The 121,896-nt window shown below is 46.5% G+C and overlaps 1 protein-coding gene across 1 annotated transcript; it reads left to right on the top strand.

The window, feature by feature from the left end:
• The first annotated feature begins 2,891 nt into the window (after positions 1-2,891).
• WNT9A (Wnt family member 9A) lies at positions 2,892-67,762 on the top strand. The gene is made up of 4 exons (XM_050942748.1): positions 2,892-3,016; positions 45,241-45,500; positions 53,190-53,452; positions 65,624-67,762. The coding sequence occupies exons 1-4, from the start codon at positions 2,922-2,924 to the stop codon at positions 66,095-66,097; spliced, it is 1,092 nt and encodes a 363-aa protein (XP_050798705.1). The 5' UTR covers positions 2,892-2,921; the 3' UTR covers positions 66,098-67,762.
• Positions 67,763-121,896: the final 54,134 nt, after the last annotated feature.

Below are 121,896 nucleotides of genomic sequence, written 5' to 3'. Positions count from 1 at the left end.
GGGTAGAGCTTGGATATGCCCCCCCCCCCCGGTCTTTAGCTCAAGCTATAGAGATGTGTGTTTTCAGCTCTGGAGGTCCCTGGTTCAGTCCTTGGTATGTTATCCAAAGTGGTGGCCATCATGTGATCCCTCCAAAAAGCTGTAAATGGAGGCAAGGCTTGGTTGCTGTGGTCAATGCTATGCCGATGCTGCTTGCTCCTTAAGAGTCCTCTTCTTGAGCCCCTGTGGAGGCAGGATTTGGCAGGCCGTTAGTATGTGCTGTTTGCATGGAAATGCTTCCCTCTAGGCTCACGCTCCGCCAGCTCCCTTTTCAAAGCACCTGTCTTCATGGTAACATCCCCGAGGGACACTTCAGAGAAGAACTAAAGTCAAGGGTAAACAGTGCAGGCTTGGGGGTCCGGATTTGCCCAGGGAGAGTGGCTGAGGCATGACAGGCACAGGAAAAGGACAGAGTGGAATCCCCTTGCTAGTAGCTGTGCATGGAGCCCCTCACTCAGCTGTGAATCAACCAACTGAAACATACATGCTCCCCGGGCATGGGAGAAGAAGCAAAACTTTTCTTATGGGAGTTCAATTCAGAAATCTCATGACAAATAAATCTCAGGGTTTGGAAGTTTTGTCTGTCTTCTGTTTTTCAGGTTAACTGCAAACCACAGTCTGGACATGAAGGGGCTGGTTAAACGGCTCAGCACTACTGGATATGAGGTGGGCATTAGCTGGCACAGCAAGTATTTAATGTAGATCTATACAATTTCCTAGAACGTTTCCCACTCCTTTACTATATAGCAGTTTGTGCACATACACAGATCCTTGTGTGCATTCTCTCTCATATACACTCATAAACATAAATTCATCAGTGGTAAAGTTTTCAGATGACACAAAAATTGGGGAAGCAGTAAATAATGAAGAGGCTAGGTCTGATCTGTATCACTTGATAAACTGGGCGAAAGGAAACAACATGTCTTTTAAACCAGCTAAATGTAAAGGCATACCTCTAGGCACAAGGAATGCAGGCCACACTTACAGGGTTGGGGGACTCTATCCTGGGAAACAGTGGCTCTGAAAAAGATTTGGGGGTCAAGGTGGATAATCAGTGGAACATGAGTTCCCAGTGTAACTCTGTAGCCAAAAGAGCTAATGCGATCCTGGGATGCACATACAGGAGACTCTCGAGTAGGAGTAGAGAGGTTACTTTACCTCTGTATTTGGCACTGGAGTGACGGCTGCTGGAATATTGTGTCCAGTGCTGGTGCTCACAATTCAAGAAGGAGGTTGATATATTGGAGAGGGTTCAGAGAAGACCTGCAGAATGATTAAAGGTTTAGAAAACATGCTTTACAGTGATAGACTCCAAGAGCTCAATCTAGTTAGCATAACAAAGAGAAGATTAAGAGGTGACTTGATTATAGTCTAATAGTATCTACAAGGGGAACAAATATTTAACAATGGGCTCTTCAATCTAGCAGAGAAAGATATAACACGATGACATGCATCTGACAAAGTGGGTATTCACCCACGAAAGCTCATGCTCCAAAACGTCTGTTAGTCTATAAGGTGCCACAGGACTCTTTGCTGCTTTTACAGATCCAGACTAACACGGCTACCCCTCTGATACTTAACACGATCCAGTAGCTGAAAGCTGAAGACAGACCAATTCACACTGGAAATAATGTGTACATTTTAAACAATGAAAGTAATGAACCATTGGCACAATTGACCTCGGGTTGTGATAGATTCTTAAATCAAGCTTGGATGTTTTTCTAAATGATCTACTCTAGGAATTATTTTGGGGAAGTTCTCTGGCCTGTGTAATACAAGAAGACAGACTAGATGATCACAATGGTCCCTTTTGGCTTTGTACTCTGTGAATCTATATAGGATCAAGATTCTAGTCTGGTTAAATGGGTCTAGTTGCCCGAAAAAGTTGGGAATGACAGAAAGATTTTTCTATTTAGGTCTCAAGGAATTTCTTTTTAATTGACATGTTGACAATTTTATGATTATTTTATTTTGATAGTTTTTATATCATATGCACCTGGAGGTTGCAAGAGGTGCATTTTACACATGGAAAAATAAACCCACTGAAGTATAACCTCCATGTCCCTGGACCTTATACTTCTTACTACACCAAAACATTCATTCACATACACGTGTTCATTCTTTGCCTCTCATTCACACTCATCCACTACACACTCCTAGTCATTCATGTTTATTCACATATGCACGTTTCCTCTGACTCTCACTTATTCACACACACTCTATACACTCGCATGTCCACAAACTCACATACCGCATTCATTCAGGCACGACAGACACACAAGCACAGTGCAGCTCCTGCACAAGTTCCACATGCTCAGTCATGCATGCATTCAAGCCCCGTCACACTTTCACACGTCTCGCTCCTGCAGTCACAATCAAGCATACATGCACACTCCACACTCTCCTGCGCACAATCACGCTCATGCAGCTGATTCTCATGCTCATGCACACAATCGCAGCCATGAGCTTCATTCTCACGCTCGTGTGCACAATCACGCTCACACAGCTGATTCTCACACTCATGCACAGGCTCTCTCTTCTTACACACACACGCACTCCGTGCCTCGATCGCTAGAGCTGCCTGCCTCTTTCCCCGTGAGTTCCAGCCTGCCCTGTTGCAGCTGCTCCTGCCCCCCCCGCTTCCCATGTGCCGGCCTCTGCTGAGGGCGGAGCCTGAGTTCCTAACCACGCCCCCTCCTCAGTCGTCCCCGCCCCTCCCCGCAGAGCCCTCACGGCGTGTGGGCGTGGCCTGTGGGAGCGGCCCCGCCCCGCTCCCGGCTGGGCGCTCGCTGCCTCCCGGGCTATAAGAAGGCGGCTCGGCAGCCGGAGTCTCATCGGGCTCTGCGGGGAAACGAGATGATCAGCCCTAGTGCTGCAGCAAAATGCTGGATGGACACCTCCTTCTGGGATGGCTCTCCTCCTGCGCGCTCCTAGTGCTGCTGGGCGGCGCCCCCGGACCCTCCGCCGCCTACTTCGGGTAGGTCCACCGGGCGCCCCGGTCCCGAAGCGGCGCCCCTTCGTCCCCCAAGGCGGCCCCCAGCACCCCACCTCAGTGTGTCCTGCACCCCCCTTCCCCAAGGCAGCTCCCCCTGCAGCTTCCCCCTTCCCCTAAGGCAGTTTCATCCGGCACCCACCTCAGTGCGCCCTGCACCCCCCTTCCCGCAAGGCAGCTCCCCTTTCCCCCAAGGCAGCTTCATCTGGCACCCCACCTCAGCGCGCGCCCTGCACCCCCCTTCCCGCAAGACAGCTCCCCCTACCCCCCCATGTAGCTCCCCTTTCCCCCAAGGCAGCTTCATCCAGCACCCACCTCAGTGCGCCCTGCACCCCCCTTACCCCCAAGGCAGCTCCCCCTGCAGCTTCCCCCCTTCTCCCAAGGCAGCTTCATCCGACACCCCACCTCAGCGCGCCCTGCACCCCCCTTCCCCCAAGGCAGCTCCCCCTGCAGCTTCCCCCCTTCTCCCAAGGCAGCTTCATCCAGCACCCCACCTCAGCGCGCCCTGCACCCCCCTTCCCTCCAAGGCAGCTTCATCCAGCACCCCACCTCAGCGCGCCCTGCACCCCCCTTACCCCCAAGGCAGCTCCCCCTGCAGCTTCCCCCCTTCTCCCAAGGCAGCTTCATCCGGCACCCCACCTCAGCGCGCCCTGCACCCCCCTTACCCCCAAGGCAGCTCCCCCTGCAGCTTCCCCCCTTCTCCCAAGGCAGCTTCATCCGGCACCCCACCTCAGCGCGCCCTGCACCTCCTTCTCCCAACGCAGCTTCATCCGGCACCGCACCTCAGTGCGCCCTGCACCCCCCTTCCCTCCAAGGCAGCTCCCTCTGCAGCTTCCCCCCCTTGCCCCAAGGCAGCTTCATCCAGCACCCCACCTCAGCGCGCGCCCTGCACCCCCCTTCCCTCCAAGGCAGCTTCATCCAGCACCCCACCTCAGCGCGCCCTGCACCCCCACTTCCCCCAAGGTAGCTCCCCTGCACCCCTATGTAGTTTCCCCCACTTCACCCAAGGCAGCTTCATCCGGCACCCCCATATAGCTTCCCCCAGGCAGCTCCCCCTGCACCCCCGCTTCTCCCCAGGCAGCTTCACCTGGTACCCCAAGGCAGCTTCCCCTGCACCCTCATGTCCCCCATCGCAGTCCGCTCCCAAAGCATCTCCCCCTGCACCTTCACCTCAGAGAGCCCAGCACCCCCGCGCCCTTCCCCCCCAGGCTGCACCCAGTCACCCCTCCCCGCACCTCTCGGTGCCCCTGGCGCTCGCAGCCCTGCGCGTCTCGCACATAGCCCGAGTGCGCCGTGAACTCCCCTCGCTGCACCTTCCCCCCTCCCGCTCAGCGGCGCCCCGGGACCCTCCCGTCTCCTCCTTCGGGCCGGTGAGCTGGGGCACCTCCCTCCGTGGTTGAGTCCCCCACACCCTCTGCGCCCTGCAGCTGGCCCCTGTACCAGGCTGGGGGCGCGCTGCCCCGGGCGTGCTGGGGCTGTCTGCGAAGTGCTTGGCTTGTGCTGCGCACACGGGGGTAGCCCCCATCTCTGTCCCTCAATGGCGAGGATGCTCCTTCTCTGGCCCGATGCAAGGACGGTGTCAGTGCCCCCCCCCTCTTCCTGACTGCCTGGGGTGGGTCGAGGCTAGCGATCTAGCCCACATCTGGGCTCCCCCCGCCGAGATGCTGAGGCCCTTGGGAGCCAGTTCTCCTAACACTTTACTGTGGTTGACCCACTCTGTGAGTTCTTGGAACTGAGCTCAGCTGGCGGGTGCGAGCCAGGGGCCAGCCCTGGGAGCCGGCGGAGTGTGGCTGCGTGATCAGTCCGCACAGAGCAGCGGAGAGAGAAATAGGGGTGCGTGGAAGGGGCCCACATCAGACCTCGTCTCCTCCCCCCCCCGCAATGTAGTGTTGGCTGCTTCCAAACTCAGTTGCTGGTGGAGTCACTCGGCCCCAGTAGCCTTGCTTGTTGTCAAGCCTCTGGAAACCGGGCGCAGGACGTTGCTTCTCCTCTTGAATTCCACGTTGTCATTAATCACTGGGAGCCTAGAAGCTGCAGGTTGTTGCTTGGGAGCTGTTTGTTTGTGTTCTAAGTGGGATTTCACCCCCCCTCCCCACATAAACACTCCCTGTTTCTTATAGTAATTGCACCTCTGTATTCATGGCTCTCGTATTTGGCGTCTGCTTTGAATCTCTCCCTGCAGCCTGGGCAGGCTGACTGAGATCATTTTAACTGGGGTTTATTTAAAAAAAAAATTGTGCTGATTCTGGAGTCTTATTTTGTCTTTCCTGTAATGTTTAGCGGTGGGGAACAGTGTAGCCTCCAAGCTGATATTTTTCTTATGTTTGTGGTCCACCCTCCCCCACCCTCTCTTTCTGCATACAGTGCAACTTAAGGGCACATTATACAATGGCAAAAGGCACGTTTGTATGTCTGTCCTAGGGATCCTGCTGTTCCTGTCTCCATAGCTATTCTGTGTAGGGGCCATGTATCTTTGAAATCAGGTTATTCTATTTTCACAAACAAAACGTGACTTAAGAAAATTGGCAGTAGTCGGGGAAAACCGAATGTCTGTCTGTGTGAGAGGGAGAGATTGCTTTGGAATCTGGAGGATGGTAAAGGGATTTGCACACTCTGCTAGGTGTGGTTTTGTAGGTCAGTTGTCTAAACTTGCAGTACATCATGGGAAGCCTCCTTAAGGGATAAATTCTCTTCTGTTCTCCCCTCGCCCCCAAGAAACCATAGCTCTCCCCCACCAGATTAATGACCATAAAACACACTTGCAAAATCCAGATGTTGACAAACTGTTTTATAGAAAAATAACTCAAATCCTCGATTTGCTCCCCCCCTTCCCCCCCGGGCTCACTCTTCTATTGAAAGTGTCAGATCATTCCTATTATGCACGTCCTATAACTGTCCTGTTTGGACAGGAAATCAAAACACCAAGAACAAGTATTCTCTCCCCCCCTCCCAATCTCAGGGCTCTCTAGTCTCACAGTGTGCATGTGGGCTTTTAATGTAGCTTTTGAATTGGTATAGTGTTCTGGTTTAAACACACCACAGTTGCCTGGTTCAATTCTGGCTCTAGTTTCTTAGCTTTCTCTCTTAAAGGAAATGTATTGACAACTCTTCTCTCTTTAGCACATAAGGATCAGTAAGCTTTGCAGTGCTAGCAAGACCCGTTCTAGTCTGCAGGTAAAGGGAAAATGAGACAAGAATCATGGGGTTTTGGTTTGATGTTCATAGAATATCAGGGTTGGAAGGGACCTTAAGAGATCATCTAGTCCAACCCCCTACTCAAAGCAGGACCAATCCCCAATTAAATCATCCAACAGATTTTTGCCCCATATCCACCCCTGAAGGATTGAACTCACAACCCTGGGTTTAGCAGGCCAGTGTTCAAACCACTGAGCTACCCCTCCCCAGTTTACAATTTCTTGCATGCAACTTAGTTTGCTTAATGCTTACAAGGCACAAGACTGGTTCCTGTTTGGCAGCCAGCGCATGGCTCTTCTGGCTGTGCTTTCTTCACTGCTCTCCCGGAATACACCTTTTCCTTGGCTACATTGCGCCCCTTGGACCAAGACTCTTGGTCCTCTCTCTTGCAGTGTGGATTTGGTGTGCTGCTAGCCTGGGTCCACTCACGACTTGCCTGCATCTTGTCACCTGTTACGTCTTCCCCAAGTCTGAAGACGGTGCTTTACCTACAGTTTCACAGTTGCACCAGCAGAGGGTTCCGTCAACCCATTAATGAAGCCTGTGGAGTGGCTGGAGGGGACGTGCAGGTGTATCCTGTTCTCAAAGAAAATATTCTATTTTCATGGGAAAGTTTGCTTTTTTTGTGTGGGAGTTCTTTTTTGTCCTTCTCTGGGAGGATCCATTCTCTCAATATTCTGAATTGGAGTCTAAAGCTAAACATATGAAAGGAGGAAAGTGCATTTTTCCCCTCGTCTAACTTGGTTTCTTCTCCTGCTTTACCTCTGCATCCTACTGAAGACCTGGCTTTCCCTTTTATCAATGGACCTATCTATAATTGCTGCTGGCTTTGCTTCCCGTATCAGTCACTGGGCTAAAACCTCATAGTGGCAAGATCAGCTGATCTTGGTATATTTGAGTTCAGACACTGAAGCAGTCTGGGCAGTTTGTTTTCCATGCTCTGTTAATCGTGGTGTAGTTCCACTCCCAGTGGCTGGGGGGAGCATTGTGGGGTTATTTCTTGTCTTTTTCAAAGAAGCTGTTTGAAATGAGATCAGCTTGTAATGGATAGAGGGAACAGGGTGGAGTGGGATCGGGAGAGCCAGTCCAGTAAACGAACTTGAAATCTAATAGCGAATCTAGGTTCAGTCTCTGAGATTTGTATACTCCAGCACCTTGAGCCACACAATCCATTAGTAAACCGCTCACTGGGGAGCTGAGGTGTCTTCTTCCAGTAAGACATGTCTATTGTCTTGCTCTGTGGTCTGGCAAACTTCTCAAAACACTGCAGCTTGCATGCTCCCTTCCCAAACCCATGCTGTTTAGCTCTTCTCTCCTGGGCTAGCTTCGTGAGAGAAGACCTCTCGTTTTGTGAGGGTTTTGTGGTAAGGTTCCTGCAGTCCTGTGAGCGCACAGAAGTTTGTGCCTTCTGCAAACTACTTTGTGCATCATCTAAAATAGCAGACGACACTAAGCATTTGCATTCTGGCTCTACTCTCTGTTGGATGGGGATTGTTCTGAGATCTGTTTAAACCACGCAGTGCCAATGCTGTAGTGGAACAAGTAGTCTATTGCAGCTGTCGAGAGTAGCCTTTCCTAAAGCCAGCTACCAATGGTCAGTTTAGATTATAGGCACTTCAAAACTAATAACCTGGGTCAAGAGAGAGGTGTGGTGTCCACTGTGTCCGACTTAATTCCAGATTCCCTTCTTGGTCTCAGGAAATTCTTGCATTGCTGAGCAGAGGGGCTGTTTGTGTTGCTACTTGAATTCTCCAGACTTGGGCTTGATTATGCTTAAGCATCTTGGGAGGCTGGGGGAGAATGCCAGCTCTTCCATCATGCTAGGTGAGCATCCGAGGTCCTGGGGATTTTGCTGTGCAAAATGAAGTTTGCTTACGTAAATTAAGCATCTTTTCTGTTTTTTGATTAGAGCCCTGCAAATGATTAGCATCTGCTGCTAATCTCTTCATTGTTCTTTAAGAGGTCTAAAGCAGAGATCATGCTCACTGAGGCATCTTACACACAGAAGAATATTCAATAACTGGGTTCATGGTCCTTGTTATCCACAACAATGCCTGTTTTACAGAGTGTGCGTGGAAGGTGTACTTGGGTGCACTGCGCTCTTTTTTGTGGGCACCCCTGCTGTTGAGAAAGAAAGCACTTCCTGGTTTACAAGCCAGAGCCTGGGTGAAAAGACACCCAGCAGGGCTATAGGTGGGTCTTACAAACATCCATGTGATTTTTTTTTTTCTTTTCCTTTTCCCCTGCTAGGCAGCATGGGCTGTGCTGATTCCCCTTGGCCCAAGTCAGAAAGTTGATCAGCTCCCTTGCAAAGGTCTCCTGTGAGACTCTTCACTTGGGTATGAGACTAAAGTGAAAACTGCACTAAGGCCCTAATCTCCAGGGGAACTTCTGTAGGTCAAATACTGCTCCTAGATCTAGATCTGTACTGGATTAACCAATGTATACCCTCTTTCAGCGTACCTGGGATTTACACCAGTGTAGCAGAGCAGAATCTGCCTCATCCTGTCAACAGCAGCTGCTTTTAAAGCACCAAGGAGTCTAGTGCGAATCTAGCTTGGCCTTCAGCACCCACCCCTAAGTGGCAATACTCCTCTTTTGGCTGTTAAAACAGACTTCGCTTCTCTGTGGAGCCTTTCCTAGGAGCCTTGAACATCTCCATAGTGACTCTTTTAAGTCTCCATGCAAAGAGGGCTGAACTGCAGGCGGCCGTGTTAAACAGATGTCACGCTGGAGCTCCAAACTTGGCTACTCTGTTCTGCAGTCCGAAAAGGAATTGAGACAGCTGTGGATGGTGCCTTCTCTCCCCCCCTCCCCCAAATTCCACCCAAACAATTAATTAATTCAGGGAAAGAATTCAGTGTTTCCAAATGGGTGGCCTTCCCAGTAATTAGCACCACTGGGACAGGAATTGTTCATGGTTACATGTTAATGAGATTGTGTCAGCATTCAGTAACACTGGTGTCTGCCCACCTGCAAAGGAGAGACTGCAGAAGTAGCAGGCTGGTCTACCGAGGATGAGTGTCCCTCTAGAATGCAGTAGATTGATGGTGGGAACACAATACAGGGAGCTCCCTAATTTTCTTCTCTGGATCCATGAGACCAATCCATTGAATGTAGAGTAGTTGAACAGTGATGGCATGGGGGGAGGGGAAGAAAGGAGAGAAGAAAAATATAGCCTGTCTTTTCCTTATCTTAGTTCATCGCAGTTTCTTGCTTTGTGTACATGCTGTAGAAGAATCCTAATGGCTAGAATTGCCACAACAGTGTTTGTAGTCCTCTTGTTAGACAGTGCTCTGTCCATGAAACTCAAAGCGCTTTACAAAGACAGGTCAACATTATCATGTAACAGAAGAAAAAGGCATAAGCTGTTGATTTGCCTGAAATCAGACAGATCTTTAGAAGATTGGAACTTGGATCTTGTGACTCTTGTCCCTTTAATCCCAAATCTCTTCCACTTGTGGGAGGAAAAGCAGGTGTTTGTCAACTGCTGTGCTCAGTGTGAGATTAGATTGGAAGTGACAGATCACAAACCTTGTTTGGGCACCACACCACCACCACTCCGAGAACAAGTCTGAACTGAGACACTAGAGATGGAAAGAATATATGGTGGTGGCCCAAGGAAGCCTAACATTTATTCCAAGCGTACAAAACTGTCTTTAAACAGAATACTCTACTCTATGCTGATAAGGACTTGGCTGGAGTGTTGTGTCCAGTTCTGGGTGCCACATTTCAGGAAAGATGTGGACAAACTGGAGGAAATCCGGAGGAGGAGAACAAAAATGGTTAAAGGTCTAGAAAAACATGACCTAGAAAGATCTCAGTCTTTCAAGATTGGAAACAATGGGTTTTTAGCTTAGAGCAGAGAAGACTGAGGGGGGACATGCTAGTGCTTTTCAAGTACATAAAAGGCTGCTCCAAGGAGGTGGGTGAAAAATTGTTCTTAACTTCTGAGGATAGAACAAGAAGCAATGAGCTTAAATTGCAGCAAGGGAGATTTTGGTTGGACATTAGAAAAAATTCCCAGCTGTCAGGGTGATTAAGCACTGGAACAAATTGCTTAGGGAGGTTGTGGAATCTGTCACTGGAGGTTTCTAAGAGCAGGTTAGACAAACACCTGTCAGGGGTGGTCTAGATAGTACTTAGTCCTGCCATGAGAGCAGGGGACTGGACTTCATGACCTCTCAGGTCCCTTCCACACCTGTGGTTCTATGAACACTGAGTAGGGGAGAAAGACCTGTGATGACAGAAGAGGAGTCTGCCAAGGGGAGGGAGAAGAAGTCTTCCTCCCTTGTTGTTTGTATGACAGGGCCGGCTCCAGGCACCACTGCAGCAAGCAGGTGCTGGGGCGGCCAATGAAGAGGGACGGCAAGTTCGGCTCTTTGGAGGCAGGGTCCCTCAGTCCCTCTCGGAGGGAAGGACCTGCTGCCAAATAATGAAGCAGCACAGTGGATCTGCCACCGATCGCAATTGCAGCTTTTTTTTTTTTTTTTTTTCCCCTGCTGCTTGGCTTGGCAAAAAAAACGGCTCTGATGCCTGACTTCATAAAGTCTAGAGCAGTGGCTCTCACCCAGTGGTCTTGGGACTCCTGGGTACCTGCAAGCGGGTTTCAGGGGATCTGCCAAGCAGGGCCAATGTTAAACTTGCTTGGGCCCAGGGCAGAAAGCTGAAGTCCCACCACATTGGTCTGAAGCTGGGGCCCTGAGCCCTTTCTTTTGGGACTGAAGCCAATGCCTGAGAAACTTAGCTTCCTGGGGCCCCCTGTGGTATGGGGTCTCAGGCAGTTGCACTGTTTGCTACCGCTTAATGCTGGTCCTGGCTTTTATATGTTGTGGCATAGGTGGGCTGTAAAGTTTTTATGGCCTGTTGAGTGGGTCAGAAAGAAAGGTTGTGAGAACTCCTGGTCTAGGGAACATGCTATAGGAAACAATCCTATACTAGCCCCTTAAGGTAAACTAGGTGACTAGATCAATCTAGGCCAGGGATAGGCAACCTATGGCACGTGTACTAAAGGCGGCACGTGAGCTGATTTTTCAGTGGCACTCACACTGCCTGGGTGCTGGCCACCAGTCTGGGGGGCTCTGCATTTTATGTTAATTTTTAAATTAAACTACTTAAACATTTAAACCTTATTTGCTTTACATACAGCCATAGTTTAGTTCTATATTAGACTTATAGAAAGAGACCTTCTAAAAACATTAACATGTATTACTGGCACGCACAACCTTAAATCAGAGTGAATAAACGAAGACTTGGCACATCACTTCTGAAAGGTTGCTGAACCCTGATCTAGGCTCTTAATTGGCCTGAATCACTGTAGTACCAGAGTCTCCCAAACTGATTTAACAGGCATTCGCTGCTAGTGTGAGACAGGCATTGTTCTCTTATTAAGGACCTAAATTTTTCAGTGATTTGGGACACACCTTGAGGAAAGGACAACACAACTGCTAGGGTGAAGGGCATTGTAAGGCAAAACACAACTACAGACAGTGATACATGCCATATGAAGGCATCTCCTACCAGGGCCACCCAGAGGATTCCTGGGGCCATCAGCGGCAGGCAGCTCAGGTGGACCTCCAACAGGTGTGCCTGCGGAGGGTCCGCTGGTCCCGCGGCTCCAGTGGAGCATCCGCAGGCACGCCTGTGGGAGGTCCACCGGAGCCACGGGACCAGTGGACCCTCCGCAGCCATGCCTGCGGGAGGTCCACTGGAGCTGTGGGACTGGCAAGCGGCAGGGGGCCCCCCGCGCGGCGAAATGTCTAGAGCCGGCCCTGTTTGGCACCGGGGGACCCTTCCGTTCTGGGACGTGCCGCTGAAGTGCCCCGAAGACCCGCGGCAGGGCCCCCCCTGCCGGCGAATTACCGCAGAAGCAGGACCCGCCACCGGAGTGCAGCCCGCTCTTCGGTGGTAATTCAGTGGCAAGGGGGCCCCCGCCGCAGGTGTTCGGGGACTTCGGCAGCGGGTCCCTGAACGGAAGGGCCCCCCGCCGCCAAATTACCGCCGAAGACCGGGTTGCACTTCGGCGGCAGGTCCCGCTTCGGTGGTAATGCGATGGCGGGGGGTCCATCCGCCCCAGAGCTGAAGGACTCCCCCGCCAGCGAAGACCGGGAGCGGAAGAAGTTCCGGGGCCTGGCCCCGCAAGAGTTTTCTGGGGCCCCCAAGTGAGTGAAGGACCCCGCTCCAGGGGCCCCAAAAAACTCTCGTGGGGGCCCCTGCGAAGCCCGGGGCCTGGTGCAAATTGCCCCTCTTGCCCCCCCCCAGGTTGCCCTGTCTCCTACAAGTTGGCTTCTTTTCCATGAGTGATAGATATTTGGTTCCTGAATACAAAGAGCAATTAGACGAGCTGTATAGGATGTGCCAAACTTTTCTCAAACCTTTTTTGATAGTGGGGGGGGGGGCATAGCTTGGAGCAGCCCAAAACTAAAAGGAAAATCCCCAAGAAGACATTGCACTTCATTTTCCCACTCCATTTTTCTTGTAGCTTAAAAGCTCTGGGTTATTTTGCTCCTCCACTTTTCTTTGTAGGGCAGATGTTAGGATAAGATTCAGGGAATTCCTGGGGACTTTGCTTGATTGGCCTCCAAAGTAACAGATAATGAGATTAGCAGTGTCCTGTTTGGGTGACAGATCATTAAGGCCAGTCATGTGTGCCATGCTACTGTAGGTGAGTAGGTGTATGTGTGCCCCATTGCAAACACTCAATAAGACAAGGTAATAACATTATGTAACAACCGTTAGTGGTGGGCCGTCTTGACAGACTCCCAATGTTCTTCATAAACCTTGCCGTTCTGTACTCTACACATGGATTATAGCTACCTCTGGAGTCAGGGCAGGACAGCTGGGTCACAAGCCAGTGCAACAAGTACTTTCCACTCACGAATGCCTTCTCTTGTCCCAGATGCAGGCTGACTCTCCTTCCACATCTCAGGGATGTCCTAAGCTCATCTTTGGTGTTTCTCCTGCAAGCTGCAATGTGGAGTGACTTTTCCCCTCAGGGTCCACTCCAGTGTTCAGAACCACTTTTGTCCTGGCTGGCCATGAAGCACGTGCCATTTTGTTTTGGGTATTGCCTGATACTGGTACTCATAACTTCTGTGGGACCACTTGATAAGAGACTGTCTGGATCAGGGGTCAGCCACCTTTCAGAAGTGCTGTGCTGAGTCTTCATTTACTCACTCTAATTTAAGGTTTTGCATGCCAGTAATACATTAACATTTTTAGAAGGTCTTTCTATAAGTCTCTATAATAACTATTGTTTGCAAAGTAAATGAGGTTTTTGAAAATGTTTAAGAAGCTTAATTTAACATTAAATTAAAATGTAGAGCTCCCCAGACCAGTGGCCAGGACCCAGGCAGTGTGAGTGCCACTGAAAATCCACTCACCTGCCGCCTTCGGCATGTGTGGCATAGATTGCCTGCCCCTGGTCTGGATACTTGCATAATTCTCTTCATTATTACCCAAGGTGCTATAAAGAAATGGAATCCTTAGTTTTGTTTGACTTTGGCAACTGGAGACACAATGGAAACATACTTTAAATACTATCCTAATATTGCCTTTCCATGTAAGGAATTTCTGCAGCTGACATTGGATACTAGTGTGATATAGGGGAAAGTGGTGCATAGACTCAAGGTGTTGTCTATGCTGCAGGTTCTTCAACTGTGGTATAGGCTATGGACTAGTCAAAAGTACAGGCCTGACTGTGCTATAGACTATAGTACTTGTTGTTGTTTCACCTTTCTCCAGAGTGAAATGCAGCAGCTGTATAGAAAAATTAACTGAAGAATACCGTATCCAGTAGAATCTACAGCTGGAATTTACATAGGTAGAATGTAATTCCTGAAATTGAAATCTGGCCAGGAGTGTGGGTCTAACACCCCACTATGCTGTTTAACACTCCCATGGTCCCTTTAATGGTCCCCGTGGTCCATAGAGGTCTCAGTCCTCCAGACCCAAATGTGTGGTCTTGGAATCCAAACAATGACTACAATCAAAAGTAGCAGAAGAGGGAACTGGGAAAGGGTGAGAGTCTCTAGTCCCTTTTCTACATGGGACATCAGTTCAAGACTGCTTTTCTTCTCTCATTTCATGGGAGTAAATGAGGAAGCTTTTGGTTTGGTCCTGAGCTGGAATAGTAGTTAACCCCTTTAAAGTGAGTAGGGTGCACGTGTGTGGGCTTTTTTAATGGATATGATCAACAAACCATGATCTCCAGTTCCCAAATTGTTGGCCTTGACCTGGGTGAATTCAAGAAGCAGCTTTTAACTATTCCCCCTCTATGGCAGGGTCAAAGTCTTAGTTTGACTTACCTGGCCATCCTCATGGTGGCAAGTCGACTGCTGCAGCTCCCCTGTCAACTCCACTTGCTTCTCCTGCTGAGGTGGAGTATAGGCATCGCTTAGTGGATCGATTATCGTCTCGTCTGGATGCAATAAATCGATCCCCAATACATCGAACACTACCCACCGGTCTGGTGGGTAGTATAGAGGTACCCTAAGTTGGGCAGCTGGGTTAGGCACAGTAGGAAAATACAATATCTAGAAGCTTGTGGTCTAAAGCTACATCTTAGACCACATGGTGGCAGAGACCTTGTGATGTGCTCTGACTGTACCCCTGCCAAATAAAGAGCATTTAGTAGCCCTGGTTACAACCAGCCAATACACACACGTCCATTTACTCATCCTGATCTGTCAGATCCCACTGCTGGACAACTAGTCCAATTCAAAGAGAACCCAAGCCAGTGGAGTGTGGGGGAGAAGCTAAAGATCTTAAATGCAACTGTCGTGCTTTAAAACCTTCATTTGGGAGGCTGGGGAGTAGGAGGATAAAAGCTTCAAGGCTGACTTTTGATCTTCAATGGAAGGGGTAAAGTGTTAGCCTACATATTTCTTTTAGACCAGGATTTTCAAGGGAGTCTATAGGAACTAGATTGGCTTGGAAATCCTGACAAAGTCCTCATAAGTTTCCATCTCTTCAGATAGCTTTGTGGTTTTTTTTTTTTGTTTAATATAGATCACAAGAAAGTGATAAAAGCCAAGTGCTAATGAACTATTCCAGGATCTATTTTAGATCAAGATACCCTAGTCAGAAATCCATTTAGGTCTGCATCTCTCATCCTTTTTTAATGTCAAAGATGCTGCAAAATGAGCTATCACGTCTCTACAAAATGTAGTTCTGTTACAGAACTCCATTTTACTTCTAAAATTGAGACTGCAAAATAAAAACTACTTGACTTCATACTCATGCAGTCCAAGTGCAATCTAGATCCAGAATCTGACCCCTGCTGGATGAAAAGCTGATCTTGGTTAAAATCTCAAACTTTTTAAATCTACCACAGTAAGCTCTACTCCTTATGGTAGCAGCACAGTGCAAAGTAGTAACTAGAACAGGGAGTATTTCATGACTTTACATAGATAAACATATTGGCTAAACTCGAGGGACTTGCTCTGCCAGATGGAAAAATCAGAGTAGCTTTTTATATAGCTGTTGCAAACAACTTCATATTTGAAATGATCAAAACAACTTTCTGACTTGTGGTTCTTTGCTTTTGCTTCTAATATTAAATCGTTCTTCCAGAAGAGTCAAGGGTGGGGAGCTATCTTTACAAAAACTTGACAGGTGAGGGGAATGTTTTAAATATACTTCAGCTTTCCCATAGGTTGCAAATGGGCAACACTGTACTGTATAAAATACGTAATAGCTCTTGTATGAGCATTGGCCTGATAAACCCGGGGCTGTGAGTTCAATCCTTGAGGGGGACACTTAGGGAAGTGGGGATTGGCCCTGCTTTGATCAGGGGGTTGGACTAGATCTCCTGAAATCCCTTCCAACCCTAATAATCTGTGATTCTGTGAAACTGGAATAGATCTGGTGTTAAAACTCAGTTTGTACTGACTTGGAATGCACCTACTGCATCACCTTCCATGATGGGACAGATCCATACTAGTAAACCTTACAGTATTACTACACAGATCCCAAGTCAACCTTCTTTATATTAAGTGTAGCAAGTCTTCATTAGAAGTCTAGATTGCTCATTCATCAGCACTTACAGGAAGAGACTGGAAGAAAGGCATGTTGGTCTGTTTTCATTGACTTAACAATGATCTTGTAGCTGTGCTGAATGCCTAAGTATCTAGGGAAGACTGGAATTAAAAATTCCTTTTGATAAATGAGTAGCTGCTGCAGAAATGCTTCCTTAAATTGGGGGAAAAAAGGCTGTACCAGAAGACCCCAAAAACTGAAGTTACACTAGACCTATTGGGTGGTTATGTACTGACTGTCCCACCACTCCGTGGAAGGATATGAGGAACTATGTGCATTGCTCCATCCTTGGAGGTTCTGCCTCAAGGTCATTCAGGAGCTTAGCAGGACTAAATTGTCTCCTATGTCCCTCAAAGAACTGTGGAGGTAGACCTAAGCCATGGGGTTCTGGCATTCTGGACTAGAAAAATCTGAGCACACTCGCACTAGTAGAAGCAGGTGAATTAAATGACTTCCCTCCTCTGATTCCACCCACATAATCCTTGGCCGTTCCATGAAGTCCCAATGAGGTTACCAGTTGGGTACCTTAGTCCACTTGAGTTACTAATTCTCATCTATTGACTATCTCACTGCTTGGGGAAGGCTTTGTTCATCTTTTTTCTTTTTGGGGGGGCAGGGGGGAAGAGACTTTCTAAAGTGCCTCAGTGATTTAGCCACAAGTCCTCTTGTGAATGGTTGGAATTTGTGTTCCTGTATCTTAGACATTCCTGAAATATCTGCCCCCAACTCAGTATCCCCCACCTCAATCTGTTGGTCATTCTAACCTGGCAGAAGTAGAGGCTCCCACTGATTTTAGCTGTTAACTTTGTGTCTGGGTTGAGTTGACTCAACTCAAACCTTTCATAGGGACACCTGTTAGGCTAAGCACCGGTCAACAGTTCCAGTTCCATCTTCATGAGGTGCCTTATTTATGGCTCTTTCTATTGCTGATCAGGTGTATAAAAGATTCCTGAGTTTAATATTTACCCCCGTCCCCAGCTCTGTCTGAGACCATGTGAGGAGAACATAATAAGGCTGGGACTTCATCTTGGAAAAGAGACAACTAAGAGGATATGATGGTCTATAAAATCATGACTGGTGTGGAGAAAGTAAATGAAGTATTTGTTACTCCTTATCACATAAGAACTAGAGATCACCCAATAAAACTAATAGGCAGCAAGCTTAAAACAAAAGTAAGTATTTAATCATACAAAGCACAGTCAACCTGTGGAACTCATTGCTATAGGGCATTGTGAAGGCCAAGATTATAACTGAGTGCAAAAAGGAACTAGATAAGTTCATGGAGGATAGGTCCATCAATGGCTATTAGTCAGGATGGGCAAGGATGGTGTCCCTAGCCTCTGTTTGCCAGAAGCTGGGAATGGGTGATGGGGATGGATCACTTGATTACCTGTTCTGTTCATTTCCTACAAAGCCACTATCAAAGACTGGATATTGGGCTAGATGGACCTTTGGTCTGACCCAGTATAGCCATTCTTATGGTGCATTTGTTGAAATGAATGAGTGGTAGCTGATGCCTGAGCAGGAACTAGAGTAGGAAAATATACAAGACTATTCCCCAGAAGAGTGCTTAGTTGTCTACCTCTCCTGGACTTGGGCACACTTAGTCCAACAAGTTGTACTGAGTTGTTTTACAGCCTGATATTTGCAAGATGCTGAACTTAGTGTGAGCTGCTGCAAGTCTCTCTTGTCTCCACTGCTTTTACTATCTTCAATCTACTTCCATGTGCCATTCAAGGTGTTGATTCTGCCCTGTGAACCCCTCTAGTTCAGTTTCTGATTACTCAGCCATGCCTTGAAGGGTGGGTGCTCCATGCAAACAAGTGTTGCATTTTAAAAAAAAGCTGCCTTTAAAAACTCACTGGTTGTGCCTCTACTTCAGGCACATCTATCCTAATGCTCAAAAGGCCAGGTCTCTAAAGACACAGCAAACTCACCAGCTTGATTCTATTCCCGCTGTCTTCTGCACACCCCTACAATCAAAGGCTTTCTAGCCACTGTCAGTGGGGAAATCTCCTCTGGGACACAAGCTCTGTGGCAAAACTGCTGGGAGCTACCTGGAGAGTCTTCTTCCCCCCCCCCCCCCCACAGTGCGTGCCTTGCATAATTGCAGGCAGATCCCAGACAGCCCACAGGCAACATAACCCCTCCCAATACACCACCCTAGCTTGGCCCAACGAGATCTCTTCTATAAGAAACAGCTGTTGCATTTGACTGCATGCTACCTTTGAGCCCAAGTTAGCAAGTTCTTCCCTGGCTTTGCTTGAATAGGTACTACCAGCTCCAATCCATCTTGTATATTGGCCCTAGGGATCCAAAATCTCATTAGACTGGGTCTGTGTGGGCCAGGACAGAGGTGAAAACCCTTCTAGGGGGAGCATAAGATAGACCAAACCAGGGCTCTGGAGCAGAGCTAGAGCAGTGAAGCTGCAGGATTTTGCCTGGAGCAGAGCCAGAGCACAGCTCCAAAACCCTGGACCAAACAAAGGTTTGAGTGGGTTGGTCTGGCAGTGCAGCATAACTGCATCTTTTTCATTTCTCCCCAAATAGTCCTCACAGTCCAGTGCACTATGAATTGCCCAGGGTGAAGAATCCAATGAGAGTGAGCATGTGCCCTTGAGAAATGTCTCCTGACTGGTTATGTACTAGCCCACAGGCTTAGGCGGAAGAGAGGTTCTCAGAGCTAGGGAAGAGGAGCAGGCTGCAACTTGCATTCTTGCACAGACTGGTCTCAAAACTCAGGCACATAGCAAGTGTGTGTGTGTCTAAAGGAATCTGACACTGATCTTGTAGGCACTTACTTTGACTAAATGCCTGTATTAGTGACTGCTTCTTGTTGTACACATCAACTCTACTGGTACCTGAAGCTTTAGGGTCTTGGTATTCTGAGGGGATATCTCTGAGGGGTAAATTCTGCCCTTATCTACCATATGCCCATGCAGCTCCCACCTATGTCAATGGGAGTTGTAGGTGTAGCCAAGGTTAGAACTTTGTCTTTAAACATGTGTGTAATTGCAAGAACAGCATGGTGTCACCAAGTGTATGAAACCAGCCTCTTCTCAGCAATGAGTGCAGAAATCCCCAGCCATTGTCTACATTCCTGGCCAGGTGCTGCTCCTGTGGCCTGGACCTTCAATGAAGCACCTCATGACATCGTGGCTGTAGAATGAGGAGCAGGCAAATGCCTAACTCACCTAGAGGTCTAGGATGGGAGCAGGGATAGACTTCACTTTGAAGTTTCCCCCAGAATCAGTAAAGAATTCAAAGACCTATACCCATTGGAAGCCTGATCTATGGTTCTATGCGCTACTTGGCATGAAAGCACTGCAGGCTAGGGCAAAAACCACCTCCTGCAGCAAGAACAAATCTGGCACTTGTTCTGTAGGACCGCATTGTCGCAGCCTGTTACTGCTTTGCACCAGCTGTCCTTTTTTGTTCTCAGCAAAGGCAGGATCTAGCAATCAGACTGCTTGAGCCATCCTACTGTCTTGCCAGGTGACGCTCTCTAAGACCCCAGAGGATATGTGTATGCATGCCCTGTTGGCCTTTTTAAGAGACTGTTGCTGATGGGTTGTACTTGGTCAATAGCTAACTGAGAAGTCTCGTCTCACTTTCCTTCAGGGAAGGCAAGTTTAGATCAATCAGATTATCCTTCCTCACTTAAGACCCTGCAATGGGACTCTGGAGATCTGGGTTTAGTTCCTGGCTGTGCCACAATCTGTGTGACCTCCGGCAAGTTACTTAATCTCTTGTAAAAGGAGAATTCTCTTGTGTACTGAAGTATTTAAGCTCTCTGGATCAGGGACTTGTATTATGCATATCTAATGTAGCTTGCATAGGTCTCTGATCTTTGAGACCTAAGTGATACTAGAATATAAATGTCTTGAGGGTGGTAGTACCCTCTTTATACCCTGCAAAACAGAAACATTCTGCGTGCAGACTGGAGCTACTGTTCCCATTCCAGCACCTAAAGGAATGCCAAGAAAAATACCAAAAGAATGATCTATTGATCATGTGGCCTAAGCTAACAAAGCTGGAATCTTCCCCTGCTAGGCTTGTCCCAAGGTATTTGGCTTTGCATCAAGCCTTATGCTTAGAGCTTCATCTGCTGGGGTGTAGCAGTGTACCTACTTACAGTGCCACATATGGCTGCAATGATGGAGATGAATGTCCAATGTGCCTGGTGTTAAAGCAAGCCTTGGCGTATGCAAGAGCTACTGTCCACTGCCTGAGATCCTTTATTTAGATATCTTAAATGTGAAGGATGAAGAAGGAAGAAATCTGACCGATGCAATGGAAACCTTCAATTCAATTCTCTTCAGTCCCACGAGGAGAGTAATAGTTTCAGACTGTAGCTAGGAATGAACTTCAGTTGTACACTGCCTAGCCTAGCCAGGAATTCCAGCCAGGAAAAATATCAACAGTTCCATTAAAAAGTCTGCTGGTTTGCTAAAGTAGTGAAATAAACATACCTGTAGGCACAACTGGCTGAACCACACAGGAAACTTTAACTAGCATGAACACACACAGATGTACTCCTCCTTTCCTTTTATATCTACCAGATAAAACCACTGGGCTTGCATGGCAATACGTAGATCAAACAGCAGCCATGTGGATTATTAGTAGTGGAAGAACCAGTTCTGATCAAAATGAGAGGCTTGAAAGCACACTCTAGAAGCAAAATCAAAACTCAGTCTAGTTTTGTTACCTTCCAGCTTCATGCTACTGTACTTGGCAAATTCCATCTAGAACCAGAAGGGCCATAATCAGGGGCAGCTCTAGGTATTTTGCTACCCCAAGCATGGCAGGCAGGCTGCCTTCGGTGGCTTGCCTGCAGGAGGTCCCCAGTCCCACAGATTCAGCAGCATCCATGCTGGAGGTCCGCCAAAGCCACAGGACCAGCAGACCCTCCGCAGGCATACTGCCGAAGGCAACCTGCCTGCTGCCCTTGCGGCGACCAGCAGAGCGTCCCCCGTGGCCTGCCGACCCTGGCGCATGCTGGTGCCTGGAGCCACCCCAGACCATAATGACCAGCAAGAGGCTTTATGTAACAGGTTTTCTGGCACCAAGTTTTTCTAACTTGGTGCTGGTCTAAATTGGATTTTGCAGTTTAGGTCCATCTGGACAGTATTTTCAGCCCAGCATTGTAGCACTGGGACTTTAAAAGCACTTTTGGTGGTCAAAAAGATGAAGCATACTGTGTTATCTTGCCTCCATGCTCCTCCACTGCCAGGCAGTAATGCCCAGTAAATAGGGAATGCTCTAGAAACACATTGGGTATGTGCAGGGCTGAATCTTTCCAGTTCCATTACAAACAGTTTTGAGTTGGGTTTTGTCAGAAGGCTTGATCCTTGCTTCATTTTAAAGACTGTAGGTGGAAACTGCAATCATACAAAAGCAGCTGGCATTATCTGAAACTTGGACAAATCCTCAATTTGTCACAAATTTGATTGGTAGAGGAGTCAGGCATGAGAGATTAAAGAGATGGGAATTTCTCTGAAAGAAAACCAGTTGGTACAAATCTAGGGTCAAAATGACTGGCCTGTAGTGTGGAGAATAATACATGTACTCTGCAAGTGCTGAGTGTTTTCCATCTACTGGAGTCTGTGTAACACATTAAGTTTTGTGTGGTGTGTGTTTTGGTTGTTTGTGTTTATTTTGTGGAAAGGGGGTTATCATATATAACTACCGCTACCCTTGCAGAGGGAGATGACCTACCTAAGGCTGTATAGCAAGCACAGAGAGGCTAAAGCAGTAGTGAAATAAGCTCCCATGCAGTTCCTAACCCCCACGCAGACTTGTGTAAAACATTTATAGGCAGTAATCTGCCTATTGCAAGTTCAGAAGATTTTCCAGCCCCCCTCCACCCCAGCTGTTCATGCACATCTAGGTGTGGACAATGTAGTCACACAGGTACATTTGTAGAAATTTCCGAGCCCCCATACTGAAGCAGTGCCTAACATTTAACTGGGGGTGTGTTGTGGGTTTTTGGGGGGAGGTGCTCAGTCTCTCTCCTCCTGCATTCCCATGCTATTTTTGTCTGTCTCTTCCCCCCATCCCACCAATCCTGCATGCATCCTTTTGACCATGCTACTTGCTTTGTCACGTAGTCTTAAATCAGGGACAGTTTCACTTTTCTCTGCTGCTTTAACTCACTGGAGTAAAGTAAGAGTGCTCCAATAACCGCACTGGGCCCCTTGTGAGCCAGGTATCCCAAATAAACTGCAAGTGGAGATGCCATGAAAAGGGACCGTCCTCACTTGTTTAGTGGTTAGCCCTTGTTGTGATTTACACATTCAAAGTACTGGTGACACCAACTCTGGCTCTTTGCTTCAGATGGCTGGAGTGAAAGAATGGGACTTCATTCCTCTTCAGTCTTTCAGTAAGATGTTTTATTAAGGGGAGTGGGGAGAATCCTGTCAGGTATGGGGTCTAACTTAAACTTCAGCTGTCTCTCACAAAATCAGCCTCCAGCATACTTCCCCCAGCCCCCCAAAAGCTAAACCATTCTCATGGAACAATGCCTGTGGAAACCTCAACTCTAAACCTGGGAGAGGGGTTGGCATGTGATACTGTGGGAGATGTTTCTCTTCCTAATCTAGACAGAGGTTTAAATTCAGAAGCATCTTCTGAGATGCAGGTCTGAATTCTCACTAGAGACATACCATGTCCTCTAAGACAATGGCTGCAATGTGAGGGGACAAGAATGAAAAGACTGAGGTTTTCAGAGCAGCCCTCTCCCTGATGTCTCAGTGCAGCAGATGGGATCTTACTGAAGAATCCAGCCACCCACCTCCCCTGTGCTCTAGATACAGCTGCCTGGGTAGAACAGCCTGCTTGTTAACAACATGCAAAATTCCTTGCAGGTGGGCTGTCACCAGAACAGACAGTGAGGTTATTCAGTAGCACTTGGCCTTGTTTCGATGTTCAAAGGGTAGGTGGCAGCAAAGCCGTTGAGAAACAGTGTTAAAACCTGTGACTGAAATGCCTGCAATCCTCCTTGCTACTGCTGCTGCTTCAGCCTGCCAGAACTAGAATGGCCAGATGTTCTGTTTTTTAAAGGGACAGTCCTGTATTTAAGCCCTCCTTGAGGTGTCCTGACTTTCTTTTATAAAGGGGGAATTGTCCTTTTTTTTTTTTTTTTTTTTTTTTTTTTTTGTCCCCTCTGACATCAGTACTGGCAGATCCTGCTGTTGGCTGGATCCCTGCTCACCAGTGGCTCACCTATCACTGGTGAGTGGCGGGGGTCAGGTGACCGAGGATGGGGGTGGATGTGCAAGGCAGGTGGAGAGGCAAAGCTGCAATGCGCTCCATGTGCTGGTCCGTCAGCACAGTCCCTGCTGCATGCTGGCTCTTGGTCAGCAGGACCCCATCCTGTTTCCAGCCGGCACTGGCTGCGAGTTGCGGTGGCTGGTAAGTGCAAGCAGGTGCCAGGCAACAGCAGCTTATGTGTCACCTCTGCTGCCCCCACGCTGGCCCTTTACAAGCAGCCCCTTCATCTCACCCACCCCACAGGGTGCATCCTGCTCCCAGCACTGTGTGGCGAACCAACCGCTGGGCAGAGTGCTCAGCTCACCACAGCCTGGCCAGCAGGCTCCTTCCTTCCCCCACTGCCTCTGGCTGGGCTGGCACCCTGGAAAATCCCAAGACCCTCCAGCCTGGGGGCCGACTAGAGGGAGCCAAGCCCTGTATGTGCCAAAGCCTCACAGGAAGTCTCTCTGCCTCTTGGCTATGCTCTGGAGTGGTGGTGGGGGGGTAGCTATTTCCAGCCTGTTTGTGCTCCTTCACCCACCTCTCCCCCACCCTGGGTCCTGCCCCCAAGAAGCATGGGACTTCTGTCCCCTAGGCACCCTCCCCTGCTGAGCCACCTCTCTGGCTGGTTCTCTGAAGCCCCTGCAGTCAGGTTCTCTGGGCCCTGGTGCACAATGCATCCTTAGGGCTTAACCCCTTCCTGTCCACACCATAGCCAGGGGACAGGAAGTGGCTGGGTTATGTCTGTGGCCGCCTGCAGCCTGGAGTTGTTGGCTGCCGTTCAACATTGTGCAGGCAGGAAGGGACAAGCTGCTTCCAGCCACAGGGGAGTGGTGGGGGCGGGGAAGAGGAAGAGGAGCTCTGCAGAGAGACTGGCCAGGTCATCCCTCCTCTGAAGCTGGAAGCAGCTCCTGTCCCTTCCCTCCTGCACTGTGCTGAAAGGCAGCTGCTGGTCACACTCTGGTGTGAACCCTGGCAGAAATCGGAGGATGGAGGGGGGAGCAATTTGCCCCCTCACATTTTGCCTTGGGAAGATGTGGTACCAGGACAGGTGAGTCTGTCCCAGGGGCCCAGCCAGGCATGGAGGGTGGAGAGCACCAGGCAGGCAGGGTCAGGTCAGTTGGTCACCTCTGTTGTGTGTGTCTCGCCTATCCCTGTGTGAACCCTAAAGCCTTAAAGATAAGAAGGTAAATAAAATGAATCAACTACATTAGTTCCTTTTTAACACCAGCTCAGTGAACTTAATATTTATTTGAAATGTTTGTACTGCGTAGTTCTGATTGCTGTCGAACTTGCTTGAATGGGAGTAATTTTGCCAGGTGTTCTGTATTCGGCATGGGGAAATACGGTCACCCTCACCAGAACTGAGGTTTCTTTGGCCAGTAGTTCTCTTTCCAATCTCCCTTCTCTGCTCTCACGATATCTCAATTCCTGTACTTAATTCAGCACTATTTAAGAAATACGTGGACCGTTTGGGTGGTCATAAGAGCAGCTGGCAGTTCACAGGCTTTTTCTGGGAACAAACCTACAGTTTGCTTCGCTCAAACTTTTCGCGTTTCTAAAGAGCCCGCTGTGGGCACAACATGCCAGAGAGACGGTAACAGACCTTGGGAACAAGTAAATCAACAACATTCCATTGTTGCCCTCTCCTGGAGCCTTGAATCGCCTCTACATGGTGATTGTTGCAAAGTATTACCTAATCTTTTGAGGCATCTGCTACATGACCACCATTGAGGTGTTGCGTATTCATGGATGGGAGCAGAGGGGTGGATGAGGTTACATTTTGTGGGCTCTCTTTATTCAGGCTTCAAGAATTGTTCTGACTCTTGCCAACCTCTTGCTATTGAAGTTCTTGTAACTTTGTCAACTCTTTCTTGACCATGTGTATAGCGTGATTTAAGAAGCTTTTGGCTTCAGGGGTTGAAATTCCTTGGTGGGACTAGGCAGTACAGAAATGGGTGGGTAAATATGATCATGTTAACACACAGTTGCCAGGGTGACTATTTTTGTTTATGCTCAAAGCTTCTGAAGCTCTTCAGTTACTATAAACAATAGTGCCATAAATGTTCATTTTGCAGCATTGTTGTAACTGTCTTTCATATGCTGGGACCAGGTGGGTGAAGTAATCTCTTACTGGACCAACTTCAGTCAGACAAACTTCTGAGCACCACAGCACTCAGTGCCTCTAGTCTGTCCCATGTGGGTACATTTACATGGATCTCCTACCTATAGGCAGCCACAATAGGTGGAAACCCAGGGGCAAAGATTAGCACCCCTTGCCAGCAACAGACTGCTGCTTGGCCTTTCATTCCCAGCTCCCAAGTTGTCTGGTCTTAGCAACCAGCTCCCAGGTTGGTACCTCCAGCCTGCTGCTCCTATGCAGTCAGCCTCCAGTTCCCTCCTGAGCCAAGTCCTCTATACGATACTTGAGAGCATATGAAGGGAGATGCAGCCATTTTAATTGCTACTCATTGCATAGCAGGGAGAAAACTGAATCACTTATGTCTGGAGGTGGCCCTTCCAGAGCTGAAATGGAGCAGTATGGGGACATCTGAAGCACCAGTATCTACTGTGCAGGACAGTGATAGAGTACAGAGCCCTGCAGCTGACTCCTGCATTGATGGCATGGGGTTGAGTTGAGTGGATCAGAATATATTGTAGGAGGGCATGCTAATTCACTGCTTAAGCACACAAAAGCTGGTATCTGCTGCTCCCACTAGAGGTGGTAAAAGGCTGTTATCTGCAGGCTGAGACACTCTAGGAGCTGCTCACTAGCGTGCTGTGTTCTGGTTGCATTAACATGCAACAGCATGTGTTACGTGGGGGGGTCTGAACACTGTGCTAAAGGAAATGAGGTGGTAAAACTGAAGTGGGCACATGAATGCTGAGAGATGAGTTGCTTCCTGGGCTCCAGTCACCTCACCTGGATCATGGTTACAAAGGATCAAAACATCTGCTGCTTGGTAGTTCCACTGCTGTTCTTCACTCCACAGCCTGGGCTGTAGTCTGAGACTTGGTGTGGTAGGTTTTCTATTGCGATGTAATATACCCTCAGTGTCTTGGGATCCTTCCTTACGAAAGGGTGAAATCTGGTTAGAGCAGGGACTTTCTTGGTTCTTTGCACAGGTCTGTTCTGTTAAGTAATCAGGACTGGCTGCTAGTAATACATTTGAGCAAACACAAATTCCTAGCTGCAACTGGTCAACACTTGGCGGGGGGGGGGGGGTGAATCAATCTAAGATACGTCGGCTTCAGCTATGCTATTCTTGTAGCTGAAGTTGCATATCTTAGATCAACTTAGGACACGAAGAAAGTGATTCTCACGGCACAGGATCAACAGCCACCGCTCCCCGTCAACTTTTGCATCCGCCTCTTGCTCTGAGCTGGAGTTCAGCAGTCGATGGGAGAGCGATCGGGGATCGATTTATCATGTCTACGCTTGATGTGATAAATCAATTCTGATTGCTACCCGCCAGAAGATGTACCCTAAGCTAACAACATCTTTTAAGAACTCTATTTACTGTCTTCCTGATGTTACCTCTGTAGGCAGCGGCTGATTCCTATGACCCCTTGGGATGTGCGTGCACAGAAGTGGTCTATGTGATCTTGAGGTTCCCTCCTGACTGTAGCTGAAATAAGACTTTATTTCTCTCCAGCCCACTCTCCCTAACTCCAGAGGAACCTAGTGGGTAACAAAGTGGCAATCACTCCTCCTGACTTCCCCCCCCAATCCCCTCCTTGTCACCTTAACACCTGTCACCAACCCAGCTCCATAGGGACTACTGTGAAATAGCCTTGACTATGGCGGGTGGGGTGGGGGAAACAAAGGGGATCCTCCATTGGGTTGGAGTGTTAAGATTACAAGCACTGAACTAATTGAGTGATTCACCTAGCGTCTATGTAGGTAGCAATCTGCAAGTATGGTGTCCAAAAAGGAATCCAATGAGAGTGAAGGGAGAGAGATCCACTTGTCCTTGGAGATGAAGCTGCAATCTGACTGGGAACACTAAACTGTGGCTCCCCTTACTTCATGAGGTATGTCCTGTTGTCCCACTACCGACCTCAATTCCAGCTGCATAATTACCTGATTTTTGTAAGAAAGGAGCCGGCTGGAATCCATAGAGTTGAGGTGGGGACTCTGTAATGGCTTAGTGAGCGAGAGGAAAGCCTGACCCCATTCAGAGCCTTTCATCCCAGGATCTAGACCTGTCCCCACCTTGGGAGATGTGGTGAGGGGGAACACCCTGTAAATGATTTGGTTTGCTCTCTGGAGGATGTGACCCTCACCCTTGTTGTTCTTCAGTGTCGTCTTATTCCAGTGCATGACAAGGTGGTAATCTCTACCACTAGTGAGCTTTCTGAAGACCAAGCTTATGGCAACAACAGTCTTCTTTCAGAAGGGCTTCTGGAGTGGGACTTTCAGATTCTGCAATTTAAATGGGTAATAGCAAGACCAGTGGTGAACATTAAACCTTTTACCTTTTTAGGGCTTGTCTACACTTGAAATGCTGCAGCTGTGCCAATGTAGTACTTCAGTGTAGACATTCACTATGCCAATGGGAGGGGTTCTTCCACTGCTGTAGAGAATCCACCTCCCTGAGAGGTGGTGGCTAGGTTGACAGAGGGATCTTTCCATCTGCTTAGCTCTGTTTACACCAGGGGTTCAGTCTGCTTAACTGCACCTCAAGGGTGTAGATTTTTTCACACCCCTGAGCGATGCAGATTGGTCAACCTGACTCTTGAGTGAAGACCAGGACTTAGTGTCAACCTACCTTCAGTTTCAATAATGCAACTTATTTTCTACTATTTACATCTTTCTGAAGATTGACTTCTGGAGGCTTACTTAGGACAAGGTCCTGTAACAGTTCCTTGATGTCAATTTAGAACAGTGGAATTAATTGGCAACCACTGTGTAAATCCTACTAATTTTTTTGGCTTAGCAACATGCAGGCTGCAGACTAGTGTATTTCCTAGTTGTACAGGGCCCTTTCATAGCTGTTTTGAATTCTCAGTGGGACATACCAAGCTAGACTGACATCAAGAATTATAGGAATTTGTCCTCAATAGATTCCACCTTTCTCCCACCCACTTTTTTTTTTAAAGTTACTAATTCTATATATCTCAATCTGAGGAACTGTCCCAGATTGAGGTGTCATTAGAGGTGGTTTTGGAATAAAATTGATAAACTAAACAGTAATAAGTTACCAGGGCCAAATTGTATTCAACCAAGAGTTCTGAAGAAACTGAAATATGAAATTGCAGGATTGCTAACTGTCTGTAACCTATCACTTAAATCTGCTTCTGTACCAAATGGCTGGAGGATAGCTAATACATGCCAATTTTTAAAAGGGCTCCAGAGGTGACCCAGCAATTACAGGCCAGTAAGCCTGACTTCAGTAGCAGGCGAAAAGAACAGGAGTATTTGTGGCACCTTAGACTAACATTTATTTGAGCATAAGCTTTTGTGGGCTAAAACCCATTTCATTGGATGCATGCAGTGGAAGATACAGTAGGAAAAAATATAGAGAGAAAAAACATGAAAAAATGAGTGTTGCCATACCAATTAATCACCCTCGTTACAGTTGGTATGGCAACACCCATTTTTTTATGTGTATTCCTACTGTATCTTCCACTGCATAGGTTTTAGTCCAAGAAAGCTTATGCTCAAATTCCTTTATCTCTAAGGTGCCACAGGTACTCCTGTTCTTTCTAGAAATGTAGACACTTTCAGCTAAATAAAAAACCAAAAGTTCTTTTAACTTGGAAAGTTCTCCAGTTTGGCTATGTTCTTGCTTAACTCAGACACTAGAATAGATGGCTCCTTTCACCTCTAGAGTTAGGTGGCCCGATTCTCCTCTACTAAACCCACATTAGTTCAGTGAAGTTACTCCCACTTCTCATCAGGGCAGGTGAAAAGAGAATCACAGGTTCATGGTTGAAGGTGTAAACACTAAATAAACTTGGATATCCTTCACCAGAAACTGTAGTGGGCTGGGAAATTACAAGTCTAAGGGGCTATTTTTGTTTTGTGCTTGAATTGACTGGAGGAATAGATGTGTGTAGACTTGCTATGGATTCAGCAGATGCATGGATGGTGATCTAATATCAGTAAGCTGCTGCTCTGATGGGTCCCTTTTTCCACCTGGAAAACCAACATCACTCTGGCAGATAGAAAATTGGCAAAGTGGTTGGTTGAGGAGCTGCTGTGCTTGATCTGTGATTGCAAGGGTGGGGTACATGTCCAGTGCTTTGAGGTGGTCAGACTTGCAACTTAACTCTCTCTAGCTTGGAGCAGGGTAAAGAATGTTGGAGGACTTCTTACACTGAGGCTAAGAGGCACCCAATGAGTTATGGTCCTTGGAAGACCTGAGCAATTCCAAGAACTACAGGAAGGAGAAACAAAGATGGGGCAGACTCACTGAACACCAGTTGGACTGCAACGCATAAGACAGAAGGTGACTAGTGATGGATATAGCCAGAGAAGAGGGCCTTGGAGCTAATGGAGCATTGTAATGGAACTCTGGAGCATCAACTTCTTGAATTAAATAGGTGCACTACTTTCTAGCACTCTGTCATAAAACAATGAAGTTTCCACCACTTGTGGCCTTTTTATAAACTCACAGGATCCTCCGCCTGGTTTTTGTTTAGCTAAAATTTTGTTCAATTTCTAATTTTCTCCCTCAATCTGTATTTACACCCTTGCTCTATTATGCATCAACACTGTCTCTCCTAACTCATCAGTTAGCCAGCTATACATATAGTTCAGCCTTCCCTGCATATCTCCAGCCTCCTGACCTCTTTCCTCTGAATACTCTAGCTTTTTTTTCTGGTGTTGAACTGAATGCTATGTTCCAGGTCTTGTCATCCTAGTCCATGCAAGAGGATAGATTTCGCGGATTTGTTTTTAGGAGGTGGATTGTTTCACTGCTTTCAATTTGTTAGGGCTTCTGACTTATTCCTTTTTGGCATTACGGCTTTCCAGGTTTTGCCCTCTTTTGAATTTGTACCTAGATGCATGATAGAATCTAATCTGAATTCCTGCCACTGTCTCTCCAGCCTGCCTAGATTCCTTGTCATTTGTCCCTTACTAGCTAGGGGGAGGGGTGGGAGAATTCTACCTTCCACACCACTGAAAGAAGGGGGAATGTTGGTAGCTGTCCAACAGCACATCAGTGACAAGTTCAGAAGGCAAGTGAAATGCCATATCAGATTGCAGTAGCTGACTGGACTACTCTAGCTGTACATAATATCTGTTGTAGAGATGGGTATTGGAGAAATGGCATCATTGGATTTTATGTGGATTAGTTTTTAGTTCCTTGTCTCCCTCTAGCAGCTGAGCCACAAACTTATGTTTGCTACATCTCTTGAGCTGTATAACCGTTTGCTGAAGCAGTAGAAGCTCATGCTTTTATATCACGGTCCTCGGTTAGTCTCTACAAATGTCTTATGGGCAATGATGCGGTGGTCAAGTTCAGGAAGGAGGAGTTCTCATTTTATGCAGAAAATTGGATTAACTAGCTCAGGAGGTCTCCTCCTGTCAACAATGGGCCAAATTCTAACCTTTTGTAAGAGTGTACAACTCCAGTGACTTCACTGGGAGTTGCACACCTGTACTGAGCTTCAGAATCTGACTCCAGGTGTATAGATCCCCTCTTCCTTTGACATGGCCACTCCTTGAAATCCTACTATAGCTTTTTGGCTCACCTTCTAAATGGGTGGAGGGGGGGAGGATTCTAAAGGTGTACTAGTTTAAGAATGTTCTAGATTTGTTTCCCCAGGGCATATAACTAAAACAGAAGCCCTGCATGGGACTGAGGACACTTGTCAAGAAAGCTGTGGTACTGGACATGTTTTTTTTAAAGTCTGTAGAAATGTCATTGGGTGGTTTCATGTTCACGGAATCTCATTGTGCATGGAGAATTTTGATTTAGAAATCCATGTGCAAGTAGTGGTTTGGTTTTTGTTTTTTAAATCTAATCGTTCAATGATAATCGTGTGACCTGTGAGCCCAAGATATGTCTGCACAGGTGTCCTGGAAGGCATGACTTGAAGGCAATGAGGTAACATGGGTGTAGCCAGAGGCCTGGTTTGGCCTGCCAAGCACCTCTAGATGGAGGTGTGATGGAAGGGACACAACTTGGTGCATTTATGGGGCTGGCAACTGCAGGGGCAGATTCTTGCAAAGTGAGTGAGCAAAACATGGACTCCCACAATACATGTTGCTGGCTTTTTTTTTTTCTCCAGGGGGGTTCTGTAGGGTAGAACCTCACTGTAAGAAGTGGCATGTGGACCATACTGTAAATAGTTTCAGACAACTATAAGGAACAGTCCTGTGCTGGGGTGGATCATGGGTAACATTGTGATAGGGACTTCTCATCTGCAGTCTCACCCCTTCCAATTGACACACAGCCCTTTCAACTGATAATCTTGATGTAACAAAACCACCTTGTGGTCTCTGTATTTGGGTTGATCTAATTTGGGATGGCAACAGTTCCTGAATCAACAGCTTTGGGCTATTTTAAGTGGTGAAAATCTGCCATTGGCACCAATGAAGGAATTTACAAGTAGCAAGCTAATTATGTAATTGTCCACTGTCCACTTGTTAAGATCTTAAAGTTTTCCCTAATCTGATTGGAACTTGCTATGTTTAACACTCGGTTGATTCTTTCTTTCTTTTTTTGTGAGGTGGAGGTTAACTTAATACACTGGATATATAATCAATACAGGAAGGAAATGTTTGTCTTAATACACTGGTCTGCATGATTTTGGATAATAGATCTTTTTATTTTGACTAATCTGTGTAAAGTGCTGTGAGCCTGTAAAGTACTGAGCAACTGCTAAGCACTGAGACACTCATCAGCCTCAATTCATTCATTCCACTCACAGGGCCCCAACTGAAACTGGGGCTCTTTGTACAAACCTGCCAAGTAAGTGACAGTCCCTGCCCCCCAAAGAGATCCCTGTTTAGATCTTTGAGAGGCAAAAGGGAGTGTTATCCCTATTTTATAGATGAGTGTGGGGGAAATGATGCACAGATCAACCTGATGTATTTTTCTCCCCTCCAACATGCTGAGCCCAGCAGCTCCATAGACCAGTCCAGCTGGAACACTCACCCTCTCTTGAAAGTCCTACCATCAGTAACATGCCTAAGGTTGCACAGGGAATATCTTAACATGTCAACCACATTCCTTACTTTCACTGGCCTCCTCGGGTAAGAAGGGCAGGAGTGGCTTCGTGTGGTGACAGCCAGGATCCAGGGGTCAGGAGGACTCCCCTCTTCAGTACCAAGCTTTACCATGGACTTGATGGAGGGGCTTTGGCAAACTTTCACCTCCCTTTGCCTTCCAGGCATGGAATTCGGTCCAGTCAGTGGAGCTACTGGCATGCTTAAAGCAGGGCACATGCTCAAGCACTTTGGCTAAATCGGGGTCTTGATGTTGCCTTGCATCCATCTGTTTGGCTGCACAGGACTCAACATAAACTTAGATCTGGCTCTGATTTGGTCTCACTCTAGTTGCCATGATCCCGTGAATGAGTACATGTACACACTCTCTCTCTCTCTCTCCCTCCCACGGGTACACTCAACCCCACAGCAATCCATGTTTCTTTAGCTCCATCAGTGTACATCTATTCAAATATCACTGCCCCTTTACACAGGTGACTATCCCTGTTAAAGCTGCACATGTGGTTCTTGTAAGTGTTCAGTTCCATCACACTCATGGCAGGGTGGGCAGGTCATGGGCTGGGATGTCCTCCTACATTTTGCTGCTACTTAGGGCTTGTTTATACTGTCCGCCGCATCGGCAGGCAGCAATCAATCCAGCAAGGGTCAGTTTATCACATCCAGTCTAGACGCAATAAATCGAGTGCTCTCCCGTTGACTCTGGTACTCCACTGGAGTGAGAGGCAGAGTCGACGGGGGAGCGTCAGCTGTCTACTCACCGCAGTGAGTAGATCTAAGATACGTTGACTTCAGCTATGTTATTCACATAGCTGAAATTGTGTAACTTATGTTCCCCCTGCCCCGTGTAGACCAGGCCGTAGGATTGGGAGCCCTAGCTAAGACTCCCTGCTGAACTCCACATCCTTCATTTGGAAGGAAGACTGCACGCAACACAAAGCACTTGCTTTCCTCCTTCAACCCAAGAGGTGTCAACACCAAAAGTTGAGCCACTTATCCATTGCTCTCCTCCCTGGCTCAGATTAACTCCCCTGCTACTTCTCCAGAAGGCTGCGAATGGATTCGTATATAGGTTTACACCACCCTCATGACCAAAGTTGGTGAGCACCTTCCAGTAGTAGATTAAGAACTGTGGTGAATATCTTGTCACGTTGTTTGCAGTGTGGCTGTAGCTGTGTCAGTCCCAGGATACTTGCTAGACGTGGTGGGTGAGAATTTTTTTTACTGGACCAACTTCTGTTGGCGAAAGACATGCTTTTGATGGAGCCCTTAGCTCTATATAGCTCAAAAGCTTGTCTTTCACCAACAGAAGCTGGTCCCATAAGAGATCACCTTGCCCACCTTCTCTCTCTAGTCTCAGAGTTCATACTTTCTTTCCTTATCTTTCTATGCGGAGGATTGTGTGTACACTGAAGTGGTGTCTTGATAGGGTTTTTTTAGTGTAATGCTGCTCTTTGTTAGAGAAGTCAGGTTGAAATGCATCTTACACTTGAAGCCAAAAGTTGAGGGCTCCAGTGGTCCTTAGTTCTTTAATGAGTTCATTCCACAATCCAGGACTGGCCCCTAAGAAAACTCCTGAAGCTACTTAACCTAATGAGGGAATCTTAGGGTATGGTTACACTTGCAGCTGTACAGCGCTGCCATGGGAGCACTCCCATGGCAGCGCTTTGAAGTGCAAGTGTGGTCACAGCGCCAGCACTGGGAGAGAGCTCTCCCAGCGCTGCAGGTACTCCACCTCCCCATGGGGCGCTGTTTACACTGGCGCTTTGCAGCACTGTAACTTACTGCACTCGGGGGGGGGGGGGGGTGGGAGTTTTTTCACACCCCGAGCGAGAAAGTTGCAGCGCTGTAAAGTGCCAGTGTAGCCAAGGCCCTAGAGCAGTGGGCCAGGTCTTCAGTTGTTAATTTGTAGCTCCATTGACTAAATCAGCTTTGCTTATGCAGCGCTTGCCCAGAAACAGTAAGGTGCATATCACCTGTTATATACAATTGTTAGTAATGCTTTCACTGATTAGCTTCAAAAGCATGTAAATATCCCTTCAAGGGAGACTGGTATATCAGAGCCTCTTAATTTCCTCATCTCCCAACTAAGGACAGAACCAGCCACTGCATTTGTAACTCATTCCCTTCTCCGGTTCAGTAAGAAAAGCCTATGCCATCTCAGAGGCATAATCCCCGTTCATGCTTCCTGATTTCTCCAGTGCCAGATAAGTTTGTTTTTTCACCTGTTCAGTTTTTAAACCTGCCTCCAGGATAATATGACACTAAAGCCAGTGGCTGAGTGAGTGAAATAGCTATCGCTGCTGTGCAGCAGAGGAATTGCAGAGCTGTAAACTGCTCCCAAAATAGAGCAGATGTGTCAAGCTGCCCAGCCACCAGAATAATCTACGATGTGATAGCTGTGGACTGTAAAATGGGGATGGGTGAACTGTTTGGAGGAGCTGGGGTGGGATGGGAACTAACGCACCTTCTGCTCAGCTGTGCACACAAAAGCTAAAACCTTTTCTGACAGTTATGAAATATTTGGACAAACACTATTCAGTCTCATCTCTCATCTCTGCTTGTGAAACGCAAATGCCAAATAAAGAAGAGAGGCTGTTCTCGAAGTATTTCTTGCCCCACCAAAACCAGGGGTACTAGCTTAGAAAGCTCCTGTGTCTAACTTTGCTTTTGTGGAAGATTCAAATAAGCAACAAGAGCCAAAGCTTGAGACTTCCATATTACCATAAACCCTTATCTTGTGCTTTAAACACGCTACTTAATATCTCTGGGCGATTAAGGAAACTGCCTTTTTGCCACAAGGAGTCTTCCCTCTGCAAATCTTTGGCTTATTCAGGGCTACATAACTCTCTGCATCTGAATGAAAGCAGGATTTATTGGATGTGCAGGACTGGAAGGGTGGGGGGGGGGAGAGGCCAGTGCTTTGCATAACATCCATCACAGAGCTGTTAGATTTGGGAGGCAAGGCTTAACAAAAGGCTGGCTGAGGTGTTGGGGAGACAAATGAGTGATTCATTACAAAGTCAGATGTGTTCTTTGGCACCGGAGTGGACAGACAAGACTGACATTAACACATGGCATGCTGCGTGGATTATTGGCACTGTGCCACAGGTGCCCATGTCCTGAAGAATTGAGGGCTAGCTTGATTCGTAGAGAAATATTTTGGAAATTTAGAGCAGAACTGCCACCATTATAGTGCCTAAATCCAGTGTATTCTGTAATCGAAGTGGAAGTCACTCCCCTATAAACTAGTGTCTCGGTAGCAGCCGGGTCCTAATAACCAAAAACCCTTTGGTTGTGTCCTTAATATTGCTTATTAACAGGAGGGCCATGTAAAAATAACCATAGGCAAGACCTAGCACCTCAACAGGTGACTAAAGTGGGGGCAACTCATTTACAGATGAGGTGGCTTATCTGAGGTCACCCAGTGAATAGGTAGCAAAGGTTAGAAACAGAATCTAGGTCTTCTGACTCCCAGTCCTCTCATCACACAGAGCAAGAAGGAAATCGTAAAGCATCTGTGGGTAAGTCACTCACTCAGCAGGGCTAAAGGGGGTGGAGACTCTTTCATAACAGTAAAGTCCACACAGCTCTGGGCAAGCTTGTGGCATTCCACTGTGCCTTGTGTATCCACACTGCCTTGTGAAGTAGAGGGTGGGCCAGAGATGCCAGGTACAGACCTGGATAGGGTGTGGGTTGGATTTTAGCCTGTCTTTAAAGGACCCTTGCTCATCTCCTTTGTACTTGCTGTGTCCTGCATAGCCACTTCTGGAGAAAAATTGAAATTTCGAGTGCCTTTACTTTATACATGAAACTACTAAGCATGGAAAGCTCTTGAGCTAAAATCTCAAGTGGACTATATTGATGTAATTCTATCCTCAATGGAGAGGCACTGGCATACACCAACAGATAACCTAGGCCATGGCTGTACACTGTTGCTGCTGCTGTGATTACTTATTCTTTTGCATAAGATTTCTGGCCACAACCCTCACATCAGCCTTGCCTTCTCTTGCTGATTCAAAGGGGGAGAGAAGGGGATGTCCATTACTTGAACTGTCAGAACTTGTAGCAGTCTCTTAGCTGCAGCAGAAGCTAGGACATCTCCCACCCCTTCGTAGTCTGCTGAAAATAGCAGCTAATTCTGGAGCCTCTGTCTCCAACAGTGGGGCGCTGAAGGGGTTAAACTCTCCCAGCTTTTTTCTTTCCTTCCACTGTTTTCTTCTCATGCCTCCCTGTACCAACACTCCACAGCTACGCTTTGCCTACGATCTAGTGGGACCCATGCCAGAAGGAATGACATGAAGCCAAAAAAAGTAGTCAGTAGAATAATTAACAGTCCTGGGTTGCTAAGAATTCTCTGGGAGGGTGGAGAGGGGGTTATCCACAAAGCTGTGCAGCCAATGCGGGTGAGAGAGGAAAGGCTGAGGCGAGAAGAACTCCTGGCACTAACTGTGGAGGGCGAAGCTAATGCTGTCTTAAATTTGTGAGTGAAAGCTCCCTGGCCCACGCATTCCACTGGCACCAGAGTTCACCAGCAGGTTTTAAGTTAAGTAAAAATCCTCCATAAATCTAGCTGATGGTTTGTCTCATTCCTGAGAGGATGAAGGGGCGGGCGGGCAGGGGGGGCAAAACCCAGCTCACTTACAAACAAAATGGGCTGTTCCAGGGGAATTAGGTCACTGGGAGCTCGGGGTGCCAAGCTACCCAGAAGCTCCCAAAAGAGGGAGTGAATGTCATCATCGCAAAACAGAAGAATGGTTCCAAAGCCGACATGTGGCAAGGAACTGGTCAACCTCTGGTATGGGCCACACTAGAGGCAAGAGAATGTTGAAAAGACCAGCACCTGTCAGTTTCCAGATAGGTGCTTTAGAGGTCTGAACCAAACACCATATACTCTAAGTGGCTTAGGATCTCTCTACCTGCAATGCCCCCTTCTGTGGTAGTGTGGCACAAGGAGAAATCAGCAGGGAATTTCCACCTAGCTCTCCCTTAGTCTATAACTGAGGGAGATGTTGATAGGATGCTCATTAAGCATGGTGCTTGGCTTGCACTGACACCCAGAAGGCCAACAAATTTGGGCTGGGGTTTGGCGGGAATCTTACTGTAGCATGGGGGTAAGTGGTAGGTGGGCTTTTTGTGGTAGCCAAAGGAGGGGTGGGGACTTCAGTCTTCTGCTGAAGTTCAGAGAATGGTGGAAGCTTGACTTGCTTTTTGTGGTGATGGATTTCTTGGTGGCTTTTTGGTCCCAGTTGGACTGAGCATCGATAGTCTGGTATCCGCATCTCCTGTTCAGTAAGTTGGAATCTATTGAACACACTAGTTGCATGGATACTTCTGGAAATCTGAAATAACTTAGTAGGAGGTTCCCTATGACTTGTATTGGTAAAATGAAAAACCTTCAGTGGACTTTTGAGGTCTACTACAGAGCTATATATTGGATTCCTCTTTATGGATTCTAAATAGCCAACTGGTTACAATTCACTGTCATATTTTCTGTAAGCACTGGACCAGTGAAAGTGTGGTGACTGCTTCATAAATTACTGGCCTTCAAAGACTAGACCAGGCATCAAACCGATGCCCAGATTAATCTCCATTGAAGTCTGTGGAATTGTCCCAGAGAGGAATTTGACCCATTATACTCCACACGGTGTTTCTACTTTGTAGAAGGGGGCATGATGTGGGCCCAAGTTAGGAAAGTTATGGGGAAAATCCCAGTTTGGAATTGCCAGAAATCTGAAAGGAAAAGGACATCAGCTATGATGGTCAGACTGGACTCTGGAACTATTATCTGGTTTCCTTCACTTGAGTCATTGGGCTATGCCTTGGGCCATGACATACACTCATACTGGATACAGTAGATTCGCACCTCAAAGCATTTTTGGAAGAAAGGAGAAGGTCAGAAGGAAAAGAGGGGCTGGTGTAGGCAGTAGAACTGCAGGCAAAGTAGCCATGTAAAAAAGGAAGATATCAATTGGAGTGTTGTACAGATTTACCATCAAGAAATCCTTTGGAAGAGGAGAGCAGCATGCTGGATTTCACCAGGCCTGGCATTCCAGGTAGATGTAGTGCAGCAATTTTCTTGCAGTGATGTGGCTCTGCTTGGTTCTGGCAAGGCTTAGGCAACTCCTGGTTTTTTGTCAAACTGGGAGTGCACGTGCTGGCTTCTGCAGAGACCCTGCCCCTCTAGTCCTGCTCAGACTGATCACCAAAAAAAACACCTGCCCCAAAAAACTTGCTAGGTAGGGAACTAAAGGTTTGGCTTGACTAAAACCAGGGCTCATAGAGGGGTAGCATGTGTCTAGAGGATAAGGCAAATCCATATTGTCACAAACACAGAGCTGCCTAGAGACATTGGTGCTGTCCATGTGGGGCACACTAAACTAAGGTGGAAGATTGAGTGAGAGCAGGGCAGGATCTTGACTATTAAAGCATGGATCACTGCAATTTGATCTTGGAGGGAAACTTTTTTGCCTCATAGGGCTGGGCACAAGTGAGCATCCAGGGTAGTATCGCTTGCCAACAGTTTTATTGCAATATTTAAAGTAGGTATAATGCCGGCATCCCTCTCAAAAGGGAAGAGACTAGTTTTAATGGCTCCCAACTAAGAGCTCCATTTTGCAGTCAGATGCGGACTGAATGGTGAAACATGACTAATAAGTCCACCTTCAGTGTTAGAAACCATTCCCGCCAACAATACCCACCTCGTGGGAGGAGAGGGCTTGCTCTGGGAATGCCTCCACCATCAAATGCACCTTAGATTGCTTGCTGGAATTATCTCTATTGTTCAGAGGCCCCAACCAAAATGGGGGGGGGGGCATTGTGCCAGGTGCTCTGAGAAGGGCACAGTAAAGATCATGTCTAAAAAGACACAATTGGCAAAGGAGGGGATGGGGCATAGTAGAGTGAAGTTACTTGCCCAATGTCGCAGCAGGCAGTGGGGAATAGAACCCAGGTCTGTGACTCCATTCCAGTGCCTGATCCACTTAGGTGGCTCTAAGAAAATTACTACTTGTCCCTGATCAATAAACAAGCAGTGGGGCTCAATGCAGGCCTCAGTGGATGGGCATCTTCCCCTCTCAGTCCCCTCAAGCCAAAAGAACACAATCACATGTAACCTCCTAGGTGGCAGTTTCATCACCAAAGCCAAGGATTTGCAGGGTGGGATAACTGCACTTCCCTCACCCCTACAGAGCCATGGACTCCTTGGCAGGAACAGCTCAGCCTCTGTGTGCAGAGCTGAGAGGGCATCGGACTCTGATACCATGGCCTCACAAGACCTCACTCAGCCTAGGTTGCATAAAAGGGTTTGATGGATTATAAAGGTTTCATGCTGACAGCTCTAAGCCAGCGTTTCAGGCACGGACTCTCCCTAGTGGGGGTGTGTCTTTTGAAAATGCCACCTCGGCCCTTTGAATTGTCACAGTAAAGTCCTGATACCATTAGGTTGGTGCCCCTTCTGGAATGGGCATAGATCTTGTGCCACAGATGCATACGACTCTGCATCACTTGCTCCACAGGAATTCTTCATCTGGAAGAAGGGTTCTGTTTAACAGATAGGAGAGACACACTTCATTTTACCTGTTTTCTCCCCTCCCACCTTTTTTTTGCCTGAATGGGAGAGGCCTTTGTTAGCCAAGAAGCTGCAACTGCTACTGACCCTGTAAATGTGCTTTGGTTTTATAACCTGTTCTCTTGCTTTGGCCTCAAGCAGACCTGAACCAAAAAAGCCATGAAGCTGGGTTGAGTGACATATGTCCATTACTTGCTTATCATGCTTGTTGGATGAGTCTTTGCTTGCTGAACTGAGCATAATAGGGTGGGGGGGGGGGGGAGAATTTTTTTTCTGAAGCCTAGGCCTGGTTGCCACATACATTTTAAGTTGGCATAGCTCAAGGATGAGGAGAAATTTATACCCCAAAACCCCATGGCTCTGCCCACTTAACCCCAGGTGTAGACCTAGCTTCCCTTGGTCTAGCTACCATTCCTTAAGGAGGTGGAGTTACTCCAGTGCTGGGGAAAAAAGCATGCCTGCTGCAGGGTTATAGCTATGGTGCTGCTGTAGCCTCTGTAGTGTAGACAAGCCCTTAAGGTCAGAAGTTACTTCTGAAGGGTATGGCAGGAAGTGATGCCAAAGCCTGAGCTACTGAGCAAAGAGAAGGGCCAGCAAGCAGGCTGAAATCGAAGTGGACTCGAATATTTTTTTTCCTACTCCTCACTAGAGCTGGTCTTTCCATGGTCAGGACTCTGAGCTAATGAGCTGTTATACTTTCATGGTGGACAGTTTCCATCTTCTGAGGGGTCAATCTGGCACCTTTCTGTGAAATATTAAGGGAGTGAGCAGGAACCAGTGGCAATGGTGAAAACCTGTGAACGAGAGTTGTCCTATCACCTTGGCTATCAACTGCAAGCCCCCATAGTCAATTCCAACAGCCTCCTGCATAGCCTCTTTGCACAGAGCAGTTAAAACAGTCGGGTTACAACTGATCCACTTAATGCTTTGATATTTTACCATTTCTCTGGCTTTCCAGACACTAATCCCAAGCTACTGCTAAAGGCCTGAACTGACTCTGAGGGTTTGGAGTGTTGCTATCTCAGTACTTTAAAGTCTGAGCTTTTTGAAAAGTGACTGATTTCAGGAGCCTGGATCTTTATTTTTTCTCAACTAGTCACCTTGAATGGACCTCATTTTCAGAAGATGCTGAGCACCAGCCCTCAGAAAATCTATTTTCATTAAGGTGTCAAGTTGGGCACTGGAAAACTGAGGCACCATAAATCACCAGTCACTTTACAAAATCTTAGCTGTAGAATCTATGTATATGTATGTCCCCCCTCATCACTGTAGTATCCAACTGCTGCACAATCCTTGCAATGTACATCTTCTGGAATATTGCACTGATTCCAGATCAAGTATATGAGGAAATGGAGACTGACTATGGATTTAGAAAATACTCCCTCACTTCCGTATTTTTCTTTTCTTAGATTTGTGCATGCCTCCAAAATAGTTAACTGTAGAAATGTCAAGGAACAAACCGTTCGGGCAAGTGTGCTGATGAGTACACGTGGTGAATGGCCCATAGAATTTGTTGCAGCGCTTAAATATTGCATGTTCAAGTGTTCATGTAAACTAGCCCTGCCTCAGTTAGGTCAGATGCCCCTTTTCCTTGGTAAGTAAAGGGCCCTGAGCATGTGTTATCAGCATCCAAATTAATGAGCTGTGGCAGTAGAGCTGATGTCAACTTTCCAAACAAAGTGGTTTTAAAAAAAAAACACCTTTGTTTTCAAAAAAGTGTCTTTGTGGAAAAACTGCTTTTCTTTTTTTAATACTTTCACACACAACTGAAAAATATCAGTGATTAAAAACAATTATCAGTGCCACCTTATTTCTTTTTGTCCCCTTTTTCCTTTAGCCATTAAAAAAAATCCCAACTCTTCAAAAGTGCCCCAGAGTTTGGGGAGAGAACCATAAAAAATCATCAAAACAGTTAAAAGGGGTCCACTTTTGAATTCCACGGAAAAACATTGACTTCTATGAAGTGGCATTTAATGTTTCAGTCCACTCTGCTGGGTGTGGGGGCTCAGATCAGGACTTGGAATACAAATCTATTTGTAAAAAAATCATAGAATATCAAGGTTGGAAGGGACCTCAGGAGGTCATCTAGTCCAACCTCCTGCTCAAAGCAGGACCAATTCCCAACTAAATCAGCCCAGCTAGGGCTTTGTCAAGCCTGATCTTAAACCTCTAAGGAAGGAGATTCCACCACCTCCCTAGGTAACCCATTCCAGTGCTTCACCACCCTCAGAGTGAAAAAGTTTTTCCTAATATCCAACCTAAACCTCCCCCACTGCAACTTGAGACCATTACTCCTTGTTCTGTCATCTGCTACCACTGAGAACAGTCTAGATCCATCCTCTTTGGAACCCCATTTCAGGTACTTAAATGCAGCTATCAAATCCCCCCTCATTCTTCTCTTCTGCAGACTAAACAATCCCAGTTTCCTCAGCCTCTCCTCATAAGTCGTGCTCCAGCCCCCTAATCATTTTTGTTGCTCTCCGCTGGACTCTTTCCAATTTTTCCACATCCTTCTTGTGTTCAGATGGGTTCCCCCTACTACAATATTCCAGGTGAGGCCTCACCAATATTGAATAGAGGGGAATGATCACATCCCTCGATCTGCTGGCAATGCCCCTACTTATACAGCTCAAAATGCCGTTAGATTTCTTGGCAACAAGGGCACACTGACTCATATCCAGCTTCTCATCCACTGTAACCTCTAGGTCCTTTTCTGCAGAACTGCTTCCTAGCCATTCGGTCCCTAGTCTGTAGCAGTGCATGGGACTCTTCCGTCCTAAGTGAAGGACTCTGTACTTGTCCTTGTTAAACCTCCATCAGGTTTCCTTTGGCCCAGTCCTCTAGTTTGTCTAGGTCCCTCTGTATCCTATCCCTACCCTCCAGCATATCTACCACTCCTCCCAGTTTAGTGTCATCTGCAAACTTGCTGAGGGTGCAGTCCACACCATCCTCCAGATTATTAATGAAGATATTGAACAAAACTGGCCCCAAGACTAACCCTTGGGGCACTCCACTTGAAATCAACTGCCAGCTAGACATGGAGCTATTGATCACTACCCATTGAGCCCGACAGTCTAGCCAGCTTTCTATCCACCTTATAGTCCATTCATCCAGCCCATACTTTAACCTTTGGACAAGAATACTGTGGGAGACCGTATCAAAAGCTTTGCTAAAGTCAAGGAATAACATCCACTCATTTCCCCTCATCCACAGACCCAGTTATCTCAGCATAGAAGGCAATTAGGTTAGTCAGGCATGATTTGCCCTTGGTGAATCCATGCTGACTGTTCCTGATCACCTTCCTCTTCTCTAAGTGCTTCATGGACCTGCTCCATGATTTTTCCAGGGACTGAGATGATGCTGACTGGTCAATGGCTCTGCAATCACATCCGCCAACTCCTTTAGCACCCTCAGATGCAGCGCATCCAGCCCCATGGACTTGTGCTCGTCCAGCTTTTCTAAATAGTCCCGAACCACTTCTTTCTCCACAGAGGACTGGTCACCTCCTCCCCATGCTGTGCTGCCCAGGGCAGCAGTCTGGGATCTGACCTTGTTTGTGAAGACAGGCAAAAATCATTGAGTACATTAGCTTTTTCCACATGCTGTCACTAGGTTGCCTCCTTCATTCAGTAAGGGGCCCACACTTTTTTTCCTTGAGTTCCAGCATTCCAGCTATTGGCTGGGGGTTGATTGTCTGCTTGGTAGGGAGAATCCCTGTGCATAATATGGAATTCCTCCTAAAATTAAAAGTAACTTTAAGGTTCTACAACCTTATTTTTAATTCTGGAAGTGATCAATTTTTTTTCTTCTGGCCCTGTCTTTGCTGCCCTTCCCCCCATTTTTGGCCCTGTTAAATGTCTGTGCAAGTTCTGAAACCAACAGAGTAAAAACGTCCAGCCCTGCACTCTGTCTGTGCAAGACTGAAACATTCCAGTATCTTTTTTTCATTCTGGCTTTAGCAATTCGTCCTTCTTGGCTGGGGGAAATGCATCTTCAGGTCCCTTAAAACCCCATATAGTGATTCCCATTGACTGGCTGCACTGGCAACTGGCCGGAAAATGGCAGAGCCAGGAAAGCTGGCTGGCTGGCTTTTCTACCAGTAAACGGTTCATGCTTCCAGCAGATGTTCCTGCAGCTTCTTTACTCCCTAGGGCTGGTGCCAGCCTGGTCAGCAGCCAGTCACTCGACTCCGGGAACGGTATGCTGGCTTCTTTTGTTGCACATTGTATGAGTCAAGGACCTTATCTTGAAGGGGATAGGACACCTAGTCTTCCCCCACCCCTCCTTTTTAAAGCTCTCAAATCTTTTAATTTAGAGGAACTTTCGGGGGGGCAAGGGGAGGGATAGCTCATGGTTTGAGCATTGGCCTGCTAAAACCAGGGTTGTAAGCTCAATCCTTGAGGGGGCCATTTAGGGATCTGAGGCAAAATCAGTAATTGGTCCTGCTAGTGAAGGCAGGTAGGGAACTGAACTCAATGACTTGAAGGTCCCTTCCAGTTCTGAGATGGTATATCTCCATATTTTATTGTAACAAACCTGAAAACTAAAGCCTACTGGCTGCAACACCTGAACCTAGGCCTAAAGGTAGGTGAGTTAAGAGAGGGGGTGGTTCATTGCATAGAACCCAATGATTGCAGAGCCATAATGTAGTCCAAGGGGTGGGTGGGTGGGGGTGTGTGTATGTATATGTGTGTGTATGTGTGTGTGTATGTATATGTATATATGTATGTATATATATATATATATATATATATATATATATATATATATATATATATATATATAGTGTGTGTGTATAAAAAAATTAGTCTCTGTCTCTCCTGACTCTGTGAGGCAGGGCGTCTCCAGCCAGTGGCTGGCACTGGCCAGAGATGCTAGAATGTAGTTTGTGAGCACGGTAGCTGTTTTCTGACTAGTCCTTCTTTCTTTTTTCTCCCCCTACATCCCCAACCTTGTGCCCCGGTCTCTTCACAGGCTGACTGGGAATGAACCTCTGACCATCCTCCCTCTGACTTCAGAAATGGAGGAAGCTGCCGTCAAGGCCCATTACAAAGTGTGCGACCGCCTGAAGCTGGAGAAGAAGCAGCGCAGGATGTGCAGGCGGGATCCAGGGGTGGCCGAGACCCTCGTGGAGGCCATCAGCATGAGTGCCCTGGAGTGCCAGTACCAGTTCCGCTTTGAACGGTGGAACTGCACCCTCGAGGGGCGCTACAGAGCCAGTCTGCTGAAGAGAGGTACGCGAGGGGGACCAGTGCAGGATTTGCTCGGCTTTTTAGAGCAATAGTTTTCAGTCAGGGGTGCATGTACCCATAGAAGACCTCTGCAAGCCCCCAGTGGTACATCAGCTCCTCTAGATATATAGCCTATTGTAAAACTAGGTCAACAAAAAGCATTAGCAAAGTCAGTACAAATAAATTTCATATGGACAATGACTTGTTTTTACTGCTCTATATGCCATACTCTGAAATGTAAGTACAATATTTACATTCTAACTGATTGATTGATTGATTATTTTATAATTGTATGGTAAAAATGAGTCAGCAATTTTTCAGTAGTGTACAGGAACACATCTGTAGTTCTTATGCCTGATTTTGTGAGCAAGTCATTTTTGAAGTGAGGTGACACTTGGGGGTACACAAGAAAAATCAGACTCCTGAAAGAGGTACAGCAATCTGGTGACCAACCATGTTCTGTTTCTAAACCCATGAGTTTTAGCAGAGGATAGAATTTGCCCCAAACTGCCCCTAGACTTCTCCTTAAGGGAAGAAACACTCTTAATAAGTCGTGAAACCTGGAGCAGTGCCTAAAGAGTACTCAACTTTCAGACAAAAATGCTTTGAATCTTCTCCTTAAAATGAAGGCGTAAGAGCAGGATGTGCCAAACTGCTTTATTTTGTGAAAGGGGAAACAAAGCACTAATGAAGGGACAGAGGATATGCAGAGTCTCAGCTTTTGCCAGGTCCTAGTGCAAAGTAAGATGAAAAAGCTTCATTTCAATGAGCCCTAATTGCCCTGGCCTGGAATGGTTCTAGGTCGAGGACAATATGGATGGTTACTTTACGCTGTCTCTGAGCTGCTCTGTAAAGCAGAAGAAGGGAGTGAATATTGGTGATGAGTCTTGTAACTCACCTAACACTGTGTGAAGGGCGGGAACCAAGTCTGACTGTAATACTCCATACAAGTGAAGCTAGTTGGAAGAGGCAAAAACCCTCTTCCTGTTTCCCTAATGGAAAATAAGATGGTGTTTTGGCAGAGTGCTTAGAGATCCCTGGGTGAAAAGTTGGGCTCTGGAAAGGCAAAAACTAACTTTAGACTCACAGCATTGCCTTTGAGGTGGCTGAGTAATGCTATACCCATCTTCTGGATTGAGACCCAAGAGACATTAAGAGAAAGTCATCCTGTCAATGAGAGAGCTAGAAATGGAACCCAGGCATCCTGACTCAACACTGGCTCAGTGCCATGCTTGGGGCAGCTCTAGACATTTTTGCCACCCCAAGCACAGAGGGTCTGCTGGTCCCATGGCCTCAGCCAAAGCCGCGGGACCAGTGGACCCTCCGCAGGCAAGCTGCCGAAGGCACCCTGCCTGCCACCCTAGCAGTGACTGGCAGAGTGCCCTCCCGCGGCTTGCTGCCCCAAGCACGTGCTTGGAGCGCTGGTGCCTGGAGCCGCCCCTGGGCATGCTGTGACATTTTGAGTACACTTGCTTGCAAAATGACATCCTCCATGCAGCACGGCCTTGCACATACAGGGCATGTGAGGTCACTCTGTGCAGAGGATGTCGCCATGTTCAGGGACTAGATGGAATCATTCTGCGGGTCTGGCCAACTGTGGGGCATACAACGTGCCATGCATACACAAACAAACAGCACAGCATTGCCTCTGTTCTAACCATGAGACACTCCTTTCTCTCTGCACCATCTTCAGGTAGTATAAAATGTAATCACCTGAAGCATTGGGTCTAAACTTATGGTCTGTCCTTGCCTTTGTGGAATGAGGAAAGTCCTATGAAACCCTAGACGCTGAACATGAGCTATAAGATGTTTAAAAACATCTCCACTTGCCAGAACTACCCCTGGTTAATGGAGCTTACAGAACACAAGCTCTTTCTTATACTGACACCTGGAGGCCACAGCCTGTTCCTTCTAGCTGAGAGCTGGCTTGTTGGACAGCCATTACCACATTAAAGGTGCTTCAATTTTACCTGCCTAAAAATATGGCTTGGCATAACAAATGACAACCCAGCAGGATCCAGTAGCCTGCCTGCTGCCTCGTTGTTCCATGTTTTATTTCTTTGGAGTTCTCTGCCCTCCACAGAGGCTATAAATCCTGCAGATGTTGTGCCTGTAGCATAACATACTGCCCTCTGAATCTTTCACTTCTCCACAAGGGGAGTTCTTGGTTCCTCTCTCCGCGTTGCAAGAGCCATTACCCTGGGGCAAAGGGGAAGGTGTGTTATCCAGTGATCTGCAGTTACTCAAATGTGCAAGCATGGGGATTTTTTTTGCGTGTGCGCTTCTTTGGAACTACTTCACCTTTGAAGGAGAAGAGAAACTTACCTGTCTTCTCTGTATCTTGCATTCAGTCACCAAAAATGCCTGATCACTGAGTTGTAACTTCCAAATAAGTGCTCCTTTTTTTAACAATTAAAGGGATTTTTTTACTGTGTACTTGTTATCCTCTTTGGATGCCCTTTTTGGAGACTTGCAAGTGATCTGGAAATGGCTGAAACTGGATCGCCATGGATGGCAGGCTCTCCAGACACTTGAGGTTAGAATGCCTGCATTGATTTAGAGTCTATTATCTTGTTACAAAATATCTTGGTGCAATCAAATAGTGCACTGCCGAGATGGCTCTAATTCTGGCCAGAGCCAAATGTCACATGAACTTGACTGAACTGGCTGAGCTGCTGGAGAGTGAGATGATACGCAGGCCAGTGGGCATTGGGAATCTGAGTCTCTAAGGATGGAGGAGGGAGAAGTGGAGAATGAGCTATTATACCTAATGGCTGGTTGTGAAATCAACCTAAGAGGAGCAAGCTTACGCTGAAGTTTTGCCACTAAGCACTGTCGTGGCAGCATGCCAGACAAACTCTCTTCTCACAAATTTCATTTTCAGGCAGCATTTTGATACACCCCATGCAGTGCACAGAGCCTGGGCTATTTTATCTGGGGCCTGTTGCACTCGCTGTGTATCCAGGGTAGCATTGTATTGACAAGGCCAAGAACTCAGATGCAAAAATGCCTGTTGCCTTTCTAGCACATCTGTTGCTGGCTGTTTCACACTGATGGTTGATGGTGTTTCCTTCAGGACCTCTAGCCACAGAATGTATTTTTATCTCCTGTTCCAATAAGGGCTTCACACCTTCTTGCAGGGTCTGAATGAATGCTTCCCCGATAGCTAACTGGGAGGGGAAGAGACTGTGGGTGTGTTATGTAAATAGTTTGCTCCTGCTCTGTTTACATATTATCATTTACAGCTGTCATAGGATCAACTTTGGCTGGTGTTGGGTACAAATGACCTTAGTACTGAATGCAGGGGTGCTGAAATATGGTTATCTATGTTATAATTTATTATAGGAATACAGGAAAGCAGGACTGCTTAACCTGTCCCAAATGAGGGGGTGCACCCTCAGTTCAAAGAATCTCATTAAGCAGGGGCTCGAATCTCAGAGCCCAGGGGAAGTAAAAGGGGTGAAGACAGGAATTCCGGTGATCTGGTCAGGAAACTGCACAACCCTCCTAGGGTTTAGTGCATTTTTTCCCTTAAAAGAATACAGCTAAATAGGCTTCTTTTAAATTGGGAGTTCTGTTTTAATTGTTGAATCAGAACTGAAGTCACTTGAAATGGGGCAGTGTTTCTGCCCAGCCTGCAGAAGATTTGAAAATCACCCGAGAGACTGATGTGCAGAGGTCATAGCAGAATGGCAGAAGGTTAATGAGCAACTGGCTGGTGGAGGGGCATGACAAAAGTGACCAGTGACTAGCCTGACCAGCAGAGCAAGTCAGATGTCTCTTTACCCTCCATGCCTGGGGGTGGGGCAGGGTGGGAGGTGAACTCTGCAGATGCATTTCTGAATTCTGGGTCTGCACTGGCCAAGGACAGCAACTGTGAGTGGGGTGCAGAGAAGGGTCAAGCATGTGAAAGGGACTTCTGGGTTGATGGAGTTAAGAACCTGAGGGGAAAAGGACACTGCCCAACTTACTTGGTGGGGTGGGTCTCTGACTCATGGCTTGTGTTTATGAACCCTGTTTGTGGTGGTTCCCCCAATTAATGGTGAGTTACTTCCCTCTTTGTATTAAGTTTCTTTTCTACACTCAGTCTGTTTGTGAGTGGGGCAGGATTGCCTCTCAGAGGCATCCAGGGGTGGTGTGTAATTTTTCGCAGGTTACTGGGTGGGGGCTCAAGTCATTTCTGTGTTATATCAATGGAAAGGAGCCCCTAGATATTGAATCCAGCCCTGGTTGCTGCTGGCATCACTTGGCAGAAGAGTTACAATACTGTTGCAAATTCTCGCTACTTTACTTTAGAGTGTAACACCGACAGACCTCTGGATCGAACCTGGGACCTCTGGAGCTAAATGTATGAGTCTCTACTGCATGAGCATAAAAGCCACATGGTCCTTAGCGAAGGCTGTCACAAACTCATTAATCTCTAAGTGATCTCAGTGCCACTAGGTGGGACAGAGCACCACACCCAGACAATGTGTGGGTTACAATAGAACTCTCTGCAGAGAGACCACAATGTCCTACTCCAAAAGCCCTCACCTCGCCTCTATTTCTATATCTAAAGAGAACCACTTCTAGCTATATAGAGCCTATGACATGCACCTGAGCAGTCTGGAATCCCTCCGGTGGAGCACCCTGCTTCACCCTATAAACCTAGTAATCTCTCTGCCAAATCCAGATTATCCTCTGACCTGGTCCCATCTGAAAGTGAGCAGGGCAAAGCTGCCACAAACCCATAATGGAGTGTTGAATGCTCCCACTGATCTATTTTTTTACATTTGTCAGTGGCAGTTCGGTAATACGCAATCTTTCCTGTGTGAAGGGGAGTCACTTTATGGCAACTGAGCACCCCTGGCATGATTTAAGCCAGTCTGTGCCTCGAATACAGGTTAGCCTGCTTGACATGGGGGAAATCATGGGGTTGTGTGGTGATTGTGGCATGAGTGATGGCCACCACCCTTTTGAACGTTGGGTATTGTAACACATCTAGAGTCTAGCCTGCCTGGTCCCGGTGAATTTTGCAGTGTGTGGAACTGGGGGTTTCAGTAGGTGCCATAACCCTCCCCCATTCATATGGGATGGGGATGGCCCTGTGTCAAGATGTCTAGCTCTGTGTGGGCTGCAATAAATGAGGGCGGGGGTGATGAGGTTCACCCACCATAAGAGCATCTCTTGGCTAGGCATGACACAGCAGCTTTCATGCTGTGTGGTGCCTCCTGCTGATGGCCACTCTACTGTGCTGGTCTCAGCCCCATAATTCAGTGATCTCTTCACAGCCCAGCCCTCTGGCTAGGTCATACATGGTCTCAGTGACGAGCTGCCAAGATATTAACAACCGGTTCCCTCCTCCTTCTCACCCCACAAGGGGGTCATGCCCCCCCCTTGGGACTCCTGCCCCATCCAACCCCCCACGTTCCTTGACCGCCCCCCGAGACCCGTGTACCATCCACCCCCTTCCTTGTCCCCTGACTGCCCCCTGCCACCCCATCCAACCACCCCTTCTCTCATTCCTGATGTCCCCCCCGGGACCCTGCCCCCATTCAATTCCCCTGTTCCCTGCCCTCTGACTGCCCCGACACTAATCTGCTCCCCTGCCTTCTATCTAACACCCACTCCCTGCCCCCTTACCGTGCCTCCTGGGGGCCGGGCCCGAGCTGCTCAGCCAGGGCTGGGCTGGACTGGACCGCTTGGCCAGGATCAGAGCCACTCGGGCAGAGCCGGGGCATTCGGCCTGCCGGGGCCAGAGCTGCGCCACCAGCCGGGGCTGGAGCCAGGCCCAGGGTGTTCAGCTGGCCGGGGCCCAGGATTGGGGTCAGGGCCCAGGCCGGAGCCACGTGGCGCCTGGAGTCCTCCTCGCGCCCCTGCCCCAGCTCACCTGCGGGAAGCCGCTGCTTCCTTCTCATCCCTACTAGGCTTCTCACACGAACAGCTGATTCACGGGAAGCCAGGGAAGGGGAGGAGAAGCCGGGGAAGCATTCAGGGGAGGAGGCAGAGGCGGAGTGAGGTGAGCTGGGGCTGGTGGAAGGGCAGGGGGCTGCTGGAGTTTTTGTTAAATTTAAAAGCCCTTTTCGAACCAGTTGTTCCTCACGGGACAACCAGTTCTAAAATGGCTTCTAAGTTTAACAGCCAGTTCCTGCGAACTGATGAAAACCGACTTCAGCTCACCGCTGCATGGTCCCCACTTCCAGAATATCAGTTTCTCAGGACCAACCATATGGAGGGCACCTCCAACAGTCCTGTGTAACTTCCCAGTGGCTGGTAGGGGAATCACAGGCCCGCCCTCTACACTGGGTGCCAGCCCAGGGACCCTATAACCAGCAGCCAACCCCTACAGTCTCCTTCCTCACTGCTGTTTCCCTGGGCTTCTGCCTTCTCAGGCGTTCTTTCCTCACAATTCCTCTGGGGTTGACCCTCCTTCCAGGGCTCATTCTTCTCCCCTCCCCCCTCCCCGAGTTTCCTCCTTCCCACGTGGTCTCTCTGACAGCAGACTGGTCTCCCTGAAGCCTTCTCCTGCTACTACAGCTTCAGGGAGACTAGTAACTTTATCTTGATAGCAGGGGACCTAGGAACCATTTCTGTCTTCACCAGCTTGTGTAATTTCAAGCCAGGTCACTTAACCTGTCTGTGCCTCAGTTTAACTGTAAAATGGATAGTGTCTACATGGTGGGTGGCGGAGGGGAGGGCGTGCATGCATACAAGACTTAGGAGAGACTTCTTTTCAAATGTGGCAGTGCCTTTGGTAATGGGCTGGCTACTGTGTAAGTCGCTCTCCTCCCTGCTCAACTATGTCTTGGATATTTATAACGAATAATAACCCACAAAAACTCATGCTCCAATACTACTTAGTCTAGAAGGTGCAACAGGACTCTGTCACTTTTCACATATACCTAGTTCGTTGTTTTCTTGAGCTCATGTGCTTCTGGAGCAGAAAGTCTTGTTCCTATTCCCCACTGTAACCATTTAACTGCAAGTGGTTCTGCTGTGCAACACAGTCATGACCATGAAGCTCTTGCTGACCTCAGATTTGTTGTATGTAGATTACTTAATGATGATGGCTTTGACTTGTTCCTCTGCTGGTTTTGGAGGCTGAGGACCTTCACAGATGCTCCCCCACAAACTTTCTTTCCCTCCTCCTTCCTCTGACTCAGTCATAGGCCTGGTCTAAACTTAGAAATTTCTAACCATTATACCTCTGCTGGTATGAGTGGTTTTTTTGTTTATTTTTAACTAACATACTTATGCCAGTATAAGCCCTACTGTAGATAGTTTATACCGTATAAAAGTGTCTTTGTCAGCATAGTGTGTTTCTTAGGGAACTGGAGTGAGCTATACCAGCAGAAGCGGCCCCCCCCCCTTTTTTTTTAATGCCTGTATTAAACTGCATCTGCACTTGGAGGGTTTGCTGGAATGGCTACACCCAGCAAAAGTTTTCACGTGTAGACAAAGTCCTAGCCCCACACAGGATGAGAGCTGCAGGTTGAGTTCTGATCTGTCCTGTGTCGTCTCATTTCTCTGCCATGGAAAGAGATTGTTCTGTTCTGTTCTGTTCTATTCTCCAGTATTTCTCCTCATGTTGTATAAATGGAGTAATGCTTTTGACATGACTTAATCCCTTCAGTCCAGTCCCTTGGAGATACTTTGTGGCAGGACTGCTTTGCTGGACACAGTTAACACCATCCTCTTTCTCTTCCTTCTTAGGTTTTAAGGAGACAGCCTTCCTTTATGCCATTTCCTCGGCCGGGCTCACCCACGCCATGGCCAAGGCCTGCAGTGCTGGGCGCATGGAGCGTTGCACCTGCGACGAGGCCCCCGATCTAGAAAACAGAGAGGCCTGGCAGTGGGGAGGCTGTGGTGACAACCTCAAGTACAGCAACAAGTTTGTCAAGGAGTTCCTAGGGAAGAAATCCAACAAAGACCTGCGAGCCAGGGTGGACTTTCACAATAACCTTGTGGGCATGAAGGTGAGAGAGTGCTCCTTCCAGCTGCCCGATCTGGGTCATGTGGAAATCGGCTCTTGGGGGAATGAAGGGGTGGTCTGGATTAATTCACTTTGCCTTTCACCTCCCTAGAGTTGGGTCTGAACTGGAATCGGAGGAAGTCTCCCTCCCCATCTTCTGGACTTGATAACATCTGGCTATCTCTTGATGTTAATACCATGGCCACTGCCAGTGTGCATGAGCGCCTCCCCTCAGGGGGAACAGAATTGCACGGTGGTGTTATTAGGACTAAGATACCCCCTGCAGGGCTCTTGTGAGAAGCTTCCCACCTTCTGCAACAAGGGAGATTTTAGCTTAGCTATTAGGCTAAGCTCTCTATAAACTCTGGAATAGGCTTCCAAGGGAAGGTGTGGAATCACCGTCAATGGAGGGTTTTTAACAACAGTTTGGACAAACCTGTCGGGGATTGTCTAGGTTTACTTGGTCCTGCCTCATAGAAGGGGCTGGACTCGGCTCCTTGAGGTCCCTTCCAGCCCTACATTTCTATAATTAAGCATGTAGCTTAACGTGGCCAGGATAGTTTGCCCCACCATCATTCAGGGATAACTGAAGATGTAGACAAGAGGCTGTTGTGTTTGACCTGGTGTTGTTCACTCTGGCTGGCGAAGCAATGCTACCTGTGTTTTGGCCACAATAAGAGCCAAATTGTGCTAAAACCTGGTGGCTGAACCGATTGGTGTGGTGGCTGTAGATGTTTTCAGGTAGAATAAGGAGCGTTCTCTGTAACCTGTTTTTTTCCGTGCATCCATCTTGTCACTTGTATGCAGAGCTGAGCATTAATTCCCAGGGATAACAAGGAGTGCTAGATGTGCATGTTGAGGGAAGTATGGGAACCCTCTGCTTTGGCAGCCTCTCTATTGACATTCCCCTCTGTGAAGGTAGCAGGATGAAGGGTTAATCAATCCAGTTCAAGGTCACATTTCTTGGCAACCTCCTTTTTATCTCTTCCTAAAGAAACTGGAAGTGGCTTTTTGTGCTCCTGATTCTCCAACCACTGACTAGCACTGAAAGCTAAATAGATAGCTGTGAGGGGAAGGTGGCTTGAAAAGCAGTTGACATCTTGACTTTCAACTAAACCAGTTTAAACGGGATAGTCCTCCTATGTATTTCAAAATAGGGAACTCTTCATCTGAATTAGCGCAAACCAACCTGAGACACTGCAATAAAGCTTCCTTTTAATATCTAAGGTACATGTAGGATCTGTTACTGTAGTATCTGAGCATCTCCCAGTCTTTAATGTAGCTATCACCTCACAACACTTGTATGAGGTGTTATGCCCATTTTACAGATTGGAAAGCCGGTGACTTGCCCAGGGTCACGTAGGAAGTCTATGGCTGAGCAGGAATTCAACTTCAGTCTCCAAGTCCCAGGCTAGGGCCCTAAACACTGGGCCACAACTGTTCACACTAGGGGTTGCCCTGGCTTAAAGGCATCAGTTTAGTTAAACCAGTGTAGACCAGATGGATCAGTGCTGTGCACCATAACGCCTGCTTTGGGTTGGCTTGGGGTGGGCAAGAAGACTTCTTCCTCCAATAGCTTGCCTTAGGAGGTAGACCACCAAAAATTGTGCTGCACCTTTAACAGATTGTTTCAGTGCTAGTCCATGCTGGGGAGTGGGGGTGGAGAGCTTCTGGGTAGGGCTTTCTCCACTTCTCAGCAGCATGGATTGCCCCCTCCCACCCCGCACGTTACTCCCCAGTCCTGGCAGAATGTATAATGAGTGCCCCGAGATACAGCAGAAGGGAACTGGGCTGGCAACAAACTCTAGCCTCTTTCCAGTCAACAGAGCAACTTCTCCATGGACAGAAGCTATCAAACGCACCATGTAGCTCTAGGTGGCATTATTCTGTCACTCCATTTAAAAAAACAAAAATCCTAGTTTGTCTCTTGGTAGAAGTTCTGACTTCACTTTTTGACACCCTCGATGAGTCGACTAAGTTCCCGCAAATGCTGAACTCATCACTGAGCCGGTTTTGCCCGTTCGGCCTCGCAAAGTGCTTCCCATATGACCTCAATTGCTAATGAAAAGGCAAGCTTGTCTGGCATGAGGATGAGGTAATTAGACTTCAGACCTCTCCAGCATCCTCTTTTATTGTGAAGTATGAGCTCTGAATAGCCCACTTATTAAAAAAGCAATTTCCCTTCCTCTGCCAAATCTACTCAAGCTCACTCAGCTGTTCTCCCCACCCACCACCCCCCACCGAAAGAAGTCAACTCAGTAAAGCTCTATGGCTGGCAGCGAAGTGGAAGCTGCTCAGTTCTATTACAAAGTGAGGCTGGACGCTCTTCCACCACCCTCTTCACTCCCTCTTTTGCAACCCATTAATGAAAAGTCAGAATGTTAGAGCACTCAATTAGTTCCTCTGAGCTTGAGTAAGTGATGTTTTAATTAAATTTTGTCCATGTTTCTCAGCAAAGTATCATTAAACATGACTTTGCAACTCTCTCTCTGGAGCACTGCTAAATTCCTGTAATCCCACAAAGGCCTGACCTTTTTCCTGAGGCATGTTTGGTCAAGCATGCCTTACCAGTCTGAGGGGCACTACTAGAGGGGATGCAGCTAGCCGAGGAGGACCATTGTTCCCAGCCTCCTCTCCCTGCCTCCCAATGAGCTGAAGGGTGCAGGACTGTGTGTGATGATCAGCTGCCTGTGCTTTGAATGTGGTGCATTCGAAGGCCTGTTCCACCAGGGAGGATGAGGGTGTAGAGAGCAAAGGAGGCAGAAGAAATAGCAAAGCAGTGAATTCTCCCTGACCAGTCTCTTTAGACAATAAATCTATAAGAACTTGTTCCCCCTCATGCAGTAATTTTAAGTTTTCCTCAATTTATTTTGGAGTAAACTGAAAGGCCAGTTGAGGGGTTTTGGCCTGGTGAGATTATATATGACTAGTAAAGGCTTGTTTCCCAAGCCAGCCACTGTAAGGCTATAAAATGGATCCAGCTTATTTCAGGTCTCTGCATCACTTCCCCCCCCCACCCCAGCTCATGTTTGTAAGGGCAGGAATGGGTGGGAGAATCCTACTAGAGCAGTGGCTCTCAAACTGTGGGGCATATCCCCTAGGGGTCATGGAAGGAACTGGAGTGGGGGGGGGCAGGTGGGCGGCAAGAGATCAGGGCAGGAGTACCACCCTGGCCTCAGCCCCTAGCCACGGTTCAGTTCCTGGCCCCAGCCCAGCCAAGCCCACTTGTGGCCCCAGCCTTGGCCCAGTTACCCGTGTCCATGCAGACCCACCCCAAAGAGCTGTGGCCCTGTTCCTGGGGGGTGCACAATCAGTGTAAGGGTGGGGGTGCATGACCATGAGAAGTTTGGGGGACTGTTGTACTAGAGGAAGCAGTTTTAGCAGCAGGTCACCATTTCTCCTTGAGGCCCACAGGGTTCATCAGACCCCAGTTGGTAACAACTAAGGATAGCTGTGCTTTGGCTTTCAGCATGAGGGGTGTGGGTGGGCCCCATTGTAACTGCCAAAAAAGAGGAATTGGGTCAGTATCAGAAGGGAGCTCTAGGACTGAATGGTTGGGCTAGTCAGCTCTCCTGCGCCTGGAGGTGCCCTCTCCATATCAGGCATGCGGTGAAAGTCTAGCCTGTCCCTCTATGGGGTACTGTCCCCGGCCCCAATCACTGGAGCATCTATCTGATCAGACTGCATTTTGAGGGGGCAAAGTGCTAATGTCCCCATCTGTAAGATAACTGAGGCGGAGAGACTAAATGACCTATCGAAGGTCACATAGGACATCTGATAGAACCAGGGCTCCCACAACCCAGATCGCTGCATAATCCTTTTTTTCTACCTGTCTGTATTCCCTGCAGACAAGGAGATTTCATCTCCAGAGCTCTCAGGCAGGGCTTCTAATGCTAAACACACACAAGGATATGTAATGCCTTGACTTGTTGAAAGCAGGGATCATGAGACACGAGCATGTTGCATATCCAAATCTTTAGGGGTACATATGGCTGCAAATTGTACCTGCATTTTTCCATCCACAACAAATCGCTCATGCAAAATACTGGCAGCTGGAGGGCTAATTACCTGACCTATATCTACAAATCAAACTGCTAGCAAGGCAACTGCAGGCAGAAAGATACAAGCACACATTTTCTTTTTTCCAGGTTCAGATTTGCCTTGCAAAAAACATTCTGAAAAGGAAGGCCTGAAAATGAACTTGCCACTGGAATTCTTTCCAAGTTATCCCATCAGGAAAAGTACTTAGCTCTTACATAGCGCTTTTCCTCTTCAGAAGTGCTTACAAAAGTTAACCAAACCAGGAAGAATCTTGAAGCTAAACTTTCCCTGCAAAACACAGCTTTAAAGCTGGGTTGCGTTCTTCTAAGTCTCAAATTGAATGTGTTTGGATTTTTGTTTTTTAAAAAAGGGGGGGGGGACGGATGCAGTTATTATTTCTAGAATGACCATCTAAAGGGAGTTCTGTACTGTTAGCTTGTACTGCTTGGATTTTCCTTTCCCTGCTCTGAACACAAGTCTGAATCTGCACCTGGAAAAAAGTGAGGAGCAGGTTATTGATCTGAGTTAAGGGAGCTGCAGGATGGGCTCGAAGAATAAAACTGTCTATGAATTCCCATGACTGTGTGTCTAGCTCCTGAGTTTAGACAATTCCAGGAACTGGCTTAAAAGCACTGAACGGTTGATTGCCCAGTGGGGGGTGAATGGGGATCTGTGCTCACTGTTTCAGCTAAAACTGAGTGTGTTTGCAGAGTGTCCCAAACTGATTTATTTAATTTTTTTAGACTGGGCTTTAGCTGGCTACCAAGCACAGGCTACAGTTGCTGCTGTTGTGGGGAAGGATTATGGTGCTGCACTGCATAGTGATGCTCTGCTGTGATCCCTCTCCCCGAGTATGTTGGAAGTGGGGGTCCTCCAGTGCTGGCTAATCAGTTTGGCTTTGCTCTGTTCACAGAGCAACAGAGATGCTCCAAAGTCTTGAAATGTTGTACCCTAATCAACTTCTCGTGCATCCTTGAAGGAGATTAAGTGAGACACCGAGTTGATACTGGCAAGTGACCCGCAACCACACACTGCAGAGGAAGGCAAAAGTCCCAGGGCCACTCCAGTCTGAGCTGGGAGAAAATTCCTCCCTGATCCCACATAGGGTGATCAGTTAGACCCTGAGCATGTGGGCAAGAACCAGCCAGCCAAGCACTGGAGAGAGAGAATGCTCTGCCACCTCTGCCCTGCCCAGTGTCCCATTTCCAGCTGTGACTATCTCTGATTTAGAGGAAGGAGATAAAGCTCTATTAAACTTCTTTTTGTCTCTTCTCCCCACCCCACCAAACAAGTAAATCCAGTGGTGTTGAAGGCAGCATGGTCAAGTGGGTGAAGCAAAGGCCTTGGCCTAGAGCGGCTGGGCTTCTGTTCCTGGTTTTGCTCTGACCTGCTGTGTGAACTTGCATCACCATAGTGTCACAGCTGAAATATTTCTGATGTAAAAGGACCCCAGTGATAGATGCAAGATCAGAGTAAGTCTGTGTGCGGGATGGGGGCAAAGTGGATGACTCAGGGCTCCCCAGGGTTTCCGCTTGACTAGCTAGTATGTATGAAGCATTCTCCAGCACCACACAGACCTGTCCACCAGCAGATGCTCTCTCCTGGCCACCTCTCACAGTGTGGCGAGACCTCTAACCAATGGTTTTCCATAGAAGGCTTCCATGAGCAGCTGAATTGTGACTGATGGCAGTGAGGGAGGGTGGCTGCAGGAGGAAGCTCACTAGGATTTTCACTGTAGCCACCTTCTAAGATTCTTGAGTCTTCACAAACCCCAGAAGAGGAGTTTTTATGGAGAGCTCAGTATGTGTCCCTGTTATGCGCCGGCAGTGTAAATGCACCGTTCTGGAACAGAGGAACTGGTGTGCTCGTTAAAAGCAGGGGAGTGGAAACTTGATGCTCACTTCCACCCTGCGCCAGGGCTGAGTAGTTCTGGCTGTGGGTAACCGTGGGGCTGGCAGGGAGATCAGGACAGTGTTGCCAGGTTTGTCTGGTGGTTTTAAGACTTATGGCTCATAAACTGCCATGTTCCTTCTCCAACAGCCCCCACCCCCATCAAACAAAAAACCTCACCCAGACATCATAAATCTCCTCCCACCTTTGGGCACTGCAGTGAAGGCTTGCAGCCTGTGTACAGTACTTTGCACTTGCCTGTTCTCTAGGGGGCACCCTGGAGTCTTGCATTTCCTCAAGTGCCACTGGCAGAGAGATGAGCCAAGGTGGTCAAATTTGCAGTATCAGACAGGCTGGACAGAGTGTCATAACAAGCATTTTTGAAATGGCTCTAAATACAGCTGGCATGGCCACCTTCTTATACAGGATCCTAGGCAGCAGCCGAGTCAACAGTGAGATGCTGCCGGAGGTCGATCGTTTCACACACTGGGTAGCTTGCCGGAGCACTAGGGAGTGGGTTGTAGGAGCGAGGAGGAGAACCAGCAGCCTCAGGAGTTTGATCCAGGAGCACGAAGTGACTGCAGTGCGGACCTTATGAAGTCTCTCTTGTTGGCTTTGCCTGGCACTCTGGTGGTCTGGGCATGAAGTCAGGCATAAGGACGTGTTTCAGTTTTCACTGGGGGAGTGGGATGCAGGGGGAGAACCAGTTTGTGACTGCAGTAGAGCAAGCATAGGGTCTCTTACTGTTTTGAAATGTGTTCTGTGCGCTCTTGTCTAACATTGTGGGATTTCTTGCAGAGTTGGCTAGACAGTTTGGCACATAGCGTGTAACAGCTTCTAACCAAGCTGGCCCAGCTGAGCACTGTAAGCAGTAACACATCGCTCTCTGTAACCCGTCACTTGTTTGAATGCTACTGTGTATTATTGGATTGCATTTGAGAAGGTCTTGGCTGTCACAGGAATGAAGTGTGACTGTTAGCTGGGGTTTACTTAAGGCCGTATGATGCAGAGCATCTTTCTAAAAATGACTGTGTAATATCGGGATTGGGCTGGGCCCCAGCTCCCAAGTCCATGACCTATTGCAAATTTGCAAGTGGTGCTTGGGATTCATGCTGCCAAATAACTAAGAACCCATTGGTGGGGGAAATGGATTTGAGCCAGTCATCTGCTGTTGTGGGACTGGAACGTAGGCTGACACCATAATGGGCGGGAGGGGAGCGTGAAGATGGATTTCAAGATACTGAATAAAGCCAGATGGCCCAAAGGAAGAGTGCTCCACAGTGGTACCTTTACGAGAGGGAGCTTATAAAACACTGTTCTGCTTTGCTATTTTAAGGGATGGTTATAGCTTGTCCGTTTAGAGAGACTGTTTTTACCCTAACGGAAAATGTGGCATTGGCGTTATTGCCCTCTGGGTGTGGGGAAGAACTAGAACTATATAAAAACATAATATTACAATCCAGGAAAAGTACAGGCTGCCCACGACTGTCCAATTAAGGTGCCCACTTGGTTTTCCCAGCAGCCACAAAGAAGTTGCAGGGCTCAACCCCTCTGTGGAGAAGGGTGGGTGAAGGAGCAGGTTTAGTGAGCCCTTTCTAAGGTGGATGGGCTCCAATAATAGGAAGCCTCTCTGGGACAGTTTGGTAAATAATGCCTTCAAATTGGCCCAAATCCTCCGCTTGTGTAAATCAGTCAGTGGAGCAATGGCACTTTGTTCCAGCTGAGAACTTGGCCCTTATTCTTCTCTCCTTGCGTTCACCTAGCACCCAGCCGCCTCCTGGCATCCTCCGTTAAACCAGGCCACTCATGCAGCAGCACCTGCATCTTGCCATCTTCCCCCCCACCCCCATCTCCTATGAAAACACATTCCTTCCATTGCCCAACCCCTACTCCTTCTGAGCTCTGAATTATTTTGACGTGCAGGAAGTAAGAAGAACCCATGTACAAATTAAAGCTGTAACAGGAACACCCTAGTTTGACAGGTGTGCATACACCTTGGAAATAGTGTCAAGTATCAGAGGGGTAGCCGTGTTAGTCTGGATCTGTAAAAGCAGCAAAGAATCCTGTGGCACCTTATAGACTAACAGACATTTTGGAGCATGAGCATGCATCTGAGGAAATGGGTATTCACCCACGAAAGCTCATGCTCCAAAATGTCTGATAGTCTATAAGGTGCCACAGGATTCTTTGCTACCTTGGAAATAGATCCTTTCTGTCTTTCCCCTCCCTCCCAGCCCTGCTTAGAAATCATATTCTGCATCTGATATCTCCGTTCTCTGACCTCTGCCTTTCTGTTGCAACGGAATGTGATGGTGGAAGATTGGGACACTAGAGTAAAGAAATAAAATAAAACTTTCCTCCAGGCCAAACGCTACCCTTGCTCCCCTACAGGAGTCAGTAGGCTTAAACAAGGGAAGAATCTGACACGAAACCCCCTATGCAAAAGTGTCCATTTTGGTTTCAATTTGCAGGGCTTCTAGAATCACAGACTATCAGGGCTGGAAGGGACCTCAGGAAGTCATCTAGTCCAACCCCCTGCTCAAAGCAGGACCAATTCCCAACTAAATCTAAGCCTCCTTCTCCTTCCCACCCCCAACTTTAAGTTTGAAGGACTCAGGTGGAACTGCCCCTCCCTTGTGGGGATTGAAATCATGCAATTGTGGCCTCTTTCGAAAGCAGTTGGTTTCCCCTTCTCCCCTAGGGTTGTGACCCACTGGGTGGAGCAGTGGACTCCAACTGAGGAGACCTGGGTTGTTCCTGGCTCTGCCAATGGCCTGCTGAGCGACTTGGATAAGTAATTTCACGTCTCTGCCCCAGTTTCTCCATCTCTACAGTGGGGATGATGATGATGATGATCCTGACCTTTTGGTCACGATTGTATAGACTCGCGCTCTAACTTACTGTGTGGGACAAGGTGCCAAGATTTGCCCAACTAGCATGCCCTGGAGGGGAGTGGGAGATGAAAGGGAGACCAAAAAGGACAAAAGAGGCAAGGCAAGTCACTGGTGCACTGAAGTCTTCAGCAGACCTGCATGGCAAGCTCATGGCCCTGCCACTCAGTCATAGACCCTTTGCAAACTAGTGGCCTTTGATTCTTGGCCTCACTGGCCGTCGCGCTCTGGGTCAGATCCTACTCCTGGAAGGGCCAGAAGAGCTTAAACTGTGGTTTTACTCTGGAGTGGAGGCCAAACACCGTATAGGCCAGTGTTTCTCTAATGCGGCCACCAGGGGCTTTTCTTCTGGCCACAGCTGAGGCTGTGATTGGGAGGGCTAGGGAGGGCAAAGTGGTTTCCTCTTTCTCCCTCCCCCTGCTTTCCTGCCTTAGTGTTGGTTTCTGGGGCTGCCAGGAGGGGTTGCCCCTGCTCCCCCGGAGTCACCTGAGGCACAGCGCTGGTGGAGCAGGCAGCTAGTGAGTCCCCCACTTTTCCAGGGGCAGTGGGGTTCAGGCTTTGGGTTTCTGCTCAGGAGCGGCAGGACAGTGGGCTCTGGCTTTGGGCTCTGGCTGCAGAATTTGGGCTCTGGCCTCAGGGCTTCAGGCTCCAGCTCTCGCTCATTCCCCCACCCCATCTCCCCTGGCCCTCCCCCAGGGCTTAATTTGTCCCCAGGCTTGCCAGGGCTGAATAAGTCTGCTTTGAGAAGTGATACTTGTATGTTTGCTAATATCACTTCTCAAAGCAGACTTACTGGTGAGCAATAAATAAAATACAATGATTTTGATGTGTGTACTTGATTTTTTTTTTCCCTAAAGCTAATTTAATGTTTTTAGGAGAGAAAGGGAGGGAGTGACCACCAGGCAGAGTTGGTGGCCACACTCTGAGCCAAAAAAATTGTCCTGAGAACCCCTGGTATAGGCCGTGTGTATCCTGCATCCCACTGAGATCTATAGTGGGCCTCTCTGTGCTATGGGATAGGAATGGAGGTTCTCATCACGATGGCTCTTTCCACATGACCACAATGTGCATAGAGAACAAGTAGCTGACTCCATTAATATGTCTCTTATATGAAGCCACCGGCTTCTGGATTAAAGGCAAGGCCTTTGTTCCTACCCTACTCAACTTCCTCATAGTTCCCGCTATTTGGGATCACTCAGACTGAGGCTTGGACCCATTGGCCTCTTACACCAAGTGGATTTTGAGAACACCATTGAGGTCTGTGGAGTACCATATGCTGTGTAATTGGGAGGGACTCTGACCTGCACAGGTAACGACATAGCCCGGTGACACATGCAGAATTGCTTCTGAAGGTTCTAGGTTTTTCACGACATGGTTCTTGCCTGTAGCATTGGCTATGGGAATTAACAACCCCATGTGCTGACTAGGGCTGGGTGGAACCTTTTTTGCACTGCAAATTGCTGATTTGGGTTGACCGAAACATTTTGCCAATTGGTGTCTCTTTTGGAAAATCCCTTCGGGAAAGGGGGCAGGTTCAGAAATCTTGAAATGGTTCATTTAGTCCTTTCTACAACCCAGCCCAGTGGTTAACAGTTTCGAATTCTGACTACAGAGTGGGGATTCAAATTGGGTCTTGCATCCCACGTGAATGCCTTACCCAAGAACCCAGTGGTTATGGGGATGGGGGACATCCCCTGTGAATCTAGCCCTTTGCTTCCTTCCCCCCAGTTTTTGGTTTCAGCTTGACTTGAAGCAAACTTTAACTGTCAGTGAACCAAAAAATCAGTTATTCCCCCAACTCTGTGGCTGACAGCGAGATCATTGTGTTCACATAAACGAATGTATTCCATCCTTTCCCATCTGAACCTCTCCTTTTCAAGAGGCAAGAACAAAGGGACGTCCTGCAGTTTCATAGCAAATTACGGCATGGTTCATTAAGCCTGCACTTGGCCTGTAAGCAGTGATACTTTGTTGAGAACATATGCGCTCATGACCTCTTGCTGTAAGTTTTGGCACCTCTTTGGATGAGCTGTCGACCTCTAAAATAGGATCACGAACTGAAAGGAACCCTCTGACGTTAGTTGTATGCAAAGGTGTTCTGTTGACGCACTCACCTGACTGTTGTCTTTATGCTATCGGCATCTGCTCGCTCAAGTCTGAACTGCTCAGCTGTGTTTCCATAGGTGCTGCCTGCTAATGCAGGTTTCTGTGCACTCAAGTGATGAGGACCCTATCCTTCTGGAGTAGGAAGGTTGTGGCAGAGGCAGAATTCCAGTCGTGAAGTTTTGAGTGGCCTCAGCATGGAGCATAATGAGAAGGCTACAGATTTTACATCTCATGCTTCAAAACACAGTAACTCGTTCTCCGTATGCTCGTCCTGAGAACAGGACACTGCACTAGGTCTTAAATCCCTCCAGAACCTCGTGCCTACCAGTAGGACAGAGTGTGTAGTATGGTCTGAAACCTAATGAGCCGCTTCTCTGGTGTTCCCAGATGCTGCCAATCTGGGCTGTCTGTCTCAAAGTGGGCATTGTCGCACTAAAATTACTGTAAATGACGCATCTGAAATTGGCACTGTAGGCTCAAACTCTTTTTTGAAGTGTAGCCCTCAACTCCTGTAGGTGCTCCCCCTCTATTCACGATTGCTTATCTGCCTGTGATTAGATGGTAGAAAGTGATTTAGCTGTCTCTAATGCAATGTAGTTACTGGAAATGGAGGAAAGCCTGCACAATGTGACCATCAAGTGATGTGCAAACCACTGGTGATCTGTGGACCACCACTGTAGAAAAACTGAACTCTGACCCAACAGAGGGCTACTAGAGGTACGAATCTAAGACTTGTAACAAAGGATTACATTTAACTCACCCGAATGAAGAGTCTTAGAAATACTTTTTTTGCTTAGCCATTGGTAGCTTCTGGTAACTTACCTCGGAAGGGTGAATGGTAACAATAAGCAAGGTGAACATTATATTAACCATAAACACAGGAATGATTCCACTGCAATATACAACTCCTGATTCATCCCAGCTTCAAAAATCTACTTGTGCAAATATAACACAATAATATAACAATAAACTCCAGGTTAGTACCGCAGGATCGCTAACCACTTCAGATATTCATTGCAACTCCCCTGGGAGACCAGGGAAACAGAGATACAGAAGTTAAATGACTTGGCTAAAATCAGTGAGAGAGAGCCAGGAAAAGAACTGTTCCTGCTCTAGCCAGGAGATCAGTTTTTGCATTGCCTTGATTTCCTGATTTCACAGGGTAGACTGTCTGTTTGTTTGCTCTGTGGTTAAATTTCTCCTGCTCCCATAAGTGCCTCTCTTAGGCTTTGTTCTTCTAATTGCAGGTCATCAAAGCTGGTGTGGAGACTACTTGTAAGTGCCATGGTGTGTCCGGATCCTGCACTGTCCGAACTTGTTGGCGGCAGCTCTCTCCGTTCCATGAGATCGGCAAGCAGCTGAAGCAGAAATATGAGACGTCACTCAAAGTGGGCAGCACCACGAATGAGGCCACGGGGGAAGGGGACATCTCGCCACCCAAGAAATCCACCTCTGGCCACAGCGATCAAATCCCAAGGACTACAGATCTTGTCTATATTGACGATTCCCCTAGTTTCTGCCTGGTGAGCAGGTATTCGCCTGGGACTTCAGGAAGGAAATGTTACAAGGACAAGAACTGCGAGAGCATTTGCTGTGGCAGAGGTCACAACACACAGAGCAGGGTGGTCACACGGCCGTGCCAGTGCCAGGTTCGCTGGTGCTGCTACGTAGAGTGCAAGCAGTGTACTCAAAGAGAAGAAGTTTATACCTGCAAAGACTAATGCATGCTCTATCTAATGGAGATCCTTGGTGGTGGGAGATTGATCTATGAGAACTACACATGGAGACAAACAGGGTTTGACTGACATTCTAGGATCTGAAAGCTATGTTGAGACATAAGCACTTTGTAGGGTACAGGTGACCCAGCTGTGTTGCTTTTTTTTGTTTTTGTTTTGGTTTTTTTTCTGTAGACTGAATTTTAACCATGAGGTCCAATCGTGTGGAAATAAGTGCCTGTCACATTAGGGTTAGGTACCAGTAGACCCTCACCAAAGCCGTCCATGAACCCGTCAGCTTGATAGATCACTCACTTCTCTTGAGGTTTTGATTATTTCACTCATCCTGACTGTCCAGACAGCCAAGCAAACGAATGAGATAAACTGACTTAGGATCTTTTTTGCCTTGAAACGTTGTGGCTCCCTAAAGATAGGGGGTGGGTTAAGCGTAGAGCACCAATTGTTCCTCTAGTGGAATTTCTGCAGATCTAGCCTAAAAAGCTCTGACAAAGGGCTACCCTCAAATGAGTCTGTTTTGGTTTTTTTTTGGTTTTTTTTTTGTTGTTTTTTTGGATCCATGAACGTAGCTTCAGCAATGTTGGGGTCCCTCCAGCTTGCCATGTTGCAGACAACAAAAAGATTTGGAAGAGTTCAAAGACACCCCTGCCCCCCTTCAGCCTGATTGGACACTCATCTTCACATGTTCGTCAGATGCAGGTTTTTTTTTAGCACGATCACTGTCTTAATTTAAAAAATAAAACCACTAGAAGACCTTTCACTTTTCGTTTTGTATAGGGTTAATTTCTTTCATCTCTTGGTGATTAGAATCACCCTGTGGCAGCTGCTTCAAAAACCCAAATGAGGACTCTTTAGCTTTATCTAGGCTGAATTCAAATATGTATTTTTTTTTTTTGATAGTTGGCATATGACCATATCAATTCCGTTGCCTCTTGGAAGGCAAGGCTGACTTGATGCTCACGTTGAATAGCAGCCATTCTGGACTGGATCGGACCTTTTCAGAGGAAAAGATTTTATTTTACTAGTCAGCATTCCATTTATTCTAGAACATGGCACAAGCTAAATGTAGACCCTAAGACCTTAAGCTTTTTTTAACCACTAGATTGAGAACCATATTTTTAAAGGTAACAAACCATGGGATTCCAAATGCCTAATCAACATATGGTTCTACCCAAGAGTGGACAGAGAAAGAAAAGCCAAATGCAATGGCAGAGAGCTCCAATGCTGTGAACTAATGACAACCGCCATTTTTTTTAAAGAGGATATGTACAATGTAGTACTTGATGTGGCAATGTTCTTTGGTCATATAACACTGCTGGGATCAGAAGCGGCTGGTAAATGCCTTAACAAAGCTTTCTAAGGAAACACTGGAGAGTGGAGGGCTTTTGAGGGCGGGGGGAGGGGAGGGAGCAGTCTTTGTCCAGTAGTAGTAGTGATTGTCGCTAGTTTATAACCCATATCTGGCTTTCAAGGGAGGAAGGCTGACTGGCAAAAAAAAATTTCTTTTCAAGGAAAAGTAGATGGTTGGTTGCATAACGAGCCATATGACCTTCCAAGAGGGACTATCATTGGAGCATCTTCTCAAATAGTAGCCACTAATATTTAAGCTGTTCAGGTGCATCTACTGGGAGAGGATCTCTTTTTTTTTTTTTTTTTTTTTTTTTTTTTTTTTTTCCTAATGAACAGATAACTGCAGTCCAGCCTGGCCTGTTGGCATACTTTCTTCTGGGTGGGTGAGTGGTGGGGTGGGGAAGAGTGTGGGAGGGAAGGTGTTTTTCCCTTTTAAAAAAAATAGCTTTACAATCCTGCAAGGCAAAACACAGTAGTGCTTTTTTTGTACACTTCTGGAGATTGGGTGCACTGGGGAGGGTGATGGGGGCGGGGGGGGAGACAGTTCTGGGGCACCACCTGTCATTTCTGGTGACTCTGCATAGCAAATGCACATCGACGCATTGAATGCAAGGTATAAGGAGGATTCTGCGGCTTCTGCCAGATGCACCAGTTTGAAAGTCGCACACAAGCAGTTTACCTGGTGGTTTGTGTTTTTAAATAGACTGAACAGAAACATATTAGTCAGTGTGGATCTATATGCATAACTATATATAAATATTGAATGAACATTTATTTATTGTAAAGCCTTTCAGAAGGACCTGTGGTTTCAATGTGGTATTATGTCCAATCTCTCTCTCTCTCTCAGATGCAAACTCATTGCAGTAATTTTTTCATATCCTTTTTTTTTCCCAAAGGGGCTTAAACCCGTATCCAAATATACCCTAAACTTGAGAAATTTTAGATCTGAGCTGCTGGGTTCAGACCCCTGTCTACAATCCTAAAAAGCGGGAAAGTTACATGCTGGATTTAATTTATTTTTTTTGTAACTGAGACCTGACTTTTTCCCTCCTTTTTAACCTGTGTATCCATCTGCATTGACCTGTTGGGGGTAACACCATGCTTTCATCAATGCCAGAGGACAATGAGGCCCTATATATGTATGGAGAGGGTGTGGAATTGACACCGAGTTTGGGGGTTGTAGATAGGACGCATCAAATAGGGTAGCTTGCACATGGCGTAGATTTCCAAGCAATGTGTTTGACAATGGCGAGAGAGAGGCTGGGGCAATAAGGCAAACTAAACGATCACAGAGAGGTAAAAGGCAAAGAGTGAATGAACTACTGAGTGAAAGAGCTCTTCTGTGTATTCTAATTCACGCACTGAAGCCTGGATGCTTTCTGTAAGTATTTAAAAACAAATTGTATTTATGTTAATTTGGGTATATTACTTTCCTGTTATATATTGTAAATAGTAAGGTTTATTCTCCTGTGGTTAAGCAAAACTATAAATAATTAAAATAGTAGCGAGGCACATGCATTAAATGTATAGGCAGTGTATAAAATATACTAACACCCTGAAATCAGGAGAACTTGCCTTTTTGACCTAAGGAGGTATAACATACACACTTGTGGTGGTTTTTTTTAAATTCCAGGGTTTTCCAATCTTTGCCTTATTTTTGGAAAACAAATGGATTCGGGGTTATGTAGGGGGGAAATTAGGTCTCTCTCTTGTGGGAAAGTCCTATAGAACTTAATTAGGATGGATCCAGTAGTGTCTTTACAGAAATTCTTCTGAACTCTAAAGAGAATTTAATAGTTCCTAACCCTTCTCTGTAGGTTTTTTTTTTAAATGATCTTATGGAACTTGTCAGAGAATTATATCCCTGCTGCTCTATAGGGTAGCTCAAAAAAAACCTGTATAGGACATAAAGATAAGGTTTTTAGAGTAACCTCTAGAGAATCTATTGGCTTCATCCATACTAAGTTTTACTCTTCCATAAGGGCTGGTTTGCTGTCACTTATGCTAATGCCAGTGTAACTCCATTGCAATGACTCATTGCAATAACTCATTCTATAAAACTGGTATGAGAGCAGAATTGGACCCTGTCTCTGCCATGGTGCCATTTTAAAAGGAAAGCAAAGTTTTTTTTTTAAGCTTTTTTCTTGCTAAAATGGACCCTTGCAGCAGATATAACTGGAGAGGGACGGCAAGGTGTGTGTATGGGCAGCTTTCTGCTTTCCCCTTCCCTTCCCCCTTCCAGTGTTTAAGGGCTGGTTCTCCTTATCTGATCCAGCAAGACGTGGAAGGTAATGGAAGGGTGCAACCATTATTTATATAACGTTATTTTAATTTTTTATCATAGAAGTTAGCCGATGGAAAAATATTTTTTTGAGCTGTGCATTTAGCTGTCAGAAAGATAAAAATATTTTTGTAAACCAGGCAAACTGAAAACGTTTGCTGTTTTATCTTAGATTTTTCTACTAAAAATAAAAAATCCCACACAAATAATTGTTGCACCCATCATCTCTTTACCAAGCTTCTGAACTCTGCGACGGACTTCCATATATTGGATGTGAAGTACAAAACAAATCCTAAATGTTAAAATAGTGTTCTCTTCCGACTTCAGAGGCCTTACCTTGGCAAACCGAGTAGTATTTACCTTAAGGTGATGACGTGTTTGTTCATCTGTTCCTTCCCTCAAACTGAAATGAGAATTTCTGATTGGAGGTGGAGGGAAACAGAAGTTTACAGATGCCCACACCTAAAATTTGTGAACTGAACTTCTAAGATCTGTGCTGTAGTGGGTGGAGTATAATTTCAGGGCCAATACCACTGTCCCTGAAATGAATGAGGCTTTTGCCTACAATTTTTTTTTTTAGTTGGAGCAGCAGTGGTGACTATTTATGAAAGCAGTTGGGGCGGGGAGGGAGAATGAAGCCATGGAAGGGTTTAAACATGCAGGACCCAATTCTGGCCTCCAACATACACACCTCTCACTAATTTCAGTTCAGTAGTTGCTGCATGCATGTGAGGCTGGAATTGTCCATTGCAGCTAAGGCTGCTTGGCAGGCCTCCTTGGAGGCAAAGGATAGCGTCGGGGACCTGTTGTCAAAAGCCATGACTTACCATAGTCAGCTTCTTTGGAAAGGAACATGGATGAGGGAGACTTAACACCTAATATGTCCTCAGCCAGCCATCTACACTCCTTCCTGTAAGAAAATACTGGGAGGGTGATGGCCTGCAAACTTATTTTCATTTGCTCCACTTTTGCCATGGGCATTAGCCATTTCTCCACCTTTTTGCCAAGTATCAGAGTACAAGCTTGATGAGAGAAAAGATGTCTAAAGGGCCATCGCTTGGAAGGGAGCATTTAGAGGTTATTGGTCACTTGCAAACACTACTTTGTAATGCTTGTGAAGTGTTCCCAGGAGAGTTGAGGCTTTTCAGTAGCCCACAGAACAGCTGCAGCCCGAGCAATGCCATTGCTAGCGTCTTTCCCTGCTTGTTCATCTCCAGCAGCTACATAGCTAATGCAGAAAGTCTCATCTCCGTCACCCATTCAGTCCTTGGCTTATGTATGGTGGGTGGCTTTGTAAAATGGGCTTCACCTGTGAGGTGCTGAGTGCCTTCCTCTCTTCTTGATGTCATTGTGAGGTGGAGGATGCTCGGCACCTTGCAGGATTGAGCCTGTAGAGGTCTGTCTGTGAGGACCTAGGCTGAGACAGTAATTTACTTCCATGTAGGTTACCAGATCGCTGAATTGGTGACTGGGTTTAGAGTACAACGTGGGGCTAGATTTGGACCACCTCCCTAGAGGGAAAAGGGTCCATAATACATAACACTTGGACCTCCAGTCACTTCTCAGCGTAACACTAAAGGTTAAAGCTGAAAGAGTATCTTGGATGGGAAGTTGTACAGCTCCAAAGCTTGTAGAGAAGAGTAGAATAGAAATGTAGACAGCACCTTAACTTGAGTGCCATTTTATGCTAGCTCTTATTTTAAAGGGATCATTCTTTCTCTAGAGTTTAAGTGGAAAACCTAAGTTAATGCAATACAGGGAAATACAGTTCAAATGCATTCCCCCACCCTCTGTCTTCAAATGCACACAGCTCAATGTTTCCTGAGAGCCAAGCCTTGAAAAGCCACTTTCTTACCATGACCTGCTCTCCTGTTGTGCATCCTGTATTCATAGGGTTATGCTGGGCTGGCCTCCATTCAGTAATGAGTGTAGAAGCACTTAGTCTCAAGGAGTTGGAGAAATGCACTTAACAGAATTTGCGAAGAGGTATGAACAGGAAGCTGGGTTGCCTGTTGGGTTTATCCCATCCTTGCCAGCTCTCCTGTCTTTTTTTTAATGTAAATGAACCCAACCCGAACTAGCCTTTTCATACTCTGCACATGACCCTCCCTCCTCCACTTCCCATTTTGCTACGGTTCCCTGTGAAGTCTGAATGTGGAGTCTAGGATTTGTTTTGTGCACTTGAGAATGGCATTTCCTTTTGCAAGGGAGATGGGGGACTGAACACTAACATATGAAGGATTAGTATTTTCTTTGAGTTTTTTTAATGTCTTATGGGAGCCTAAGTTATTTTTCTCTACCTCATATGTACAGCTTGTAGGTATAAAATCTGATTCTGAGTGACTGTTGAGAATGTATTTAAGTTATTTAACATCTTTGTATAACAAAAGCCAGAACAAATGAAACAATAAATGTATTTTAAATTATACATGACATCTGTTCCCCTTTCTTTCCTGGGCTGGCTGGTGGCTGATATCATCTCTGCTGGTGCAGTGATGACCTCTTTTGAAAGGATCTGACAAGTGGCCACAACCCATCCTTTGGGGGCAGATTCTGTCCTGTTTCAGGCTGCCCTTGCCATGCAATGGGTGGCCATCAGGGGGAGCTGTTGAAAAGCCATATCAAGGAAGGGGCAGTAGTTACATGGTGCTCCCAGCTCATGTCCGAGCTGCTCTTGGGGCTGGAGGGGTGGGATGGAGTTTATAAGGCCCTACTCCCTTTCTGGAATGATGGGGCTGAGCCAAACATTTTAGTTTAAAAATCAGAGCATGGCTCAGGAAGCACTCTTTTAATCTGGTAGCCCTCAAAGGTATCAATTTATAACGTCAAGGACCACAGGCTGGATGCCCCTCCCCTAGGACATCGGAAGACATAAGGGTCCATTACGGTTTAATTGTGTCCTCCTATCCATTTGAGCTAACCCCAGAGAGTTACGGTTGTGCAGGATTGGACCCTTGGATGACATTAGCTCTGCACATCTGCTTGGACTTCTGTTTATCTCCTGTGCATCTTACCGAAAGTTAAAATACAGCAAAGACTCACACAGGCACATAATCCATACAGTCCCAACCAAGCCCTCACCTGAGATGGTTCCCTCTCATATTTGCTTTTGTCTTGCTCTAAATCCTTCAGCCAAGTGAAGAATGCACAACAATCCCTCACTTTTATTTAGAGAGATGGAGGTGCATAATTGAAACAAATGGCATAAGTCAGCAGAAATAAGAGTATATGTGATCTATGGATTCAATGATAACTTGCAGGAAGACCATGAGAGTAAGTCTGGAGGGCTGGCCACTACCAAAGGTACAGACGTTACAGTAGCTTGGTTCAATAGTACAGGGCAAACTGGAGCTCAAGCAAGAACTTGCAAGCAGAACATAAAAGTTGTGGATTAAATGGAGAGAAGCAAGCAGAGTGATCTGTTGTAGGAGAATGCCTGTCCAGCTGAAAAGTAAGATCTACAAGACTGTAGATAGAATCATACAAGAGTACAGGCCTGAATGCAGGGCACTGAGGAAGAGATGAGAGCAACTTTTGGATCGAGTGGAAATGAAAATGTTTGCAATGAAGGAAATGTTGACAGAGGTACCAATTGCAGAACCTGAGGGAATTTGGGTTTAGATGGTTTGGGCATGTGAAAAGGAGTTTGGAAGAGTATTTTGGAAATGGGTTGTTACCCTCCACTTTTAAATTTGAGAAGGGTTGGAAGATTCAAAACTAGCTGGATAGATGGCATACAAAAGGATTTGATTAGCTGCAGAACTTCCAGGGAATTGCTTCAAGACCGACCGAATGGCGAAGGACTTGAAAAGCTGATCCCATTAAGGCGAGGAAAAGAACTTGTAACTCATCCTGCTGCTGTGTTTGCAGATTATCTGATGGCTGACCACTTTCCCCTTAACATATTTGTCTGTTCGTGGGGTTCCTCAACCAGACTTCTAAAGCTAGCCTGGCACTAAATGCCAACTTCTGAATTTTCCACCCCAATGGGATTTAGGCCTTCAAGAGGAAGATCTCAACCTTTAATGGCTCTGAGACTCATAGGTGCATGAAAGATGACTGTATTCATGGTATTTTCCAGCACAATGCCACCTGGTGAACTGGTTGCTATGAGGTGTTAAAATGGAGATATTAGTTTTGGTGGTATGAACCACAGTCATAAATTGTAGAATATCAAGGTTGGAAGGGACTTGGGAGATCATCTAGTCCAACCCCCTGCTCAAAGCAGGACCAATCCCCAGACAGATTTTTGCCCCAGATCCCTAAACTGCCCCCTCCAAAGACTGAACTCGCAACCCTGGGTTTAGCAGGCCAATGCTCAAACCACTGAGCTATCCCTCCCTCATGGGGACCTAGAGCTTCATCTCCGGTTTGAACCTGCACCCCAATTTTATAGTCTTGTAGCCCAAGCCTGCATCAGCTGACATGGGCTGCCTGCGTGTGTCTAACTGCAGTGTAGATGTGACATGCCCTCAGAAGGCATGTGGACACTATACATTTTGAAAAGCACTTTTAAAAAGAAGTCAGGTTCTCGCCCAGAATTTTCCTCCAAATGCTGTTTTCCTTTCAGACCTGCGGTGTGCAGGGCTTCGTTTGTGGTGATAGAGGTGCTGGCGCTTTAAGCCACTCTTTTAAACTTTCATAACTAATGCCTAAGGCTATGTTTTAGTCACGGGTATTTTTAATAAAAGTCATGGGCAGGTCATGGGGAAAAACATAAATTCATGGCCTGTGACCTGTCCATGGCTTGTACTATATACCCCTGACTAAAACTTGGGAATGGTGCAGGTGCTCTTGGGGGGGAGGGGACTGCAGGTGCTGGGGGGGTGCAGATGTTGAGGGCAGCAGTCTGGGGGGTACTGTGAGTGCTGGGGGCAGGGCCACCTGTGGAGGGGGGGAGTGCTGCAGGTGCTCAGCTGGGATCCTGCTTCTTCCAGCCTGAAAAACCTCACTGGATTCTGTAGAAGCCATCACTCCAGGATTGTTTTTTTTAATTAGCAGATACAAAACTGGACAGCACACACATTTCTAAAGGGAGGGGAGAGGTTTCATCCTCATTTTGGGCTAGATGTCTTTTTTTTTTTTTTCCTCCCAGAAGAGCTCGGCTCTCAGGTGGGCACCTGCATAAAGGGCAGATAATCAAAAGGTATCAGGTAGGCAGTTGATGAGCTGTGATTGCGGCTCCTGCTTGGCTAAGAATTGCAGCACATCCTATTGTTTGTGTTAGCTCGTCTCTTCCACCCCAGCCTGCCTGTGCCCCATCTACCAGTTGTATCTAGTCTCTTAGCAGGTGAAGTTCCCTGAGGCAGGAGCTGTTGTTTATTCTGTACAACACCCAGCACAGGGGAGGGGTCCAATCTGGTTGTCCCCTAGGTGCTACTTCAATATAAATGTTAGGTGACCACAAAACGACTCCAGCACCCAGCAGTTCCCATGGGGGGACAAAATCCTAGAAATGTAGGGCTGGGAGGGACCTCAAGAAGTCATCAAATCCAGCCCCCTATGCAAAGGCAGGATCGGGTAAACCTAGACCAGCCTGTTCTTAAAAACCTCCAATGATGGGGATTCCTCAACCTCCCTTGGAAGCCTGTTCCAGAGCTTTACTATCCTGATAGAAAGTTTTTCTTAATATCTGTCCTACATCTCCCTTGCTGCAGATTAAGCCCATCACTTCTTACAGACTCATAGACTTTAAGGTCAGAAGGGACCATTATGATCATCTAGTCTGACCACCTGCACAATGCAGGCCACAGAATCTCACCCACCCACTCCTGCAACAAACCCCTAATCTATGTCTGAGTTATTGAAGTCCTCAAATTGTGGTTTGAAGATCCCAAGCTACAGAGAATCCTCGTGTTCTACCTTCAGTGGACATGGAGAACAGTTGATTGCAGTCCTCTTTATAAAAGTCCTTAACATTTTTGAAGACCATTATCAGGTCTCCCCATAGTCTTCTTTTCTCAAGACTAAATAGGCCCATTTTTTAACCTTTCCTCAGGTCAGGTTTTCAAAATCTTTTATCAGATTTGTTGCTGTCCTCTGGCTTGTCTCCAATTTGTCCACCTCTTTCCTGAAGTGTTGGTGTCCAATTCTGGAATCTTACTCCAGATGAGACCTTACCAGGACTGAGTAGAGTTGGATAGCTACCTCTTATGTCTAACATGCAACACTCCTATTAATACACCCCAGACTCATATTAGCCTTTTTTTCAACTACATCACATTGTTGGCTCATATTCAATTTGTGATCCTCCCTATTTATAACCCCCAGATCCTTATAAGTGGAATTATCACCAAGCCACTTATTCCCAGTTTTGCCGTTGAGCACTTGATTTTTTTTTTCCATCCTAAGTGAAGTACTTTTCACTTGCCTTTACTGAATTTCATCTTGTTGATTTCAGACAAATTCTCCAATTTATCAAGGTCATTTCTGAATTCTAATGCACCCACAAAGAGATTGAAGGATGCAGTTGACCCTAATGACATTTGACCCTACGATGCCATGGGGTCTCCTACACTAATGATTAGAGCATCATGATGCTATGTAGTATTGTTCAACAACAACTACATGAGGAATTGGACTATGTAAACCCTACGCCTATTTGTGCTCCATCTGGCAAGGCTGATAACTTTTTTTTATGTTACCAGCAAAAGACGCTGTAGGACTGATAGTGACCAGACCGATTCATCCTGGTAAATTACAAGTCTGCATCTGCGGTGCATGTGCCATCTCAGAAAACAGGTTAGATCAGAGCTTCTTAAACTGTGTTCCCTGAGTCACTACTGGTCCATGGAGATGCTTCCAGCATATTAGTGAAGCTTCTCTGTCTTCAAACACCAATTTGTTCTGTTCTATTCTGAAGAGGTTCTTATCCTGCACTTATCACAGTAGTATCTGAATGCCTTCCAGTAATGCCTTAAGTGATGTGACTAGCATCTGTTACATGTTTGTTTTATCCTTTCTCCGAAGGAAGAATTGTGTGTGCAGTGGATTGGTTTGTTTTGCTAGGTTTTTTCTTTAAAAACAAATAAAGAAACAACAAACTTGCACACAGCTCTGTGTTTATATTGGAGAAGACAGGTTGCTGAAATGTGCCTTGCATTTGAAATGGAAGATAGTGAGGTGTGTGATGGCCCTTCATTCCTGGGGAAATTTGTTCCAACCCCCGAGAAAGCTCGGTCTCCTGCACAGACAAGATTTTACCGTTATTGTAGATGATTCCATTTTACCTTAAGAATAAAGTTGTTGACCATGTTCTTCATCCCAGAGCATTAGGCTATCCTGGGTCCAGGCCAATCAGTGCCTTGAAGATAAAGACTGACACCTTGACCTTGACTCAGTTCCTACTCATGGTTGCTGTGAGTTGGGCCAGCACACCTTCAGTGAGTTCCTAATCCAGGCCAGAGCTTAGAGAGACCCTGTGCTGTGACTCTAGGCAGCGCTGGTAGTGTTCATCTAGGAGCTGGAGAGAACTGTAGGGCCTGAGGGTATGTTTACACTGCACACTAAGTCCAGGCCTGATTCAGGTTTGAGCCCTTGCTCCCCTTCTGTCCACACACATTGATCTCACTCAGGACTCAGGTCCTAACACTCTACTGGGAGAGGAGAAGAGTCAGAGCCCTCAAGTCCAAGCCCGGTCATTTTGCAGTGTGGATGCAGGGCAAGCCACAGATCTGAGTCAGAAGGTCTGTGTAATACAGTATGGATGTGTTAACATGGCTGCGAGATCTGGGTCCAGCAACTGTAAACCCAGGTTACCAATGCAGTGTGGACGCTCTAGTATGGAGTTGGCAAGCCTGAACACTGAACTGGGTTTACAATGTAGTGTAGGCATACCCTGTGTATCTAGCAGGCTCAAGAAAGGATCCCCTTTTGTCTTTATAAACTAAGCTCCATCTCTTCTCTAATGGGAGGGATGTTGCAAGGGTGCTGGTGGGGTGAGGAGGTGTCTTGGTGTTTTGTTTTGTTTTTTTTCCCTTTTCTCCAGACCTGTTCAGCTCCCATTGTTCACTATGGCAAATCTCAGAAGTACTTTCATGCCACCTCTCCTGCCATTCTTAGTAGAAAGTAACTTGGAGGATGGAGGAAAATCTTAGTGTTTTCCCTCGGTAACTGCCCCATATGCATCTTGCGCTCTCTTTCCTGATAATGGTTTCCTAGTTTAAGCAGAGGGGATGAAATCCACCCTGAGCACCAGTTCACCCTGGAGGGTTGAAGGAGCGATGGTTGGGCCTCTGGCTGCCCTAACCCACTGATGAGTGTGGGATACAGGCCCCCCCTCTGCGCCAAACCACCAAGGGGATGAGCTGTTCCAGCCACCAGGCATGGAGCCTCGGTCTTTATCTCCAGCTGTAGCAGCTTGAGCCTTTGCTCTAGACGTCCCTGGTGTGTTGGGTCTCATGACCAATGTGACAGCTGTTCTCTGCACAGGAGTGAATTTCACCTTTGGTGCTATTCCAAAACTGACTCTGGTCCACCTTTAGCATTGGTGGTGCCTTTCTCTGAGCCTTGTTACAGTGAGTTGCAATATCACAGGAGGTTCTACGGTGAAAGATGGTCAACATTCCATTAGCCCACAAGCCACAAGGAGCCACATTTTCCATTTCTTTCAAACCAGGCTGGCAATGCGATCCATTGGATTGTTAGTGAAGGCCAGCTCTGCTCAGTAATTGGTCAATAACAAGTTAGTAATTAACAGGCTGGGGCCCAGCCGTCTTTCCCTGCACCTCCTTCATGAACAGAAACAGCAACAGCATTGAGATAAGACTTCCTAACTTCTAAGCTCTGGCTGGTTCTGTGTAACGGAGTCCTGAACAATTTAGTCTTTTTGTTTTTTCCCTCCATCTCTGTAGAATCTGTGCACCTGGCTGCTAGAGACATAGTAGGATTAGCTTGGATGTTTCTAGTTTGTGTGGGAGAGGGTGTGTTTGTGTGTCTGAGTGCATGAGGACTCTTTTTATTGAGGAAAAGCCATGCTGAAATGAGGTTCTTGCCTTTCCTTCTGAAGGTGGTTTAGGCCCACAGTCATTCTTGTTTCATGTGCTAGGGAGCCCTGTTGTCTAGCTCAGGCTCTGGTGAAAGATCTGTGTCCTGTACTCCCTTGCTAATTGACCATTTCATGGTTTTGGTGGCATGTAGCTATTGTCAGAGGCCAGGGTTGCAGAGCAAGAGGCTATTACTCAAATGGTTCCAGTTAGTTTCATGGAGGGTTTTGAATACCAGGGCTGAGACCTCAAACTGGACTCTGTAGTTCGAGGAGAACAGAGCGGAGACCAGAGCCCTTAGTGGATGGGCTCATGGTGACCTTTCTTGCTCAGCAGAAGGACTTGCTGTGCGATGCACCAGCTGCATTGTTTTCCAGGGCACATGGATGATGATGAGTGGCAGTAGAGCAGCCTGGAGTTCACGTGAATGGATCATAGTAACCAGGTTGGAGTCCGACAGCTGGAGGGGATACCCATCTGGCTAGTCAAAGATGAAAATGGGTTGTTGTTGTTTGTTTGTTTTTTTTTGCCACCATGGCTATGTGGGCATCCAGTAGGATTTGGGATAGCAAGGAAGACCCTCAAAACTGTGGACTGAGTTAGCAATCTGAGGGCAGATGTCTCCAAGGGCAAGATGGCAAATCCTTGGAAATGCTTCCCTCTTCTTGCCAGCATCAGTCCTGCCTGGATTCAGCTGCAGCCAGCTGCCTTCCATCCGGATGTTGGTCTCAGCTAGGCATTCAGAGAGCTGGGAGATGGCTCTGTTTTATGTCTGATGTAGAGTGGGGTGTTGTCTTTGCTGGCTCTTCAACCTGACCAGCTCTTCCAGTGGCTTCATATAGATATGAATACCATGCAAGAGATGAGGAGCTCTGGAGGTAAAACACAGTGGCACATAATGACCTGTGGATTCTGGAAGCTCTTGGATGAGCAATGGTTTCTCTGGTATTGGTGGACCTGGTGCATGTTTTTAGGAAGAGTGGTAGATTCCTCTCATCAAAGGAGGTGTGGACAGTCCTGGTTAGTGGAGGGCCCCAGATGTCTCCCCTTTACTGTGCAGGAATGGCCAGGGACAGGGGCACAGATGTCAGAGGCCTTGAGAGCAACCAGAGACCACATCACATGCCAATGGGCTGTGTCCCTGGAAGGAGGGTGTTGCATTTATGACCCCAGTCCCTCTTCCCCCTTCCCTACCTGCTGCCAGGCTCCATGCAGGGATCTGAGGAAGGAAAAAGGAAGCTCCCTGCTTCCTCCATTGGCTCCCGGTGCTTGGTGGCCCTGGAGAGCAGACACTGATGCAGTTACATTGGGGCTTTTCCATTGTCTGCACCAGCCCCAAGTTAGACTTGGCACAGTGAAGGTGGATGTCAGTGCGGTTTGGATTCCATGGGAGGGTCCTGAGCTTCACTGCTCATTATGCATGCATCTCGTTAGACCCTCTTGGGTTCTGGTTTTTTCAGGAGCTAGGCACTGGAGTTAGGGACTGTGGGACACGCCAGGGTGTGTGTGTGGCAGGAGGTTGGCACTGGAAGGAGGCTGACTGGAAGCAGTGATTGTTGAGGGCAAGGTGGCATGCCACACAGAGCAAGGATACTAATTTGGGCACAGGCATGGCATCAGAGGGAGCACAGAGACAGAAATGAACAAAGCATTGTGGTGCAGTGGGCTGACCAAGCAAGAGGACAAAGTGAAGGCAAGGGGTGAGCTGTGATAGGGCCCTGAGGACCTGGAGCACAAGCTGTGGCTGGAGGGTGTTTGGCCAGCCTTCCGAAGGGAAGGGTGTAGGTGATGCGATCCGAGCTACGGACCCCATGGGGCTAGCTCTGGGCTGCCTCCTGCCAGACCTGCCACATACCTTCGGTGCTTCCCTTCTGACCTTACATTACACTTCCTGCCAGTTGGGTAATGAGAAATTGCAGGCTGAAACCTCACAGTCAGTCTCTGCCAGACCCTTAAAGAGCTGCTAATGTGAGTCGTAAAGCCGCAGTAGCCTCGGATCCAGCCGCGTTTTGACAGCTGTTCCAGCAACGGAAGGAGTCGAAGCTAGAACACATATTGTAAAAATTTGGGATTTAAAAAAAAATACAGAATCAGTCAGTCAGTCTCTCTCTCTCTCTCTCTCTCTCTCTCTCTCCTCTCTCTCTCTCCTCTCTCTCTCTCTCAAAATAAAATAATTAAAATCCAAGGCCCAGCCCACCTCCCTTAGGCTTCACTGAGCCCTAATGTGGGGGGTGGCAGATCTTCTGAGAACAAAGTGGAGCCCTGTATAACTTGGAAGTGACACTTAAAATGCAGTGACTTGGTATTGGTGCATCACACGCTCTTACCCATGCAGCCTTCTAGGAGGACATGATCATTCCCCTCTATTCAACATTGGTGAGGCCTCATCTGGAGTACTGTGTCCAGTTTTGGGCCCCACACTACAAGAAGGATGTGGAAAAATTGAAAAGAATCCAGCGGAGGGCAACAAAAATGATTGGGGGCTGGAGCACATGACTTATGAGGAGAGGCTGAGGGAACTGGGATTGTTTAGTCTGCAGAAGAGAAGAATGAGGGGGGATTGGATAGCTGCTTTCAACTACCTGAAAGGGGGTTCCAAAGAGAATGGATCTAGGCTGCTCTCAGTGGTAGCAGATGACAGAACAAGGAGCAATGGTCTCAAGTGGGGTAGGTTTAGGTTAGATATTAGGAAAAACTTTTTCACTAGGAGTGTTGTGAAGCACTGGAATGGGTTACCGAGGGAGGTGGTGGAATCTCCTTCCTTAGAGGTTTTTAAGGCCCGGCTTGAAGATGCCCTGGCTGGAATGATTTAGTTGGGGATTGGTCTGGCTTTGAGCAGGGTGTTGGACTAGGTACCTCCTGAAGTCCCTTCCAACCCTGAGATTCTATGATTCTACGACTGTGGTTCTCAAACTGATTTGATCTCTCCCTACTTCTGTGTCTGTAGTAGTTTACGCCCTTCCCTCCACCACACAGGTACATATACCAATTACCAAAAAATCAACATGCAACTCTCACTAAATATTAAAAACAGAAAGGCCTTTATTCCAACCAAGCCAACAATCCATTAGAATAAGAACAAGAGCAAAACTGCGGTTGTGGTCCCTCCTTACAATGAAACATGCTCACTGCGTCGGCGCAAACAGATTAACAGAACTCCGTCAGAAGGCACAGTGCCATCGGAGGACCTGATATGTCTGGAGGAATCTGCTTTGCTAATTATCCATTGCTAGGGCCCTACCAAATTCACGGCCATGAAAAGCGCATCATGGACTGTGGAAATCTGGTATCCCCTCGTGAAATCTAGTCTTTTGTTTGCTTTTACCCTATACTATACAGATTTTTACAGGGGGACCAGCATTTCTCTGACTGAGGGTCCTGACCCAAGAGGAAGTTGCAAGGGGGTCCTGAGGTAATTTGGGGGGTAGGGGGGTCATGGTATTGCCACCCTCACTTCTGTGCTGCCTTCAGAGATTGACAACTGGAGAGAGGCGGCTGTTGGAAGAGTACAGAACAGGGTGGTATTGTCTTATCCTGGCTACAGGATTTCATTCTCTAGTCTACAGCAGCCTTCTCCCCAGCCCATGTACACCAGATCTCAACAGCCTCAGGCTTAAGGGGGTTTGTGGAACCCATATCAGGATCCAATCTGACTTTTGTGGATGACAACTTTCACTGCAAGAATCTAAAGCCCAGGTCATGATTTAACGGTCATTGAAGTCAACAAAGACCTCCATGGGCTTTGGATGGTGAGTGAGTGCAGTTCCAGGTCTAGATCTCTGGGCTCAGGCAAGTCTCTAATTATTTCTATACAGTAGCACCTAGAGGCTCCAAACTTGATCAGGGCCCCATTGTACTGGGAGCTAGGAGCAAAAGTCCCTCTTCTGCCAAGCCTGCAACCTAAATAGAGAAGACAAAGGCACAGACTTGCCCAAGGTCACATAACAGGGCAGGAGCAGAGACAGAATTGGAGCCCAGGTCTGCTGAGGCCTTGTCCATAAACCATCTTCTTCCAGTCTTTAATCATCTCCCAAACTTCTGTTCACTCCCTGAGGATTTTTGCCAAAGCAGGAGAATGATGTTTCTGCTCTGGCAACATTTTAGGTTGTTGTCTTGTCCGCTTCCCTGGTCAGTGTGATCTTCTGAGGTGTAAATTACAGAAACACGTGTTGTGAACTGTCCCTCACCACTCCCACTACTTAAGAGAAGCACCTGAGGATTAATCTCATCAAAACAGGACCCTTTTCTTCCAAGCCATGTCACTGCCAGCAGAATTGCAGAGCTGTGCTGGGAGGTCTGAAAGATGAAGCGCAGAAGGAAAATGGAGGGTGTGGTGGGGAGAGGTCAGCCCTGGAGCCCTTCTGAACACCTCTGGGTCTTCAAAGTTGATTTAGAAGCCTTGTGATTTCTCTCTCCTTTGATTTCAAAGCTTTATTATTATCATTATTTACTGTGTCATTGGGGAAGTGGGGATGGTTTACAGGCTTAGAAGAAAAGTCCTTCCATGCAACATAAATAGCATAATATCTACAGGGAAGAAATGTCCACATTGTTTGACTTTGGGGTGACATTGCACAGCCTCTTTATAGCATCTGGTTTGATCTGGAAGATGAGGGTGGATTGACTGGAATTGGGTGGCCCAGGAAGGAGTGCTGATGTGGCCATTGGGCTAAATGGGAATGCTGGATGTAGAGAATATGTGAAAGGAAAGAGTGAACGGTTTTTTGGTACTGATCTTAGAGAGAGAGAGAGAAGGTGGGTGAGGTAATATCTTTTATTGGGCCAACTCTGTTGGTGAGAGAGACCAGCTTTCAAGTTTATACAGAGCTCTTCAACAGAAGTTGGTGCAATAAAAGATATTACCTCACCCACCTTGTCTCTCTAATATCCCGGGACTGGGTAAGCACTTAGTGTGGGGGAGAGCTGAGTTTTTAGTCATGTGAAGGAAGAAACTTTTTTAATTCCACTTCCAGTTATGGCTTCAGGCTGCAAGAATGGAAACTAAATAACATTTTATTTCTGAAGTTTTGGAATTTCCTAGACCTTTGTAAAGATTTGGTTGGAGAAAAGGCTTGGGGATGGGTGATCTTATCAGAATGGATCGGATGGTCATGCTAGCTCCCAGAGCTGATTGGAAAATGGGGTTTTTCTTCTATCGATAATTTAACTTTTTTTTATGAAAAATTTTAAACCAAACTCTTTCAATTTGGATATGAGCTGTGGTGCCTCATGGGAATTGTAGTTTGTATGCCTAATGCTCCTATTCTCTGCAGACTGGGCTCCTTGCATCTCCGATGACTACATCTCCCATAATGCACCACACTGTCCATCTTGGTGCATCAGGGGAGTCCCTTCATCGTCATGAGAGATAAAGTTTGGCTGGAAAGCCCAGCCCATACAGGAGAACGGGGACATGAGACACTCAAACTACAGCTTCCTTGAGGCACCATGGTGACATATCTAAATTAAAATAGTTTGGCTTTCCAGGTGTTCATAATTTTTCTGAAAAATCAAAATTTACTGCAAAAACAGACTCCGTTCTTGAAAAATGCCATTTAGGTGAAAACCAAACTTCCCACTGATGGAAAATGTTTGACTAACTCATGATGGCTCCATTTTGGTATGTGCAATGTCCTGGAAAGATTCCCTGTGTAATAGCATGGACTCCTGTTTTCAGTGCCTTTCCTTCCACCGCCTGGAACTGCCCCCTGCCCTCCAGATCCTTAATGACTACCTGCCTCAGTTTTCTATCTCTTCCCTAAAAGATAGCACTGTGCTGAGGAACTGACGTAGAGCAAAGTGTATTTCCTGTTGAATCTCCATCACTCCCTGAAGGGCCGTGTGTTTTATTAGTGTCACCACAAAACAAGTACTACTAAGAGGCCCCTGTGAGAGGTTGAGGCCCCATTGTCCTAGGTACTGTTCATAGTACCTGCCCCAAAGAGCTTACAATCTAAATATCAGAGGAAAGATAATAGGCTGTTCCTGGCAAGGCTCCCCTCCTAGCAGACATCAAGCCAAAGGCTGCTTAGCTAGTAAGAAGTGACAGAACCACAGCTTATGGTACCTGAGGGTCTATTGGTTAGTGCTGGCTCCACATTGCTTCTTTCCAAGCATTTCAGCTAGTTCTGGAGTTGGGGGACGACAACTCCCTTTTGGTTGGAAATGCCCTTTGTGTGATTGCCCCCCGCCCTCCATAGCAAGAAGGGCAAATGTTGAGTAAACCACAGTGTTCACATTCTCATCTCTGGATTCCCCAAGTGACCAGCCCCAGTGGGTGGAGGACAGTCAGCAGCAAACTGGCACTACATTACTAGTGGGTGGAGGTTAGATTAGGACAATATCTGCATTTCTGACCTGTTTGCCAACAGATTCCAGGCACGCATGATCTGGCTATTTTGTTAATATGTGCTTGGGGCATTTATGGAAGTCTGATGCCTCAGGTTTGCTGTGCATGGAGCTTCCACCAAAGATTTCCCTCCTCCAGACTCGAAGCTTCTCCTATAGGTACCCTCTACTCCAGTGTGTACCGGTTTCAAATGCTTGGAATCAGATCTACGCTGGTGTTTGGAAGGTGAGGCAAGTGCCCTTAATAGAGTTGAACGTGCCCTCATGAGAGAATCTTTGGCAACCACGAATGTCAGTGCTGGTGTTTGTAAGTAGCTTTATGTAAAAATCCATGGCATTTGAAGTTTAGGTTTGACCCCATCTTAATTATCTAGCTAGCTACCAACCAGAGCTGGTCAAGTTTTTTGCTCATATTTTGATATCCAGAAAAAAAATTGAGAGAATTTTTCATAACATTTTCTTCTTGTGTTTTTTAAGCAGGTGTAAATCTAGTCTAATTTTTTTTTAAGTTTTAAAATTGTAGATCCTCATCTGTATAATGAGATGATAACATGTCCTTGGTCTGTCTTGTCTGTTTGGATTATGAGGCCCTACTTGGAGTACTGTGTCCAATTCTGGGTGCCACAATTTAGGAAGGAAGTAGACAGATTGGAAAGAATCCAGAGGAGAGCAACAAAAATGATAAAAGGTTTGGAAAACCTGATCTTTGAGAAAAGGTTGAAAAAAGTGGGCATGTTTAGTCTCAAGAAAAGAAGACGGGGGCGGGGGGGCAACCAACAGTCTTCCAATATTGTAAGGCCTGTTATAAAGAAGACTGTGATCTGTTGTTTTCTATGTCCACTGAAGATAGGACAAGAAGTATTGGGTTTAACCTGCACCAAGGGAGATGTAGGTTAGATATTAGGAAAAAAACGTTCTAACTATAGAAGTAGCTAAGCTCTGGAAAAGGCTTCCATGGGAGGTTATGGAGTCTTTATTATTGGAAGCATTTAAAACCAAGTTGGACAAACACCTGTCAGGGATGGTCTAAGTTTACTTGGTCCTGCCTCAGCACAGAGCGCTGGATTTAATAGCTTCTCAAGTTCCTTCCTGCTGTATGATTCTGCGATTCTGTACCTAGCTCACCCCGCTGAGAAAAACACAAATTGGGCACCAGGGTCTATTTTGTTCCACCAACTTGCGAGAAGCAGGTGACACCCCCAAATAAGATAAACATTGGGCCTGATCCAATTTCTATGGAAGTCTATATAGAAGGACTCCCATTAACTTTGTCATTTATCAGATTTCTTGGCCATCCAATTATTAGTCTCCCGAATTTCGGGCATGGAACATGTCATCAGGTCCAACCACTGCCTAAGAAGACTTTCTCATAGTCTTTGGAGGTCAGGAGAGTCTCAGGCTAGACAGAAGAAGCACACAGAAGGGGCAGCCAGCTCCAGACCCTCCCTGCTGTCTCACAGCACGCTCTGATCCCTCTCCATTACTATTATCATGATAGCTCTTAGAGGCGCTAGCTGAGATCAGAGCCCCATTGTGCTAGGTGCAGTACAGAAACATAGCAAGAGACAGTCTCTGCCCCAGAAAGTTTACAGTCTAAGGAGACATGATAGATGAAGGAAGGATTTTTATCCCCACATTAGAGATGAGGAACTGAGGCCCAAAGTGGGAGCGGCAGAGCTAGAAACTGAACCCTGATATCTCCTGAGACCCAATTCAGTGCCTAAACCCCAAGTGTATCTTTCCTCTCCAACACTAGATGGCGTTACAAGAGAAGGACATGGTTGTCTTTTAAAGGGCCAGTGTGCTACGTCCTCAGAGAATTACAAAATCCATGTATCTGACTCTGAGAAGTTAATTATAGGGACTGTCAAACAGCCACACTGAAGTGACCCTTGCCTGCGAGAAACCAGCAAAATCATTTTCTTCTTCTTGTTAAGAAAAAATCTTAGAAAAAAAAGCATGTCAGGTTTGGTCTTGTTTTCAAACAATTCTGTTCAGCTGAGGTGTAAATCTTTTCTTGGAAACCAAATAATCTTCGTGTACTTCAAAGATAGACCGTCAGCAAGGAGGGAAAGCTAAAGCCACATTATTATTACTGTTTATTTTGTGCATTTGATAGAAGGTTTCATGCCAAGTATGGCAGGTAAGGTAAGCTGAGGCCATGTTGATGAAAAGAAAATAATGCACGAGTTCGGGGTTCAGATAAATGAAGGTGGGGGGTGGGGAGGCTTCCTGCAGGTAAGGGATAATTATTCATTGTTCTTTATTTACTTAATTTGTTATTGCAAACAACGGTTTTATGCCCATCACCATGGTAACTAGACACGTGATACGACTCTTGGGGTATCAATAAGAGCGATCGAATACCTGCAATTTTACCAGTAAGTAGGAGAGCAACATTTGCATCAGTTGGGAGGACCTGGGCTTGGCGTTGCTTCTGAAAGTGGCCAGGGTAGTGTTGAATATTATGTTGAATAATATTATTATTTTCATGCTCTCTCATTGGTGGATCATCACAAGCAGGCAGTGTCCTCCGAATAACGACACAGGCACAAGCCCAGTAAACAACAGAACAGCATCTGTTTATTACTGGAAAAGGGTACAGAAGTGCTAGCCCCAAGCACTGAAAGATTGAGTCAGATCCCCCCCCACACACACAGATCATGATCTTGGATTAGCAATCATAAGATTTAAAAAAAATTAAGATGGGGTTTTTTTATTTGATCTCTGATCATTGGGTTGCTCTCGCTTCATATTTTCAAGCTTTTCTTTGCAACAGCAAGGGTTAGACATTTACATTTTTTTTTAAAAAAGTGGAGATTCTCCTACAAAGTCCTGATTTAAACAATTGCTGCTTTAAGAAAAACACCAAATACTGTGAGATTCAGGAGAATTGGTGTCATTGCAGAGGTAGCTCCTCTCCTGCTGCTCACATTGATGTAGAAAAGAGTTTGGCTTTCTCCTCCCCTGCCTCCATCAGGAAGCACAAAGGCACCCCCCACTCCCTGAACTTCCTCAGATAAGGGCCTTTTCGTTCTGGGTGAAGCCCACCTTCATTAGAGGCCATCTATGGGTGTGCTTCTTTCCCTGCCAGCACAGAAACACTTGCAACAAATATTTCTGCAGCAAGTGTGTTGCTGGGAGCTCTTCACTCTTGGGAAATTCATTTCTAATGGTTGGTTTGGGCTGGTTCCAGTATGGGGACAAAGGTTTTCATCTTTACTTATCCAAACTGGTTCTCCCAGCCCAGATTATACTCTGCTGGCTGAACTGAAGGCATAGACTCCACTCTTCTGTAACAAACACAACTTGGTGTGACGGTATTATTTTAAACTGGACGTCACCCCATGTGCTCTTGTTTTCACTTCTCATTGGAAGAATCCCCTCCTTGTTTTTCCCCTTGCAGCAAGATTCAGTAGCTTCTCTTTTGTTTTACTTTTAATGATATTTAATATTTATATTGGTTTGAAGACTTGTTCAACTCCCTTCTAGCTCACTGGCGCTCTGGGTGAGAAGAGCAACAAAAGAGGCAACGCCAACGTTTCGAAGCTCTGAAGGGTGGAAAGTAACTTTGTGTCTCTGTATTTGCTTTGTCTCTCAGCGGTTCCAGATAGCATGTGCTCATTGTTTTTTTATATTTTGCATTGCAGCTGTGCCTAGGGGTTGAAATCAGGAGCACGTGGAGCTAGGTGCTACGCAAACACATCTCAAAAAGACAATGCCAGCCCTGGAGAGCTTAGCTGTGTTCTCTTCACTGCCAGCCTTGCAAATAAATCAGCGCATCAGGCTGGGTCCTTTCCATCTCATTTCTCTTGGGAATACAGGAAATACCATACTGGATCGGAGCTGGGTTCCAGTTAGTCTAATATCCTATCTCGGTTGGGTTCTTTTTATTTCCCTCATGATTTCAGAGCCTTTAGGTTACACTAGGGGGCATGTTTTCAAGCTTTTCTCTGCAACCATAAGTAAAACTGGGCGGAAAATGATCAAAACAGTTTTCCATCAGAAAATGTAGATTTTTGGCAAAATTGTATAGATTTCCACAAAACTTCCCACAAAACAGAAATTCCAACCATTTTGAACCATGGCGGCTAGAAATGCACTTAGGGAAAAAAAATAAAAACACTGAGATTCTCAGGTAATCACTTGTGTCCAGGAGCTGAGGCTTTCAGAAAAATATCAAATGTGAGAGTCTTGGTTGGGGCCTGTAGGTGCAGCTTAGAATAAAATGAATAATAAATAGCTGGAGTTAGACTGTTTCCATCCATGTTTAGTGGTGGACCTGTTTTTGATCAATTTGAGGCAGGGCGTTTAGAACCTTTTACCCACGCACATGGCACAGGTGGTAATAAGAGAGTGCTGGTATTTCATTTCAGGTATAATATGATACAGAATCAGATTGGGCTGCTCTGCGTGTGATTAAAGTTACTTACATGCTCATGCACGGCTCTCTTCTTTACAACTTCTAACTACAGCTATTTATTATTAGTTTTATTCTAAGCAGCACCTACAGGCCCCAACCAAGATCCAGGAACTGTTCTGCTAGCTATTGTATACATGTATAGCGAGAGACAGTCCCTGCCTCTAGGAGCTTACAGCCTAACTAGAAAATGAAAACAGAGGCACTGAATGGTGAGGTGATTTGCCCAAGGTCAATGATGGAGCCAGAAACAGAACCTAGCTCTCCTGATCTCCAGTTGATTTTCCTATCCACTGGACCACGCTGTGTCTCTAACATAGGGTGACCAGATAGCAAAGGTGAAAAATCAGGACAGGGGTGGGAGTAAGAGGCATCTATATAAGAAAAAGCCCCAAATATGGGGAATGTCCCTATAAAATCGGGACATCTGGTCACTCTACTCAACATCCCGCCCGGGCTGGATGTGAATGTTGGTTGGTCTTGCCTGTTGAGTTCTTCAATGTTGCAGGACAGAACAGGGTGTTAGTGCCCCAGTTCAACCCATATTCAATAGCGAGGGCTGAAAATGTTCCACCATGACCGTTGGCTTTTGGAAAATGCTGGTTAGAAGGAATGGAAGCATTTGGTGAGAATGGACAGATTTCATCGAAATGTTTTGTTTCAACGATACCCTTTCATTCTGACGTCATTTTGATGTTTGTTATGTAATAGAACATAAAATGTGAAACATGACAATATAAATGGTTGAAATGATCATTTCTGAGAATTTGACTTTTCATCCAATTTTGGGACAAAAACAAATCTTGAAATCTAGGGACTTTCCCCCAGCCCCACCTCCCGGGGACCAATATTCTGATTTTCAGTCAGTGCTAGTATTGCTAATGGTTTATTGCCATCTTTGTTCAAGGTGAGCAAGATTTGTGAGCAAACTCTGTCCTTTGCCAAAGATCTATATTTTGTGAGCTTATGTGGGAAGTAGTGCCTGGACCTTGGGCAGACCACATGCAGGGGAGATGCATTTCACCCTTGATGAGCAAGGGATGATAAGTCATTGCTGGCTGGGTGGTTTAGCAGTATCCCTAAAGGGAGAGGAACCTCAGGGCAGCAAAATCCACACCTTCCCCCACTCAGCCCCCTCCAGTTGAACACAGTATTTCATTAGAAGACAGTGAGAATGTTTATTGGACATTTTTTTTGAATTCCTTGAAACAGAGCAAAATTAAGGCAACTGAGGACTTAAGCATAACCCATCTGCTCCTCCCCCTCATCCCACTCTCCATGCTGTGTTTCCACCCCTTCTTGGTGAGACAGCAGGTTTCAGATTTAAGATGTATAGGACAGTTCAGACCTCTTAGAGTTATTGTTTCAGGCTCTTTGCAAACTCAGGCAGGCATCAGTTACACTTAGGTCAATGTTTTCAAATTTTCCTTTTCTTCTGTAAGTGTTAGGAACAGAGGGTAAAATTTTCAAAAGCCCAAGTGACTTAGATGCCTAAATGACATGGCAAGTCAGAGAGACTTTTGAAAATGTTACCTGTTTGTTGTCATTTTTTAATTAGCATGGCGTTTCTGATCTCACTTGACTTCAGGGGCTCAGCCCTAGGCCTCTAGTGTCTATGCCTTATCCCAGCCTTGATTTGAAATGAATTGCTAAAAAGCATTCCCCGAGGTGCCCTCCTTCTGCCATGTTAACGATGGCCCTTTTTTTGCAAACAGGTCTTGGAGAGCCAGAGTGTGCAAACAGCTGGGCATTCATGGGAGTACCACGCTGTGCCAGAAATCACGCACCTCTTAGAAATGAGGAGCAGAGCTTGCGGTTGCCCCGCCTCAGTCTCAATTATACCCAGTGGGCAAATGACACTGAGTGTAAGGGAAAGAACCATATTTCTTCCCCCACCGATCAGTATTATTTACACACAACCAGGTTGCTTCTGGTGGTTTTTTCCTTTCACCCAGCTGTGCCATCCAGCCTCTCACTGCTTTTATTTCTTTTCCATACTGTATGCATTCTTCCCAAGACCTCTGGAAAAGGCTCAGGGGGCTAACACGGAGGTAGTGTAGGTAATAAAATAGACGTCATCAAATGCTGTGCAAACAAGTTATGTCACACTATTTAGTAAATCTGTTTTTTTCTCCCTGACTGTGGAAAGAACCTGCCCTTTCAAAATGCTGGAAAGTCTAACGTCTGCCTTGTTTTCTTGTTTGTATTTCACTGAGCTAGCCTTCCCCTCACTTTCTCGATCCTTTGCTCGGATTGTGGTTAGGTAACTTTGAGGATCAGTTTCTCTGTGAACAGAGCACAAATCCTGCCCCTCCCTCCCTTCTTAGCACCAGAAAAAAAACTGATGACTGCTAATGTGAGCTTTATTTTCACTGGCATCTTGAAGACCTGGAACTGCCCAGTTTTTCCTTGCAGGCCAATTATAAATCAATACTGAACAGCTGACGGCAAACAACTCCTATATGCAGAATACTTATTAATCAATGCCAGAAAGCTTAGCCTGCAAAAGATGTGCAATGGGCCCTTAACGTAAGATAGGAGCCAATGAGATAGCAGAGTGAATGTGTTCTCAATGGTAGTATCCAGAACGTAGGCAGGAGGACGTGTTCTAGAAACAGACGTATGTATGTTTCATTGATAAGATGGTGAATACAGAGCACATGTGTCTCTGTGTTGACATCCACCTACCCGGGGCCTGATCAAAAGCCCATTGAAGTCAGCAGAAATGATTCCCATTAACCTCAATAGGCTTTGGGTCAGGCTCCAAGTCAAGTGACGTTTTTTGGCCAAGATTCAGAAACTGAGTTAACCATGTACTTACTTTAAGAACCTGAGTAATCCAAATTATGTATTGACTACTCACCTGCTTACAGTTAGCAGATGGCTAAGAGCTTTGTTGAGTGGATAAGGACCATAGGAAACCTATCAGCACCCTTAGATAATATATTGATGCAAGTATAAAATCCTAAAACAGGGAGTATATAAAACCCTAGCAGAAATGGAGGAGTACTGAATGCACCATTTAAAAAGGCATCCTTCAGTGGCACTACAGGCATTCTCTCCTATTAAACGCATTTCCTAATATATGAATAGTGGAGTAACTTAAGACCCAGAAGCAATGCAAAAGCAAAAGGCTAATTCTTAGCTGGATATTACATCAGTACTTATACATCCCTTAAATTGACGGCTATGCAGTGTAGTTGTAGTAGTGTCAGTCCCAAGATATTAGAGAGTTCGTCTGATAAAAGATATTACGTCACCCGCTTTGTCTCTTTAATTTATGGTGCGTATTTGACAAGGGCATAAGAAAAAGATTTTGAAATAGACTTTCCAGGAATGTGGCAGAACTTCCCATTGTTTTACACATTTAAAAGTTGGTTTGACGAAGACCCGGAGAACATACTCTAGAGCACAATCTGACATTGGCAGGCAAATGGACAAGCTGTTGACCTAAGAGGTCTTTGTTATGGTTCCATGAAAGGAGGAGAAAATGCTTATTTTGGTTTCAGAGTTTAATAGACTTGGAGATATTTTGATCTACCGGAGGCTCCAAAACTGGACTGTTCTGCTCAGAGATTGCTTCCCTGGATTGGAGGATCTAGACTGGTCTGTAAGGAGGAACAACATCAATGAGTGAACCAAAGCCTTTCCCAAGTTGCCTTTGGGCCTAGAATCACTTTTTCAGCTGAAGGCTGCATCCTTGATTCTATTGCTTTCCCTTCTCCTCTGCTACTGAATCGTGCCAGTCCACTGAATGCCATTAAGCACCAGGCCAGTGTGATGAAGTTAATATAGAATAAAAGAGAAATTAGGTTCCTAAAATAACATGAATTGTTTTGTTTGTTGCTGTCTTTCACCAGGCTCATGCCTCCTGTATATTCAAGTTTTTCCCTTCTGTTCTTTGTTTGCATTGGCTGTTGACACTTTTCCCAGTGCTCTGCAATCAGCTATATTTTCTTGTGACTCCGAAGACTTCACTTTCTTAGTTTTCCGAGGACATGTCAGGAAGCCAGAGTTCTTGGAAACGTCGACTCAGAGGGGAAACAGGTGATGTGAACTAGCCATGAGTAAGGCTGGAGCAGTGGCTGGAGAAGTGTTGGATTCTGAGTGCTCTGTATAAATACAGAGCTCTTGGAGAACAGCTCATCCTCACCTCCTTTCATTGTGTGTGTCCTTTTTATTACCCAGTGGGGCTGTGTGTTTTGGATGGTGTTGTCCTGCTACGGGACACAAAGACGCATCCACCAAAGAGCAGCAAGAGAGCAGATAAACCTTGGGAAACCTCTGAATCCAAGCATGAGTCATCACCAGAGTTGATTTGAAAGGGCAGCTGTACTAACATTGACTAAGATGCCTATTAAAAATATTGGCAGCCGAAGAAGGCTCCCTCGCTATTTGATCATTCATTCTGGAAATTAGCAAAACGATCTGTAGAGATTCTGAATAATATTTTCATGTCAAGATAAGGACTCTTCATTTTTTCATTTTTGATATTTTCTGATTTTGTCTCTATTTTACTCAGGAAACAGTACACATTTGAAACACTCCTCTTTAGCTAAGACTGATTTTTTTTTAAAACAAACAAAAAGCCCCACATTCCTGCCTATGGCACTTCCTCAAAACCTCAGTATTTCCCCCTTTCCACTTGTTCTCTGTGCCCTTGTGGCAGGGGGCCGGTGCACAGGCTGGTTCTAAGGTTGCCAACTTTTTAAATGCACAAAACCATACACTCCTGCCCTCACTTTGCCCTGAGGCCCTGCCTCTTCTGTGAGGCCTCACCCCTGCTCACTCCATCTCCTCTCCCTCCCTCGTTTGCTCTCCCCCACCTTCATTCACTTCCACCAGGCAGGGAGTTGGGGTACAAGAAGGGATGCAGGCTCCAGCTGGGGATGTGGGCTTTGGGGTGGGGCCAGGGATGAGGGATTTGGGATGAAGGCGGGGGCTCAGGGCTGGGGCACGAGAGTGGCATTTGAGGGGTGAGGGCTCCAGCTGGGAGTGCAGGCTCTGGGCTGGGGCTGGGGATGAGGGGCTTGAGGTGCAGGAGGGGGCTCAGAGCTTGGTCATGGGGTTTGGGGTGCAGCAGGAGGTGTGGGGTCTCAGCGTCACTTACTGTGGCTCCCAGGAAGCAGACGCAAGATCCCTGCAGCCCATAGGTGCATGGGTGGCCAGTGAGGCTCTGTGTGCTGCTCTTGCATCGTCTCCCCAGCATCCACTGATTGCAGTTTCTGGCCAATGGGAGCTGCGGGGCCAGCACTCGGGGCATGGACCGTGCATAGAGCCTCCCTGGCCGCCCATGTGCCTAGGGGCTTCAGGGACCCAGTGGCTGCTTCCAGGAGCTTTGCAGAGCTAGGGCAGGTAGGGCGCCTGCCTGAGCCCTGGATCCCCACTGCGCTGCCGATCAGAGCTGGTGCACTGAAAACCAGATGCCCGGCAACCCTCCCTGGTTTTGGTAAATGAAGGACTAACACATCCCTCCTTGGGCCCACTTAATTACTGTCCCATGGTCTTTTTGTGCCAGTGATGCAGAGCGACTACCGGGCAACTGTTAGGACCTCTGGGGCCTACCCTCAGCAAAGCCAATTCCCTGTGCCAGGTATGGAATTGCTTCAATCGGCTATGCTCCACCTTTATAGGAGTCCCCCAGTGTACGGGGAACTCCTGGAAGGACCAGGTGTCTGCCTGCAGCAGCACCAGTCTCTGGGCAACCTCATGAGCGCAGCTGGCCCATAGTAGGCTGCCTGGTTGCCCGTAGGGCCTGACTGGCTGACCAGCTCTGTAGCCTGGCAGTAGCAGCAGTTTGGTGGCCGCTCAAAGCCTTTGCCCTGGGCTGCCATCAGGGCCAGATTTACACCTTATGCACTGTTAGGCACAGCATCTTCAGTGCCCCTTGGCCCACAGACCCCCTACTGCCCATCACCCCCTGCACAGACCCACCACCAGAACCACCCAGTGCCCCACACAGATCTCCCCGACTGCCCAGTGCCCCAAAACACACAGATCTCCCCCACTGCCTGGCACCCCCACAAGCCTCTTACTTCCCAGTACCCCCACCCTCTGGCTGCAACGTATCTAAGGTAAAACGGGAAGACTCTGGCAGAGCCAGGTATAGAGAATCCAGATTTCTTTTCTCCTAGGGCTTTTGCATTGGCTGCAAGAGCATCCTGTCCCTCTTTGACCAGGAGACATTTGATTTGACTTACTCTAAGATTATGATATGTTATCCCATCTTGCCCATGATGACAATCCATCAGTGAAGGTTTTTGGATAACCAGACGTAAAGCTAGTGGCATCCCGGTCTTTCCTGAAGGACCCAAATGCAAGAGTATTTCCTAGCCAGCCAGAGCCCACCCAATGAGTTGCAGTCTGGTGCGCTGACAAAATCCAGATATTGAATCTTGGAGACTGGCCCTTTTAATGGATTAAACATTATATTTTGTGGTTGCTGCTTCAGAAAGTGGATCATTCAAGAAGCAAACTTCGCCTGGCTGGTGTCTTCATCCTTCAAATTGGAGCCATTTGTTTCCCTCCTCCCACCCTCGAGTATATAAAGAAGTAAATTTTGTCTCCATGATACTTCCTTGGCTGAACATGACTCGGTAGTGCTGGCACTGCAGTCGAGGTAACCATAATAATCGTGTCCTTTTAATCCATTACATCGGTCCCAATGTTGTGTATTACATATATAGTTTAAGGTTTGGCTCACACATCACTGACATACTTCAGCCTAGTGAAATATCAGGACTAGTGTCAGGAATAAAACAGCATTGTTAGTTGCCTGCTTTCATCCCATGCCAGACACCTGCAGCTCTCCTCGGGCCTCAGAGAAGAACTAGCTCTTGTAGAAATGTTCTATCCAACAGGAGTTCTTTCTCGATGCTACATCATTAGAGGAAAGGAATTCATTAGGGAGAATGGTTCATAACTCAGTGAGTGTGTGTGTGGGGGGGAAGAGGATTGGCTGGTGTAAACTGGTGTCACTCCATTGACATCAACAGAGCTATGCTGACCATTTACTCCACCGGGGGATTTGGAGTAGTATCAATGATGTTCTGAAGCTTACCCTTCTCTGAATTCTGAGTATACTCAAAGTATGGAGTACTCCATACCCTTAGAATGGAACTAATGGTGGTTTTTTTGGTGGATGCTGCTGAATATTACAGATGGAAATGTAAAGTAGCTGTAAGGGAACGGAATCCCAAACGCAGCAGTTGGCATACGCTTAGTAAAGATTAGTGCTGGGGACTAAAGCACAGGGCTGGGAGTCAGGGGATTTAGGTTAGATCCCTGATTCTATCACTGACTGGCTGTGTGACCTTAAGTAAATGACATAGGGCCACTTTTTTGAGAGAGAGCTCTCAATTTTTTCATGGTCCAATTGTTGGGTGCCCAGCTTTAAACCCCTCTGGGCCTGGTTTTCAGAGGAACTGAGCACCCATTGACTTCAATATGGGTTCTGCGCGTGGTTGGCATTTCTGAAAACTGGACTGTAGCTGTGTCAGTTTGGATACCCAGAAAAAAATGGAGGCATCCAAAATGACAGGCCACTTCGGAAAACCTGTGCCTCCCTTCCCCGTTTCTGTAGAATTGGGGAACTAATGCCCATTGAGGTCAACATGAAAGAATTAACTTTTCCCCACAGTGACTGCATGACGATACCTGAGATTGTGGTCATTCCTCATTCTAAGCATAGGCTTTGGGAAGCCAGTACAGACTTCTGGAGTGAAACTAACGCAAAATTCTGAGGAAACCTCACTGAGAGGTTATGACTCAACAGAAAAAAACATGAAGGCCAAAAATGGCACCTTCCAACTCACCGTTTATTTGCCCAAAGAAATTCCCTATTAATTTTCATGGTACGTAAATACCAGAAAACCAGACAACCCCCTGTTAATTAATGACTGGGTTGAACCTTCACCTTCAACCCAAGCCAAGCTAGAGTAGTTTAAGAGGGTTGTGTGTGTGTCTGTGTGTGTCTGGGGGGGGGGATACAATTTGGATAACTTGGTTTTGTTGCTTCTTATAATTTCCAAGTGCCTCTGATTAGACATGTTAATTCGGAATCTGATGTGGTGAAATATTCTGAGAAAGGCCTGGATTCTGGCTACTTTCGAGTCCAGGGATCAAGTCCAAACCTGGCTTAAACTGGCTCAATTCCTGATCCAATCAGTGGGCCCTGCTCTTGCTTTTGGGATGGTTGAGTTTGGCCCCCCGTTTCCCCCATGTGCCCTCTTGGCAACTGAAAACAGCCGTAGTGCTCCAGTGAACAGTCTGCTGGTGCAGGTTCTTGGAGGCCGAAGTCTGGGAGCTTTCGGTGCAGGTTCTTTTAGAGTTTGAGCCAATGTCCACAGAAGTCAATGGAGATGCCCCCACTGATTTCAGTAAGCAGATCTGGGCGCCTCTGTGGGGCTGCCTGATGGGATACCTCTTCACAAGGCCTACGATTCCATGTACGGCCTTCCTTAGCCCCACTCCAGTCTGCTCTTCCAGGCCGGACGGAAGAGAGGAAGGTCAGTAGAAGGTGCTGTCAGGGGTGTCAAGCAGTTTCCACAGAACTCTGTCAGCACAGCCCCACGTGGTTACCAGGACGTATCATCCCATCAACCATATCCCTGGTGTGAAGGAGTCCTCTGGAGCCTGTCATTATGGCTTATCCCTTTACAGAAAGCCTTTGGGCAGAGTTTAGGCAGGGCATATCTTGAGCCAAACTCAGCCCTGGGGTGTAACTCTACAGGAGTCAGTGGAGCTACCCCGAAAATTAACTTGACTCTTAGCACTCAGATGACTGATAGAGGAAGGTGTTTCTGAAGGCCTTTAAATCATGGGAGTTGTCAGCGATTAATCTCAGGATTATCTCTTTACTGTCATTGTTGGCAGGTTTTTTTACTCTTGTGTGGGTTGTTGTTTTTTAAGAGGCCTGTATGATGGGTGCCTGGCTGCAGATAATAAATTAGCTGGCAATCTGATATATAAAATAGTAAGACCTGACAGCAGATGAATCCAATGAATTATTGGCCATTGGAAAGCAAGAAGAGGTAGTTCTCTATGCATTGCACCTGCTAGTAAATCACATTGAGGTCCCGCTCCCAATTTTTTTAGGTGTTAAGAATGTATCTTGGGTATTTTGGTACTTTGCTGCTGGGCTGTGCTTCTGAGCATGCCACAGCCAGGGCTGGATTTAGGGTCAGGTGAAGCAGGCAAACACCTGGGGTTCCAGGCTTGGGGGATACCAGGCTCAGGGTGCTGTTTTTGTTATCAGCAATAAAAGGAAAAAGAGAATGTTTGAAGTAACATGTTTCAGGTATTCCATATGTGGATTCATTTTTCACTAATCTTCTAGAATGTTCTGGACCTTTGTAGAATCTCATGGAACCTTCCAGATTTTCTGAGAACTACATTTTGCTTATATAGAGCATGAACAAATATAGATTTACAGATCCTAGCATGCAAATGTATCATCTTATATGACAGAGATAAATCATGCATGTAAATCGTGCATCAAAGTTGTGAAATGGGCTACAAAGGCAGTAAAAACAGGGTATTCAGAAGTTTAATAAATGGAGGGGGGTGGGTGCAGAAGACGCTCCTTGCCTGGGATGCCATTTCGTGTAGAGCTGACCCTGGACACAATGTTCCATTCTAGGGCATTTGAGTGCAGGGGATTGACCAGATGACCTACTGAGGCCCTTCCAGACCTACACATCTATGATTTTGCATGATCTAGCTGGTAAATATGTCTCTGCAGATGGTTCGACCTGCCTGTCCAGTACAAATCTATACAATTTTAACATTGCACCTTTCCTGGAGAAAGGGAGGGTGTTTGAAGCAAGAACTCAACGGTAGGCCAAGGAATTTACCCTGCAGGGTTGGGAATGAAGCTAGTGGGGAATTCTTTGATAATTTTTTTTTTTGGTCGGAAAATGGCAATTTGTTGAAACTTTTTGCAAAAGAGTCCATTTCAAAAATTTTTTTTGTTGGGATGGTCCCTCTGGTCCAGGATGGAATTTCTGGCCAGTGAGGCCCCAGAATAGCCTCCTCATTAGGGCTCTCGGTGGGGGGAGCACTTCAGAAGACCCAGAATCAGATCTTTACTCTTGCAATAGGGACTTTGAACCTGGGTCTCGTACATGCTAGGGGAGTCCAATAGCACCCAGCTATTGGCTAATCCAGGATGGGGCTTTCACACTGTTTGCAAAGAAAGTCAAAAGGTCTCAGTTTTGTCTTGATACAAAATGGGAATTTTTTTGAAATCTCAAAATTTTTAATAGGGCGAGAAAACCTTTTCCTGACCAGCTGTAGCAGTGAATCCCATGTGGGACAGAGAGATTTTTAAGGGTTTGGGACTGTAGTATATGGGCTGGGTCTAGCCTTTATATATGTAGAATGTTTGGAAGTGGAAGAGATTGTACAGGACAAGGGGGAATTGCAGCATGGGGATTTAAATGGGCAGCCATGGTTATGAATGGGAAGTTAGCAAGGGAGACCAAGGCCGCCCAGGAGATTCAGGGGGCCTGGAACAAAGCAATTTTGGGGGCCCCTTCCATTAAAAAAAGTTGCAATACCATAGAATACTATGTTCTCATGGGGGCCGCTGCGGGGCCTGAGGCAAATTGCCCCACTTGCCCACCCCCCCCCAGGCAGCCCTGAGGGAAAACTGTCTTTGTGTGCACAGGAAGGGAGAATCCTGCTTTGGTTTTACATTTTGTGTGTGTGTGTATTTATCTATATCGTTACCTATCGATATGTATATGATGTGTATATATAGACATACAAACCTTCTTGAAAGTGTTTGTATGCTGCGATCCAGAATCTGCTTTGACTTAACCCTACCCAGGCAGTCCCTTGGCAATCTCCTTCTCTAGGTTTTTACATAGGTGCTATCGTCTTAGCATATGAGCATCTTTGGTCCTCTGTTTCCAGAGGTGTCTGATCAGATCCACATGGGTTGTATTTTTTTAGCCAAATTCTGTTCATGTTATTGTTACCTCCTCCTTCCCCTCCCCCACACGTCTGTCACTCATCTGTTGTGTGTCCTACCTGATGTGTCGATTGAGACCTCTCTGTTACTTGGCTGTACAGCACCTAGCACGCATGGAGATCCTTGTCTGGGGGTTCCTAGCTGCTTCCAAGTACGGTCAAGTAACCCCTGAGGTGTGATTGGGTTTGGTGTGTGTTAGGTCTAATTCTGGCTGTTGATGTAGGAGTGGCTGGATGGTACTGGTGACCAATGATATAGAGGAGGTCACCTGAGATGATCTGGTGGTCCCTTCTGGCTTTAAACTCTATGATTCTACTGGCCATCTAAAATTACCCAGCCCTATTACACCGGCAAGTTTTCCCAGCGAAGAGAGTTTGGGATAAAGACCATTGAGATAGGTCCTTTCATTTGGGGCATAAACCTTTATCTGCAATGTTTTTAAAATGTTCTGAAATGCAGGATATTTGCTCTTGGTACTGCACCATTTTCCAAGGGAGGAATCCCAAACCCTCTCCCCACACTTTTCTTTCTAAATGAACCCCTGGCTCTTCACATGTGGCACCCATTCCCATTCCCCCACAAACCATTGTGGTTTGACTCCCTCCAGGGCTAGTGTCAGGTTCCATTCAGAAAGCTTGCCTGGAGTGCTTGTTGCAAACTATACATTAGCAAAGCAATGATCTTCTCCCACTCCTTGCTATTACGGATATTTTGAAAAGCGCTTTAAGGCATTGCTAGCACACTTTCCCATGCTGCATATCTATTGCAGGAGACACGTGTAGGACCAGCTGGCATAAATCAGAGTAGCTCCTATGAGGGCAAGGGTACAAGATCCCCAGATGGTGTAAATCAGCAGTTTACACTAGCTGAGGATTTGGTATCTGAGGTGGAACAGAGTTCAACTAAACTGAAAACCTGTATCTGAACTTTGGTGGATTCAGTGTTTGCTTTGGAACAGAACCTAGCACCTGGGCTGGAATGTTTGGTTGAGAAGGGAACCTGGTTCTGAATTGCCTTCTGGTTTTGGCTTTGCAAAATGAAAACCCTGGTCAGTGCATTAGGGAGATCGCTTCTGTTTTGTCCTAGCTAGACCTTGTTCTCTTCTCACTTACACTGGTGTAAATTAGGACTAACTCTAGTTACGTGTTTGGAGTTATGCAGCTTTAAAACAGATATACATAAATAACCAGGCCCCTTTCATTCGAACAAGGGAAGGATGCTGTCCACTGAAAGCAGTTAAGTGAAAGTAGGGTGACCAGATAACAAGTGTGAAAAATCTGGCCGGGGGTGGGGGGTAATTGGTGACTATATATGAAAAAGTCGCAAATATCAGGACTGTTCCTATAAAATCGGGACATCTGGTCACCCTAAGTGAAAGAGACACAGAAATATGAACACAGAGGCATTTTATAGCAATGGGTAAAGCTCACAATGTATCCGATTTGAATCAGTGCAGGCAACGGGCACACAGATGCTACTGGAATGGGACAATATATTTATGGTAGGCAGATGCGTCAATAGATAGGAATCTAGAGCATGGGAGCTGGAATTTCCATTCTGTGAGAAATTCTGTGATTTTTAAATTTGTTTCGCTCTGAATCAGACTGAAAATAAAGAATTTCCAAATTTCCCGTGAAGTGACATTTCTGGAAAAAATAAATGGAGTCAGTTGAACTATTTCATTTGGACAAAAAAATCAAAATCGATGTTGACATTTTTAAAGAATTGCTAATATAAAAGCAAAGCAATTGCAAAACAGCAAGGGGTTTCATTAATGAAAAATGAAAACATTCCAGTCTGGTAATGTCAAAACACAATGTTTTGACTTTTCAATCCCCCCGTTTCTTTTCTGAAACGAAATATCATCAAAATGGGCATGTTTCCTCAGGAAGCTTTGATAAAATGTCATTTTCCATCAGAAAAACATTCCATCTGAAAATTTCCAACTAGCTCTCTAGGAACCTAGATCCTGGACACTCTTTGGGCCTGATTCTCCACTGCCTTGCACTGTCGATAGGGTGACCAGATGTCCTGATTTTATAGGGACAGTTCCGATTTTTAGGTCTTTTTCTTATATAGGCTCCTATTACCCCTCACTCCCATCTCGATTTTTCACATTTGTTGTCTGGGCACCCTAATTGTAGATGGTTTGAAAACAACCTTATCTGAACATTGATTCTGGTGCCCTGTGATTTCGCAGAATCAATGTTCAGATAAGGTTGCTTTCAAACCTGGATTCTTTTTTCTTCTCCTCTTTGTTACAAAAGTTTTATTTACTGCTCAGCTTTTCCCTTGCTAACCTCCCGCCCCACTTCTTCACAGCTCCCACCCTCCGATTGTGTACTGGATGCATAGCAATATCTTTAAGTAAGTTTTGGATCATTCTGATGACCTTATTGCTCAGATACGTGTATCACACTTGCATGAAATCGGAGACTCTGATGTCCTCACCAATACGCAGGGAAAGAAATATTCAAGTGGTGAGATTACAGGGCAGAGCCATAGAGCTGGCTGAGATGGCCCGGGGGGCTAGCCAGCTAGGTAACATGAACAAAAGGATGGTTCTACTTATTGTGATGCATTCTCAATCCTCTGTGATGCCAACAGGCTACAGTGATTCTGTGCCACAGAACCCTGCTCGCGCTGATGGAGTTAGTCGCGCTAACCCCACATAAGTAGTATATACCGGGTGGCAAAGTGGTTTGGAGAGGAAGTAGTTGGTGTGTGTGTGTGTATGTACGGGAGTGATCATTTCAATACACCGCTCCGGAGCCAACACTCCGCTCTTTAGAAATGTCCCACGCTTAGACAGCCTGACCCAGCTCTGTTTTGTCCTCACCCTCCCTCCCTAAAAATGATCTCTGTTTCCTTCGGCGAGTGTAAATTCTGCCCGATGGGTGATCTTTGCTCTTCGAGGCTATCCTTTTATGTTTTTAACATGCTGTGGAATGCAGGATTATGTGTTGTAATGCTGCATTAGGCTCTTTAAAGGTTAAGATCTTGGTTCCCAAAGTCATTTTTAGGCCCATTGCTTGGCTAATGAAAAAAAGGCAAGACGGATTTAGGAACAGGATCCGAGGGCTCACAAGGGGGGAAAATGAAAATTAAAAAACATCCCGCTCAAGACATAAGACCCAGGAGCCCTTCAACATTTGAGAGAGTCAGCAATTTAGTAACTAATCCATTTGGCAAATGCAGGATGGTGCATACGGCCATTCTTCCCAGCCTGGGGTTTTTGTGTGGGGAATGTTTGCTGACTGAATTAAGCGAAGGGATAGGAAAATACCCCACTTGTTTCCATGAAGGCAGCAGAAGAGCCTCACTAAGCCCAGAGCTCCCCAGGCTGCAGGCTCAGGAGGTGGACGTTGCTAGGCCTCGTTCCTGAGAGTCTGGGAAGGATAAGAAGAGAAGCTGCTGCCGTCTTGTGAGAATTCCTGTTTGCCTGTTGGCCCCGCCGAGTCAGGGAGAAGTTAATCCTCTGACATTTCACCCATCAAACACAGTGTTGGCTGTGGTCCAAGCGAGGCTTAAGTGGGAGGCAGGGGAGAAAGGGGAATCGGGTCGTGCGGGGGAGGAGGGTGGGAAAGTGCGAGACGCCAAGCTGTTGAAGCCACCTTGGATGGCAGGGAGGCCCTGCTGGAGGGCTCTGACTCAGCGCGGCTGGTGCTTAGGAGGTGGAAGTGTGTCTAGACTGACAGGGTTCGTGTTTCCTTTATCAGCGCGCCATCCTATATGGTAACGAAATGGCTGGACCTTTTCCCAGTGCATAGGTGGGCATGCACAGGCTGTTATGTTCTTTAGATCAGTGTGTTTTGTTCCACTCACCCCTTCTGAAGTAAGTGTGTGTGCGTGTGTGTGTGGTGTGTGGTGGTGGGGGCTTTCCCCACCACTTTGGGGTGGTGTGTAGTCCTGGTCGTGCAGGAAGGAGCAGGCCTCACTCTCCCTCGAGAGCAAGGGCTGCAATTGTGCATGGCTGTTTGGAAGAGGCTTTATAGCTGTTCTGTCGGCTGAGTAGCCATGGAGCAGCAAACGTAAAAGAGAAAGTTTGGCTTGGGAGTTTAAGGCCCTGGACCAACGCTCAGCTGACCTGGGTTCAGTGGCTACCTCTGCCACAGATGCCCAGAGTGATATTGGACGCGTCTCTTAATCTCTCTGTGCCTTAATTCCCCATCTGTAAAATGGGAAGAATGTTTCCTGTGTCCCTTAAGAGTGTAAGCTCCTGGGCACATGGCTACATCTTACTATATGGCCATGCAGTGCTTTCCATAGTGGGGCCCTGATCTTGGATGGGTCCTCTAGCTGCTAAGGAATAGAAATAATATACAGCTGGCTGGGAAATGGAATCTCCAACCACCACAAAATGAAGAGTTTTAAACAAACAAACAAAAATCCTTATCTGGAATCAGAAGAAAACATCAAAAAAAATCTCAACATTTTTCACAGGACAGAAATTCCAAAATATTTTGTTTGAGATGCATGAAAATGGCTTCTTGGCCGGTATGGAGGCTGGCCAGTCAGCCAGGCAGGGAGCTGGGCAGCTGGAGAGCTTGGGAGCTCACCAGGGGGGCCACAGGGGAGGCTGGGAGCTCAGGAAACCAGGTGGGCTGGCAGCCAGCCACCCTGCCTGCATGCCTGGTTTCCGTTGATAGTTTTGATTCCATCAAATCAGCATTTTCTCACCACAAAGCCTTCCCTCAGAAAATGTCTGACCAGCTGTAATAAATAATAATAATAATAAGACACAATCCGGCCTGTTAATTGCATGGTTGGCTGCATTCAGAAGCAGGGTTTTTATGCCTGCACTGAAATATCCAGGTTTATCCCTTAGCAGAGACTGACCCCTGGACTAAATGGCCCATTTATCAGGTGATTTCAGTTCCTGTCACCTTCCAGAAAAGATAAACCAGCATTTCTTTAGGAGTGTATGTACGAAAGCTAAAGGCTGGGTAATCTGTGCGTTGGGGTGTCCTGAGGCAGAGTAAACCTTCCTTTCAGCCTCCATGCCTGATTCCATTCCCATCAACCTCAGTTTACGCTGGCATAATGCCATTGGCGTAAGTGGAGTTGTTCATGATTTACACCAGTGTGTAAGTGAGAGTAGAACTTCTGTCAACCTTGTGTCCCAGGAACGGTGCACTGATGCTGGAAACCAACATACCGAGCACTATGTGTTGGGGATCCTAGCAGCAGTGCTGGGGTATTTATTCACACTGAACTTCCTAAGTCCCACCCCAGCAGGCACTGGGCTCCGTGTAAAACTTGGCATGAATTATTTAGGGTATCCTTGTCTTCGTTTTCCCCACAGCCCTGGTCAGGAACCTGGAGGTGATGTCCTCGGGGTATTGCAATGAACAGTACCCAGCCTCTGGACTTGAATGAGTTAAACGGAGCTGTTAGGTCATCAGAGTTGGGTCTTCATTGTTGCTTTTGCCCAGCAATGGCAAGGACCATTAGAAGAAGGAGGAGTTTGAAATGCATTCCCCTCTAGTGAGGGTGACGTCCCTTGAATTGCTCCACTCTTCTCAGGTCCAGCAAACCCTCAGACATTCCAACTGACAGTGCACGGGAAAGGCATCTTTTTTCATGTCAGCCTCTGGCTCGTCTCCAGCCTGAGCAACAAGAGGCTCCCAGACTGGACTGCAAAGAAACAAAACAATCATGCATTAATCTAAGCCTGAGGCAACCGCACTCCAGGACCTCGAGTGACGGCCACACTGAGATATTTTCTTGCTTCCCTGTCTGTAACCCCCTTTAGTGCCTGCGGGATATTTGGGGGCTTTGTGATCTTTTCTACAGGGCTAGACTGAGGCTTTATCCTTGGATGTGGAATAAATATCATCAAGGGGAGGGTCCTCTGCAGTGTGCCCTGATGTGGAGGGGTCACCTCTGGGACTGAGGGAGCAGTGTATTCTGTTGGGTTTCTTCTGCCATGGGCTTGTTTGTCTAGGATCCCATTAAGGGGGGCACTTGGAGCCTATTGGTTTCTATCAGTGTGTCTACACTACATTGTAAACCCAAGTCTGTGGGATCCGGGCTTGAGGACTCGGTGGTTTCAAACCCATGCTAGAGTGTCCACACTGCATTGTAAACCTGGCTTTACAATTCCTGGATCTATGTCCATGCTGCACTATTCAGACCTTCTGGGCTTGGGTCTGCAGCTAGAACTGCATCCACACTGCAAAATGACAGGGCTTGGATCATACAAAAACAAAGTGGGTAAGGTAATATCTTTTAATGGACCAAAGTCTGTTGGTGAGGACCTGACTCAGGCTCTGACCAACCATCTTGCATGGTCCTGGATCCTGAGTCAAACTGATTTGTGTGTGGACAGAAATGGGGCTTGGACTCAAACCTGAGTCAGACTCCAGGCTTAGTATGTAGTATAGATACGTCATGTGATCTCACTACTTATCCATTGGGATTAGGATGCCCTAGCTCATTCTATGAAGGCCACAAAGGAGCCATCATGTGTTTGAAGATTTTTGACGGTGATGGATCTGAGCTGGACTTAAACCACTGATGTAGCGGTGAAAGGCTTTGTAGGCAATTACCAATCCTTTGAACCATCTAGCTCCCGATGGTCTACTGCTGACACTGCATTTGATGTGGAGATGAAATGATGCAGACCAAACCAACGAGGTGAAAGATGGAGGAAATGGAGTAGATTCTTTTCTTTTCACCAGGTGTCATGATGACTGGACTGGCCTTTTCAAACATTACTCCTCTGCATTTTTTCATAAACTTTTTATGAATCTGGGATTGACTCCTGAAAAACCGACAAAGCTGGGCCAAGAAGGACCAGGGCATGCTCTGAATGGCGTGAAATTGTGAGCCGTGGGAGAGTTGAGGCAGGATGGCTTTGCACAGCAGGTCCTGAAGATGAGGGGTGCATTTCAAACAGGGGCTGCCGGCTAGTGCAATGTCTGTGCATGCTGAGACAAGGCTTGGAAAGCCTTTGATTGGAGAGAGCTGGAAGGAGAAACAGAAGCATTTGAGAGAGCAAATGGGACGGGCTCGGTGCACATCACCTCTGCTATGACGTTCTCAAGCCCAGCTCCAAACCCCACATATCTTTCCTATTACTGCAATTCCCAAATGCAGCCCAGCACAGCAGCGTGCAAAGTACAAGCTGAAGAAATGCAAGGCAATAATTTACAGCGTTCTCCGATCACTTTACATGGAACAGACCACGGGCCTAGTGGTATCATCGTATCTAATGGAAAGAGGGAAGCAAAATCTCTGCCTTCATCCCATTTGGTCCCATATGCCCTGTAAAAATGGGATTTAAGGACCAACCCTCAAGAACTGGCTCTGACTAACTCTAATCTGACCCTTATTTCTTATTTGGCCTCCTGCCCTTTCCCTACGCTTCACACAATTTATGCATATATGCCTATACCCAGAAAGACATAATCACATCCCTTTCCTGGAACACAGGTTGATGGGCTGTTTAGAAGCTCTGGATGTATCCAATTTACCAGGGCCTGACCTACGTGACCTGAAATGATAGTCTCAAACCAGTTTGTGGTAGACGGGTGGCCACGTCAGCAAAATCCACTGGCACTAATTGATTCCCTTTGTCAGCTGAGAGGCCAAGGATAGAAAGGTCAGTAGAAAATGAGCTGCTATCTCTCTGTAAGAAAATAGTTAGTGGTCTCTCCAGGTCAAGATGCAGGGATGCTGGTCGAGAGGGGTGGGAGAAAAGGCTGTCACCCCATCGGACTTGTTCTGCGGATAAAGTGAGCTCCAGCTACACACTGCAAAAAGTGAAAGGGCAATTAAAAGAGGGCATCCCAAGCTTGCAGAAAGAAATAAAAAATCTCTCATAAGAGACCAAAGCAATGAAAGGACCTTGGACAGAGTAATCACAACTCCTTCATTGTAGCCAGTTCCTTCCTATGCCAGCAGGAATAGGCACACGGAGTTAAGTCCTGATGAGAATACTGGGCATCCCTGCATGTGTTGTACATATGGGCCATCCACTAAAGTCCATGCAAGCTCCATGCTCTGATCAGAAACTCATTAAAAATCAATGGGCAACTTTGGATCAAGCCCTGTGAAAGCTTGAAGGTGAGAGGAGCCTTTGCTGTCACCTATGGTCCCTGTAAAAACAATTACTTTGGCATTTGCCTTACAAGGATCCTGCTAGCTGTAATGTTAAAGGCCTTGGGATTGATCATAGGAAGAATGGAGAATGAGGTTTCTTTTTGTTTTCTCTCACTCTCTTTTATACCTACAGCTAGATCATCTGTGCCAATGTACCTTTTTTTTCTTCCCTTTGGCTCCCTATTAATAGAGCCAACCCAGGTATAGGGGCGTTTTGACACAACTTTGATCATTAACTTGGTTACACGCTGGGTACATCTACTCTATCATTGGGAGGTGTGAATGCAGCACGAGGGGACAGCTAATCCCTGAGGCCACTGGGTCTTCACTGTTATTGTTACTCATGGTAGATTTGGTCAAGCTAGGCTCAGGTGTAGATGGCTCTTTCTGACTGCAGTGTAGACGCACCCTCTCCATCAAAAGTCACTCGAGGCCTGAACAAGTCAGAAGCCAACATCTGTCCTTGGTCATGTGCAGCGACTTGCCCAGGAAGTCCAGGGGCTGAATTTGGACCTTGGGGAAGTGCATCTTTGTGAAAATCAAATGGGAGCGGCATATGTGAATCTGAAGACAAAATGTGGACCAAGGTGTTTAGGTTCCATGCTCACCAATTTCTTTTACAATGTCGTGTTCAGTTGGTGGCCGGTTGATTTTTACTTGGTATTATGCTAGCAATGTGTGAAATATTAAAACCAGGATTGAAATGTGGAAGGGGGCGGGGGAGCAGGAGGACCCCTGGCTGCCAGCAGAAAGCAGCGAACCAGAAATCAGACATTAGCAGGGAAGCTGTGTGAGCTAGTGGTGTCGTGCTGGGACTCAGAAGATCTGGACTCGAGTCCTACCTCTGTCACTGACCCAGCTGATCTGTTCTGCTTTACACCCCTTCTCTGGTTTGTTTTTAAGCTCTTCGGGGCAGCACCCAATCTGTTGTGGCATCTAGGCCCTACTGTACTAAAAACAAATGATTACAGCCTAGTTTTCAAACACACACACTGGGCCAATTATTTTCCTGGAAATGTAAATTATGTTATTGCAGTTTTAGGCAATAATGATGGGAGAAAAGGGTATGTCCTAGGAAGTTCCTGACCAGCAAGGCAGAGCTGACGGTTCAAGGTGCAATCAGTAATGGTATTGCTAAGTGTACATTTAAAATGGAGCTGGGGTGAGGGTGGGAACTGTTGGCCTCTGGGCCAAATTCTGATCACAGTCTCACCAGGATAAGTCTATTGTAGTCAGCAGAGTCATGCTGGATTTACACCCAGCATAGCTGAGATTAGATCTGGGCTATGGTTCTTTTGGTGGGTGATGCAGGGACACCTGGTAGAGCTGTTATGTACAAGGCATTCCTAGGGGATTCATGCCTTCTCTGTTTGACAACCGCATGGCTTGAATCACCTCTTTGCATGCCATTCATCTTAGAATTTCCCATAAGCCTCGATCTGAGGCCATTTGACTGCAGGAGTTGGGCGCATCTTTCACCCATTTCAAGTGTCTCCAGATGCTGCTTGGTTGGTGCAATTAAAGGAAGGAAATATTAGTGATATTCCCTTGTGTCACAGCTCTCTCTCCTATTTATAAAGAAGATTGAAAGATTATGTGCTTTGGTAGCTAGGACAGTGCATTTGTGGGTTACAGGATCTAGATTCTAAGTCCAGCACTGCAATAGACGCACTGTGTGAGCCTGGATAAGTCACCCAGATTTCCGTGACTCACTTTCCCTAACTGGAAAAAACGCTGGTGCTAACACTCAACCCCTTTTTGTAATGAGATCCCCGGACAGAAAGGGCTCCAGATTATTCTTCTCATCAGCTAGCAGGATGTGGCCAATGATATACCAGCTCATACAACCCAGTGACTTTCATGGTGGAGCACAGATCTAGCAAGTCAGGCAAAGGCACTGAAAATGCCATTCGTTGAACTGACTCCTGTCCTGGCATTTCAAGTTTCAGAAATTATTGGTCTGCTTATTAGCAGCTTTATTATAAGCCTGCTGCTTTGCATGCCAAAGGTGGCTAGCCAGTGATTACCACTCAAAGGAAACGAGACGGCATGACTGGAAGGTCAATATCGAAAGTGGGACCATGTCCAATGTCAAATCATGTCTATTTCGAGGAGTTCGTCGCTAGTTTTAATTAGGGAAATCCTTGGATCTTTGATCAGCCCCGTGGCTTAGCAGCAAACACAGGAGGCTCTTAGTTTCAAGGTCACAGACTCAGCCTCCCCCTTGGCATGACAGTGGAATTACTACCCTCACTGCTCCCTGATCCCACCCACCGTACACCCCGCATTGGGGACCTTACAGACTGTATATGTTATGTGCTAACCAATTTCCAAATACCAGCGTCCCCCTATACTCTGTATGTTGCCCCCAATGACCAATAACTGATGCTTCAAACTCTTTGTATCATCTTTACTTAAATATTCCCTAAGAGGTGAGCCATCTGTGATCAGGGGAGCGGGGATATTGTGGATCGAATCTGGCTACCAAAACTAGGCTGGGAAGAGATGGGTTTCTGCACTGTCATGGGGGCCTTTTTTTTTGACAGGTACACCTCTACCTCGATATAACCTCCTCAGCAGCCAAAAAGTCTTACCATGTTATAGGTGAAACTGTGTTACATCGATCTTGATTTGATCCATCGGAGCATGCAGCCCTCCCCCCTCCCACCCCGGAGCACTGCTTTACCACGTTATATCCGAATTCGTGTTATATCAGGTAGCGTTATATCGGGGTAGAGGTGTATATGGTGTAAGTGTTATTGGGGAGTGATACTTTGTTCTGCTAAACGCCTGCTGGGCTTCACCCCAGAGTAGGCTGCATTCCAGGGGCAAGGAATCCTGACATATAGTCAGCGATACAGTGTTCATTTGTAAAGTCCTCGCCTTATGGATCCCATGATCAAGTATGGCAAGTTGCTGCTGTATTTGGAAATAGTCATAGTCACGCATTCCCGGCTCCACAGATCCTCGTGGGTGTGTGACTGCCATCTGGAAAACGTTTAACTGACAGGTGGATTTCAGCCATGTGTGAACCAAATGGGGGAAGTGATGTGAGAGCAACAGCATGTGGCACTAGTGCCCGAGAGCTGTGAAAATGGCACGGCTGTGGTATAGTCACCGTGCCAACCTTAGCCGTTTTGGATGCTAATGGCAGCCAGCTGTTCCTTATGGAATGCTCCCTAATTTCCCACCAGATGCTCCTGATCAATGATGCTGACATATCTGCTCCTTACTCTCAAGATTGATTAATTCCCCTGGATTCCAATACCCTTTCCCAGGATCCCCCTAATAAAAGTGGCAGCGGGAAAGCAGCCAGATGGGTTTGTATTTTTTTTTATAGGGTCAGGGCTCAAATAGCTAGTTTTTCTGCTTCCTGACAATAACTCCTCAGCTCCAGCAGTTTTGGCACCGTCCATTGCTGCCACCGTACGTCACACCATAAACATCTCACTGCAGCAGGATAGGGCCTAATACGCAAGAGAGCTTTCTACAGTCTGATGTAACCCACATGCTTTATTCTGCAGCATTCCATTTTTTTTCCCAAGAACGGGAAAGAAACAGTGGTGAGGATGGATGGATTTTAGTTGGGTACTCTGTGTCTACCCACGTGCAGAGGGCAGGCCAGGACAATTCAGCTAGAAGGACCCACACATCTCTAGAACAAGGATATGGCAGTTACTGGACGTGCTCACTAGCTGTTGCCGAAGCTATCTTGGAAGATATAAGGAGTCCCAATACTTGTTGTGCCTTGGATAGAGCACCTGAGGATCAGTCAGTTATTAATGCCAGGGTTGGAATGCTGCCAGCTGTGGAGACCCCCACTCCCCAACAACTATTTGCTGACAGGGTTCTGAAGTGTTTGGAGGGACACTGAGATGCTGCCATTCGTCTCAAGGTCAGAGGAGTCCAAGTGACACACAATCCATATTGTGGCTACACTTGGAGGACTGAGAAATCATCCCTGAGGGCATAGAGTGGTGTAGCGTCAACGTGGATGTAGTTAGGTCAATGCAACGTCAGCGTAGACACAGTGTTGCTGATGTTGAGTGTTACTGGCTTTCAGGAGCCATCCCACAAATACCCCGCATGGATAGTACAGTCGATAAATTGCCAGGGGAGGTGGTGGAATCGCCATCACTGGAGATTTTTAAGAGCAGGATAGACAAACAGCTGTCAGGAATGGTCTAGATCAGGGGTTCTCAAACTTCATTGCACCACGACTCCCTCCTTCTGACAACAAACATTATTACACAACCCCAGGAAGGGGTTGGGGGGAAGAAGCCTGAGCCCTCCCGATCCCTGCCAGCCTAGGTGCGTGTGTGTGTGGGGGCAAAGCAAAGGGTTTCAGGCCACCGGTAGGGGGCCTGTAATCTCAGCCCCACTGCCCAAGGCTGAAGCCCTCAGGCTTCAGCCCCAGACAGTGAGGCTCGGGCTTTGGCTTCAGCCCCTGGCCCCTACAAGTCTAAGCCAGCCCTGGCGACCCCACTAAAACAGGGTTGCAACCCACTTTGGGGGTCCCAACCCACAGTTTGAGAACCACTAGTCTAGATAATACTTAGTCCTGCCTTGAGTGCAGGAGACTGGACTAGATGACCTCTCAAGGTCCCTTCCAGTCCTATGATTCAATAATTTGATGATACAAGTGAGCCTGGTGAGGACACAAAGAGGAGACATGCACATGTGACATAAGTACTGCAGCAGCTGTATGCTGACGTAAGTCTGGTTGACTTAATTTTGTACTGTAGACGTGGCCTAAGAATCTGTCTGGTACCCTCTCTTTAGAGCTGATTCCGAATTATTGACACCTATTTAGCAGGGTTGTACATATAACAGCCCTGAGGTTTAACTTGCTGTAATGCTTTTTGAAAAGGCCTCAAAAGACAAAACCTCAAGCCTGTGCTTTGGCAAGGAATTAAGCTGAGATGCAGGAAGCAGGGTAGTGTAATAGAGCTGAACATATTATATGTGTGCAGCTCCTAGGAATAATAATAATATAATAATGAATTATATTAGTGAACAAGGGTGATAAGGTTGGGAAAGGGAATAGCCAGTTGAAAAATGGGAGGGGGGGAGTCATCAAAATTTTTTCCCAATTTTTATTTTGAATATATACATTTTTTATTTTGAAATGTCTTGGACATTTGAAAAATTCAGATCAGTTCTACTCTGTGATCTCCTCACCCTACTCCTCTCTTGTGAGTGTATTGCTGATCTGTGGAACTCCCTGCTGCAGGAGGTCACGGAGTCAATTAGTGGGGAGATGGGTTTTTTAAAAGGGCTGGACAACTTTAGGAGGTGTGTTTAGTATAAACAGGCCTCAGGCTTCAGGGCTTACTTGCAAGCATCAGGAAGGGATCTCTCTCTCTCTCTCTCTCACACACACACACACTTACATACACATACACACACATGCAGTCATGTGGGTTATTACACAGTTGGTTAGCTGCATTACGCTGCCTTTCTGCTTTCCAGCGAAGCATCAGGTATTAGCTGCTGCCAGAAGCAGGATAGTGGATTAGAATGTCAATGCACTTTGCTTTCTCCCGTATAACCTTTGCCAAAGAGCCTGGTCTGAAAATGAACACGACTTTCAGCAAACAGCGCCCTGACTTGCGGGGATGAGGGTAGGCCAGGATCCTGTGTTGAATGCATGATGTTGTACAACTTTTCATTTGCTTAAGTCATGTTGGGGTAGCACGAGAACCCCATCTTAGTAAAGTTTCAGAGTAGTAGCCATGTTAGTCTGTATCCACAAAAAGAACAGGAGTACTTATGGCACTTTCAAGACCAACAAATTTATTTGGGCATAAGCTTTCATGGGCTACAGCCCACTTCATTGGATATATGCAGTGGAATACACAGTAGGAAGATATATATATACACAGAGAACATGAAACAATGGGTGTTACCATACACACTCTAACGAGAGCGATCAGTTAAGGTGAGCTATTACCAGCGGGAGAGAAAAAAACTTTTTGTAGTTGTAATCAAAATGGCCCATTTCCAGCAGTTGACAAGAAAGTGTGAGGAACTGTAGAGGGGGGAAATAAACATGGGGAAATAGTTTTACTTTGTGTAATGACCCATCCACTCCCAGTCTTTAGTCAAGCCTAATTTAATGGTGTCCATTTTGCAAATTAATTCCAATTCAGCAGTCTCTCCTTGGAGTCTGTTTCTGAAGTTTTTTTGTTGTAATATTACGACTTTTAGGTCTGTAATCGAGTGGCCAGGGAGGTTGAAGTGTTCTTCATCTGGTTTTTGAATGTTATAATTCTTGACATCTGATTTGTGGTCCATTTATTCTTTTACATAGAGACTGTCCGGTTTGGCCAATGTACATGGCAGAGGGGCATTGCTGGCACAGGATGGCATATATCACATTGGTAGATGTGCAGGTGAACGAGCCTCTGATAGGTATCAGAGGGGTAGCCGTGTTAGTCTGGATCTGTAAAAGCAGCAAAGAATCCTGTGGCACCTTATAGACTAACAGACGTTTTGGAGCATGAGCTTTCGTGGGTGAATACCCACTTCGTCAGATGCATGCATGCATCTGATGAAGTGGGTATTCACCCACGAAAGCTCATGCTCCAAAACGTCTGTTAGTCTATAAGGTGCCACAGGATTCTTTGCTGCCTTTACAGAGCCTCTGATAGTGTGGCTGATGTGATTAGGTCCTATGGTGGTGTCCCCTGATTAGATTTGTGGACAGAGTTGACCATGGGATTTGTTGCAAGGATAAGTTCCTGGGTTAGTGTTTTTGTTGTGTGGTGTGTGGTTGCTGGGGAGAATTTGTGTCAGGTTTGGGGGCTGTCTGTAAGCCTGTATGCCAAGATCTGTGAGAGTGAGGGATCGTCCTTCAGGATAGGTTGTAGATCCTTGATGATGCACTGGAGAGGTTTTAGTTGGGGGCTGAAGGTGACTGCTAGTGGCGTTCTGTTGCTTTCTTTGTTGGGCCTGTCCTGCAGTAGGTGACTTCTGGGTATTCTTATGGCTCTGGGCTCACGTGCAGTGAAATGGATCTCACCCCCTATGCTCACAAACAAGCACACGATAAAACAGCAGCAGCCCTTTGTAATTTAAACTCATTGGCTGTAAGTATGGTGACCAGACAGCAAATGTGAAAAATCGGGACGGGGTGGGGAGTAATAGGAGTCTATGTAAGAAAAAGACCCACAAATCAGGATTGTCCCTATAAAATTGGGACATCTGGTCATCCTAGCTGTAAGAGAGCACAGCAGAGAGACAATTGCTCGATCCCATCTGAACACACTGTACTCCTCAACCCCCTTGGGGACCCTCTCGTGAGCTGAGCTACCTCCCGCTGCCATCTCAGGAGACACCACAAACTAAGGCCCTGGTCCAGCAGGGGGTGTGGCAGGGGGGTCCCCTTGCTGGTAGTTAGCTTCCCTGGGAGTGGAAAGCCTCGAGGAGGAGGCAGGAATTCACCCACAGATCACTTCAACTGCTTTATCAGCTAATGAACAGTCCCAGTGCCCGGTTCTATATCAGCTCCTCGGTCATTGATCAGGGGCCTGATGCTGGGTCCCTGCAGTGGCACGTGTCCTCTCAGGCAGCCTGCACAACCCTTTCTCCACTTCCTCCTCTCTGCCCATTCCCCAGCTGATCAGCGTTCCAGGGGCAAGAGTCAGCCTTTCGAGTCTCTGGAGTTTGGGCTCCATGGGTGTGGAAGTCAATGGGACTGTCCATTTGCTTAAAGTCAAGCATAGGGTCAAGTGCTTTGCTGGATCGGGACCTAAGTATAGCCAAGCTTGCTCAATATTTTTCAGGGAGAGACCTTCAGTCCCTGAAGCACCTGGGATTTCTCTGATGTGGGGGTGGTTCTGTACATCATATTCTTTTCTCCAAACCCAGTACTGTGTGAAGGGTGCACGGTGCCGTCTTTCAGATGAATCCCTGCCTAATTACAGCTCCCCTGGCCTGTTTTGGGATCCCGGCTTGCAGATTACATCAGCATGAGTCTGCGGGCTATGCTAATTAGGCTAGAATTGAAGGAGGGAAAATAGATGGGGAGAAAACCGGACAGCCATCAAGACAGCTGATTTTATACTGTGAGTGTTTCCTAAGGGAATAAAATACATTATGATCTTTACTCACTGATTAGTGGTTGAAAATGACTAAAGTCTAGCGAACCTGACCTATGAGGGAAGATTGAAAAAATTGGGTTTCTTTGATCTGGAGAAGAGAAGACTGAGAGAGGACAGTTTTCAAGTACATAAAAGGTTGTTACAAGGAGGAAGGAGGTAAATTGTTCTCGTTAACCTCTGAGGATAGGACAAGAACCAATAGGCTTAAATTGCAGCAAGGGCGGTTTAGGTTGGAAAATAGGACAAACTTCCTAACTGTCAGGGTGGTTAAACACTGGAATAAATCGCTTAGGGAGGTTGTGAAATCTCCATCATTGGAGGTTTTTAGGAGCAGGTTAGACACACACCTGCCAGGGATGGTCTAGATCAGGGGTAGGCAACCTATGGCACACATGCCACAGGCAGCACGCGAGCTGATCTTTAGTGGCACTCACACTGCCTGGGTCCTGGCCACCGGTCCAGGGAGTTCTGCATTTTAATTTAATTTTAAATGAAGCTTCTTAACCATTTAAAAACCCTTATTTACTTTACATACAACAATAGTTTAGTTATATATTATAGATTTATAGAAAGAGCCCTTCTAAAAACATTAAAATACATGACTGGCACGCAAAACCTTAAATCAAAGTGAATAAATGAAGACTCGGCACAGCACTTCTGAAAGGTTGCTGACCCCTGGTCTCGATAATACTTAGTCCTGCCTTGAATGCAGGGGAGTGGACAAGATGACCTAATGAGGAAACTTTCAGTCCTGTGATTCTGTAATTCTATTAGTATAAATTGACCAAATGAATCCTTGCGACCCAGAGACCTTTTGATGTCAACTGGCAGAGGGCACATGTGTAGGGTTTTACAGGAATCCCCTGAGCCAGATATGAGCATAATAGTTCACTAAAAGGTGGCAAGTGAGATCTCTACCATGAGGCAGTAGCCCACTGGTTGCTGTAATCACCACAAAGTGTAAATAAAGATAATACTTAAGGAGTTATGTATCTATATGGACAGTTATGTTCTTAAGGTCTGGAAGTTAAGGCAGGAGACATACCAAGAGGTGACATCCTGTGATATGTTTCCATCAGGTAGGAGGTAGCAGATGCTTATCTCTAGGACTGGCCATGTGAGTATTGTGCATTGTCTTGCTCACAATTGGTTGCATCCTGAGCCAGATACCAGCTGAAAGATTGTGAAATCTACAAGAGGGAAATCTGCAGGACAAAACAATCAGCAGGGAGTGTCCGGTTCATGAATGAAGACAAAGAATGAGTGGTATATTTAGGGGAGCAAAGATCCATGTGGACTCCTTCACCAGGGAAACAAGCTGACATCATATTTGTTTCATGAAAAGAGGGTCACAGCCAGTCTGGCTGCAAAGTTTTTGGGTGAACTATGTTCTACAAGCCATGAGAGTATCTCGTTAATTCAGTCCAGGCTCTAGAATGTGTGTTATGATTTTGTTTGATCTGTAACCATTTGTTTCCAGCACTTCTCTGCGCTATCACTTGAATCTCTGTGTTTTGTTAAATAAACATATACTTGATTTCATTAGACACCAGTGCTGAGTGTTATGCAGAGTGGTGAGCAGAGGTGGAATGGGTAAGCTGAGGTAAACTGCTCCTTTGAAAGCAGCGAATCTGAACATTCAGTGGAACAGGGGCTGGATGCTCAGGCTTCCTCTCTGTAAGAGCAGCTGGTAGCGAGGGGTCTTCCAGCCCTGGGTACCTCTGGGAAGTGTCACAACCCTCATGGGTCAATTTTTCCTGCCTACTGTTGGACAGCATTGGCTTTCACTTCATTGATTCTCTGTTTCCTTTTCCGCTAAAAGTTCTCATTTAGCTCAAGTGGTAGAAGCCAAAGTCCTAAGTTCTATTCCCCAACCTAACAAGCACAGAATCTGTCAGCAAATTGCCACCGCTCGTTACAAATTCATTGGACTTTGTCTGTAACAGTGGCCAGAGTCGGCTGCGTCAGAAGAAGGGTAAGAAACCCTGTAGCTGACAATTATGGAGACTCTCTTCCTAACTCTTGTTAGTTAGAGGACAGCTTATGCCCTGAAGCACAAAGGTTTGTATCCCTTCCAAAACTCTTTTTATTAAAACTCTTATTGTGTTTTAAAGGCTGATTATTGGTCAAGGTAAATTTTGGTTCCATAGATAAAGAATACAATAGCAGTTACAGAAATCATTATGGACACACTTTTTTCCCCCTTCAGTTAATGTCAAATCTCCCTCCCTTACAGAATTTGTTAAGCAATCATTTAGATCAGAGGCCATTTTGGACTTAGTCCTAGAAAGCGAGCCAAGTATGATAAATAAAGTAAAACATCTGGAGGTCTAGCCATCAGAATATCATCAGATATGAGCTGATTCTAAGGAGATGTTATGTATGAAAGGTAATAATCTGAATAATTGGGCCTTTTTTTTTAAAGAACTCTTTAAAAGAATGTGGAATGGGCCAAAAATAATGCTGATCGGAGTTGATTGTCTAGAAAATTTACTATGGAAAATTGCAGGTCTGTAATGAATAGTTGGAGAGCTTTAATGAGCGTCTGGGCCAATAAACTCCAAACATATATTTAAAAAATAAAGATAACAGAAGCCAATCGAGCTAAGCAGAGCTGCAAGGAACAATGCGAAGAATAAACAGTTTTTTAGGGGGAAAAAGGGCAAATAAGGATCTAATTAGTGGGAGAGTTGAGTAGATTATACAAAGAAGATAAAAGCAAGGAAACATAATTGGAACCACAGCAATGTTGTATCAAACAATCCAAAGCATTTTATCTAGCGCAAATGGTTTTGCAGCTCTTTTCATGGGCAAGTGGTGAATTAAAAGGTTGATGCTCTTGAGGCTGAGCGACAGGAAGCAGACAGAGGGAAAATCGTCAGGGCAATATTAATAGTCTTGACTGTGCTGTCCAGTCCCCAATTGAGTAATAGTGACGTACTTGGCCTTTCACCTTCCTGCAATCCCTTAGCCATGTGCTTAATTCTAACCATGTGAGTAGTGAAGTTAATGGGACTAGTTATGTGCATCTTTATTGGATCAGGGACCTAACTTGGTACTGAAAGAAAGTTGTTACCGTCTCATGGCTGTTTGACAGTCAATATGAAATGGAGTTTGGTGCATTTATTCCTAGGGTGGCATTCACAAAGACATTTAGCACCTTACTCCCACTGAATTCAGTATATGCTTTTTGTGAATCCCACTCCTAGTGGAAGTGTTTGTATGAAAAAATACGCGACCGTGTTTGGGACTGATTGTCAGCCTTGTTGTCAGTCTCACTGGAAATATACAGGATTAAATGGGCATGATGATTGAGATGTTATTTCTGAAATCCCATTCACTCACCTCTCTTTTTCAGGGCTGAGATTAGATCTGCGGACGCAATTTGTGGTGAATAGTTTATTTGATGAATTTCGCTGTGCTTTTTCTTCTCAGACTATGGTTTTCTTGAGTGAATTCACTGGAGGTGAGTATTCCCTGAATAATTTTCTGTAAATGTCTCAGCCAGTGGCTTGTTTAAGAGTAAGGTGACCAGATGCCCTGATTTTATAGGGACAATCCCGATATTTGGGGCTTTGTCTTATATAGATGCCTATTACCCACCATTCTCTGTCCTGATTTTTCACCCTTGCTATCTGGGCACCCTATTTGAGAGCAACTGGTTATGAGTGTTGAACAGTCTAAATTGGAGCTGTTTTGAGTGGCCATATGGTATTGTTTCTTTTCCCTAACTTGATGTGCACCACTCTTGCAATCGGTGACCAAAGACTCTATCGCTGGAGTACTTTTGCTAAGGTTGAATTATGGAGGTGTCATCTGAGTTTGGCTATATATATTTCTGTATATCCTTCTGTTTATTATTATTGTTTATTATTCCTTGCATTACCATAGCGCCAAAGAGCATGGACCATTGTGCTAGGCCTGGGCCATTGTGCTAGGGGCTGTACAAACACAGAACAAAAAAGTCTCTGCCCCAAAGAGCTTACCATCTAAGTAGCAGACAAGTGATAACATACAGACAAGGAAACAAGGAGACAATAGTAGTCAATGAACTCAGCACACCACACACTATATCTCAGATATGTGGCCTAACTTTTAAAGAGTGGCTAGTGATTTGGGGGGCCTCTGTATTTTGGTCCCCAATTTGGCACACTTTAAAGGGGATCCATTTTCCCCCAAAGGTTGAGCACCCAGCCTCTGAAACTCAGCCTCTTTATGGCGGCTCAAATTGAGTCCCTGAAAACAGAAGCAACCCTAATTGCTGGTCATTTTTGAAAATGGAGGCAATGTCAGAGCAATGAAGCTATGCAGTGCCTCGCCTCAGCATGGTTGGGAACTGAAAAGGCAGGGAAATGCTTGCTGAGTCCTAGCTGCAAAGGCAAATGAGCAAGCCCGGCTCAGAGTTTCAGTTCACTGCCACCACTCCAGGGCCTGGACTCCTTCAGGGCTGCAAAGAAGAGGAGCATACAAAAGGCAAATAAAGCCATAGAATAAGTGGGGGATGCAGTAGGGCATTTGTTTGTTCTGCGGACCTGGAAAGATGATTAAGCCAGCTTTGCAACAGCTGAACAGAAAAAAAAAGGGAAATCCACTCCTGAAACATAGCTTGACTGGTGTGAGGATGGTAAACATGGCTGCAGGAAATGAATGCCATCTCTCAGTAGCATGTTGGGAACCTAGAGGCTGTCACCACCAGCAAAGAAGACAGAGGGGCTGCCATATGGTTGCCTGATAAATCTTCAGCAAGAACTGGAAAGCATTCCGCACTTGTGGTTTATATCTAATGTACAGAGTGATGGAGTAAGAGAAAAATTTGGCACACACGCTAAAGGGTACGACTCATGGAACAGACGCAAGCGGAAAGTTTTGGGGCTGGACAAAGGCTATGACAGTTAGAAAGATGATCAGTTTGCCCCAGCGTCCAGATTGAAGTGATATAACCAGAGTGATAACTATGTACAGTTGTTTCTAATCTGAATGGAAATGGTGTGGTTTTTTTTTCCTCCTTGAGAGGTTTTCACTAACCAAGCAGAACTGTGCTGGATTGCTAAAGGGACTGATTTTAGTGTATTGGGCTTGCTGCCAAATCATCACGTGTGAGACAGTTTGTCTCCTTTTGCACTAGTGCTGTATTGCTACTCCCTCTCCCTGCTGCCCTAAAAAGTTTTGCCATAACCAGTACAGATAATCTATTGTAAATGAGAGTTTTGGATGGCTC

Source organism: Gopherus flavomarginatus, chromosome 2, assembly GCF_025201925.1.
Source record: "Gopherus flavomarginatus isolate rGopFla2 chromosome 2, rGopFla2.mat.asm, whole genome shotgun sequence".
NCBI lineage: Eukaryota > Metazoa > Chordata > Testudines > Testudinidae > Gopherus > Gopherus flavomarginatus.
Note: the sequence above shows the minus strand (reverse complement) of the source record. Positions and strands in the feature narration are given on the sequence as shown.

Bases quoted from the DNA above. Each gene is read 5' to 3' on its own strand.
- WNT9A (XM_050942748.1), top strand. From the start codon at position 2,922: ATGCTGGATGGACACCTCCTTCTGGGATGGCTCTCCTCCTGCGCGCTC. The intron at 45,501-53,189 runs GTACGCGAGGGG...CTTCCTTCTTAG, and splicing joins AGCCAGTCTGCTGAAGAGAG to GTTTTAAGGAGACAGCCTTC. The intron at 53,453-65,623 runs GTGAGAGAGTGC...TTCTAATTGCAG, and splicing joins ATAACCTTGTGGGCATGAAG to GTCATCAAAGCTGGTGTGGA.